The 144,179-nt window shown below is 34.6% G+C and overlaps 1 protein-coding gene, 1 long non-coding RNA gene and 2 pseudogenes across 2 annotated transcripts; 1 reads left to right on the forward strand and 3 right to left on the reverse strand.

Moving 5' to 3' along the window:
• Positions 1-25,847: 25,847 nt before the first annotated feature.
• LOC142547473 (actin-related protein 7-like) lies at positions 25,848-28,125 on the reverse strand (annotated as a pseudogene).
• Positions 28,126-30,691: 2,566 nt separating this feature from the next.
• LOC142547471 (actin-related protein 7-like) lies at positions 30,692-63,556 on the reverse strand (annotated as a pseudogene).
• Positions 46,229-49,982, forward strand: LOC142547474 (uncharacterized). The gene is made up of 3 exons (XR_012820678.1): positions 46,229-46,921; positions 47,583-47,660; positions 49,576-49,982. It is a non-coding gene; the product is annotated as an uncharacterized LOC142547474 (long non-coding RNA).
• Positions 63,557-106,843: 43,287 nt separating the features above from the next.
• Positions 106,844-131,509, reverse strand: LOC142547472 (uncharacterized). The gene is made up of 4 exons (XM_075655790.1): positions 131,276-131,509; positions 107,715-108,240; positions 107,510-107,628; positions 106,844-107,422 (listed from the first exon to the last, which is right to left on the reverse strand). Exons 1-4 carry the CDS (start codon positions 131,474-131,476, stop codon positions 107,273-107,275), a joined length of 996 nt encoding a protein of 331 aa, XP_075511905.1. The 5' UTR covers positions 131,477-131,509; the 3' UTR covers positions 106,844-107,272.
• Between the last annotated feature and the right edge of the window lie 12,670 nt (positions 131,510-144,179).

The raw sequence follows: 144,179 nt of genomic DNA on the forward strand, positions 1-144,179 counted from the left end.
ACCACCTTTCAGCTGGACAATCAGCTGAACTGCTCATTTGACATATCAGTTCGACCGATTCAGTTTGTGCTATCAGTTGGGTCTTCAGTTTGCGATTTAGACAACTCGTAACTGATTTTAGCTTCTGCACACTAAGATAAATCATTAGTAATAAAATAATAAGTTTTGTTAACATCAAGATCAAGATTGCAAACTTGAAAAGTTCCAACAATTTGAATTATACTTCTCAAAATAATAATACATATTTGTAATGTATCAAATAGTTCAGGTGCATACTACTTTAACATAGAGGTCAATGAAGTGAACACAATTTTGTTAGTAATAATTGTAAAAATGTAATTAATATATTAAAGATTAAAATAAACTTCTATAGTTCGAGTATATAAAATTTCAGAATATATAGATATAATTAGAAAATAACAAAATAGCATGTAAGACGTAAGATGCTTGGTAATGGAATAAATAGCTCAAAAAGTAAATATAAGGTATATAATAGAAGATAATTATATTTAATAATTAACTTGATATTTATTATTTAATAAATTCTTGTAAAGAATTTTGGCATAATCTGATTGTTCTAGAATTGTTATACATATATCGGTTTCATTTTAAAAAAAGTATATATCATATGTTATTTAACTTATCTATTCTTCTCTGGTTTTAAGATAAAATTGGTGAAAATTGATTTTGAGAGAAACTTTAAATCACTTTTTTCATGAAAAAAAATCGATAGTTAAGTTTACATTTCAATCTTTGACCAATTTTGTATATTATCCAAAATCAAATATGTTTTCGATATGAAATATTTTTAGCCAAATTTAAATTTTTTTGTGAAACTTGAAATAGTTTGTTAATAGTTGATAAATTTATATATAAATTACCAAAATATATTGTAAATGACTAAAAGAAGAATATAAATCAAGTTAAATGAAAACATAAGTGTTATCTAAATATAAATGAGAAGTTCACCCATATATGAATTACGAAGACCTACTTTACTAAATTTTATTTAAAGTTATTCATAATTTAAAATTACATGTTATTTTCTCACTCCAGGAAAGAAGTAACTACCAGTTGTAACTTTCTTGGGAATCTTGACCAGCACATAGAAAACAATGGTGCTGAGTAATTCAAGTAACTATTAAATGTTTAGTACAAAACGGTTTACAACTATAAAAGTAGATAAAAATAATAATTAAGCATAGAGAAAGCTGTAGATTAGTTGGCCGAGATTAGTTAGTCGTCTAAGGAATGTCGGAAAATTGGGTTGAAAATAAAATATTTGAATGTTGAAAAAGTAATAGTTGAATATTTGAATGTTGAAAATAAGAAGAGGTGTAAAAATTAGAAATTTGTGTGTGATAATGTAGGAATGATGTATTTTATTTTTTGGATTATTACCAAAGAAATTCTATAAATAGCCTCACCATTTGTGAAGAAATTCACAATTGAGTTGAGAGAAAAAATTTATAAAGTGTGTAGTTTGGTAATTTTGAGAGTTTGAGATTTTTACTTTTTACCATAAATTTTTACTTTTTCATAACATGTTATCAGCACGAACCTCTAAAAGTCCTCCATATTTTTCCAAGCTCCAAAACATAAGAAAAATGTAACAAAAGTAATAATATTTATTTTACAGTTATTTATTTATTGTGTATATATTTAATATATAATATAATGTTATTATATAATAAATATTAGAAATAATAAAAATAAATTTTTCAAAAACTTGTTATAAATCCTGGGAGTATGTTAAGACGACATCTCACACTCCTCGTAAGGGATACGACAAGTATAAAAGCTTATAAGGTTTTTAAAGCAAAATAACTTATGACACCTCATTATAATAATGTGATATGATATACATAATTATTTAAACATGACTAATATTATATACACCATATTATTACCATAAAATTATACAAATACATACATTTATCTTTTTGTACACCAACGGTCATAAACGATAACAAAACGGCTAGTTTTTGCCCTATATATATGATCTCACAAATACATTCAATCACTCCAACTTTCTCTTCTTCTCTAAAAATTATTCTTCATCAATTTTTCGAAGAAAAAAGAAGATGACTTTCTCAAGGTTATTTTTAATTATTTTGGTTATCATACTCACGAGTCTTGTATTTATTGGAGAATATCATCCTCGTGTGTTTTCTTTATTTTTACGAATGCTTGTACTTGTTGTTTATCCATTACTTTGTATTGCAATATTCATTAACTAATAAAATGCATTGTAATTTTTTAGTACCACCATGACAAACTTGGAAAAGCTCGAATTCATTGCTCTTGATATTACGGGGAATAATTATATGACATGGACCCTTGATGTAGAAATGCATCTTGAGTCATTGGGTCTAAATGAGATCATTAAAGAAAATGAAATATATTCATCACAAGAAAAAGCAAAAGTTATAATATTTTTGCGTCGACATCTTGATGAAGGTTTAAAATGCGAATATCTCATCGAAAAAGATCACATGACTCTGTGGAAAGGATTAAAAGAAAGATTTGAACATATAAGAGAAGTTATACTTCCGACCGCCCGTGATAAATGGAATATGTTAAGATTCCAAGGTTTTAATAAAGTCAGTGATTACAATTCAGTGATGTATCGAATAATCTCGCAGCTAAAATTTTGTGGACATGAGGTTACAGAATCAGAAATGCTTGAAAAAACATTTTTCCACGTTTCACGCATCAAATATAACTCTACAGCAACAATATAGAGTGCGTGGATTTGCGAGATATTCTGAACTCATCGCCTGTAACGCCCCGAAAATCGGAAAATCCACGTGAACCTCATGCATGCAAATTATTAAATTTCTTTGGTATTTTATTAAATTATTTTAAAGCATAAAATGCATGTTTATTTTATTAAATTGTGTTTAATTATTTTTATGCATTTCATGCATAATTCATGCATGATATGATTTAATTCATGAAATTTTAGAAGTTCATGCATTAGGATTTCTAGGTGCATTTCACGCCCGAGCAAGTAACGGAGACCGGAGAATTTTCAGGATAATTATTTTAATTACATGATTTATTTTTATTAATTAATATAAGGTCTTTTTAAGGGTATTTTTCAAAAAAATGGGATTTTATTGGGTATTTTACCCGCAGGATTTTATTTTTAACGGGAACGCAAATTTTATCGAATCGGGGGACTTTTTAAGGGTTCGGCTAATATTTTCAAGAACTTTCCAACAGGAAATATTTTTCGAGAGTGTGTTTGAATTTAATGGGCCTACTTTTAAGATTATTGAGCTTAAAATCCTTTTTATTTAAAATTAGGGCCCATTAACTAAATTATTATCTATATAATTAACACTTAATTATTTCTCTAAGCTACACACTAAACCTAATTACTTCAGCAGCCGCCCACCTCCTCCACTCACCATTCCTCTCGTGATTTTGCTGCTGCATGGTGTCGGTGGCTCCATTTTTTCCTTCCGAGCAAAGATCTCTTCTCCTCGGCCATGGGTTACTCGATCGGTTGTCCCTAGAATTATTATCAGGCACGCTATGTATCCTCCTTGCTCGTCACACACGTTATATTTGCATGCTGATGTGATATCTTGATCGAATGTTTCTGGTTCATGCATGTTAAATCCTTACTTCCTTCGGCTATGGCATTTTCCTGCACAAAACCCTTTTTTTTCACTCACGTTTTTGTTATTTCCTGCAAGGGGCTGTCGATTTTGATGTTAGATGGTCTGTACATGGCGTGAGGGAGGGTCTCATGGTGTTGGAATCGGGAAGTGGTTGAGCCAAGGATGAAACCGAGCGGGCTAAGGGATAGGTGGAATCTTGGGGCTGTGTGAGCTTAGTTATTTGGGGCCAACTGTAGAGGAGTCGCACGGAGTGGCTGTGCAGGTCCTACAAGGTCTGAGTCGTGGTCTGGAAGAGGCTCCACGATGGCTAGCCTCGCCTAGGGTCGACCGTAGTGGTTGGTGGAAATGAGGTTTGATTGTGTCTTGTTTTGGGTGTTTCGTGTGGTTGGTAGGGGAAGTTAGCGTGGGTCCATTGGTGTGTCTTTGGATTGGTCCCTGCCCTAGAGTGTGCTGGTTAGTGGCTGGTTCTGTCTAGGGTGGACTAGGCTCGTGGGAACAAGGCGAGAGGTCCTAGAGTTTTCGATTATGATGTACCACAAATTTTCCAGCAAGGTTCAGGGATCTAATCGAGAGGTTTCCGGGTCTGGTCGTGATGGTTTTAGGGCTGTAAACATGTTTATAAGGTGTGGTAAAAATTTGGGAAAGATTTGGTTAAGTTTCGGGTTAATTCGAGTTTAAAACCGGGACTCCGGTCCATGTTTTGAAAAACGAATTAGATAAGCTGTGATTTTGGCTCGAGTTTCTGCCTAGGAACGCTTTTAAAAATGTTTTGGGACATTTAAGAAGTTTGGTAAGCTTCGGGTCAATTTTAGAGGTCCAGGGTTGAAACGATAATTTTTGGGTTTTCAGGGGCAAAATGGTAATTTTGCACCCGGGGCGAGATTTTGGTCCTGGCAGCGCCTTGAGCACAAATCATGATATTTTTAAATGTTCATGCATCACGATTACGATTTTTTACATGATTATAATAATTATGGTGCATGCTTGGTTTAAAGGAATTAAGAGAGAAAAAATGAGAAAAAGTGAAGAGCACTCCGTCTCCGCCGCGTCGCGTCGTTATTTCGTTTGTTTTCTGTCAAAACAAACCAAGGCTTGTTTATATCTTCTTTCACTCTTCAATCAAGCTATATAGATATTTTTAAATATCGGAAGTACATGATTTTAATGCCAGAAAATCGAAATTTTTCATATTTAATTATGTTGGTTAATTATATTACGTGCAAAATTATTCAAATTTTGAGATTTATGCGATATTACTTGTGGTAACTTTACTATCATGATTAAATCCGATCGCCAGTTACCGGTCCGGTCGTCAGTTACCGGTTATGAGAGCATTACTAAGTCCTGTCGCCAGTTACAGGCTCGGTCGCCAGTTACCGGTCAGTTCAGTTGTTTCACCCAGTACTGTGGCAGTGGTCTGATCAGACGTACATTACTAAGTCTTGTCGCCAGTTACAGGCCCGGTCTCCAGTTACCGGTCAGTTCAGTTCAGGGACCACATGCGTAGACCATAATCTCACCAGAAAATTATTACAAGTTATTTCATGACAGGGCTCCAAGGAGCAAACATTTTCACTATGATTTTCAGTTCAGTTATGCACGTATTATAATTGCTCATGACAAGTTATTCTCACATTATGCCTTATGATACATGATATTTTTATCTCATGCAAATTTTACTATATTATTTACTCGTTATTTACGATATATGCATGCTGAGTCTTTAGACTCACTAGACTTGATTGTTGTAGGTACTGATGATGTATGGACCGAGGGCGGGGACCAGTGAGTTAGCTTGGGTCGGCAGTAGTGGAACCCGAGGACCTCATTTTTCAGCATTTATTATTTTTAATTCAAACCAAGTCTTTTATGTTGCTGAATTATTTTTAAGTCATTATTTTGCAAACATTAGATTTCTTCCGCTGCTATTTTGAATATCAAACATTTTTATCAGTTTAACTTATGATTGAGACATTTTAATTATTTAAAAAAGAAAATTTTAATTTTTCCGCAAATTTTCAAGCACGGATTTCTAGGCCGTTATAGCTGTCTTCTTGTGGCGAAAAAGAACAAAGATCTTCTAATGAGAAATCATCAATCCCGACCCACTGGATCAACAGCATTTCCAGAAGTAAATGATGCAAGTAAAAATGAATTTAAACCTGGAAACTAAAATCAAATTCAAAGACAAGGTTTTGGTCGAGGTCGAGGTCGAGATCGAGGTCGTGGTCGTGGACGTGGACGTGGACGTGGAATTGGTCGTGGTTGTGGTCAAGGCCGTGGTTTTGAAAACAATCGAGATAGTTATTTTTATAACTCATCTCAAAAGGGCGTCACGAACCACCCACTGAAAAGACATCATGAGAACATGAGTGTTAATGAAAATCACTCGAAAATATTTGAAAGTTCTTGTTTCAGATGCGGCACTCCAGGACATTGGTATCGTATTTGTCGAGCCTCCGAGCACCTTTGCAAGCTCTATAAAGAATTGATAAAGGGAAAAGAAAAGAGACCAACTTCACTGAAGGCAGTGACCGTTTGAGTGATTCAACTCATTTTGATGCTGCTGATTTTATGAATGATTTCTCTAAAAATGATCAATATGTTGGTGGGATAGAAATGAAAAATATTGATGCTTCAAATTTTCTCAATGATTTCTCTGAAAATGAACAATATATTGGTGGAGTATAAATGTACAATAATTTATTTTTCATGTATTCATATGATAATGTTTTATTGTACAATTATGATATGTGTTATATTTACATATGTATTGTCTTTAATTTTTTTTTCATTGCATGTTTTTGAAGTTCAAATATGGAAAATTCCATGAACAAAGCTAAACAAGGAACTAATCACATGGAAGTTTGCATACTTTATAGTGGTACAACGCACACTATTCTTCGAGATAAAAGATATTTCTTGGAACTAAAACCAACAAAAACAATGGTGAATACAATATCAGATCCTGTAGACTTGATTAAAGGATGCGGTAAAGCACAATTTTTGTTACCTAATGGTACAAAATTTTTTAACAATGATGCTTTGTATTCACCACAATCGAAAAGAAATTTGTTGAGTTTTAATGATATATACTCTCATGAGTATGATACTCAAACTAATGAATGAAGGTAATAAGAAATATATGCGTCTTACCACATATAAATCAGGAAAGAAATATGTGATTGAAAAACTACCAATGCTCCCTACTGGATTGCATTATACACATATAAGTCCCATTGAATCAAACATGGTAGTTGATAATTCTTCAATATTAACCAATTGGGATGATCGATTAGGACATCCTGGTTCAACAATGATGCGAAGAATTATAGAAAATACACATGGTCATCCGTTGAAAGACCAGAAGATCTTTCAGAATAATAAGTTTCAATGTAAAGCATGTTCTCTTGGAAAACTTATTATAAGACCATCACCAGCCAAAATCCAAACTGAATCACCAATGTTTCTTGAACGTATTAAGGATGATATTTGTGGACCAATCCATCCACCATGTAGACCATTCAGATACTTTATGGTATTGATTGATGCCTCCAGCAGATAGTCACATGTATGTTTATTGTCAACTCGAAATGTTGCATTTGCAAGATTACTTGCTCAAATAATAAAATTGAGGAGATTTAATAAAATTGAGGAATCAATTTCTCGATTATAGAATCAAGAAAATTAGACTTGATAATGCTGGTGAATTTACTTCCCATACTTTCAATGATTATTGTATGTCTATGGGAATAATTGTTGAGCATTCGGTTGCTCATGTACATATACAAAATGGATTGGATGAATCATTGATTAAACGTCTGCAAATGATTGCTAGACCAACGATTATGAAAACAAGACTCCATATTTCTATATGGGGACATGCAATTTTACATGTTGCTGCATTGATTCGCATCAGACCAAGTGCATATCATAAATACTCCCCATTACAGCTTGTATTTGATAAAGAACCAGACATTTCTCATCTGAGAATTTTTGGATGTATGGTGTATGTGCCTATTGCACCACCACAACGAAAGAAAATGGGACCTCAAAGAAAGATTGGAGTTTATATCGATTATGATAGTCCATCAATCATTCGATATCTTGAACCTCAGACAGGCGACGTGTTCACATGAGAAAAATCTTCCCAATGTTAGGAGGAGAACAGAAACATAACGAAAAGGAAATTACATAGTATGTATCATCATTAATACATCTGGATCCAAGAACAAAACGATGTGAAAAAGATGTACAACAAATGGTGCACTTGCAAATAATAGCAAATCAAATACCAGATGCATTTGCAGACACAAAAGGGATAAATAAATCATATGTACATGCTGCAAATGCACATGCTCGAATTGAAATTCCGAAGAAACAAATTGAAGATACTCATGATGTCATTAAACGCCTGAAGCATGGAAGGCCAGTTGGTTTCGAGGATAAAAATCCTCGAAAAAGAAAATTCATAGAGAAACATGATGATCACAAAATAAAGAATGATATTCCTCAAAAAACACATGATGATCACAAAATAGAGAATGATGTTCTTGAAGAAACACATGATGATGAAAATGTTCTGTCAGAACCACAAACTGACGAGAATCGTGAAATATCTATCAATTATATTAATGCTGGAAAAATATGGAACCGAAAAGATATAGAAGAAATTGATGATATATTTTCTTATAATGTGGCAATCGACATCATAAATGATAATGAAGATCATGAATCAAAATATTTTGGTGAATGTAAAAATCGGCAGGATTGGATAAAATGGAAAGATGCCATCCAGGTTGAATTAGATTCGCTAAATAAACGTAATGTTTTTGGACCTATAGTCCTTACACCTAAATAGTAAGATATAAAGCCATACTTGTTGCACAAGGTTTTTCTCAAAGGCCTGTAATTGATTATGAAAAAACGTATTCTCCCGTGATGGATGCAATTACGTTTCGATATTTGCTTAGCTTGGCGGTATCTGAAAATTTAGAAATTAGTCTTATGGATGTTGTTACAGCTTATTTATATGGATCACTTGATAGTAATATATATATATATATATATGAAAATCCCTGAAGGATTTAAGATGTCTGAAGCACAAAGTTCAAAACCCAGAGAATGTTATTCTGTGAAATTACAAAGATCATTATATGGGTTAAAGCAATCCGGTCGAATGTGGTATAATCCGCTAAGTGATCACTTGATGAAAAAGAGATATGTAAATAATTCAATATGCCCTTGTGTTTTCATTAAGAAAACAACATCCGGATGCGTAATTATTGCTGTATATGTTGATGATTTAACCATCATTGGAACGAATAAAGAAATTCAAGAAGTGGTGTCATACTTGAAGGAAGAATTTGAAATGAATAATATTGGAAAAAACAAGTATTGTCAGGGTTTACAAATTGAACAAAAAGAATGTGGAATAATTTGTTCACTAGAAAAATTATACAGAAAAGATCATTAAATATTTTAATATAAATAAAGCAAATCCTTTAAGTACTCCAATGGTTGTTAGATCATTAAACATAGAAAAGGATCCATTCCGTCCATGTGAAGATGATGAATATATTCTTGGTCCAGAAATGCCATATCTAAGTGCTATCGGTGCCTTATGTATCTTACAAATTGTACAAGGCCTGATATATCTTTTGCCGTAAATTTATTGGCAAGATTTAGCACATATCCAACAAAGAGACATTGGAACAGAATTAAACATATATTCCGTTATCTACGAGGAACAACAGACTTGGGACTTTTGTATTCAAAAGATGATAATCCAAGTATAATTGGTTATGCTGATGCTGGGTACTTATCTGATCCACACAAGGCACGTTCCCAAACTGGATATGTATTTACTCGTGGAGGAACTGCAATTTCTTGGCGTTCACAGAAACAAACACTCGTAACAACTTCATCAAATCATGCCGAGATTATTGCACTACATTAAGCAAGCCGTGAATGTGTGTGGTTAAAATCAATGACCCAACATATCCAAATCTCATGCGGATTATCATTTGACGAGAGCCTGTGATACTATATGAAGATACCTGCTGCATGTGTTGCTCAAATGAAAGAAGGATACATAAAAAGTGACAGAAATAAACATATTCCTCCTAAGTTCTTCGCATTCACCAAGAGCTTGAGAAGAATAAATGTATTGATGTTCGTCACATTCAATCAAGTGAAAACTCATCAGATCTCTTCATAAAGGCACTTCCTACTACAATATTCAAAAAGCACATATATAATATTGGGATGTGCAATCTACAAAATTTGTGAAGAATTGTTCGTGTCAACATGAGGGGGAGTTTACGTGACTGCACTCTTTTTTCCTTACTATGGTTTTTATCCCAATGGATTTTTCCTAGTAAGGTTTTTAACAAGACAGTACAAAAACACGTAATGAAGACGTCACCGTATCATGATAATCATCACAAGGGGGAGTGTTGAAAATAAAAGATTTTAATGTTGAAAAGTAATAGTTAAATATTTGAATGTTGAAAATGAGAGTTGTAAAAATTAGAAATTTGTGTGTGATGATGTAGGTAATGATGTATTTTATTTTTTGGATTATTACCAAAAAAATTCTATAAATAGCCTCACCATTTGTGAAGAAATTCACAATTGAGTTGAGAGAAAAAATTTATAAAGTGTGTAGTTTGGTAAATTTTGAGAGTTTGAGATTTTTATTTTTTACCATAAATTTTTACTTTTTCATAATAAATTATAAATATTTTACAATTTAATTTACAAGATTTTTATACATATACATTTTCATAGAATTTTATGGAATTTATATCTTTTATAATTTAATTCATAATTGATTTCTCAGAATCAATTATTGAACATGGATTTATTTAACTATTAATATTGAAAAAATAGGCCAAAATCCATCTCCCATCCAACTCAATATGAACCATATTTCTCACGCTTGACATAGAGTTAACAAATAACATTGTTCATTTAAACCATTTATATGTTTATATTACTCTAGGGTTTGATTTTAAATACTTATATCACAAATACATTAATATTAATTAAATTAAAACAAAAAATGTGTATCAGAATCGGTGCAGGTGTTTAGACTAGGTGGAAACTACAGAAATAGTGCGAAGAAAAGTCTAACCAAACTTAGTAAACCAAAAGAAATCAATAGAAATCGAGCAGTAAACAACTAAGAAAATATATTGCAAATGAAAGTTAATAATACAAATATTGTTTACGGAAGTTAGAAATATAATATATTTCTTTCTCCAATATTTCCTAGTTTAGTATCGTGAATGCCCAATTTATTTAACATCATATACGATGTTATTTTGTTTAAGATCAAACGTTGAAAAAATATATTATCCTAAATTCACTAATATAAGATTATCTCAAACTTATCTAAATTTGAAAAAAAATATCACTCATCATCCCAAAAATTATAATTAATTTCTTAGAAAGAACTTGTATGAAGAAAATTCTATCGCTAGATCTCTTACACAAAAATTAGTTGATATATACCTCATAATCTGCTAGAAGTGTGGCGTCGTGAAAGTCTGCCAGAAATCACATGAATTTGACATCTTCTACTTATTGCCCTAATACAACGGTGGCAAGAGCAAGCATATAAGCATTGGATCTCATATTCCTGACCGAAACATAAATCTCCCTCCTCCTCCGCCTTACAAGTGATGCCTTCCATTGTTCCATTCGAAGCCCAGAAAATAGGCTTGCCTCACAAAGTGCACTGGCAATTGGTTTCCTGCTGTATGACCAAAAAAGGGCAAAGAATGAAAGTGAAATGGCATTGACTATGAAAATGTCTGAAATCAAGCTCTTCTGCATTAAAAAGACTTGTCTTCCCTGAACAAAACCTATTGGGCACCTACACGACTCCTTGACCGCAGGATCTTCAGGTATGTGATGCTCCCACTTACAAGATGGAAACTGAACAAAATATGATCTCAATGAAGACTCAGGTACTTCAAGTCCATGGTTATCACATGCATGATCTGCATATGGTACAATGTGTTGATAAACAATCGGTCATGAAATTTTTTCGAAAACAAGTATGATAAGAAGTATATTCTGAATAATGAGAGAACCTCGTCCATTACATAATCTCAACAGCGTTGGGTGACACGTACAAACCAGTGGCCCTTGTTCAAAACCATCGCCTTTATAAGCGCAAAGATTAACTCGAAGAAAAGATCGTGTTTTGTCACAATTCATGTATGATGCATTGGCATTTTGTTCAAGAAAATCATCGTCCTTCATGAATTTATTCAAGCTAATCTTTTGATCTTTGTTCTTGGGAATAGAAGCAAACCATTGACACTGAAAGTGCACAGGAAATAACTCAGCCTAAAAGATTTCCTCGCCACAAAACCTTCAAATGGAATCTTATCAGCCCATGATAGTCCACAGACAGTGTTTCTCACCAAGTTGACTCCTAACTCATTATCAGATCCGTGCTCTTTTACTTGTTTAAGAAAATTATCCACACTACTTGATAGTTCTACAAAATTGTGTTTCACACAATCCCATGGAGCTGGTATTGGAATTTCTAGTGGTCTCCGAGAGGGAGGACATCGCCCAGCTTTTGGATCCGTGGCAGTGGCATCCATCGCCATGAAATACTAGTAAGCATTGCAATCAGGATAGCCCTTATGTGAAATATGACATTCATGTCTACATAAAGATAAAGATGTTATAGGGTATACCATGATAACCTTGCATGGAAAAAAAATTTAGTGCACTTACTTCACACGCATTCCAGTCTTTCTCTCTCAAACCTATGCCATGAACACCACTTGAAATAAAAGTGTTCCAAAATACTATAACCCAATTTAGAGGGAGAATAACTGAACACCTGAAAAAGTATGAAATAGAAATAATCAGATACGTAAATACATTAATGGAACCACACTCGTATCATAGCCACACAAGCTTTTTCTCAAAACATCATTATCAAAATAAGAACCGACTCTTTTAGACACAACTGAAAAAGTATGAAACAAAGAAATAATCAGATGTGTAAATACATTAACAGAACCAAATTCACATCATAGCCAGACAAGTTAATGCAATCCAAGTATACTATCAGGATGATTATCTGTAACAGGTAAACAAGGCAGAAATTCACATAATTTGGGAGTGAATGAGGTGATTATTCATGTATTTATATTAGGGATTTCCAGCATAATTTTCTTATATCCGTCAAGAGCAAAAAAGATTGTGAGTATCTCCCTAAACGAGCCTCAATTCTCCACTCTTTAAAATAGGTAAACAAGGCAGAAAAACACAAATAAAAGGAACGATTGATGAACTCAACTATCGTTCTGTAACGAGGCACATAACCCGATCCTGCACCCAAAACATTATCACAAGTAAATTTTATCTCTTGCTTAAAAAATAAATTGACACATAAATTCTTTACCACAATCCAAACAGATGAGTAAGATCACATTCATAGGCATTAGATAACAGAAAGAAGGTCGAAAAATTGTGAGGCTAAAACTATTGTTGTACATATTAATAAAATTTAATCAACATGAGTAGTAAGTGATTATAAAAGCCAAGGAAAATTGGATTCCTAAAATCTAATTATCGAAAAAAAGTTATCACACTGGAATTGTGATAGAAATGAGTTTCATGCCCATATTTCTCGAAAATAGAGAAAATACTAACACATTAAAGTTATTTTTTCTTAAAGACGAGAAAATTTTTACAGGGAACATTTTCTTTTAAAAGAATATTCCTAATTCTCATTCATCAGTAACAAAATAGGGCAACGTCTAGAATATTTCCCCTTCAATAAAGCATTTTAAGTACCACAATTTTTGCGGCCAAGTCCAAAATCCTCGTTTCGCTGATAATGCTTTTTCATGCAAAGCAATACTTTATTCCATTGGAGGATATATTCTTATAATAATATCCCCAAAATCACCACCATCGACAACACTTTCATATTCATGCTTCTGAAAAGCTTAATTTTTTTGTGTTTTAGTACCACCTTCATTACTTGAAAACTCAAAAGAATTTCCTTCACGAACTATTGAATGTTGTTTCTTTTTCATAGCACGAGGATCCGTGACAGTTAATGGAATAACAGAACAAGAGTGGATTTGCTCGTTAATCCTAGAGATGGATGCTTTCTCCAGTTCAGTAGGATCAGTATTATCGTCTCCAATCACATTACTTCAGATACCTTGATCTCTTAGAAAAAGTGCAACAGCCAATAAATTCTACTGAATTTCTGCAAAGTATATGTTCGAATTGACATGAAAGAAAAAACAAATTGAGTATGTCTTACCAGCGCAGCAGGCAGGCAGTATCTTCTCAAGAAGCTTTATTGCTTTTGATCCAAACAATTCTAACTTAGAAACTTTAATGCTTCTGATCCAAACAATTCTAACTTAGAAAGATGACCTTTAAGAGAAATACATCTAACAGAACCACCTGTAACATCCATCTGGGATAATTTCTTTTCAGACACACCTGAAAAAGTATGAAACAGAAATAATCAGATGCATAAATACATTAATGGAACCACATTCATATCATAGCCAGACAAGTTAATGCAATCCAATTACACTATCAAGAAATTATCTCTAACAGGTAAACAAGGCAGAAATTCACATAATTTGGGAGTGAATGAGGTGATTATTCCTGTATTTATATGAGGGATTTCCAACATAATTTTCTTATATCCGTCAAGAGCAAAAAAGATTGTGAGTATCTCCCTAAACGAGCCTAAATTCTCCACTCTTTAAAATAGTAAACAAGGCAGAAAAGCAAAAATAAAAGGAACGATTGATAACTCAACGATCGTTCTGTAACCAGGCACATAACCCGATCCTGCACCCAAAACATTATCAGAAGTAAATTTTATATCTTGCTTAAAAAATAAATTGACACATAAATTCTTTACCACAATCCAAACAGATGAGTAAGATCACATTCATAGGCATTAGATAACAGAAAGAAGTTCGAAAAATTGTGAGGCTAAAATCATTGTTGTACATATTAATAAAATTTAATCAACAGGAGTAATAAGTTATTTTGAAAGCCAAGGAAAATTGGATTCCTAAAATTTAATTATCGAACAAAGGTTCTCACACTGGAATTGTGATAGAAATGAGTTTCATGCCCATATCTCTCGAAAATAGAGAAAAGACTGACACATTAAAGTTATTTTCTTAAAGACGAGAAAAATTTATTGCACTGAACATTTATCTTTTAACAGAATCTTCCTAATTCACATTCATAAGTAACAAAATAGCGCAACATCTAGAATATTTCCCCTTCAATCAAGCATTTTGAGTACCACAATTTTTGCAGACAAGTCCAAAATCCTCGTTTCGCTGATAATATTTTTTCATGCAAAGCAATACTTTCTTCCATTGGGGGATATATCCCTATAATAACATCCCAAAAATCACCACCATCGACAACACTTTCATCTTCATGCTTCATGAAAGCTGAATTTGTTTGTGTTTTAGTAACACCTTCATTACTTGAAAACTCAAAAGAATTTCCTTTAGGAACAATTGAATGTTGTTAATTTGTCATAGCACGAGGATCCGTGACAATTAATGGAATAACTGAACAAGAGCGGATTTGCTCGTTAATCTTAGAGATGGATGCTTTCTCTAGTTCAGTAGGATCAGTATTATCGTCTCCAATCACATTACTTCAGATACCTTGATCTCTCAGAAACAGTGCAACAGACAATAAATTCTACTGAATTTTTGCAAAGTATATGTTCGAATTGACATGAAAGAAAAAACAAATTGAGTATGTCTTACCAGCCAGCAGCATCTTCTCAAGAAGCTTTAAAGCTTTTTATCCAACCAATTCTAACTTAGAAAGATGACCCTTAAGAGAAATACATCTAACTGAACCACCTGTAACATCCGTCTGCGATAATTTCTTTTCAGACACACTTGAAAAAGTATGAAACATAAATAATCAGATACGTAAATACATTAATGGAACCACATTCATATCATAGCCAGACAAGTTAATGCAATCCAATTATAATACCAGAAAATTATCTGTAATAGGTAAACAAGGCAGAAATTCACATAATTTGGGAGTGAATGAGGTGATTATTCCTGTATTTATATGAGGGATTTCCAGCATAATTTTCTTATATCCATCAAGAGAAAAAAAGATTGTGAGTATCTCCCTAAACGAGCCTCAATTCTCTACTCTTTAAAATAGGTAAACAAGGCAGAAAAACACAAATAAAAGGAACGATTGATGAACTCAACGATCGTTCTGTAACCAGGCACATAACCCGATCCTGCACCCAAAACATTATCACAAGTAAATTTTATCTCTTGCTTAAAAAATAAATTGACACATAAATTCTTTACCACAATCCAAACAGATGAGTAAGATCACATTCATAGGCATTAGATAACAGAAAGAAGGTCGAAAAATTGTGAGGCTAAAACTAGTGTTGTACATATTAATAAAATTTAATCAACATGAGTAGTAAGTGATTATGAAAGCCAAGGAAAATTGGATTCCTAAAATTTAATTATCGAACAAAAGTTCTCACACTGGAATTGTGATAGAAATGAGTTTCATGCCCATATCTCTCGAAAATAGAGAAAAGACTGACACATTAAAGTTATTTTCTTAAAGACGAGAAAAATTTATTGCACTGAACATTTATCTTTTAACAGAATCTTCCTAATTCACATTCATCAGTAACAAAATAGCGCAACATCTAGAATACTTCCCCTTCAATCAAGCATTTTGAGTACCACAATTTTTGCAGACAAGTCCAAAATCCTCGTTTCGCTGATAATATTTTTTCATGCAAAGCAATACTTTCTTCCATTGGGGGATATATCCCTATAATAACATCCCAAAAATCACCACCATCGACAACACTTTCATCTTCATGCTTCATGAAAGCTGAATTTGTTTGTGTTTTAGTGTCACCTTCATTACTTGAAAAACTCAAAAGAATTTCCTTCAGGAACAATTGAATGTTGTTAATTTGTCATAGCACGAGGATCTATGACAGTTAATGGAATAACTGAACAAGAGCGGACTTGCTCGTTAATCTTAGAGATGGATGCTTTCTCCAGTTCAGTAGGATCAGTATTATCGTCTCCAATCACATTACTTCAGATACCTTGATCTCTCAGAAATAGTGCAACAGCCAATAAATTCTACTGAATTTCTGCAAAGTATATGTTCGAATTTAAATGAAAGAAAAAACAAATTGAGTATGTCTTTCCAGCAGACAGGCAGGCAACATCTTCTCAAGAAGCTTTAATGCTTCTGATCCAACCAATTCTAACTTAGAAAGATGACCCTTAAGAGAAATACATCTAACTGAACCACCTGTAACATCCAGTTGCGATAATTTCTTTTCAGACACACTTGAAAAAGTATGAAACATAAATAATCAGATACGTAAATACATTAATGGAACCACATTCATATCATAGCCAGACAAGTTAATGCAATCCAATTATAATACCAGAAAATTATCTGTAATAGGTAAACAAGGCAGAAATTCACATAATTTGGGAGTGAATGAGGTGATTATTCCTGTATTTATATGAGGGATTTCCAGCATAATTTTCTTATATCCATCAAGAGAAAAAAAGATTGTGAGTATCTCCCTAAACGGGCCTCAATTCTCTACTCTTTAAAATAGGTAAACAAGGCAGAAAAACACAAATAAAAGGAACGATTGATGAACTCAACGATCGTTCTGTAACCAGGCACATAACCCGATCCTGCACCCAAAACATTATCACAAGTAAATTTTATCTCTTGCTTAAAAAATAAATTGACACATAAATTCTTTACCACAATCCAAACAGATGAGTAAGATCACATTCATAGGCATTAGATAACAGAAAGAAGGTCGAAAAATTGTGAGGCTAAAACTATTGTTGTACATATTAATAAAATTTAATCAACATGAGTAGTAAGTGATTATGAAAGCCAAGGAAAATTGGATTCCTAAAATTTAATTATCGAACAAAAGTTCTCACACTGGAATTGTGATAGAAATGAGTTTCATGCCCATATCTCTCGAAAATAGAGAAAAGACTGACACATTAAAGTTATTTTCTTAAAGACGAGAAAAATTTATTGCACTGAACATTTATCTTTTAACTAGAATCTTCCTAATTCACATTCATCAGTAACAAAATAGCGCAACATCTAGAATATTTCCCCTTCAATCAAGCATTTTGAGTACCACAATTTTTGCAGACAAGTCCAAAATCCTCGTTTCGCTGATAATATTTTTTCATGCAAAGCAATACTTTCTTCCATTGGGGGATATATCCCTATAATAACATCCCAAAAATCACCACCATCGACAACACTTTCATCTTCATGCTTCATGAAAGCTGAATTTGTTTGTGTTTTAGTGTCACCTTCATTACTTGAAAAACTCAAAAGAATTTCCTTCAGGAACAATTGAATGTTGTTAATTTGAAATAGCACGAGGATCTGTGACAGTTAATGGAATAACTGAACAAGAGCGGATTTGCTCGTTAATCTTAGAGATGGATGCTTTCTCCAGTTCAGTAGGATCAGTATTATCGTCTCCAATCACATTACTTCAGATACCTTGATCTCTCAGAAATAGTGCAACAGCCAATAAATTCTACTGAATTTCTGCAAAGTATATGTTCGAATTGACATGAAAGAAAAAACAAATTGAGTATGTCTTACCAGCAGACAGGCAGGCAACATCTTCTCAAGAAGCTTTAAATGCTTCTGATCCAACCAATTCTAACTTAGAAAGATGACCCTTAAGAGAAATACATCTAACCGAACCACCTGTAACATCCAGATGCGATAATTTCTTTTCAGACACACTTGAAAAAGTATGAAACATAAATAATCAGATACGTAAATACATTAATGGAACCACATTCATATCATAGCCAGACAAGTTAATGCAATCCAATTATAATACCAGAAAATTATCTGTAATAGGTAAACAAGGCAGAAATTCACATAATTTGGGAGTGAATGAGGTGATTATTCCTGTATTTATATGAGGGATTTCCAGCATAATTTTCTTATATCCATCAAGAGAAAAAAAGATTGTGAGTATCTCCCTAAACGAGCCTCAATTCTCTACTCTTTAAAATAGGTAAACAAGGCAGAAAAACACAAATAAAAGGAACGATTGATGAACTCAACGATCGTTCTGTAACCAGGCACATAACCCGATCCTGCACCCAAAACATTATCACAAGTAAATTTTATCTCTTGCTTAAAAAATAAATTGACACATAAATTCTTTACCACAATCCAAACAGATGAGTAAGATCACATTCATAGGCATTAGATAACAGAAAGAAGGTCGAAAAATTGTGAGGCTAAAACTATTGTTGTACATATTAATAAAATTTAATCAACATGAGTAGTAAGTGATTATGAAAGCCAAGGAAAATTGGATTCCTAAAATTTAATTATCGAACAAAAGTTCTCACACTGGAATTGTGATAGAAATGAGTTTCATGCCCATATCTCTCGAAAATAGAGAAAAGACTGACACATTAAAGTTATTTTCTTAAAGACGAGAAAAATTTATTGCACTGAACATTTATCTTTTAACAGAATCTTCCTAATTCACATTCATCAGTAACAAAATAGCGCAACATCTAGAATATTTCCCCTTCAATCAAGCATTTTGACTACCACAATTTTTGCAGACAAGTCCAAAATCCTCGTTTCGCTGATAATATTTTTTCATGCAAAGCAATACTTTCTTCCATTGGGGGATATATCCCTATAATAACATCCCAAAAATCACCACCATCGACAACACTTTCATCTTCATGCTTCATGAAAGCTGAATTTGGTTGTGTTTTAATGTCACCTTCATTACTTGAAAAACTCAAAAGAATTTCCTTCAGGAACAATTGAATGTTGTTAATTTGTCATAGCACGAGGATCTGTGACAGTTAATGGAATAACTGAACAAGAGCGGACTTGCTCGTTAATCTTAGAGATGGATGCTTTCTCCAGTTCAGTAGGATCAGTATTATCGTCTCCAATCACATTACTTCAGATATCTTGATCTCTCAGAAATAGTGCAACAGCCAATAAATTCTACTGAATTTCTGCAAAGTATATGTTCGAATTGACATGAAAAAAAAACAAATTGAGTATGTCTTACCAGCAGACAGGCAGGCAACATCTTCTCAGGAAGCTTTAATGCTTCTGATCCAATCAATTCTAACTTAGAAAGATGACCCTTAAGAGAAATACATCTAACTGAACCACCTGTAACATCCAGATGCGATAATTTCTTTTCAGACACACTTGAAAAAGTATGAAACATAAATAATCAGATACGTAAATACATTAATGGAACCACATTCATATCATAGCCAGACAAGTTAATGCAATCCAATTATAATACCAGAAAATTATCTGTAATAGGTAAACAAGGCAGAAATTCACATAATTTGGGAGTGAATGAGGTGATTATTCCTGTATTTATATGAGGGATTTCCAGCATAATTTTCTTATATCCATCAAGAGAAAAAAAGAAAGTGAGTATCTTCCTAAACGAGCCTCAATTCTCTACTCTTTAAAATAGGTAAACAAGGCAGAAAAACACAAATAAAAGGAACGATTGATGAACTCAACGATCGTTCTGTAATAGGCACATAACCCGATCATGCACCCAAAACATTATCACAAGTAAATTTTATCTCTTGCTTAAAAAATAAATTGACACATAAATTCTTTACCACAATCCAAACAGATGAGTAAGATCACATTCATAGGCATTAGATAACAGAAAGAAGGTCGAAAAATTGTGAGGCTAAAACTATTGTTGTACATATTAATAAAATTTAATCAACATGAGTAGTAAGTGATTATGAAAGCCAAGGAAAATTGGATTCCTAAAATTTAATTATCGAACAAAAGTTCTCACACTGGAATTGTGATAGAAATGAGTTTTATGCCCATATTTCTCGAAAATAGAGAAAGAACCAACACATTAAAGTTATTTTCTTAAACACGAGAAAATTTATTGCAGGGAACATTTATTTTTTAACAGAATCTTCCAAATTCTCATTCATCAGTAACAAAATAGGACAACATCTAGAATATTTCCCCTTCAATAAAGCATTTTGAGTTCCACAATTTTTGCGGCCAAGTCCAAAATTGTGAAGGCCCGAAAATACTTGCTTTAAAATTTGCGGAAAATTAAAAATTTTCTTTTTAAAAGAACTTAAATGGCCTCATTCATAAAATCAACTGATAAATCCAGTTCAAAGTTTAAAATATCGCAGCGGGAGAAAATAAAGTTTGCCAAAAATCACAATTTAAAAATATCCAACGGCTGATAAAATGTTTGCGGAATAAAATAACAACTGCTGCACTGAGGTCCTCGGGTGCCACTACTGCCGACCCAAGCTGGCTCACTGGTCCCCGCCCTCGGCCCTAGCCTCATCAGTACCTACAACAATCAAGTCTAGTGAGCCTAAAGACTCAGCATGCATTTATCGCAGGTAACGAGTAAAAACTGAAGTAAAATGTGCATGAGATAAAATATCATGTCATGAGGCATGATGAAAATAATCTGTACTGAGCAATTATAATACGTGCAACTGAACTGATAATCACAGTAAAAATGTTTGCTCCTTGGAGCCCTGTACTGAAATAACTGGTAAAATTTTTCTGTTGAGATTATGGTCTACGCCTGTGGCCCCTGCACTAAGCTGAACTGATCGGTAACTGGCTACCGGGGAGTCTGAAACTGAACTGAGCTGGCCGGTCACTGGCGACCGGGTGGTACCAAAATGAACTGAGCGGTCACTGGCGACCGTATAAAATAATACTCCCACATAGTGAATGAACCACAAGCCATATCGCATAAATCTCAAAAATAATCATTTTCTATTTAATGCACGTAAAATAATTAACTGGCATAATGAAAATTCCTATATATGTTACCATCTGGATTGGATTGGATCGTCCACAGGCTCGCTGCAACCTAACTGTGCTATGAAAAATATGCAATAGCTTAAACATGACCAACTACGCAATTTACGTTCAAAAGATGCGACTATGATGCCTAATGACTTCGCATTTAATCATGACTCCGAACCAACCTGAACCGACACTGAACCGACATAAAGTCATGATTAAAATACGCTTAAAATACCGAAATAATGCACCTATAATGATGATGGTCGAAATCTAGGTGAAATGGAGGCCAAAACATGAAACGCTCTTTCGAGAGTCAATTTGGCACATCGCACCGTAAATTCTCGTACGACCTCAAAAATGATCCGAATCACAAACGGTCAAAAACATGACCTTCCTAACTCAATGGGGCACTGTACAGTCCAAGGCCATAGGCTGAAAGCCGACCGAGAACTCAAACGAGCCTCCGAACCGACACAGCAACTTGCTGTAAAATTCCAGCAACTGTACAATCGTGTATCTTGTGTTGTTTTCGAGACTACCGGCCATTGGGGTGTGAACCACTGACCAGAGACTCTTAACAACATCCCAAGGAGTGATTTGAACCATGGCTAAGGTCCCTAGGCCAGCCACAATTCATGTCACACCAAAACTCAACCGAAACTCCAACTAAGAACCAACGTGCATGCGTGTGTAGTGTTTTGCCTAGATCGATGTCTTGCGTCGTTCCAGTGGCCATTTGATTGACCATGTCCCGATCTAGACATCTAGGAGCATGATATGAACCGTGGCTAAGGGACATAGGCCAACCAAGATCCATACCAAGCAACAAAAGAAACAAAACCATATGCTGAAAAATGGAAGGGGCCGAAGGGATATAGGGGCTGTTCTTGATGTTTTGATTAAAAACCGAGGAGCCATGGACCAAGCCACCAAAAGGGTGACTTAGTCACGTCTTAGACATGCTAGGGGAGTGATCTAACCATGGCTTTAGGCCCTTGGGGCAGCCAAGATCAGATCTTTCCTCCTTGTCAACAAGCTGAATTTCAAAACTCAAATGGACCAAATGAGAAGTTGCTGTCCATTTCTGAATTTCCAGCAACCATGGACTTGAACGAACGGACCAATCTGATCCTAATGCATCCTATTACGTGTATGGATGTCGCCTTGGGAGCCTGGAGTCAAACCAATCACCTGAAACTCACAAACCAAGAAAAACGTGAAGCTTGCCAAGGAATATCAAAAATTCTGCATGTGTTGTTTCAAAATGTTTTGATATGGATCTCGATTTTTGCTTGAATAAACATGATCATGTACTGAAAAATAAATGATAATATGACTTGATTGAGGTTTGAAAGAATCTAGACATGCCTGGTTTCGTTTCGAAAGAAAACGAACGAAACGACGACGACGCGGCACGGAGGAGATGGAGCGCTTATTTCCTTTCCTCTTCTACTCGATTTTTCTCCCTTCGCTTAGCTATGAGTCCCACGGTTTTTCTCTCTCAAAAACACTCTGAATTTCGTGACTAAGGGAGGGGATATGATGGTTAGGAGAGTGAGGGAGATGGGTACAAAATATAGGGAAAGAATCAAGACCAAGTCTCCATTTTTTTGAATTTTGAATTGTGGTTTGCTATCAATTCTACTTGGAGGGATTATGGTGGTGCAATGACCGATTCTACATGCTCATCTAGACTAGGATAATGTTCTAACATTAATTAATTAAAGTTGATTACCAATAGAAAAGGTTAACATGCTAAAAGATGACAAAGAATTGGTCAAATGATAAGTTGGCAAATGAATTATTTGATCAACAAAAAGGGGTGGCCGAAATTTAACAATTAAAAGGGAAGGGAAAAATGTTATCTAGCTAGTAAATTTATAATCCTTAAAAGCCTCACTAATCCCTAATTAATTTAGTGAATTAACCCTTAATTATTGGAACTTAAATGAACTTATTTCTTAATCACCTCAAGTAATTAAATTGAATCCTCAAAACATCCTTTTTAACTTAAATGAACTTACTTGCTAGCTAAATTAACTTCTGGAAATATTTCTCGAATCTTAAATTCTATCTCAAAACTCCAACTCCAGTCCGGCCTCACTGAAATAACTGAAAAATCAAACTACTGCATGAAACAATAAAATAATTAACTTCAAAGAAATGCATTAAAATAATCATGCAATGAAGTCAATTTAATTTTAAAAATCTAGAATTATGCATGGCTTATACGTAGACTGATTTACGGGTTCTACAAAAATCCTCGTTTCGCTGATAATACTTTTTCATGCAAAGCAATACTTTTTTTTCCATTGGAGGATATATTCCTATAATAACATCCCAAAAATCACCAACATCGACAACACTTTCATCTTCATGCTTCAGGAAAGCTGAATTTGTTTGTGTTTTAGTACCACCTTCATTACTTGAAAACACAAAAGAATTTCCTTCACGAACAATGAATGTTGTTTCTTTGTCATAGCACGAGTTTGCCAAGTTTGACATGGTGGTACAATAAAAATAACAATGCATTTTATTAGTTAAAATCAAAATTTATTAATTTGGCAATAAAAAGTAACGGATAGATTATAAGTACGAGTATTCTTAGAAATAAAGAAAAAACGCGAGGCAGATATTCTCCGATAAATACAAGACTAGTGAGTATAATAACCAAAATAATTATACAAAATATCCTTGAAATAGTCATCTTCTTCTTCTTCGAAAATTTTTAGGGAGGAAGAATAAGTTTGGAGTGATTGAATGTATTTGTGAAATCATATTTATAGGGTAAAAACTAGCCGTTTATGACCGTTACAAAATCTTAAAAATAAATGTATGTATATGTAAATTTTATTGTAATAACATGATATATATAATGTTAATCATGTTTAAATAATTATATATATCATATCACAATATTATAATTAGGTGTCAGAGACTCCTTTTATATAATACTGTGACATTATACAAATATATATATAATTATTATATAACACAATAAAATATATAAATAGTGAAATAATCACATCACGTTATTATAATGAGGTGTCATATATATAATAACATGATATTATTCAAGTATATATATACAATAATTAAACAGTAATACAATAAAATTATATAAGCAGTGTAATCACATCACGTTATTATAATGAGGTTTCATAAACTCATTTTATATAATAACATGATATTATACATTAAATATATACACAATAAAAATAAATAAACAGTAAATAAATATCTTTACTTTTGAATATGGTTACCTTGTTCTTGTGTTTTGGAGCTTGTAAAAATATGGAGAACCAAACCTTCGAGTATCGTGCTGATAACGTGTTAAAAATAAAAATTTACGGTAAAAAATAAAAATCTCAAACTCTCAAAATTTATCAAACTACACACTTTATAAAATTTTCTCTCTACTCAATTGTGATTTTCTTCACACATTTAGAGACCTATTTACAGAATTTCTTTGGAAATAATTCAAAAATAAATATATCATTACATACATCATCACACACTAATTTTAAATATTTACAAATCTTATTTTCAACATTCAACTTTCTTATTTTCAATATTCAAATATTACAACTCATATTTTTCAACATGGACCATATTGTTTGAGGCGTCCAATTTTTAAAATTGAACTTGGACCCAAGAAATCTCAAGTATGACCGCAAAAGAAACTGAAAAAAATAAAAATCAATAAACGTAAAATACTCCTACTCTGATCATGCGGTTGCACGGTAAATAACCAGCATAACGACCATTTCAAAAGCTTCAATAGTGACCATAGCTTGATAGCATGTCAAGTAAAGATTTGGATAGTTTCCTATGAAGCTTACTATAAGTTTACAACAAAGCAACGAATAAAAGTCGAGTTTGATCTAAAGTTGTTACTTCGATTCTCAGAAGCATTTGCGATGAACAATGGATGGTCCGCTTTCATCGTAATCTGCTTTTGGTTACATGTTGGTTTTGAGGAAACACGACTTTGGCAAGAATGGCTCCTCCCACCCATGCCGAATACCTCAACAATTTTTCCTGCATATATTCTGGAGGCTACATGTAATTAATAAACAAAGAATGAATCATTATTAGACAAAATAACAAAGAGGTGTCCAAGACAATAGCTAAATTATAAGCTGTGTGTTTTTCAAATATACAAATATCTAAGAAAATCATATAGAAAAACTATATAAAAAAAATTGAAGATTACATATTTTTAAATTATTAGGTGGAGTAGGAAAACCAGCCCAAATATCATTCACGATCTTATGATATGAGATCTGAAGTTCTCTCTCAATGAGCTCAAAACCAAAAATCAAGCCTTTAACGAGCTTGAAATTTAAAGCATCATGTTTCATGATCGGGCCATAAATCGCCTCATAACGAGATCCATAACTCGGGACCATAACATATGCATAGCGGCATTAGCATTCTGATGTATGTATTTGTATCAAATAAGGAAAGTATATTTTGGCTATTGCAGAACAAAAAATAAAGTCCTGGAGCACAAGAAGAGATAAGCAATTATGGTGCATGAACTTTCCACATTGCCATTTAAAATAACATCTTAGCCACCGTTTTATCAATCTCTCTCAGTTGCAAATCAACCCACAAGATTTCCGAGCCAATGAGAACTCAAATTCCAACCCAAAGAAATGACTGAATGCAAGCATGCAAAGTCACTGAGAATGCACAAGAGTGCACACCATTTTCTAAAACATGCACACTAGCACCACCATCTAGCGTTTGTGCTTCATTGTTTCTTGTACTTGTCATGCTTGCTTATGATCTTTTTTGTATTTTGGAAAAGAACTGGATGGGTTAGCTTACATGCATGAGGTAAACAAATATGGCATAACTTTTTAGAGCCGAAAATAGAGAAGGTATCTAAAAAGGTCATATTAACTCGAAATTCAGTTATTCCTTAATTTGAAATCATAGTTCACCATCAAGAATGAAAAATAGATGCATGCACCTGTCCATCGGGAAGAGTATGTTGCTCCTCAGGGCAGTCATGCTGAAATTGATCATAAGAAGCAGCATCCTCAGCACAGCATGCATAGTGCTCCTTTAATTTTTCACATTCAGAGATACTAAGGTTAGTTAACAAGTGGATTAGATTTCCCAAGCTCTTGAGCAAATAAATTAGTTAAATCCATTCTCCCGATTTCAAATCTTCTTGAAGATATATGCTGAACAGCACCTTCAATTACTGATGCAATATCTGAAAATATGGATAGACAGAAATCTAGAGAAATATATGATTTCATGAGACCAAGTTCATTGTGTCAGCTGAGCCTCAAATCACCAGAAGCAAGCAAGAGAAAGTAAATGTTTGAAGGAAGAAGGCAAAAGATTAAAAAAAAAAAACTAAATGGACATAGTGACTTGTGACAGCTGAAATCTACAACCAATTTCAACTATGCCATCAATCAAAGAATCTATATTACCCAAAAAAACAAAGCAACAACTTTACCGGTCTTGCCATGACCAATATCCACCGTGCAACCTGAGATACGTCCAACAGCATATAGTGATAGCACTGCTTGCTCAGATGCATAAAAGCCTGAGATGTTGAAATTCTCAAACATAATTTGGACCAATTGCTCTCTAATGGCCTGTCCAAAAAGAATTTTATTAATCATATAATAGTACAAAAAAATTACAAAAGAATTCATGCAATAAGTTCTCTTCTTCATCACCAATATGACAAAGGGGTATCTTCCTGGTTAAAAGCACAATTTGAATTTAGCAACTTGTGTCAAGCCTTCACAAAATTCAGACGCTACAGTTCAAGATATCATTCAAAATCTGCAAGATCTTCGTTTTTCTTTCTCTTTCCTCTTTCAAATTTCCCTGGGGCCCAATTAGTTTTGCTTTTTTGAGTGAACACATAAACTTCGGAAGGGAAATAGTGTAATAACTATTGTGAAAATCCATTAACAAAAGGCAAAGTAATCACAGATCATCACCTGGTACTCTAAATGATCCATTACCAAAATTCTTCCCATCAATCTCAGCATGCAGGGTTGATCTAAATCAATTTTTCACTACCAACACATAGGAAATTACGTGACACCTTCAACTCTTTTTTCCTACAAACAAACTCAGAAGAAGATTTATTTGTCATTAAAACACGAAAAGTACTTCTATTAGCTCATTGGGAAAACCATTCATGACTCTATCTTGGTAGCTCTCACCAGCACTGTCGATATTCAAAAGTAATATATGGCAAACAATAGGCCTCTCTCTTATAAGCATAAACACAATTACATTTTCTCCTTCCATCTTCAGCATCAACCTTTACAAATTCTCCTGATTGAACTTTGTAATTCAAATACAAGCACATGTCTCATGTTACCAGCACAAACAAGCACACAAGACACCAAAAAAAAAGATTCTTGAGCACTGAGCAATCATAAAATGAGAACAAATGATGAAGCATATATTTGAATGATATCAAAACACTTTGGAAATCCAGTCATATACACAAGTGTTTTTTTACATGTGAATACTAGTGAGACTATTGACAGTAAAGTTTGTGAGAGTATTGACAGATACTATCTTTCTACACTAGCCTCCTATAACCCAATTCCTCGGATTCTTCCACAGAAAGAATCCGGAAATTTGCTCCATCCAAGAAGCCAAGTGTGTTAGAAGTAAGATCGTGTAATCCGATCGCCTCAGCGGCATCGTTGATCGAGACCCTGTGAGAATCTGTCACACTTCTGCCAACGGTGAAGTATAGCAGTTTCCTTTGATCTCTCATCATGTTAATTGACGTGATATCAGCCACCTCCATAACTTTCACGTAGCCGGTCGGGTGAAAGTCTCTTATTCTAGCCTCTATTAGAGCTTGTCGGCGGCCCCTCCTCCGACGTGCTCGTTCCAGTTTTCTTCCCATTCTCTGAGCTACTTGCAAAGCCCTGTCGACTTCAACTTCTGCTGCCATGCGTCGAGCCTCAAAGTCTTTGACGCCTTTGGCATATTTTTTCTGCTTTTTCCCAGATTCTTTCTTCCTTTTGTATCGCTGCAATTTACTGTCAATTGAGTCGAGCTCTGTTTGTCTTTGTCGCAGGAGCTTATTTGCATCTTCATAAGCTTTCTGCGACCTGAACAACAGATTTTCACGGAAATGCAGCTCAGTCACGGCTGTTCGGATGCTGCACCACTGGCTAAGCTCACTCTGTATCATAAACAAAAAAAAAAATATGAGATACATTACGACGGTTCTTTTTTTACAAGAACTCGTCTAGTTTCAGTCACATAGATGAGATGATACCGGCAAAAACCAAAAGAATTAAAAAAAGAAAAAAGAAACATCTCGGATTTAACGCTTGCTCAGGGTTCCCCACCCCTGAACAAAGCTGATGGATACAATACTGCCGTATACATTTAACTATTTATTTTACATATTCTAAAATAAATATTTTAAGTATTATTTAACTAATTACTAATAAAACAAATAACTTAATGTTTTACGATCCGAATTCCGAGGAAAGAATGCAATTGACGTATTGCTCCACCCAACCTTGAGAAATCAAAGCCATTGGCTTGAAATTCAGAGTTTAGGTGCTCGTGTGCTGATTGAAAATCAAGAGAGAACACTTCTGAAAATAAATAGAAATCTCAGACATTATTTCAGGTGCTCGTGTGCTGTGGTAGGCTTACCATCAACGCCATTCTCTTGGAAGTTGGAAGTCAGGGTTCGTGAATGACAGACGATCAACAATTGCGGGATTTAATCGATCGAGAATCCTAAACCCAGAAAAGAAGAAAGAAACTAGGAAGGAGAGAGTCGTGAGGAAAGCTGGGAGGGAAAATTCATTTGTAATAGTATATATAAAGAAAAATGCCAGCTCAGTCAGTTATTTATTTAACAATTATAATTTTGTACTTAAGCTAGACATACCAACTTATTACACTAAAATCTCTAGAATAATTAATGTTGGGATCACAAAGTGATAATCATACCTGGGCTAAATAAAAACCCAGATGGAGATACCCGTGACTCGGTCCTTGCACTGGATCTAGAAAAAATATCTAATTTTTTTAAATCAAATTGAATATCTTTATAGTTAAATTTATAAAAATGATAAATTATTTTCATAATAGTTAAGTTATGGTGAACTTCTTAAAATTCCGTATTTAAACATCTTACGTCGTATGTTATATAACTTCATTTTTTTTTTTCCTTTTTGAAGAAAATATGTACATTAATTAATACACAATCACAAAAAATTACTTTTAAATAAATACATAAATTGATTATTCTACTAGTTGCAATTGGTGATGGTGTTTTCAATCAATTGAGTTATGATTTGATGAATGATAGCATCGTTGTCTGTGTAGATAATGAAATATTTTTAACCGTTGAAATAAAACTATTGTACAAATATTTCAAAATATGAAAACTCAGAAAAAACAATTTGAAAGATAATTATTTTGTCGTGGTGCGCTTAATGATTAGAAGATATATATTTTATTGTTTTATTAATTATAATATATTATTGCCTAAATTGAATCAAAATCCTAACTCCGCTCTAGCTAGCTTAACGATATAGTTAGCAAAATAACTTCGATCAAACTTTTTTTAAAAAAAAAAACTAATAATTGATCGATGTTATTTTCTAAAATAACTATTGATTTCGGCTCAGATCTCAAATGCGCGATATAAGCTCTACCAATTTGTTTAATAATTTTTTTTCAAAAAATGAAAAACAACTACTTAATTTATCCTTCACAAATCAATACTCAAAATTTAGATAAATTCATTAACCTAAACCTCACGCCTCCACCTTCCTTCATATCCTCCGCTTCTTTCTATTCCCATCAAGCCCGATTTTTCCTATTGCGAATTTGTTTAAAAAGAATATGCAATTGTGTTGCGTTGATTTGTGTGGAGACTTCTTTTAATTGTCTATTCTTGTTTTACGGATATACTTGTTTTTTGTATTAAAGCTTGACTTCCATAAGTATACACGTATAGTTTTAAAAATTCTAATTAATTAGAAAAAATGAGTGGAGGACCATATTGTTTTTAAAATTGAACTTGGACCCAAGAAATCTAGGTAAGACCATAAAAGAAACTGAAAAACAAAAATCAATAAATGTAAAATACTACTACTCTCGTGTGATTGCACGGTAAATAAGCACAGCATAACGACCATTTCAAAAGACGTCAATAGTGACCATAGCTTGATAGCATGCCAAGTAAAGATTTGGATAGTTTCCTATGAAGCTGTTGAACATCACAGAATGTGGTGTCATTTTACAACAAAGCAACGAATAAAAGTCGAGTTTGATCTAAAGTTGTTACTTCGATTCTCAGAAGCATTTGCGATGAACAATGGATGGCCCGCTTTCATCGTAATCTGCTTTTGGTTACATGTTGGTTTTGAGGAAACACGACTTTGGCAAGAATGGCTCCTCCCACCCATGCCGAATACCTCAACAATTTTTCCTGCATATATTCTGGAGGCTACCTGTAATTAATAAACAAAGAATGAATCATTATTAGACAAAATAACAAAGAGGTGTCCAAGACAATAGCTAAATTATAAGCTGTGTGTTTTTCAAATATACAAATATCTAAGAAAATCATATAGAAAAACTATATAAAAAAAATTGAAGATTACATATTTTTAAATTATTAGGTGGAGTAGGAAAACCAGCCCAAATATCATACGGTTTTCATCATCTTGATTTCATCGGCTTACACACATTTTCAGGTTTCTGTCGACAGGACTACTGAATAGTAGCAAACATGAATTTACATCTGAAAGACCCTAAAACACTGTTTTTAAAAATGAGTTTTAAGGCTGATATTAATTTCATATAAGCAGGTGCTATAGGCTATTTGTGCCCGACCCATTTTCGAAAATGAGGTGAAATTTCTTCTTTTAATAATTACATCCAGTTTGAGTAACATACACTGCTTAAAACATATCACGTCAAGAAGATTATTTCCAGAACTTTAACATGGACTGCTTTAGCAACCTATTTCATTATTAAGCTATCATGCTCCATATTCTTTTCCATCAAGCATAGAAGCCAAAGAAATCAAAATTCAACTCAAATGGCAAGTTATCCTGCACTCACAAACGTTATTGACTCCAAAAAACCTTGTAAACGAATCAATCTCTCGCTGATGGTCTACGTAAAATGAAACATATACCAAGTCTGAGTGCCCCTGTCAGACACCTAATGCTTGAAGATTATTATGCCATGGAAATTCTTCATTGTACACTCTAGATAAAGTTTCTACTGAACATACACTTTTAGATGTACCATATGTTTTTGTCCTAGAAATCTAGTTAAGCACAACTTTTTCGTCTCCCTAAACAGATAAATCGCAGTACACAAAAATAAATCTGCAAGACATTATGCAAAATGATAACGCAATGACATTCTATTCTCGGAGAATTCAAGGCGTCAAAGCACAAACGTGTGAACAGACACGAAGATCGTGGCTCTTCAGTCTTCACAGCAACTTTTAGCTAAAAAAACCATTCCTGTGAGCATTGCCTTGAAAATGCAAATAAAGTTACAAAATTTTATTTTGGTTTCACCTGCAACGAGCATAAGGCTGTTGGCTATATATTTTGAGCCGCTTGTAAATCCGCTACATGGAAAAAATTATATGCGTTACAACAAAAACCCAGACACGAAGTTTACCCGATTGGAATATTTTTGAACATCCATACGATTTTTTGCCGGGAAGGCTTAGAATTGAAACCTCATCTTTGTCACTCACATCCCACCTCACAGTAAAACCCACACAGAGAAATACGACATGTACAGCGAATACATTTGCTGGGATCGTGAAAAATTCTCAAAACTGCGGAAATCTCTTATTTAAAAAATAAGAAGAATTAGCCATGATTACCATAGAAGGAGGATGATCCGGAACAGCAAAACCGGCTTTGAGCAGCTTAGAACCAGCGTCCACCACCACCGCCTCCATTCTCTCACCACCAAAACGCTGAAATCAAGAGAGAGAGAGAGACTTGGGTCTACGTTACACACCAGTACCACCTCTCGTTTGCCTTGCCTTCTTCAACCGGCGAGAATTGCCTTGTTTTTCCCCTGATTGTGTCTATTTTTAATATCTATGCTTCTGTACTGTACTGTGTTTATTAAACGAGAGGGCTCAGAAAAACTGGTTTGGACACCAAAATATCTTTTGTTTTTACCCTTTTTTAACATCATTTATAATAATTCTAATTATGTCAATCTCACGTCTGAAATCTTTCAAAAAATAAAGCCCTAACCCGCAGCAACATATTTGAAAACTTCTTAATTTAAAAAACCTTACGATAAATGTTGTTATCCCAAGAAATAATATTATTAATTTTTTTATTGAAATCAAGTTTAATAGAAAAATAGATTTTTTGTCATACACAACAATATATACGAGCACATTAATATAATATTCATATCGAATTACAAATATCTAATATTCATTATATAAATTGATTAAACAATATTTCAAATATCTAATATTATATTACACGTAACGTGTGTGCCTCATTAATTTTATATGGAAAATAAATAACAAATATTATACATCATAATGGGTCATTTTCCATCAAAGTCCACGGACTCAAAAGTCGGAAGAAAAAATGCATACAAACATCAAGAGAACAAGTGCACCGAGCACACGTAACATGTTTACATAATATTTTTTATAATTAATTGATTTATATTCAAATGAGAATAATTTTAATCATAAAACAATTTACAAATATTGATAAAGTTGTTCCAATTTTATATAAGATCTAAAATAGTTAGTAATCAAATGTCATGTATCAGTACCATATTTTCAATATTTTGTACTGATTTTCATTCAAAAAATCAAATGTGTCATTAATATCCGTATTGTTATACATGTTTGAGTACTTAAAAATCATATATTAGTATGAATACAACCAACAAGTTTTAATAATAATAATAATAATAATAATATTGAAATTCAATAAAATCAAGTACTTCTTTTAGGTTCATAAATGTTGTCGTATTATGAGGATGATACAAATTAAAATTTCCTGCTAAGATATCGCCTAGCAGAGGAGCAGAGTTGTGAAGGGGAAAAATTAAAATTTTCCTGCTAAGGCACAGCAGAGGAGCAGAGGAGCAGAGTTGTGAAGTAGAAATTTTTATTTTTCTGCTAAGACATCGCCTAGCAGAGGATCATAGTTGTGAAGGAGAAATTTTATTTTCCTACTAAGGCATCGTCTAGCAGGGAAGCAGAGTTGGGAAGGAGAAAAATAAAAATTTTTCTGCTAAGGCATCCCCTAGCAGAAGAGCAGAGTTGTGAAGGGAAAAAATTTTATTTTTCTACTAAGGCATCGCTTAGTAGAGGAGCAGAGTTGGGAAGGAGAAAACTAAAATTTTTCTACAAAGGCATCGCCTAGTAGAGGAGCAGAGTTGATGAGAAAAATTAAATTTTTTCTACTAAGGCATCATCGCCTAGTAGAGGAGCAGAGTTGATGAGAAAAATTAAAGGCATCATCGCCTAGTAGAGGAGCAGAGTTGATGAGAAAAATTAAATTTTTTCTACTAAGGCATCGCCTAGTAGAGGAGCGGAGTTGAGGAGGAAAATTTTATTTTCCTACTAAGGCGTCGCCCAATAGAGGAGCAGAGTGGAGTAGAGAAATTTTTAAATATTTCCTACTAAGGCATCGCCTAGTAGAGGAGCAGGTTGGGAAGAATAAAATTAAAATTTTCTACTAAGGCGTCGCCTTGTAGAGGAGCAGAGTGGAGTAGATAAATTTTTCGTACTGAGGCATCGCCTAGTAGAGGACTAGAGTGGAGGAGAAATTTTAAATTTACCTACTTGGACTGAGCCTAGTAGAGGAGAAGATTTGATGATGTGAAATTAAATTTTATCTACTTGGGTTGAGCCTAGTAGAGGAGTCACAGGGTGAGGAGTTGGAAATTAAATTTATTTTCCTATTGAAGCATCCCCTAGCAGAGGAGTCACAAAGTGGGGAGGTGGAAGTTTTATTTTCCTGCTGAGTCATCGCCTAGCAGATGAGTCAGAGGGTGAGGAGGTTGAAGTTTTTATTTTTCTTGCTAAGGCCCGGCTTAGCAGAGGAGTTACGAGATGATGAAGTGAGAGTTTTAATTTCCTGCTAAGGCATCGCCTAGCAGAGGAGTTAGAGGGTAAGGAGGTTGAAGTTTTTATCTTTTCCTGCTAAGGACTATTTTAGCAGAGGAGTCAAGGCCGCGGGGAAGTGGAAATTATTTTCCTTCAAAAGCTTAATAGAGGACCTTGAAGATGGAGGCGGGAGGGCATGCCATGTTAGAAAAATTTATTTGGTTTGTCGTTAAAGAATGATGTTTACTGGTGCGAAAATTACGTGGATCGACATGCTCGGTCAGGTCGTGGGGGTTTTGAGGCAACGCCCCAAAAGCTCTTTATAAATAGTCATTTGCAAGGGTGAGGGCGTGCTTGGGCGAGGTGCGAGGTGCTTGGGCGAGGGGCAAGGTTGGGAGGCAGGTGAGGGCGAAGGGCTTGCGGGCACTCGAGAAGGGCTGCGGCGAGGCTGGTGTTGGCGATGGCGTGTGGGCGAGGGCTTGCAGGCGTGTGCAGGGCGAGGGCTCGGCGGCGGGAGGCGAGTGCTAGGGGGCGAGGGGCGAGAAGAGAGGCGAAGGGCAAGAGCGAGGGCTTGCAAGCGTGTGCAAGGAGAGGGCTCGGCGGTGGGAGGCGAGTGCTAGGGGGCGAGGGGCGAGAAGGGAGGCGAAGGGCGAGGGCTGTGAGCGAAGCTAGCGGCGAGACTGGGACAAAGGAAGGGCGACGGTGTCAGGAAAGGCGAGGAGCAGCAGGTGAGGTTGAGTGGGTTGTAGGTGAGGCGTAGGCGAAACAGACGACGCTGTGAAGCGGCGCGGGCGAAGTGCTGAGTAAAGGGTGGAGAGGATATTGTGTTGGAGAAATGTGAATAAAGCAGGATTGCGATTTGATTTATTTCTAAATTTTTGGAGATTGGCGAGCGGCAAGAAGAAAATACACAACTCGCGCCCGGTAAACCGAGAACAACACAATTAATCGAACTTTGAACTTACGATTCAGTCGACTCGGGAGGGGGAGACTGGTGATACCCCATGGATGTGCCCACTACCTCTGGCTCATCCCTAGCCCAAATGAAAGACAGGCTCATCAAGAGCCCATGTATTCTCCTATAAATATCATGTTTGAGTGTTTAATTCATATATTCACTATATTATTTTCAACAGCACCCTTAGCTGCTCCCCCCGTATATCCTCAGTCTCTGACTTGAGCGTCGGAGGGGCTACGACGGGACACCCTTCCGGCCCCCTTCTAACGAACTTACTCGTGATTTCAGGTTCAGGGCAATTTCAAAACTTGTGTATGTACTAGTGACACTTACTGGAAGCGGACCCTAAATTTTCCGTGAGTATCAAATATCATTATATTTTACTCTAACAACATTACACTTATTTATTATGGATTAATCGGCTTCTACTGATATTTTGCAAACTTTTACAAAATGTAAACAAACATATTATAGAAGGAAAATAATTGTTCATATTATTACAAATTCATTTCTTAACAAAATTAACTGCTATAAGTCCAACTCATAGGAAATAAATATCATATTTCTCTTGTTCAGTGTGACAAATTGAGTGAAAGTATTCCCAAAATTTAAGGAAAACAAGGATTGAAATGCATTCTATCATGCAAAAAGAAAATGATATACATTTTTTAATTGATATATTTGAAGATTAATATGCGTTCGATCTTCGTAATTTGTTTTGATTAAAAAAATTAACTTTGTCCACAGCCGTGGATATGAGTGAGTAATGCAACCAAACCAACTGTTATAGCAGAGATATTTGGGAGCATAACTCTAGTCAAACTTTGTTTTTTTAAAAATTACTTTCTCCAAGCATTGTAAGTTTTTTTTCCCCACAAAGAAACCCTTCAACTATCATATCAGAGAAAAATAAAAATAAAAAATTATTGAAAATGAGTATATACTAAAAAAAGTCGTCCAAAAATAATTAATATCTACCGTTTTATTTTGTTCAGACAAATATGTGATATTCTTCTTCATTGATGATAATATCTTCTTCTTTTTTTAGTAGGACATCTCATAAGACGGTCTCACGGAATCTTTATTCGTGAGACAGATCAATCATGTCTATATTTACAATAAAAGTAATATATTTGACATAAAAAGTAATATTTTTTCGTGGATGACCCATATAGAATATTCGTTTCACAAAATTGACTCGTGAGACCATCTCACAGGAGATTTTGTGTTTTTTTTTTTGGGTGAAAGTAAATTATTTGGTAACATTTTACTCAGCTATTTCGGACGCTCCTGGAATTGCACTAAGATGTAAATGGTGTGAAAATTATTAATCTCGAATGACCTATTAATGGGCGGAGTTCGGAAAGTTCATATCCGAACCTACTCTATAGTTACTTGTCATGCTTGCTTTGACGCCTCATCGGACGAATGGGATCGGAAGGTCCGAATCAGGGTTTGGTAGTTCCGAACATCAACTTTACCTACGTGCCAAGCACTCGAGCTCGAGTTGACATGTAACCAGGTTAGGAAGTTCCGATCACCCATCGGAAGGTCCGAATTGACCTTAGCTGATTCCGAACTAGCTGCTGATTAAACACCCTATTTTGCTAAATATTTTATGCCTTAATCATGTTTAAACATTACTTTATTACAAATCGGACCATGTTGGTCCTCATTGTGGTTTTTGAAATTCCTCTTTCTTTATATTTCTTTATCCTCATTGTGGAAACTATGACTGCTAGTCACTCTTGTTGATATCTAATTGAGTTTGTTTTAGGTGTATACATTTCTCAGGTATGACAGTGTCTGTGAAAATTAATCCTTTTTATGGAGTTGCATTAATTTCCTTTTCCTTCTAGAATCACGTGGATATTATAAACATTATTTTCCTGTTTACGTATACTTGAATCTTGCTTAACTGATGCTGCCTTAATAAAAAAAGTTTATTTTTTGTGTTATAATATACAAAGGCATTGTTTGGTACATGGGATAAGAGTGGGATTGATAAATAATCCCCCTTATCCCATGTTTGGTACTTTTTAAAAAGCCCATGATATTATCATGGGCCCTTGATAAATAAATTTTGAGAAGGATAAAACATCCTTTGTAAGAGGTGTGATAATTTTAATGTAATGATAAAATACATTACAAATGACTTAATTACCCCCAATTTAAATGCATTTAAGTTAATGTTAAATGTTTATTAAATACATAATATATACAAATATATAGATACATATATACACACACACAAATATATATATATACACACACACACACATATATATACATATACATATATTTATACACACACACATTTATACATATATATATTTATATACACACACATATATTATACATGTGTGTGTATACACACACACACACACACATATATATACATATATATTTATACACACACACACACACACACACATATATATATATATACATGTACACATATATATACATATATATATTTATATACACACACATATATATACATGTGTGTGTGTGTGTGTATATATATAACGTAATTTAAGAATTGAGATATGCAATTACAAGATCTTGATAACAATGAAATATAAGTTTTTGTGATAGGGTTAATTTTGTCATTACAATTCAATATATAAATTTAATCACTCTTGTTAAAATCATATCAAACATTCAACATATTATCTTATCATTATATTTATCCTTGATTTATCCTCATACTATCTATCACTTACTTATCATATCCTATGTACCAAACTGTACCAAAGAGTTGATAGTAGGAAGAAGTTCTCTGGAATTGTTTGGTTGTGGTGACTTTCAGTCACCGTTCTTTTGTTTTCTTTTAACTTTCATATTGAGTGAAGATTCTTATGAGTATTCTTTGTTGGTCACTTTGAATTGTTCTAGAATTCTGATGATGAACTCTTTTGTTTATTAGTTTAATTTAATTTTTCTATCTAACTTGTACATGGCATGTATTTAATAATGTTAGAAGCTGAAAGTAAGAAAAAAAGTAAAAGTGAGAAAATAACATTCACATATATCTCGTGGTATTTTTCTTTCATCGTTTTCAGATTTTTGTCTTTGTTTTCCCGGCCGGACTAAGATTAACATGTAATCATTTTTTTCTTATTTGCAAGAAGAAGAAAGAACCACCTTAGCAAACAGGCCCTCTAATAAGCTCGCAATCATTCGTATTTTGGTTATCAAATTTCTCCTTGTTCTCGCTTCTGACATGCTTAATTGATATTATTTTGTGTTATTTTGTTGTATGAGGAAAATTTTATGATTTTCGAGAAAATTTGTGCTAAAAATGTTTTTATCACATTTGAAGTTGTCAAGATAGATTTTTGAGGGAAGGACCAAAACAAAAGAAATTCTGGAACAAGGCGTGGTCACGCCTTGTGACTGCTTCGCGATTGCCTTGTGACTGCATATGGTTTTTGAAATTTATGATAAAAATACCATATTTTATGGATCCTAATTGTGATATTTGATTCATTGGATAGTTTGGAGAGAGGAAAACTTTTTTGTTCAGATAAGAAAAGATTAGATGAAGTTTTTATGCTATAAAAACTTAATCTTCTTATTGGTAGACTTTATCTTGTCATAATAGGATTAGATTTATTTTTGTATTTTATCTTTACCCAAACTTCTTCTCTCTTTCCTATAAATCTCACGTAAAAGACAATATTCATTTACTCCATATCATTCATCATTCTTGAAGACCAAGGAGGAGAGATGAAGGATTTTTCTCTCGATTTCTCAAGAACGCTAGTTGCATCTCTTTTATTTATTTATCTTTTTTCATGGATATTGTAAATCAAGCCATGCTTGTCTAAACTTTTGTTTCTGATTCAAGGGATATTTCATCTATTGCAATTTTATCATTAAGATGTTTTGTGCTTAATTTAATGTTTTGTTTGTTTCAAGTATTTGTTGGTTTATGATTTATTTCTATGAAAGTTGTATATCGATTAATCTAAAATTTAATTTGATGTATGATTTTCCATTGTTATCCATGAATTTGAGGATCCGTAATTGGCATGAATGATTGATATATGAAAAGCAATCAATTAAATATGTTGTGCTATCATAGGATATTTGACCTAAATAAATAAATGAAACTAGATCTACCAATTGAAGCTATATCCGTTATTACATTTTAGGATTGTTTGTATTCACAAAACGAAAATTTTATCTTTATTAACATGGAACGCTATCGTGCCCAGTTAGTTACCAATAAGTTTTGACTGGATGCTGGGTCTGTTCAAATAAATTGGGAAAATACAAGGACTTTATGGTTATCCCTACAATTCTAAGTTTAATTGCTTGAACTGCATGAACAAATGGACTGTTAGCCGATGAACAGTGATACAATTGAATAGTGGAACTCCTTTAAATCAGAATCTGCTCATATTGAATTCCTCATTTTATTCCACTCACCTTGGTTGATTAATTTCTCATTTAAATTTATTATGTTTCCTTGCTTGCTAATTTTATTTTTAGTATTTTATTTAGCTCTTATCCAAAAAATCACCCATTTGTTCATTTTTCCTTGAAAGAAATAAATATCACGTTCTCTGTGGATTCGAACTCGCTCACCATTACACACATTTTGTTCATAGAATAGAAATTTAAGTTTGATTGTTCAATGACAGCACACCAAATTTTGGCGTCGTTGCATGGCAACAATGCAAGGTTAGTTTCTTCTGAGTTTCGTTATTTTCTTTTCTTTTTATTCCTTGTTCTTCTTGTACAAGTGAACTTGAATAAGTTACAGAAATCGAGAAGATAACTAGAACATTGAGTATGGAAGCAAGTCTACGGGATAAACAACCATCATCATCGTCATCTCTTGGTTTAAACATAGGTTTGGAGTCAAGTGACACTGAAAGAGAATCTGATCTTGATCTTGAGACTCAAAGAAATGAGAATGACGTAGAAACAATGGCAGAACCGGTTCAAATAACTCTCAGAGAGTTAGTTAATCATAATGTGATTTAGTAGCCATTATGCATTCATTCACTAATACTGATGCAACATCTGAATTGAAATATGGTTTGATTCATCTATTACCATTTTTTCGATGTCTTCCAAGTGAAGATCCTCACAAGCATCTGAAAGAGTTTCATATCGTGTGTACAACTATGAAACCACAAGGAATTACGGAGGAACAAATTTCATTGTGATCTTTTCCATTCAATTTAGCTGACAAAGCTAAGGATTAGCTTTACTACTTGTCCTCTGGAACGAAAAAACTTGGGAGGCAATGAAAATACCACTCAGATTTTATATTAAAAAATAATATTTACAATCTAAAAAAATGTAAACTCATAAGAAATAACTATCCTATTTCTCTTGTTCAATGTGCCAAATTGAGTGAAAATATTTACAAAATTTAAGGAAAACAAGGATTGAAATGCACTCTATAATGCAAATAAATAAAATTATATACCTTGGTTAATTGATATATTTGAAGATTATACGTGTTACATCTTCGTAATTTTTTTGATAAAAAAATTAAATTTGTCCACATGCCATGGATATGAGTGAGTAATGCAACCAAACCAACTAAGGAATAACTTTAGTCAAACTTCAATTTTAAAAAAATGACTTTCTCCCAATGTATTTGATTGTTTTAAAATACACATGAGAATATCATTTTTTTTAAATGTTTGGTCATTTGCTACCAAATGAAGGTGAAGGTAAATCATTTGTTTTTTTACTCGGTTATTCCGGACTCGTCTGGAATTGCACTAAGATTTGAGAGAGAAGCTATGTAAATGGTGTGAAAATTCTGAATCTCGAATGACATATTTATAGGCGGAGTTCGGAAAGTTCGAATCCGAACATGCTCTATAGTTAATGTGTACGTTGTGTTATTTAGTTTAAAATAATAAAATAAGTATGATAAATATAATTTTTTGTATTAACATTTTAGATTAAAAAGTATTATTGATTAGAATGTATTAAAAAACAGTGTGATCAGTGATGGAATTGATGGTGGCAATATGAGTTGTGGATTGCCTTCAACAGATGTTTTTGGTGAGGCAAAAGATGAGATGGATGTTGAATCTGAAAACGAAGCAGATAAGAGTACCGATGAGGGTGAGAAAAACTTTAGGGAAGATCTAGGTGGAGAGAAAGAGAATCAAAATATTGACAAGAAATATATTGAGAACATTGAGGTTAAACACGGTGGTGAGGGTGAACTTGTTGGATTACTTGATTTGCGTGTGGAAAAAAATTTGGATAAACCGATAACTCTGTGCAGGGGGATATTGATGTGAGCGACTCTGCAAGTGGTGTGGGTAGTTCACAATTAGTCGTAGATATTGGTAATCATTTTCCAACCTCAATTGTGCAGGCTGTTATGACGAGTGGCGACTGTGTGAAGAAAAAGAAAGACGAAATGTTTGTAACTTCACCAAGTTTAATACATAAATGTGTGTGTGTGTGTGTGTATTATGCTATTAAAGTTATAAATGTTTATGTCAACGATTAACGTGTTTCTATTTTTTATGATATTCCTGAATCAAGGAAATGATATTGATAAACAAGTAGCTGAGATTGCTCATGAGAGTAAAATGGATGAATATAGAGGTAAAGAAGATTTCATGGGACATGCAGAAGCATCGACGCACGAAGAAATTTGTTGACGGTTTTACGTAGGGACATATTAAGTATGTTTATCTTCACTATTATTGTTCTTTTTGTTATTTCTGTTTACTTCACCATTGTCAAGCTAAATTACATTTCAATTTTTTGTGAGTGGTTGTATGGGAAGATGAAACTTTGCATCTAGACGGAGGGCTTGTACTTTGTGGTTTTTTGTTTGGTTAATCTGTTAGATGGGACATCATTGATTGATACATGCAAATTGTTAAAAAATATAGTCAAGAAAATGGTTTCGAGATATTTTGCATGGATGCAGAAGTTATGATTAGTAGTTATTTGTCATTAGAAATAAATTTTCTTGTTTTCTAATGTAAATTAATTTTTCCATTCAATGTGTAGATAGAAGTGCTTAGGGAGTTTAAAGAGAAAATCTCGACAATTGAAGAGGTCTAGCATACTTTTCAGCTAGGATTAGATGAATTGAGATTCTTCAAACCTTTGAGATGAATTTGGATCAACTGAGATAACGTAAGGGTAAAAACATCGCTCTTCAAGCCCTAACTGATTCAGAGAATGAACTAATTCAACTTACACAAGGATAGATAATTCTGATATTGGGGAAGAATCTATTGTCTTACTCTCAACAAAATATGGCAACTATCTTGGAAGGATAAGTAACAAGAAGAATCCACAGAGACCCAAACTGATCGTTCTTCATAGTTCAAATGAGTCATCAAAAAGACCTACACAGAAAATAGATCAAGAATGACCAACTCTTGAAATAGTCAAATATGATCCTTAAGAATCTTGAGTCAGTTAGATGTCAGGCATGCACTGGTTATGGATACTATGTGTCACGCCGCGGGGGCCGAGGCTTAAATGACATCTGCCATTGTTATACAAAAATAAGCCTCGTAGCCAAAACCAGTCTTTTTCATAAAGAAATATTGTATTTTACAATGACAATTGAATAAAAATTACACCAGTAGTTTGTGGAAGCAAAATGCAATAGAAAATAATACTAAGAACAAACAAAGCCTTGATCTTCAATATTTTGATACTATCACCAGTCCCAGAACGTTTTTTGCTCTTCATCATTCAGTTGTTCCTCAGTCTTATCTGGGGAGCTGTAAGGAGGCGAGTGTTTTGGAAAACACTCAGCAAGTGGGGGCCGATCGATTACAACAAATACATATAGAGATAGATTTAAAATACATATCTTAAGCATATTTTCAAAACTTAGTATATCGACTTATAATATCAGAACATTAACAGAATCATAATCGAAATGTGAAACAGAGCTTATCAGAACAAATCAGAACAAACAAAACACTGTTATTCATCTCGTTATCCATTGTCAAATTGTCCATCATATGTTAGTCCTCCAAAGGGTGATGCCATAACACAATTTTATACCCACTGATGGGGGCCAGATAGAACACAGTTTTAGACCCATTGATAGGGGGCCAGAACACAGTTTAATACCCATTGATGGGGCCAAACATAATTAACAATTTTCATTCTATATCCAACCCGAATCATAACAGTGTATTACATAATCAAATTCATCAAACATAACTTACCAGAATTTTGAGTGGAATCAGTGGAATAAAAGGAAATCGAGAACAGAATAAACATATAGCACATCGATCGAGATTTAAAATATATGGTAGCATTATTCAAACAATAAGTAGACATACTTACAATAAACAAACATGTCCTATAACATTTATGCAAAAACCCACATACAGTAATTCAAATATATGGTTCGAAACTTGCTTTGATTCTTGAATGAAGACTTGGCCGATCCTGGACAACACTTGGGCGTGAGTTGGGTACCGTCTCGAGTAGGTGTTGGATGAAATTCTTCCCATGTCTAAATTTTTGGCTCCTTTAGGACATGGATCAATGAGCTCCCTTGAGCTAGAACCTTGGGTTCATGAACTAGGGGTTTCCTCCTCCAGTAACGATGCTTCGATTATTGTTGTTTCACATCGCATAGATTTGTTTTGAGCTAATCCCTCGAGTTTTTTGAGCTAAAATTTTAATTCTATATTTGAGTTTCTTTGATTAATAATTTCGAACTTAAATATCGAGTTTTATTGCTTACATATTTTTCTTCGAAAATCCGGATCCTCACATTATGCAAATCACTGCACTTATACTCTTAGGAAGCGAGGCATGAATCTGAGCGTCACCTTGTGTGATGATGAATCTGAAGGAAAACGAGAAGCACAACCAATTGATCCCACTGCCTTGTTGGCCGTATTGAGTACGAAGAAATCTGGACAAATAGATCCTCTAAGTGTCGCCACACCAGGCAGGTATGTTTCTTCAATTCTCTGAACTATCTTATGTTATCTCTTAGTATGAATCAGGAAAAGGAAGAACATGACGATGAAGAGCAAACTATTGAAGACATGAGAAAATGTGTGAGGAGTTGTACACGGGCTGGATTAAAAGAAGCCAATTGAATGTATTTGTATACATTTTAATCGATAATACTTTTTATTCTGATCATTTTGTATACATTTAAATCGATAATATTTTTGTATAACATTTTTATATATTTGAATACATTTATATGCATTTTAATCGATAATACTTTTGAATGATTAGATCGATATACTATTGTATGATAAAAATGGTATATCGATCTGTTAATTTGAGAATCAAGAATGAGGAACAGATCGATATATCATTTGTACATGGGCGTAGAAGGGTGCGCTTCCAAGAAGTGGGCTGCCATTTTGTAGGAAATAAAAATTTACTCAAGCTCAACTAATTTTAAAGCTCAATTAGCAAAGTCCATGAAAAAAAAAATCTCCCTGCATGCATGACTTTTCATCACCCTCAGTCCTCAAGTTCTATCTGTGACAATGCAGCACAGCATTTTGTGAGTTTCCTGATTGCACTTGACGTTCAATCAAGGTAATATCTCAGTTGCCAAAACTCAGCAAGTTCTATCTAGCCTCATATCTCGTTTGTGTTGTTGAATCGCAAATCAAGCTATGGTTTTTAATATTGTTTCTAGTCTTTCCCGTGTTGATATTCTAGTATTAGTCAAAACTCAAGAATAATTTAAATGTTGTCTCCGTTGTTTTCTGTTTTATGCACATTTATACATTTCAAATTCCTGAACATCTTTGTCTCCATCTTATTGTGTTTAATCAATTTAAGTTATTTTTGTATTGACTTGAGCTATTGGTGTTCAGAAATCAGAATAAGTGAATAACATTTAATTCAAAAGGAAATCTTGGAAGATTTGAGTTAGAGAATAATTTTGTTGGAAATTCAATGATTATTATTTTTTTTCATTTGCTATCTTTGTGAAAAATTTAATTTATGTAAATATTATAATATAAATAACTTTATATATGTTGAATTTTAAAATTTATGTCAAATGTGTTTTACTTCGATAAAGCATGCGCATGGTACCCTAGCCCTTTAAAATATGCCTTCTGCCCTAAATAACTATGCACTGCATGAGACCTCTCAAATAGAGAATATCTAATAGCAGGAAGTATCATGACTTCTTATGAAATTCTCATGGGAAGTATTTGGCTGTCTATGCTACATCTTGAATGACAGAGATAATCTGGCCAAATTTGACTCTCGGATTGATAAATTAATTTTTCTTGGATATTCATCAATAGTCGTGCATAGAGTTTATAATCTTAGAACAAGGACGGCTGTGGAATCCATAAATATGTATTTGATGATTATTCTGATCTTGCAGGTAAGACGATAGAAGGTGATGTTGATGACCTGTTTGAACTGTCCTTGCCACACCCCTCTGAATATGTGGCACGCGATACTGAAGATGAGACAACACCCTCTACAACATCGGTAGCAGTCCCAAGTGATTCTACAAGTCCGGAAGTCGACCATCGAGAAAAAGTGTTTGGCCGAAGCCAAAAAGAGGTTAACCCACTTCATTCGCCCAGCTGATCCATAATCCATTACAGGAGATATCGAATCCGAATCACTCAGCTGATGAAAACTTGGATGGGGATGATCCTGCTACAAATAGTGGAAAAGATTTGCCCAGCAGAATCCAGAAAAATCATCCCTCATGTCATGATCATCACAAGTAAATGGAAAAATTGCTGATGGAATAAGGACCAGACTAAAGGAAAGGGTCAACTACCGCGAGATGGTAAGATAAGTGTGCATGACTTCTCTATGCAGTTAGGTATTGTTTCTTGCTTCGTCTCCACTATTGAACCAAAGAGTGTACACGAGGCTTTCAAAGATGAGTTTTGGGTTAAAGCAACGCATGAGCAACTAGATCAATTTACTCGTGATGATGTTTGTTCTCTAGTCCTTAGGCCTGCAAATGTGATGTGTTACGGGAACTAAATGGATCTTGAAGACAAATCTGATTGATTTTCTGAAAAATAGACAATTTCTCTCTACTGTGACCACTGTCCTTCCCTATGTTCCTTGAGTAGTGATAGAATTTTATGTCAACATGTAAGTGACCATCGGCCAATATGTTGAGAAATTCCCTACGCACCCAAAGAAGCTTCTCGCCTCCAAGCTGACATCATTCTACTCGGTGCTGCACATGACTGCAGTACGCAAATGGGTGCCCTCCAGCAACACTACGGTGGTTACCAAGGAGCAGAAAAAGATGTTATATTCTGTAGGCACAGGAGGGCCGTTCAACTTTGTGAAATTGGCATTTAAACTGGTCATGCAGTTTGCCAAAACTGCGTCACGATTCAACGGCCTGCCATTTCCCACACTAATATATGGAATGCTGCTCTCACAGGGATTTCAGAAGGAAGCACATGAAGTGGTTTCTGATGCTCCTGAACAGCTCATAAATGCATCTGCCTTACTCCAACGAACAGAAAAATTGATATACCACTTTGATCCTCACATGGTGCCCAGAATGATGTCCATATTACTACTAACACTGTTCCTGTCACTCTTCCTGTTACCACTACCTTCTTGCAGGAGCATATTGTGAACTCCACTCGTATGAGGGACACCTATTTCCGCTTACTGGACATGACTTGTGAACAAACAGGGGGAGAAGGTGGCACAAAACCAACTGGGACAAATGATGTTGAGGCTGGTCCTTCCAATACTGCTGCTGATGAGGATGAAGCTGCTGATTAGTTCTTCGTTTTTAAGCTCCTTTAGCTTGTCTTTAAGTTCCTGTTTGTGAACAAACAATTGATTATGTAAACTGCTACTTTTAAACTTGCTGCTTGTAACGTCATTTATATTTTGTGATGACATTCACCAAGTGCAGAACTTCCATTATCCAAAATAATTTTATATGTATTATTGTTTTTTCTTTTTTAAATTCAAGTCCTCTATGAATGGAGGAATAAGGAAAGAAGAGTACTTAGAATCCTCGACCTCTACACTAGAGGAGAAATCAATTGAGGTTGGTTAGTTTCACTTGGTAGCTTTAACATTTCTGTCTTGAAATTTGGTGTATTAATTCAATTTCAAACATATGACAGTTAATAATATAGACTTCTATGCTGGTTATTTTCCTAGATAAAATGTTTATACTTCTCTTCAAATTATCTTATTATTAAAAATGAGAGTAGTGAAAAATATCTATCGTTGAAATACATAAATTCCGGTATTTTTTCGCTTACTTCTTACTCATTATATTTTTATTATTAGCTTGGTATCCTTGGAAATCAATGTATCGAATCTTTTCACATGATTTGAATTATACCTCTCAAAATAATCATACATATTTGTAATATATCAAATCGTTCAGGTGCATACTACTTTAATATAAATGAAATGAGTACAATTTTGTTAGTAATAATTGTACAAATGTAATCAATATATTAAAGATTAAAATAAACTTCTATAGTTCGAGTAGATAAAATTTCAGAATATATAGATATAAATAGAAAATGACAGAATATCATGTAAGACGTATGATGTTTTGTGATGGAATAACTAGCTCAAAAACTAAAAACAAGATATATAATAAAATATAATGATATTTAATAATTAACTTGATATTTATTATTTAATAAATTCTTGTAAAGAATTTTATTATAATCTGATTGTATTAGAATTGTTATACATAAATCGGTTTTATTTAAAAAAAAAAAATTATATATCATACATTATTTAACTTATCTATTCTTCTTCGATTTTAAGATAAAATTGGTGAAAGTTGATTTTGAGAAAAACTTTAAATCATTTTTTCACACACAAAAATAAAAATCGATAGTTAGATTCACTTTACAATCTTTGACCAATTTTGTATATTTTCCAAAATCAAATATCTTTTGGATATGCAATATTTTTAGCCAAATTTGAATTTTTTTGTGAAACTTGAAATAGTTTGTTAACAGTTGATAAATTTATATATAAATTACCAAAATATATTATGAATGACTAAAAGATGAATATATTATGAATGACTAAAAGATGGAATTTATATCTTTTATAATTTAATTTATAATTGATTTCTTAGAATGGATTATGAAACATGGATTATTCCTCTATTTAATTTAATATTGAAAAAAGGCCAAAATCCGTCTCCCATCCAACTCAATATGAACCATATTTCTCACGCTTGACGTAGAGTTAAATTTTGACACATAACATTGTTCATTTAAATCATTTATATGTTTATATTTCTCTAGGGTTTGATTTTAAATACTTATCTCACAAATACATTCATATTAATTAAATTAAAACAAAAAAAGTATATCAGAATCGATGTAGGTGTTTAAACATGTGAATATACACCTCACAAATTTTTCTTCATTCTTTGAACAAAGGTGATCACAACTAGTGTTAAAACAATCGAAATCAGATCTCGATCTTCTAGATTAAGTGGAAAACTAGAGGAATAGTACGAAAAAATTCTAACCAAACTTAGTAAACCAAAAGAAATCGGTAGAAATCGAGCAGTAAACTAAGAAAATATATTGCAAATGAAAGTTAATAACACATAGATTGTTTACGGGAAATAAAATATATTCTTCCTCCAACATTTCCTAGTTTAATATCGTGAATGCCCAATTTATTTAACATCACATACAACCTTAATTTATTTAAGATCAAAGGTTGAAGAAATATATCATCCTAAATTCACTAATATAAGATTATCTCAAACTTATCTAAATTTGAAAGAAAATATCACTCATCATCCAAAAATTATAATTAATTTCTTAGAAAGAACTTGTATAAAGAAAATTCTATCACTAGATCTCTTACACAAAAATCAGTTAATATATACCTTATAATCTGCTAGAAGTGTGGTGTCGTGAAAGGCTTCAAAAAATCACATGAATTTGACATCTTCTACTTGTTGCTCTAAGACAACGGTGGCAAGAGCAAGCCTATAAGCAGTGGATCTCATATTCCTGACCAGAACATAAATCTCCTTCCTCCTCCGCCTTACAAGTGATGCCTTCCATTGTTCCATTCGAAACCCAGAAAATAGGCTTGCCTCACAAAGTGCACTGGCCATTGGTTTCCTGCTGTATGACCAAAAAAGGGCAAAGAATGACATTGAAATGGCATTGACTATGAAAACGTCTGAAAGCAAGCTCTTCTGGATTAAAAAGACTTGCCTTCCCCGAACAAAACCTATTGGGCACCTATACAACTCCTTGACTGCAGGATCTCCAGGTATGTGATGCTCCCACTTACAAGATGGCAGCTGGACAAAATATGATCTCAATGAAGACTAGGGTATTTCAAGTCCATGGTTATCACATGCAGATCTGCATATGGTACAATGTGTTGAGAAACAATCGGTCATGAAATTTTTTTCGAAAACAAGTATGATAAGAGAAATATTCTGAATAGTGAGAGAACCTCGTCCATATTTCTCAACAGTGTTGGGTGACACGTACAAACCAGTGCCCCTTGTTCAAAACCACCGCCTTAATAAGCGCAAAGATTAACTCGAAGAAAACATCGTGTTTTGTCACAATTCATGTCTGATACATTGGAATTTTGTTCAAGAAGATCATCGTCCTTCATGAATTTCAAGCTAATCTTTTGATCATTTGTTCCTGGGAATAGAAGCAAACCATTGACACTGAAAGTGCACAGAAAATAACTCAGCCTAAAAGATGGCGATGGCAAAACCTTCAAATGGAATCTTATCAGCCCCTGATAGTCCACAGACAGTGTTTCTCACCAGTTGACTCCTAAATCATTATCAGAGCCATGCTCTTTTACTTGTTTAAGAAAATTATCCACATTACTTGATAGTTCTACAAAATTATGTTTCACACAATCACATGGAGCTGGTATTGGAATTTCTAGTGGTCTCCCCCAGCTTTCTGATCCGTGGCAGTGGCATCCATCGCCATGAAATACTAGTAAGCATCGCAATCAGGATAGCTCTATGGGAAATATGACCATCCGGTCTACATAAAGATAAAGATGTTACAGGGAATGCCTTTAAACCTTACATGGAATAAAAATTTGTGCACTTACGTCACACACAACCCAGTCCTCCTCTCTCAAACCTATGCCATGAGCACCACTTGAAATAAAAGTGTTCCAAAATACTTTAACCCAATTTAGAGGGAGAATAACTGAACACCTGAAAAAGTATGAAACAGAAATAATCAGATACATAAATACATTAATGGAACCACACTCATATCATAACCAGACAAGTTTTTCTCAAAACATCGTTATCGAAACAAGAACCGACGCTTTCGGACACACCTGAAAAAGTATGAAACATAAATAATCAGATAAGTAAATACATTAATGGAACCACACTCATATCATAGCTAGACAAGTTAATGCAATCCAATTATACTATCAGGAAATTATCAGTAATAAGCAAGGCCCATCAGAATAAGGAGAGTAATCAAAGTCAGCAAGTTCAAAGGAGAAAGTCTACAAGAGGTTCACAGATGGAAAGCCCAAAAACAATAAGGAACAATTAAAATTTAGGGGATCTGATCAATTTTACCTTAATTCCCCTAGCTATCATAGGAAAGGCTGAAAGTAAAGGAATAGAATTTCACATAAGTTGGGAGTGAATGAGGTGATTATTCCTGTATTTATATGAGGGATTTCCAGCATAAGTTTCTTATATCAATAAAGAGCAAAAAAGATTGTGTGTGTCTCCCTAAACGAGCCTCAGTTCTCTACTCTTTAAAATAGGTAAACAAGGCAAAAAAACACAAATAAAAGGAACAATTGATGAACTCAACGATCGTTCTGTAACCAGGCACATAACCCGATCCTGCAGCCAAAACATTATCACAAGTAAATTTTATCTCTTGCTTAAAAAATAAATTGACACACAAATTCTTTGCCACAATCTAAACAGATAAGTAAGATCACATTCATAGGCATTAGAAAACAGAAAGAAGTTCGAAAAATTTTCAGGCTAAAACTATTGTTGTACATATTAATAAAATTTAATCAACAGGAGTAACAAGTGATTATGAAAGCCAAGGAAAATTGGATTCCTAAAATTTAATTATCGAACAAAAGTTCTCACAATTGAATTGTGATAGAAATGAGTTTCATGCCCATATTTTTCTAAAATAGAGAAAGGACTAAGACATCTTAGTTATTTTCTTAAAGACGAGAAAAATTTATTGCAGGGAACATTTACCTTCTAACAGAATCTTCCTAATTCTTATTCATCAGAAACAAATAGGGCCACATCTAGAATATTTCCCCTTCAATATAGCATTTTGAGTCCCACAATTTTTGTGGCCAATTCCAATATACTCGTTTCACTGATAATACTTTTTCATGCAAAACAATACTTTCTTCCATTGGAGGATATATTCCTATACTATCATCCCAAAAATCACCATCAACGACAACACTTTCATCTTCATGCTTCAGGAAAGCTGAATTTGTTTGTGCTTTAGTACCACCTTCATTACTTGAAAACTCAAAAGAATTTCCTTCACAAACAATTGAATACTGTTTCTTTGTCATAGCACGAGGATCTTTGACAGTTAATGGAATAACTAAAGAAGAGCGGATTCGCTCGTTAATCTTAGAGATGGATGCTTTCTCCAGTTCAGTAGGATCAGTATTATCGTCTCCAATCACATTTACTTCAGATACCTTGATCTCTTAGAAACACTTCAACAGCCAATAAATTCTACTGAATTTCTGCGAAGTATGTGTTCAAATTGACATGAAAGAAAAAACAAAATTCAGTATGACTTACCAGCAGGCAGGCAGGCAGGCGGCAGCATCTTCTCAAGAAGCTTTAATGCAACCAATTCTAACTTAGAAAGATGACCCTTAAGAGAAATACATCTAAGTGAACCACCTGTAACATCCATATGCAATAATTTCTTTTCAACACTCGCTCAAAGAACAGATAAAAACATCTGAATGCATTTTGAAGTGAAGAATATTCTAGTACATATATTTGTTATTCAAAGCAAGGTTGCACGATGTATTTTACTATCCGGAAAAGATGTATGACAGTCGATATAAAATCGATGTGGAAAGTTTGTCACAACGCAAACTTATGTGCATATTAATATCCCAAATCTTGAAACATTGACCTGAAGGAACTCAAAATCTAATAGCTATAACTAAAGTCATTCTATCTAGTTTGGATGTACAAAACATTCAAAATTCATTTATGTTTGAAGCAAAAACACACGAACCATAAGTCAAACAAGGACCGTCAATTTGAATAGAACTACTGAAAGGCAATTTGATTTAAATGTCTATAACAATGTCACGATGCTAAGTACATTTGTGTACATCAAGAATTCGAGAAAGGCTATCACTGAAACAAAAAAAGAATGGTCATCAAACTGATGGAAATCCAGTCATACACGAGTTTTTTTACATGAAGACATGAGTGTGAAAATTAAGACGATGTAAACTATTGACACCATAGTTTATAAGACTACTGACAAATAACATCTTTCTAAACTAGCCTCCAGTAACCCAATGCCTCTGATTCCTCCACAGAAAGAATCCGGAAATTTGCTTCATCCAAGAAGTCAATTGTGTGAGAAGTAAGACCACGTAATCCGATCATCGGAGCAGCTCTGTCGATCGAGACCCTGTTACAATCTATCACACTTATGCCAATGGTGAAGTGCATTTGTTTCCTTTGATCACGTATCATGTTAATGGATGTAATATCAGCAACCTCCATAATTATCACATAGCTAGTCGGGTGGAAGCCTCTTATCCTCGCCTCTATTAGTTATCGCCGGTCCCTCCTCTGATGTGCCCGTTCAAGTTTTCTTTACTGTCTCCGAGCTTCTTGAAAAGCACGGTTGACTTCAACATTTGTTTCCGAGTCGAGCCTCAAAGTCATGGACATACTTCGCGTATTTTTCCCGCTTTTTTCCACTTTTTGATTTTTGATTCCTTTTGTATCTCTGCAATCTATTGTCAATTGACTCAAGTTCTGTCTTTCTTTGTTGCAGGAGGTTATTTGCAGCATCATAAGCTTCATGTGACCTATACAATAGATTTTCACATAAAGTTCTCTTTCTCTTTGTTTCATTTATATGAAATCTATTGTATAGGTCGCAGGAAGCTTATCATGCTGCAAATAACCTCCTGCAACAAAGAGAAAGAGAACTTGAGCCAATTGACAATAGATTGAAGAAAGAAGCGGGAAAAATACGCGAAGTATGTAGATGACTTTGAGGCTTGACACGTGACAACAAATGTTGAAGTCAAACGTGCATTTCAAGAAGCCCAGAGACAGTCAAGAAAACTGGAACAGACACATCAAAGGAGGGGCTGGCGACAAGTGCTAATAGAGGCGAGGATAAGAGGCTTCCACCCGACTAGCTATGTGATAGTTATGGAGGTTGTTGATATTACATCCATTAACATGATGCGTGATCAAAGGTAACAAATGCACTTCACCATTGACAGAAGTGTGATAGATTGTAACAGGGTCTCGATCGACAAAGCTGCTCAGATGATCGGATTACGTGGTCTTACTTCTGACACAATTGCCTTCTTGGATGTAGCAAATTTCCGGATTCTTTCTGTGGAGGAATCAGAGGCATTGGGTTACTGGAGACTAGTTTAAAAAAATGCTATTTGTCAATAGTCTTATAAACTATAGTGTCAATTGTCACAAACTATGGTGTCAATAGTGACACAAACTATGGTGTCAATAGTTTATATCGTCTTAGTTTTCACTCATATCTTCATGTAAAAAAACTCGTGTATGACTGGATTTTCATCAGTTTGAACACCATTTTTTGCTTCAGTGATAGTCTTTCTTGAATTCTTGATGTACACAAATTTACTTAGCATCGTGACATTGTCGTAGACATTTAAATCAAATTGCCTTTCAGTAGTTCTATTCAAGTTGACGGTCCTTGTTTGATTTCTGGTTCGTGTGTTTTTGATTCAAACATAAATGAGTTTTGAATTTTTTATACATCCAAGCCAGATAGAATGACTTTAGTTATAGCTATTAGATTTTGAGTTCTTTTAGTCTATGTTTCATTCAATGTTTCAAGATTTGAGATATTAATATGTACACAAGCTTGCGTTGTGACAAACTTTCCACATCGATTTTATATCGACTGTTACACATCTTTACCAGATAGTAGAATACATCATGCAACCTTACTTTGAATAACAAATATATGCACTAAAATATTCTTCATTTCAAAATGCATTCAAATGTTGTTTTTATCTGTTCTTTGAGCGAGTGTTGAAAAGAAATTATTGCATATGGATGTTACAGGTGGTTCAGTTAAATGTATTTCTCTTACCAGCGGGCAGACAGGCAGCAGCATCTTCTCAAGAAGCTTTAATGCTTTGATCCAACCAATTCTAACATAGAAAGATGACCCTACATACAATACTGCAGGAAAATGAGGAAATCTGAATTCCGGAACATATTAATTCAGAAAAAGAGAGCGACGTATATTTTACTGTTTTATCCTTTATTTAAACTTATTTAAACCTAAATTTGTCAAATATTAGTGTATTTAAAATTTAATTTATGCATAATAACACTTAAAATTTAATTAAATAAAAAAACCTAAAATATTTATACGAGCTCGTTCTTAAATCAATACTCAAAATTTAGATAAATTCATTAACATAAACATCACGCCTCCACCTTCCTTAATATCCTCCGCTTCTTTCTATTCCCATCAAGCCCGACTTCCTATTGCGAATTTGTTTAAGAAGAATAATGCAATTATGTTGCGTTGATTTGTGTGGAGACTTCTTTTAATAGTCTATTATTGTTTTATGTATATACTTGTTAGCCCGACTTCCTATTCCCATCAAGCCCGACTTCCCATCAAGCCCGTTCTTTGGTTACATGTTGGTTTTGAGGAAACATTTGGCAAGAATGGCTCCTCCCACCCATGCCGAATACCTCAACAAATTTTCTGGCATATATTCTGGAGGATACATGTCATTAATAAACAAAGAATGAATCATTATTAGACAAAATAACAGAGAGGTGTCCAAGACAATAGCTAAATAAGCTATTTGATTTTCAAATATACAAATATCTAAGAAAATCATATAGAAAAACTATATAAAAAAATGAAAATTACATATTTTTAAATTATTAGGTGGAGTAGGCAAGCCAGCCCAAATATCAGACGGTTTTCATCATCTTGATTTCATCGGCTTAAACTACATTTTCAGGTTTCTGCCGACAGGACTACTGAATAGTAGCAAACATGGATTTACATCTGAAAGACCCTAAAACACTGTTTTTAAAAATGAGTTTTACGGCTGATATTGATTTCATATAAGCAGGTGCTATAGTGTATTTGTGCCTGACCCATTTTTGAAAATGAGGTGAAATTTCTTCTTTTAATAATTACATCCAGTTTGAGTAACATACAATGCTTAAAACATATCACGTCAAGAAGATTATTTCCAGAACTTTAACATGGACTGCTTTGGCTTGTCAAGAGAACATCTTCATGTTCATATTCATGCAATATATTTTAAAACTCAAATGGTACTGTTGTTTGAGTGGCATTAAAATGGGATTGAGAATGAAGAAAGATAGAAAGTGTAAATAAAAGACAACTACATTTAAATTACCTTCACCAGACAAGGACGGATAGCAGAGGAGCGAAGGCCAGCTTCCTTCTGAAACCTATCTTCGAAACCTACAACAAGAAGCAACTGACGACATCAGCCATAGCTAAATAAGACACACTGTTTGTTCATTCCAACCAAAAAATCCTCGTATGAAAGCAAGGGATCAACACAGCCATGTCCATCAAGTTATCATAAAATCAACTGAAAATATTAACTTAAACACACAAACCACCGGCCCTCATACAGGCAAAGCTGTCTTATTTAAATAAACAAATATTGTCACTTGGCAAAAACCAATTTCCAAACCCAGAACTCAGAATTAGTATTAAGATGTCTTGGAACCATGCATACTTATCATGAATTACTTCAACCCTAAATGCTATTAAGAAATCAAAAAATCAAATTCCAAATAAGCAAGAACATATATATATCTATATAGTTTAAGCGCATTTATATATATATATATATAGATTTTTTTTTCTCTGTTTCTTTTCTAAATGCGCTTAAACTATTGGCTCACCTTTTTCTAATAAGTGCAAGGGTATAGTTCCTGCCCGATCTAACAAAGATAAAGAGGAAGGCATTATACTGTTTATACTTCTTGCAAAGCATACAGATTTTGTAGTTTGCAGAAGTTTTCAGATTAAAAGGCATCAATAAAATTATATGTTTTCTGCCAGCATCACGAGTGTCACAACGTACAAAGATCATAGAGAACAATGCATCTCATTCAGCTGACACATATTTTTAAGAATCTCACCAATCATTGAGGTACTTCCACCGCAAAGCACGGTATTTTCTAGCAGCTGACGATGATTTTCGGATGACACCGTCGAAACACATCTAACAAGCTGCTCCACTATTCCATGTGCCTCTAAATTTAAAATGGATGGTTGAAATAAGGCCTCACCAACAGTATATCTTCCTCTTCCAATTTTTATCACCTGAAAGAGCGACATAAAGATTTACATTCCATGAACACAAGAATGACCTGTTATGCGTTAATTATTCATGGCTGATTTAGTCTCTAATGTCAGCCATAAAATTGAAGCAACTTAAGTTGGTGACTGTGCATGCATACAGGAGATGCTGCATCATCTCGAACTTGGCAAAATCGCGCCATCCAATCACAAGAAAGCTCTTCAACATTAAGTATTGGTATTGGCATTGGCAGCAGCATATAAATCAAACTTAGAATCCTTTAAGCATGTATATTAGCAGTCCAATTAGCAAGACAATGGCATCCAATCAAAGCAAACTCTTTCAACATTAAGGTCCACACAGTCGGCAGAAGGACATCAAATTATGTGGAGTATAAGTTAAACAGACATGAATCTTTCTTAGAATCTTTCTTATGATGTCATACTGTCATGGGCTCTCGGCCCAAACCAAGAAGAATTGCTATGGGAAATCCAAATAAAATAGGATCTAAGCTGATTTGATATCTTTTATTTGATTATTATCTTTTCTTCTAGTTAAGTTTGAATAAATGAGGTAGTTATGATATTTAGGACAGTGAGTTAGGTTATCGTAATCTTTTATTTTTGGTTGATGATATTTTATTTTGGTTAGGATATGTTTATCTTTTGTATGAATCTCTCTTATATATGGGAAGATTGAATTATTAAAAAAGGGTGAAGAAGAAATATCATTCACAATCTTATGATATGAGATCTGAAGTTTTCTCTCAACGAGCTCAAAACCAAAAATCAAGCCTTTAACGAGCCTGAAATTTAAAGCATCATGTTTCATGATCGGGCCATAAATCGCCTCATAACGAGATCCATAACTCGGGACCATAACATATGCATAGCGGCATTAGCATTCTGATGTATGTATTTGTATCAAATACGGAGAGTATATTTTGGCTATTGCAGAACAAAAAATAAAGTCCTGGAGCACAAGAAGAGATAAGCAATTATGGTGCATGAACTTTCCACATTGCCATTTAAAATAACATCTTAGCCACCGTTTTATCAATCTCTCTCAGTTGCAAATCAACCCACAAGATTTCCGTGCCAATGAGAACTCAAATTCCAACCCAAAGAAATGACTGAATGCAAGCATGCAAAGTCACTGAGAATGCACAAGAGTACACACCATTTTCTAAAACATGCACAGTAGCACCACCATCTAGCATTTGTGCTTCATTGTTTCTTGTCCTTGTCATGCTTGCTTATGATCTTTTTTCTATTTTGGAAAAGAACTGGATGGGTTAGCTTACATGCATGAGGTAAACAAATATGGCATAACTTTTTAGAGCCGAAAATAGAGAAGGTATCTAAAAAGGTCATATTAACTCAAATTTCAGTTGTTCCATAATTTGAAATCATAGTTCACCATCAAGACAGAAAAATAGATGCATGGACCTGTCCATCAGGAAGAGTATGTTGCTCCTCAGGGCAGTCATGCTGAAATTGATCATAAGAAGCAGCATCCTCAGCACAGCATGCATAGTGCTCCTTTAATTTTTCACATTCAGAGATACTAAGGTTAACAAGTGGATTAGATTTCCCAAGCTCTTGAGCAAATAAATTAGTTAAATCCATTCCTGCGATTTCAAATCTTCTTGAAGATATATGCTGAACAGCACCTTCAATTACTGATGCAATATCTGAAAATATGGATGTCTGAGGGGATTACAGCAGAGTACTAAATATAATGGCTCAGCAAAATAAAAATTCAGCTTAAAGATACCAGCGAGACAGAAATCTAGAGAAATATATGATTTCATGAGACCAAGTTCATTGTGTCAGCTGAGCCTCAAATCACTAGAAGCAAGCAAGAGAGAGTAAATGTTTGAAGGAAGAAGGCAAAAGATTAACAAAAAAAACTACGGAAATGTTTGGTCAATTGGTTATGTTTTTAAAAAACATTCTCTCCACCAAAACAAGACAAAGCATAAATCACATTGTCCATTTCAATCTCCCGAAAATATTTTTTATCTTACTTTTATATCTTCCGGACAATCATTACTTCATCACTCTTCTCATGAATTACCAAACATACTTTATTATTATATTATATTATAACTCAAAACATTTTATTTCAAAATTTTAATGACATGAATAAACCAACAAATTTTTAATGACATGATATCTGTAGTTAAAAATATATACTCCCAACAATAAAACCAAACATGTATTACTCTTCAACACAATGTCTCAATACATAGTTTCTCGAAACATCTTCCAAAAACACTCAAAAACAGTACCAACCATTACCTAGTATGTGTTTTTCATTGGAATCCTTTTTTTCGTAATGTGTTCTCAACAAAAGTATTTATTTTGGAGATCATGGAGCCAACTCAAATTATGAAGCAAAAGGTGAACTTGAGAAAATGTGGATGAGCAGCTTACACAACTGCCGGTGATAGAAATAAAACCGCCATCAGCAGCTTCGAAGACAACTTTGGGATGATTCAGAGAACAACAAGCACTTTTTACCAAATAGCCATCTTCTATAGCTTGTTTCATGGCATAAATTCTACCGCATTAAAAATTTTGTAGCTTATAAGATACTGGAAATTGAAAGGTGTGGTGTAGAGTGAAACACCCTAGATATAAAACCAAACCCCTTTTGCTTAAGGCATTATGCTTAAGTTCAAAAGGTATGAAAAAAGGAAAGTGTCAAAACCAAATGGACATGGTGACTTGTGACAGCTGAAATCTACAACCAATTTCAACTATGCCATCAATCAAAGAATCTATATTACCCAAAAAAACAAAGCAACAACTTTACCGGTCTTGCCATGACCAATATCCACCGTGCAACCTGAGATACGTCCTAACAGCATATAGTGATAGCACTGCTTGCTCAGATGCATAAAAGCCTGAGATGTTGAAATTCTCAAACATCATTTGGACCAATTGCTCTCTAATGGCCTGTCCAAAAAGAATTTTATTAATCATATAATAGTAAAAAAAAATTACAAAAGAATTCATGCAATAAGTTCTCTTCTTTATCACCAATATGACAAAGGGGTATCTTCCTGGTTAAAAGCACAATTTGAATTTAGCAACTTGTGTCAAGCCTTCACAAAATTCAGATGCTACAATTCAAGATGTCATTCAAAATCTGCAAGATCTTCGTTTTTCTCACTCTTTCCTTTTTCAAATTTCCCAGAGTTTTGGGGCCCAATTAGTTTTGCTTTTTTGAGTGAAAACATAAACTTCGGAAGGGAAACAGTGTAATTAGTATTGTGAAAATCCATGAACAAAAGACAAAGTAATCACAGATCATCACCTGGTACTCTAAATGATCCATTACCAAAATTCTTCCCATCAATCTCAGCATGCAGGGTTGATGTAAATCAATTTTTCACTACCAATACATAGGAAATTATGTGACACCTTCAACTCTTATTTCCTACAAACAAACTCATAAGGAGATTTATTTGTCAATAAAACATGAAAAGTACTTCTATTAGCTCATTGGGAAAACCATTCATAACTCTATCTTGGTAGCTCTCACCAGCACTATCGATATTTCAAAAGTAATATGTGGCAAACAATAGGCCTTTCTCTTATAAGCATAAACACAATTACATTTTCTTCTTCCATCTTCAGCACCAACCTTTACAAATTCTCCTGATTGAACTTTGTAATTCAAATACAAGCACGTCTCATGTCACCAGCACACACAAACACACACACGCACACAAGACACCAAAAAAAAAAGATTCTTGAGCACTGAGCAGTCATAAAATGAGAAAACAAATGATGAAGCATATATTTGAATGATATCAAAACACTTTGCATAACCTTAGGAGTTGCAAGTGGATCAGTAAATAAAACTTGTCCTTCATTGCCCATCTCCCACCCTAGCCCAGTATAAAACACATGCTTTAATAGATCTTCCATTGCATCCCAGTCGTTGACAAATCCTCGGACAACTGGATCAACAGTTTTGTTATCAAACAAGAAAGGATCTGCTGAGGAATCATCTTCAGGTACTTGTTTCATTTGAGTCGAGATTACCTGCGATACGACATATGCTAAAAATGACAGAGGAAAAAAGAAAACAATAAAGAAAACCTCGACAATCAAAGCATATATCAAGAAGCATGGTCTATTGACAAAGAAGAAGTCATTAAATAAAAATGGTGTGATCTTTCGCACCATAAAAAGAAATCACACACATTTTTTTGAAACGTATATCCTAAACGAGTATCTAGAAATGAAAACGAACAAGGAAAACAAGTTTATAGCAAGAGTCACACGACTGAGAAATTGAAACACTGAGGTTCACGTCGTCAACAACTCGTGATAATATTGATACATAACGGATCAAGTTATTAACAACTCGTGACAATTCGAGGATTTTCTACTTTAACAGTCTTCTCAAGGCAATCAAATCGCACGACTTCTCTCCTATAATTCCACCCAGGTAAAGTCAAGAGACTGAACTGACAGAATTCCCTTTACATCAATCTTGTGGCAATTATGTTAGGTTATCCCCCAGATCAATTATTAAATGAGATACAAAAAATAGATATGTACTTTTTTAGGCAATGCCAAAAATGTTCATTAGTTCCTTAATTTGCATTCTTCTTCTGCATCTCCATTCTAATAGAACCACGACCCTTGAGAATCTCAAAACTCAACCCATCCTAAAAACCCTATTTCGGCGTCAAAATCTTAAACCCCTAATCAGAATGCATTTACCATGGCCCTTTCATCCTAAGAGCTTCCCAATACAAATTAACAACAATTACAGATCCCTTTTTCAAAAAGAAGAAAACTAGGAGGTTACCATAGGGCCGATTTCCGGCAAAGCATGATTAAATTTGATAACTACCACAGCTGGCTGCTCCATGTTTCTGTTTGAATCCACAAAGGGAGAATCCAGGGGCAAGAGGATGATATTTTGATGACAAGAGAAAGATAGGGCACCAAATCGACTAAACACTCTTTTATCAGATGAACAAATTTGAAAACAAAAGCATCAATTTTATGAAACTTTTGGAAAGTCGGTCGGAGCGGCTTGCAAAAGGTCAAAGATACTACTCATGTCAAAGCAATGTGAAATAAGGGAAATTTACATTTAACATAAATTACATTAAAACTCTCATTGAGGAAAGATAGGCATAAATGCGACTTTAAATTATTACATCCAAACTTCTAAATTCCAAATATACCCTTCTTCGGCAAAACGAAAATATTTACTCATTTAGATTAGCATACCTATTTCATTATTAAGCTATCATGCTCCATATTCTTTTCCATCAAGCATAGCAGCCAAAGAAATCAAAATTCAACTCAAAAGGCAAGTTATCCAGCACTCACCAACGTTATTGACTCCAAAATCTATGTAAAATGAAACATATACCAAATCTAAGTGCCCCTGTCAGACACCTAATGCTTGAAGATTATTATGCCATTGAAATTCTTCATTGTACACTCTAGATAAAGTTTCTACTGAACACACACTTCTAGATGTACCAATATGTTTTTGTCCCATGCCATGAGGTTTCTAGCATAGAAGTCTAGTTAAACACAACTTTTTCGCCTCCCTAAACAGATAAATCGCAGTACATAAAAATAAATCTGCAAGACATTATGCAAAATTATAACGCAATGACATTCTCTTCTCGGAGAATTCAAGGCATCAAAGCACAAACGTGTGAACAGACATGAAGATCGTGGCTCTTCAGTCTTCACAGCAACTTTTGGCTAAAAAAACCATTCTTGTGAGCTTTGCCTTGAAAATGCAAATAAAGTTACAAAATTTTATTTTGGTTTCACCTGCAACGAGCATAAGGCTGTTGGCTATATATTTTGAGGCGCTTGTAAATCCGCTACATGGAAAAAATTATATGCGTTACAACAAAAACCCACACACGAAGTTTACCCGATTGGAATATTTTTGAACATCCATACGATTTTTTGCCGGGAAGGCTTAGAATTGAAACCTCATCTTTGTTACTCACATCCCACCTCACACTAAAACCCACACAGAGAAATACGACATGTACAGCGAATACATTTGCAGGGGTCGTGAAGAATTCTCAAAACTGCAGAAATCTCTTATTTAAAAAATAAGAAGAATTAGCCACGATTACCATAGAAGGAGGATGATCCGGAACAGCAAAACCGGCTTTGAGCAGCTTAGAACCAGCGTCCACCACCACCGCCTCCATTCTCTCACCACCAAAACGCTGAAATCAAGAGAGAGACTCTGCGCTCTACGTTACACACCCGTACCACCTCTTGTTTGCCTTGCCTTTTTCAACCGGCGAGTCTTGCCTTGTTTTTCCCCTGATTGTGTCGATTATTAATATCTATATTATACTGTTTGTATTATTAAGCGTGTAGCGTTTTTAGAAAGCCTTTTTGAAAAGAGCATTTTTCATTTTTTACCTCCTACACTATGTATAATAATTTCAACCACATCAATCATACATCTGAAATCTTTCCCAAAAATAGAAGATCTAACCGTACCAACACATTTGAAAATTTCTCAATTTAAAAAAAAAACTTACGGTTAGTATTGTTATCAAAGAAACTTTTTTTCTACCCTAGTATTGTTACGTTTTTTTATTGAAATCAAGTTTAATAGAGAAATAGATTTTTTGTTATACACAACAATATGTACGAACACATTAATCATAATATTTATATCAAATTTCAAATTTCTAATATTCATTCTATAAATTGATTAAACAATATTTCAAATATCTAATATTATGTTACACGCAACATGTGTGTCTCAGTCGCTAGTTTTATATGAAAGACAAATAACAAATATAATACATCAAATGGGTCATTTTTCATCAAAGTCCACGAACTCAAAAAGTCCAAAGAAAAAATGTATACAAACATCAAGAGGACAAGTGCACTGAGCCCACGTAACATGTTTACACAATATTTTTTATAATTAATTGATTTATATTCAAATGGGAATAATATTAATCATAAAAAAATATTACAAATGTTGATATTGATAAAGTTGTTCAAATTTTATATCAGATATAAAATAATTGGTAATCAAATGTCATATATCAGTACCATATTTTCAATGTTTTGTACTGATTTTTATTCAAAAAATCAAATGTGTCATTAATATCCATACTTGTTATATATGTCTGAGTACTTAAAAATCATATATTAACATGAATACAACCAACAAGTTTTAATAATAATAATAATATCATTATATTTTACACTATCAATATTACACTCATTTATTATGGATTAATCGGCTTCTACCGATATTTTGCAAACTTTTACAAAATTTAAACAAACATATTATAGAAGGAAAATCATTGTTCATATTATTGCGAAATCATTTCTTAACAAAACTAACTGCTATAAGTCCAACATTTAAAAGTTCTTTTATCAAATAAAAAAACTTGAGCAGTTTTAATGTTTAAATAAATGTTAACAAATATTTTTGTTTTTATCTTTAAATAGAATCAGAAGTACATTCCTAAAAACCATAAATTATGGTTTTTAAAAACACACTTGAATTAGTTTTTAAAAAACAGTTTTTTTATCTAACAATATAATTTTTCAAAAATCCATTTTCTAAAAAAATAATTTTATTTTGTTGGCTTTTCCAATCAAACACACTCTTAATAACTATTGAAATATGAAAGAAACCTAATCCGATGAATATAATATTAACTATTAAATTTGTATAATTTGGCAAAAGAATAATTTGATTTATACGTTAGAACATTTATATATGTTATCTTGAAATTTTATGTTTATAAAAATAATTATTTGAATATAAATCAAATAATTATTTGATTATTTTCAATGTTTTGTACTGATTTTTATTCAAAAAATCAAATGTGTCATTAATATCCATATTTATTATATATGTCTGAGTGCTTAAAAATCATATATTAACATGAATACAACCAACAAGTTTTAATAATAATATCATTATATTTTACTCTAAAAATATTACGCTCATTTATTATGGATTAATCGGCTTCTACCGATATTTTGCAAACTTTTACAAAATGTAAACAAACACATTATAGAAGGAAAATCATTGTTCATATTATTGCGAAATCAATTTCTTAACAAAGTTAACTGCTATAAGTCCAACTTTTAAAAGTTCTTTTATCAAATAAAAAACTTAAGCAGTTTTAATGTTTAAATAAATGTTAAAAAGTATTTTTGTTTTTATTTTTAAATAAAATCAAAAGTATTTTAAAAACACACTTGAATTAGTTTTAAAAAAACAGTATTTTTATCTAACAATATAATTTTTCAAAAATCCATTTTCTAAAAAAATAATTTTAGTTTGTTGGCATTTCCAATCAAACACACTCTAATAACTATTGAAATCTGAAAGAAAACTAAGCCGATGAATATAATATTAACTATTAAATTTGTATAATTTGGCAAAAGAATAATTTGATTTATACGTTACAACATTTATATATGTTATCTTGAAATTTTATGTTTATAAAAATATCACTTAGATTTTATATTAAAAAATAATATTTATCTAAAAAAATGTAAACTCATAGGAAATAAATATCATAATTCTCTTGTTCAATGTGCCAAATTGAGTGGAAGTATTGCCAAAATTTATGGAAAACAAAGATTGAAATGCATTATATCATGCAAAAAGAAAATGATATACCTTTGTTAATTGATATATTTGAAGATTAATATGCGTTCTATCTTCGTATTTGTTTTGATTAAAAAATTTAACTTTGTCCACATGTCGTGAATATAAGTGAGTAATGCAACCAAACCAACCGTTAGAGTAGAGATATTTGGGGGAATAATTTTAGTCAAACTTTGTTTTTTAAAAATTACTTTCTCCAAATGTATTTGAATGTTTTGAAATACACATTAGAATATCATTTTTTTAAAAATGTTTGATCAATGTTATTTTACTAATTATGCCGAGTGAGCAAGCATTGTAAGTTTTTTTCCCACAAAGAAACTCTTCTAACTATCAGATCACAGAAAAATAAAAAAAATATTGAAAATGAGTATATTATATACTAAAAAAAGTCATCTAAAAATAATTAATATCTACCCTTTTATTTGTTCAGACAAATATGTGATATTTTTCTTAATTGATGATAATATCTTCTTTTTTTTTTGGGCGAAAGTAAATTATTTGGTAACTTTTTACTCGGCTATTCCGGACACTCCTGGAATTGCTCTAAGATTTGAGAGAGAAACTATGCAATGGTGTGAAAATTCTAAATCTCGAATGACCTATTAATGGTCGGAGTTCGGAAAGTTCATATCTGAACCTACTCTATAGTTACTTGTCATGCTTGCTTTGACGCCTCATCGGACGAATGGGATCGGAAGGTCCGAACCAGGGTTTGGTAGTTCCGAACATCAACTTTATCTGCGTGCCAAGCACTCAAGCTCGAGTTGACACCTAAGCAGGTTCAGAAGGTCCGAATTGACCTTAGCTGATTCCGAACTAGCTGTGGATTAGACACCCTATTTTGCGCCTTAATCATGTTTAAACATTACTTTATTTTAAACATGTGTACTTATTTCTGTCTATATGTTAGATTAGTTAGCTTTAAGTGCATTTAGTTAGTTTAAATTGGTCTAGATAGTTTTTGACAGCTGTATGCAACTCATGTAAATATATATATGATTGATCATTTTCATGCAATACAACAGAGAAGAATTTTCTTCCATCTCCTGTGTTCTATGGATCTGTTCGTAATATGGTATCAGATGAAATTCATTGCCGATTTTGTTTATATCCTAGATCTGGTGAGAAAACATCGTTGATTCTTCATTCTCTTGCAATCGGAGACTGATCGATGATCATGGCACCATCCGATTCGAGTCCACAATCCAGATTTGTAGTGGACGATCCGCTCAATCCTTATTTATTACATCATTCTTATAATCCAGGTATTTCACTCGTTTCTCAGCCGCTCACTGGAGAAAACTATTCCTCTTGGAGTCGGGCGATGCGTATAACACTTTCGGTAAAGAACAAACTAGGATTTATTGATGGGCCTATTCCTCAACCAAATGATTCGGATCTTCATTTACATGTTGCCTGGTTTCGTAGCAACAATGTTGTGATCTCGTGGATTCTCAACTCCGTATCCAAGGAAATTTCAGCTAGCATTTTGTTTTCCGATATAGCAGCTGAAATCTGGAAGGACTTACGTGAGAGATTGCAACAGAGCAATGGTCCTCGTATCTTTGAGTTGCGACGTGCACTCTTCAATCATACTCAAGATCAAAATTCTGTTGCTGCATATTTCACAAAGCTAAAGACTCTTTGGGATGAATTATCCAATTTTCGGCCAGCTTGTACATGCAGAAAATGCAGCTGTGGTGGGGTTTAGTATCTGGACTCATTCCATCATCAAGAGAAAATCATGATGTTTTTACTTTGATTGAATGATTCCGTCTCTCATATCAGAGGTCAATTACTGTTAATGGATCCTTTGCCACCGATTAACAAAATCTTTTCCTTGGTATCTCAAGAAGAACGTCAACAAACAATCAGTTTAAACCCTGCATCTGACTCGCCTATGGCCTTTGCTGTGAAATCTCAGCCCTCTAAGTCGACTTCCTATGGTCAGGACCAGCATCCAAAGTTCAAATACAAAAGGAGAGATCATCCATACTGCACAAAATGTGAGATTCATGGTCATACGGTGGATACATGTTATGAGATTCATGGTTATCCCCCTGGATTTATCTCGGCCACGAATGTGCAATGAATATCATCCTTCTTCTTTTCATCCTTCTGTGGCCAATGTGAATCTAGTGGGGAATACTTCGGAAATTGTGGCTACGCCTACGGATCAGTTCTTTCAAACTCTTAGCCCCGACCAATATCAGAAATTGATGCAAATATTTCAGTCTCATATGTCTGATGTCCCCAAAGATACTATTGCATCGGGTGTGAATCCCACAACTCACACTGCAGGTATTTGTCTTTCGGTTTCAATGCCTCCAAATCTATCTTCAGGACAATTTTGGATCATTGATTCGGGTGCTTCTAGTAATATTTGTTGCAATGCTTATTCTTTCAATCCATGTCTAAGATACATAACGCGGCTGTGACATTGCCCGATCGAACCACGATTTCCGTTGATTCCATTGGTGATGTTCAACTCACTTCAAACATTACACTTCGTAGAGTTTTATATGTTCCTCAATTTAAATTCAACTTACTCTCTGTAAGTATACTCACCACGACGTCCAACCTGGCTGTGCAGTTTTATCATGATCATTTTGTTATTCAGGAAGCCAACTCTGAGATGATGATTGGCAAGGGTAATAGCATTGAGGATTTTTACATCCTGGACCTTCATCAACTTGGTTCAGACACTACATCATTTGTCAATAAAGTCTCTGTACAGCCGTGGCACCAACGTTTTGGACATCCATCATTCAAGGTATTGGATTCCTTACACAACAAACTACAGTATGATGTACCCACGCAATGTCCTTCCACTGTATGTAACATATGTCCCCTTGCAAAACAAAAGAGGTTACCTTTTAGTTTCGAATAATCATGTATCTTTACATCCTTTTGATTTGATCCATGGGGATATTTGGGGTCCTCTCAATGAACCGTCCTATTCCGATCATCGGTACTTACTAACATTTGTGGGGACCCGGACGCTAACTCATGTTCTTAATCATCATTAGGATTAATTGGGAACAATTAAATAAACAGGGTCATAAATTTTTTTTAAAATTTTGAACACTATATAAACCAGTGTACAAAATCTATAATAAAATAGGTCACATCTTACTCACATCGCAAGATCAAGTTAAATATCTACAACATGATCCAAAGTACAAGTCTTGTACAAAAGTAAATCATAACAAACTAAGGTTCATTCACTACATGTCAAGTGATGAAAACAACTCTACTTCTGGGTCTGAATCTCCACTCTAATCTCAATCTCTCATCATCTTCTCGACCCTGATCATGTCCCACCTGTTGTCATGCACACATATAAACACAACAATAGTCGGATAACTTCGGTGAGAAATATATTCCCAGTATAAACAATGTATACATGCAATCATATAAACATATATAAAAGCATAGAACAGTTATCAATAACATGTATCATAATCTGAAAACATGAAATGATATAAAACTGTAAATCAACCTCTTTGACTCTTAATCTCTGACTCGACTCTTATCTAGGGATCCCGGTTCCCGGACTTTGGTACATCATATCGAATCTCTACAATAGGAGTCGATCTACTCCTAAGCAACATCGATATAAACCAAATATCTAGTGACTTGGCACCTCTGCCAAAGATATGGCACCTCTGCCATAGACTCAATACATGCTTTGCTATAAATCAATAGACTAAGCATATCAATCTCATGAATTGCAAACTTCAAAGCAATTACAATAAAGTATGTGGTTTTGGGAAACTCAAGCTAATCTGACTCGAGTCGTATCTTCCCGATTTAACATTGATTTATACTTTTCTTTTTGTCGATCTAACGAAGTCGAAGTCTTGAATTCGAAGCTGTCAATACTCAATCTGGCAAATCTGGCAATGACATTCGAAATATACAATATCACTATACAACTCAAATCAGTACTGGATATGATCAGAATTCAATCTAATTCTGTTTCGACGGCATAACAGCACAATCTCGATATACCCAGCAATACAATATCAATATATATCAATATCAACAACTCATAATCGATCGATAAACACAATCGGATATTCTCGAAATCGGTATAATCTCAATCAAATTCAATCTGAAAATGATAACAATTTCATATGGTATCCGTTCTTCAATCTAATTTCGATTATACGATTACTACAATCTCAGGAACAGATAATATCAATCATATCATGATTCCTTCAATATCATATTTTCAAATCATAACGAAACATAAGAAAACTTACGTCTTTTTGAAGCTTTTGTCGATAGAAACACAGTACTGAATTCGGATTGAAATTCTGACGGGCAGATCTCGCAAACTCACAAGTCTAGAATTTGAAAATCCTGAAGCTTTCCTGGAGCTCTCCTCGATTTTTGCTGCTAAATCTCCAGGAGGAATGAAGAAATTTACATATTATATTTGCATGGCAAAACCAAGTGGCTCATCCTTTGTCCTGCACGTCTCGCGCATATGCGTGACCATCATCGGCGCATATGCGCGAGATTCTCTGCCTCGGCATTTTTTATTTCAACTGCTCGCGCATATGCGCGAGATTCTCTGCCTCGGCATTTTTTATTTCAACTACTCGCGCATATGCGCGAGACCTACTGTCTCGGCACTTCTTCTCATCACATGCTCGCGCATATTCCCGCCTCTTCTCGCGCATATGCGCGAGGTCTTCTGCCATGCTCGCGCATATGCGCGGCTCGTGTTGCGCATATGCGCGAGACCTTTTGTCCTTGCACAACACAATATCACATGTTTTACCAAATCTGGTCTCGGAGTGATCCTTCTATAATCACATCAATACATAATCAATAATCTCATATTAACCGAATAAAATCTCGGGCATTACAATTCTCCCCCTCTAAGATCTGATGTCGTCCCCGAAATCACATGCAATCAAATCACATACAAGAAGGAGATATACAGAAGCTAAATAAGAAAACTCACATCAGTGAAATAACTCTTGAAATTTCTGTCTTATATCTGATTCAGTTTCCCAAGTACCTTCTTCAATACCATGACGACTCCACTGAACTTTCACAAGCGGAATAGTCTTCGTTCTGAGCTGCTTTTCTTTACTATCTAGAATCTGGATCGGTTTCTCAAAATAACTCAGAGTCTCATCAAGTTCTGCCTCGTCTGGCTGAAGAACATGAGAAGCATCAGGAAGATATTTCCTCAGCATAGATACATGAAAGACATCATGTGTACCAGATAGAGAAGGCGGAATGGAAAGTCGATAGGCACGAGTACCTATTTTCTCAAGAATCTCATACGGCCCAATATAGCAAGGAGATAATTTCCCTTTCTTGACAAATCTGACAATGCCTCTGAAAGGAGAAATCTTCAGAAATACTCTGTCTCCTTGCTCAAACTCCAAAGGTCAACGTCTAATATATGCATATTTGGCCTGTCTGTCTTGAGCTGTCTTCATTATTTTCTGAATCAGCTTCATTTTCTCAGTCATATCTCGAATCATATCAGGCCCAAGTTCAGGTACCTCAGATATCTCATCCCAATAGAGAGGGGATCTGCACCTCTTGCCATACAACGCTTCAAACGGAGCCATTTCTATACTCGTCTGATAGCTGTTGTTGTACGAAAATTAACAAAGTGGCAAAGAATCTTGCCAACTAGTGCCAAAATCTAGCACCACAGCTCTCAGCATATCCTCTAATGTCTGGATAGTCCGCTCTGACTGTCCGTCTGTCTGACGATGATATGCAGTACTCAGATGTAATTTCGTACCTAGAGCTTGTTGCAAACTGTGCCAGAAGTGTGAAGTAAATCAAGGATCACGATCTGATACAATAGACTTCGGCACTCCATGCAACTTGACCACTTCTCTGACATAGATCTCTGCCATCTGGTCATATCTGTACATCATTCTGTACGGAATAAAACATGCCGATTTGGTCAATCTGTCAATAACGACCCAAATCGCATCGCAACCTCGGGAGGATCGTGGTAACTTCGTCACAAAATTCATAAAAATATGATCCCATTTCCATTATGGAATAGATAAGTTCTGTAACGAACCTCCTGGTCTCTTTCTTTCCGCTTTCACCTGTTGGCAATTCAAACATTTGGATACAAATTCTGCAATGTCTGCTTTCATCTGTTTCCACCAAAACTGTTTCTTCAGATCATTGTACATCTTTCTGCCACCAGGATGAACACTGAAATGACTACAGTGCGCTTCTGTCAAAATCTGCTATTTCAAGTCTGAAACATCTGGTACAACAAGTCGATTATTCACATCAAACCTGATATTCTGATGGATGCCCTGATCTGACCATCAATATCGAGTTCTGAACATTCTGATCCACTTTCTGGGCTTCTTTGATTCGTAAAATCAATTCTATTTCAGCTTGAATAGCATATAATCTCAGAGGTTGACAATCTGTCTCAAATATTAATCCAGAAAGACAACAATCTTCAATCAAATTCGAAACACCAATTGTCGATAAGGATAAAGAACATACCTTTCGACTCAGTGCATCAGCTGCTGCATTAGACTTTCCCGGATAATATTTGATTTCACAATTAAAATATTTCAATAAATCAAGCCATCTTCGTTGTCTCATATTCAATTCTGACTGTGAAAATAGATACTTCAAACTCTTGTGACCAGAATAAATCTCAAATTTCTCACCGTATAGATAGTGTCGCCAAATCTTCAGTGCAAATACGATGGCAGCCAATTCAAGATCATGAATCGGATAGTGAGTCTCATGTGGTTTCAATTGTCTCGAGGAATAGGCAATAACATGTCCTTGCTGTATCAAAACACAACATATTCCTCTATGAGAAGTATCACAATAAACAACAAAATCACCAGTACCTGACGGGATAGTCAACACTGGAGCACTGGTTAATCTCCTTTTCAATTCCAGAAAACTGGATTCACAAGCTTCCGACCAAACAAATGTGGCATTCTTCTGAGTCAACTGAGTAATCGGCTTTGCAATGCTGGAAAAATCTTTAATAAATCGACGATAGTATCCTGCTAGGCTCATAAAACTGCGTATCTCTGGCACTGACGTCGGTCTAGGCCAATTGATCACTGCCTCAACTTTGCTAAGATCAACAAAAATACCATCTCCAGATATAATGTGTCCCAAAAATATCACCTGCTTCAGCCAAAACTCACATTTAGAAAGTTTTGCATACAATTTCTCATTTGTCAAAATTTTCAATACAGTTCTCAGATGCTCAGCATGATCAATCATATTCTTGGAATAAATCAGAATATCATCAATAAAGATAATCACAAAATCATCAAGATACTTCTGAAATATACGGTTCATCAAGCCCATAAATACAGCTGGAGCATTCGTTAAACCAAACAGCATGACTATAAACTCATAGTGGCCATACCTGGTTCTGAAAGCTGTCTTTGAGATATCAGAATCTCTGACTCTCAGCTGGTGATATCCAGATCTCAGATCGATCTTGGAATAAACAGAATAACCCTGCAACTGATCAAATAAATCATCGATACGAGGCAAAGGATATTTATTCTTTAGCGTAGCCTTGTTCAGTTGCCGATAGTCAATGCAGAGTCTCATTGAACCGTCTTTCTTTCTGACAAACAATACTGGAGCACCCCAAGGAGAAACACTCGGTCTGATGTAACCCTTGGCCAGTAAATCTTCTAACTGATCTTTCAATTCAATCGGGGCCATTCTGTATGGAGTTTTATAAATAGGAACAGTACCTGGTATCAATTCAATGCTGAAGTCTATTTCTCGGATTGGAGGCAAACCCAGAATCTCATCTGGAAAGACATTAGCAAACTCACATACCACTGGCAAATCTGCCAATGACGGGCTCAATTTCAGCACATCTATTGAATACACAAGGAATCTCTCTGTTTTTTTTAATAATCGAGTCATAGACAACACATATATCAAAGGAATTCTAGCTCTAGAACCCTTACCATAAAATTTCCATTCATCAGCCATTTCAGGTCTGAATCTCACAATCTTCTGGAAACAATCTACGGTAGCTCTGTACTTGGTCAGCATATCAATACCGATAATGCAATCAAAATAAGACAAACCGAGTACAATACAATCTAACTCAATCTCATTCCCATCATACTGCAGTATACAACGTTTAACACTTTTCACTGATATAAGACCTCTCCCCAAAGGTGAAGAGATAGATACTACAGCAGCTAATGACTCAACAGGCAAATCATGAATCAATGAAAATCGCTCAGATATAAACGTATGGGATGGACCCGTATCAATCAATACATAAGCAAAGTAACCACAAAGAGAACAGTTACCTGCAACAACATCATCAGGTGCTTCCTGGGCCTGTTCTTCAGTCAATGCAAATACTCTGGCCTGCTGTCTCGGAGGTTGGCTAATAGTCTGAATTCCTCCTGGCCTTGGCTGTGACTGAGTAGTAGGGGATGGCTGGAAGGACTGAACAACTGATGATCGTTTATCAGTCTGAGCGACTGATCCAGATGATTCTGCTCCCTGGGATCGTTGAGAATTTCGCTGTGGACAGACTTTAGCAAAGTGTCCCTGCTGTCTACAGATATTGCAACTACCAAATACTCATTGGCATTGCTCTGTGGGATGTCTCCCTCCACAAGTTCTGCAATAGATCACTGTATAACTCTGGCTCTGTCGTGAACCACTGGAGCTAGATGAACTACTACCAGACTTCTTAAATTGTTTGCCTCTAGCCTTCAAATGATCTTTCTTCCCACTGCTGCTACCACCAGTATCGAATTTGGGAGGGGGTTGGTGGAATGGGACTGAAGGTTGTGGCTGTTTTGGTGCTGGAGCGACATACGAAGCTCCCTTATGTCTAATCAAACCCGCTTCTGCTCCTTTGGCTCTGTTCAAAGCATCAGCAAAGTTATTTGGTCTCCCAACATTTACCAATGTAAAGATCTCAGGATTCAGCTCATTGATAAACTGATCAGCAACTGCTCTACATTCTCAGCAGCATGTGGAGCAAATCGAAGCAAGGTAGAGAATTTGGCCACATATTCTTCTATATTCAACTGACCCTGTCTCAGATTATCAAACTCTGCACCTTTGTCTTTTCTGTACGATACTCGGAAAAATCTTTGATAAAATTCAGTCTTAAAGATCTTCCAAGTAATAACTGTACCTCGATACTCCAAAGCTCTCTCGGTTGTGAGCCACCAATTCTTTGCAACATCATGCAATTGGTGCCCAATCAGTCTAACTCTTCGTTCATCTGTGTAATCCAGGGAATCAAACAGCATCTCAATATCATCTAGCCAACTCTCACAGTCAACAGAAGTCTCAGTGCCCTTCAGAGTCGGTGGTTTAAATGACTGAAATATCTTCAGCAGTGTTTCCATGGGTTTCGCTGTAACATCCATTGGATTAGTCGAAGTACTACCCTGTTCTGGGATTCTTCGAGGAGGCATATCTGATTATCAAAATGGTTAGCAACCAAATATAACAAATCTGTTTCAGTCCTCCTCTGATCATCTTACTGCTGATCAAGATTCGGTTCTGATTCATTCTCATGTCATACATGTTTCCAATCAAATCAGATATTCAGGTAAACATGTATTAAAGCAGTAAAACATGCTATCATCACAAAAGCAAGGAAAGAAAACTCAATCTACCCCGCTCGCTCGCTTTTATGTCAGTCTAATGAACATACAGCTACAGCTCTGACACCACCTGTGTGGGGACCCGGACGCTAACTCATGTTCTTAATCATCATTAGGATTAATTGGGAACAATTAAATAAACAGGGTCATAAATTTTTTTTAAAATTTTGAACACTATATAAACCAGTGTACAAAATCTATAATAAAATAGGTCACATCTTATTCACATCGCAAGATCAAGTTAAATATCTACAACATGATCCAAAGTACAAGTCTTGTACAAAAGTAAATCATAACAAACTAAGGTTCATTCACTACATGTCAAGTGATGAAAACAACTCTACTTCTGGGTCTGAATCTCCACTCTAATCTCAATCTCTCATCATCTTCTCGACCCTGATCATGTCCCACCTGTTGTCATGCACACATATAAACACAACAATAGTCGGATAACTTCGGTGAGAAATATATTCCCAGTATAAACAATGTATACATGCAATCATATAAACATATATAAAAGCATAGAACAGTTATCAATAACATGTATCATAATCTGAAAACATGAAACGATCTAAAACTGTAAATCAAACTCTTTGTAATGCCCGAGAATTGTGTTATGGTAATATGAAATGATTTGTTGATAATTGATGTGATTTTAGACGGAACGGGTCAGACCGGGATAGGCACAAAGAAGATTGAATTATGTGCGAGGACTGAGTACCTCGCACATACGTGACCCAGCCAGGCGCATATGCGCGAGGTAGGCAGAGAACCTCGCGCATATGCGCGACATGGACCCGCGAGTATGGCAGAGAGTTGCAAAGAACCTCGCGCATATGCGCCGGGTGAGGGCGCGCATATGCGCGAGTTGCCGTGAAGATACGCGCCGAGACATAGTGTCTCGCGCATATGCGCGAGACGTGCAGTGCAAAGAGTTGTGCCACCTATCCTTGGCATGCAAGTTGCAATATATAACATCTCATTTTCTTCAGTGGGAAACAGAGAAAGGAACGAGACACCTCAAGGGAAGCTTCAAGTTTTTGATTTCCAGAATTTGATTAATGGTAAATCCGTCCGTTTGATTTTAAATCCGACTTCAGTACCTTGTTTCTATCGACAAGAGCTTCAACTGGACGTAAGTTTTACTACGTTTTGTTATGATTCAAAAATATGATATTGAAGGAATCAGATATAATTCATATATGGTGTTCTTGTGATATTAGACATAGTATAATCGAAATCGGATTAAAGAACAGATACTGTATGAAATCGTTATGATTTATCAGAATTGATTTGATTGAGATTTGATATCAGATTGTATTATTATCGATTATGAGTTGTGGGAAATTGATATCTGTTGATTTGTATTGCTGGGTATATTGAGATTGTGCAGTTATGCCGTTGAAACAGAATTAGATTGAGTTATGATTATATCCAGTATTTATTTGAGTGGTGTATTTATATTGTACTCCTCGATATTGTCATTGCCAGATTGAGTATTGACAGGCTTCCAATTCGAGGCTTCGACTTCGTCAGATAGACAGAAAGAAATGTATAAATCAATGTTGATCCGGGATTGCACAACTCGAGTTTGATTTAAATTGAGTTTTCCAAAATCACATACTTAATTGTCATTGCCTCGATATGTTGCAATGTTTGAGATTGATATGCTTATTCTATTGATTTATAGTTAAGCATATGTTATGTGAGGAGTCATGGGCGGATGTGCCTAGTCCTTGGGCTGATGTGCCTGATATTTGGCGGAGATGCCAAGTCTTTGGCAGAGGTGCCAAGACACCGGACGTTTGATCATATCGATGTTGCTTAGAAGTGGATTGACTTCTATCGCCGAGATTCGATATGGATAGGACCAAAGTCCGTAAATAAGAACGTACAGCCACCACGATCGGGAGAGTAGGTGGGAGATTGTTACGTTCTTATTCAGATTGGGATCCCTAGATTAGGAAAGATTCGAGTCAAAGATTATGAGTCAGAGTTTAATTTACAGTTTTATATTGATTCAGGTCTTTCAGATTTGATACATGTTATTGACATTTGTTTCATGCTTTTATATCTGTTTATATGATCGCATGTATACATGATTTATACTGGGAATGTAATTCTCACCGGAGTTATCCGGCTGTTGTTGTGTTTGTATGTGTGCATGACAACATGTCGGACAGGATTAGGGTCAAGAAGAGGATGAGAGATTCAAGATTAGCGTGGAGATCCGGGCTTAGAAGTAGATCTGTTTCATCACCTGACATGTAGTGAATGAACAGTAGTTTGATATGATTTACTTTTGTACTTGGATATGGATATTGATCTTGTAAATGAAATAAGATTTATTTCATATGTTGTGCACTCTTGTATTTAAAAAAAAAAATTAGACCCTATTTATCTTAATTGATTCACTTATTCTCAAAAATGATTAAGAAATGAATTAGCGTCTTGGTCCCCACAGCAGGTGGTATCAGTGCAGTAGGTTACCTTAGCCTGAGATAGGAGCTAGTGAGCGGGGTAGAATGAGTTTTTTTTCCTTGCTATTGATTGCTAGCATGTGTTACTGCTTTATATAATACATGTTTACTTGACTATCTGATTTGATTGGCAACGTGTATGATTTGAGAATGAATCGGAACCGATTCTTGATCTGCAGTAAGATGATCAGAGGAGGACTGAAACAGGTTTATGGTATTTGGTTACTAATCCTTTTGATAATCAGATTTACCTCCTCGAAGAATTCCAGAACAAGGTAGTACCTCGACTAATCAGATGGATGTGTCAGCAACTCCGATGGAAACAATGTTGGAGAGGTTTCGGTCATTTCAACCACCGATTCTGAAGGGTACCGAAATGTCTGTTGATTGTGAGAGTTGGCTAGATGATATAGAGATGCTGTTTGATTCACTTGATTACCCAGATGAACGTAGAGTTAAACTGATTGGGCACCAGTTACACGAGGTCGCGAAGAGTTGGTGGATCACTACTAAGGAAGCCTTAGAACAGCGTGGTACGGTGATTACGTGGAAAATCTTCAAAACTGAATTCTATCAAAGGTTTTTCCCAGTATCGTACCGAAGGGACAAGAGTACAGAGTTTGCCAATTTGAAACAGGGCCAGCTGAATATTGAAGGATATGTAGCAAAATTCTCTACCTTACTACGTTTTTCTCCCAATGTAGCTGGGAATGATGAAGCTGTAGCTGATAAGTTCATCAATGGATTGAATCCTGAGATATTTGCATTGGTAAATGTGGAGCGACCCCATAATTTTGCTGACGCCTTGAATAGGGCAAAGGGAGCTGAGGCAAGTTTGATCCAACAGCGAGGAATGTCGTATGTTGCTCAACCACAGAAACAGCAACAACCTCCAGCTCAATTCTTGCAATCACCGTCTAGATTTGATAGCGGCAGTAGTAGTGGGGGAAAGAAAGATTTTCTGAAAGCTCGAAGGAAACAGTTTAAGAAGTTAGGGAGTAGTTCATCTAGCTCCAGTGGTTCTAGCCAAAGTTATAAAGGGGTTTATTGCAGAACTTGTGGAGGAAGACATCCCACAAAGCAATGCCGAGGTGTGTTTGGTAGTTGCCACGTCTGTCGACAGCCAGGACACTTTGGTAAAGTCTGTCCACAACGAAGTTCCCAACGATCCCAGAGAACAGAATCATCTGGATCAGTGGCACAGCCTGATAGACAATCATCTGTTGTACACTCCTTCCAGCCACCACCGACGACTCCTCAGTCATAGCCAAGGCCAGGAGGAAGCCAGACAGTTAGCCAAACTCCTAGATAGTAGGCCCGAGTGTTACATTGACCGAGGAACAGGCCCAGAACACATCTGATAATATTGTGGCAGGTAATTGTTTCCTGTGTGGTTATTCTGCATATGTATTGATAGATACTAATGCATTCCATACGATTATCTTTGAACGAATTGCGTTGATATATGCTTTGTCTATTGAGTCATTATCTGTTGTAGTATTTATCTCGTCACCTTTGAGGAGAGGTTTTGTATCAGTGACATCTGTTAGGCGTTGTATACTACAATATGACGGGCATGAGATTGAGTTAGATTGTATTGTACTTGGGTTGTCTGATTTTGACTGCACTATTGATATTGATATACTGACCAAGTACAGAGCTATCGTTGAATTGTTTCCATAAGATTGTGAGATTCAGACCTGAGATGGCTGAAGAGTGGAAATTTTACAGTAAGGATTCTAGATCTAGAATTCCTTTGATATCTATGATGTTTATGACTCAATTATTACATAAAAGAGCAAAGAGATTCTTTGTGTATTCAGTTGAAGTACTGAAATTGAGCCTATCCTTGGCTGATTTGCCAGTGGTAAATGAGTTTGCTGATGTTTTCTCAGATGAGATTTTAGAATTGCCTCGAGTCAGAGAAATAGATTTCAGCATTGAATGTGTACCAGGTACAGTTCCTATCTTTAAAATACTGGACATGATGGTACTGATTGAATTGAAAGAGTTGAAAGAGCAGTCTGAATATTTACCGGCCAAGGGTTACATTGGACCAAGTGTTGTTCCATGGGGTATTTCAGTTATGTTTAGAAGTTAATGAATCGTGTATTTTAGAAGTACTTTAATCATTTTATGATTATTATATCGATGGCATTCTAATATATTCGAAGAATATGACTGATTATACCGAACATTCGAGAATTGTGTTGAGTACTTCGAGAAAAGAGAAATTGCATGAAAAACTGTCAAAATGTGAGTTGTAATGCCCGGAAATTTAATCCTAGTAATCTGTAATTATTGATTTATAATCTGATATGATTATGAGAGGATTAATCGGGACACGATTTGATTCAGCATGTGAGGTCAAATGTGCGAGGACAGTACCATCGGCGCACATGCGCGACATGAGACGCGCACATGCGCGAAATGGGCAGAGGGTCTCGTGCATATGCGCGACAGGAGGGCGCGCATATGCGTGAGCTATGCATGAGGTCGAGTACCAAGACAGTAGGTCTCGCGCATATGCGCGAGGTAAGTCGCGCATATGCGCGAGCTGCCGAGAAGTGATGTGCGATGACCAGTAGGTCTCGCGCATATGCGCCGGTTGATGTCGCGCATATGCGCGAGACGTGTTTTATGAAGGATGATCCACTTGACTTCAGCATGCATCGTTGATGTATATATATATACAATGCAATTCCCTTCATTCTTTCGCAAGAAAACCGAGAAAAGGGTGAGGAGAAAGTTATAGAAAATCCTTACGCCTTTTGTGAGAAATTCGTCCGTCCGATTTTGAATCCGACTTCGATACTGTGTTCCTATCAACGCAGGCTACAACTGGACGTAAGTTTTACTACGTTTTGATATGTTTCGAAATTATGCTATTGTCAGAATTGAATGGAATTCATATATGATGTTCTTGACATGTTAGACATCATAGAATCGAAGTCAGATTAAGAAACAGATCGATTATGGAATTGTTATGAATTTTCAGGGTATATTGATTTATACCAGACAGATTTGGATTATGAATGAATTACAGATTATATCGGATATGAGTTATGATTTGTAATTGATGTCTGCTGATATGGTATCGACGGGGATACTGAGATTGTGCCGTTATGCCGTTGATTTGAATTAAATCCAGATTAATCAGATTCGGTGTTGAATTAAGAATAGAACATTGATATTATGATTCTCGATATGTCGTTTCAGATTTACAGAGACAGTCTTGAGTTCAGAACTGATATTGCTGCAGACCGAGACTACAAACGAAAGGTATAAGTCAATGTGGTATTGGGAGATCGACTTGAGTCGGTTTAGACTTAAGTTTCCCTAAATCACATACTTTACTTTATTGCATTGATATTTGCATTGATTTGATTGATGTACTTGTTCTCTTGAATTATAGATAGCAGGTATTAGACAAGTAATCTTGTGACAGAAGTGCCTGATAGTGGCGGGATCGCCACGGGCACATTGCACGATGTCACAAGATAGTATAGAAATCTTGGGACAGATGTGCCTGATAGTGGCGGGATCGCCACGGGAACATTGCACGATGTCAGAATATAGGATATTGGCGATAGGGCCACATTCCATGACGGTTAGGTCAGGACACTGGATGTTTGGTTATATTGACGTGGATAGAGCTGGAGTCTTTTCTATTACTGTTGGTCGATATAGGAATACCCACATCTGGAAACCGGGATCCCGAGACTAGGATTGAGTCTAGTCTGAGTCGTGGAGTCACGAGCATTGTCGACAGTTTGATATTGATTATGTTTCAGCTTTTGATATATATTGCTGTTATCTATCCATGCTTTTATGTTTATCATATGATTGCATGTTTCGTTGATTTATACTGGGATTATATTCTCACTGGAATTATCCGGCTGTTGTCTTGTTTGTATGCGTACATGACAACAGGTGGGACATGATCAGGTTCCAGGAGATGAGGAGAGATCGTGATAGAGTGGAGACTTCGGACTTTGATGTATATAGGGTTTTGGCACTTGATAATTAGATGTTGAACCTTATTCTTTACTGATTTGTAGACGGTACAGGACTTGTACTTTATTTTATATTGAGTTGTATATTAGTTTGATCTCACTACTTTCCGCATTAAAAAGAAAAAAATTTTATGACCCTAATTACTTGATTAGTAAATTGATCCTGATGACGATTAAGACTTGATTAGCGTCCGGGTCCCCACATGAGTTTTGTCTGAGACAGATTGTATGTTTGGGGCACAGTATATTCGAAGATGGTATAGCGGTTGACCTGAATAAGTTGAAGACGTGATCAGTTAGCCAAGACCGACATTAGTGTCAGAAATTCACAGTTTTATTAGTTTAACAGATCAGTATCGATGATTGATGTTTCGAATCTGATTGAAGATTGTTGTTTGTCTGGATTAGTATTTGAGACAGATTGTAGATCGTTGAGATTATATGCTGTCCAAGTTGAACCAGAGCTGATTTTGAGAATTAAAGCAGCTCAGAAAGTTGATCAGAACATTCAGAACTCGATAGCAATGGTCAGAGCAGGGCATCGATCAGAGTATCAGGTACGTGATCAAGTATTATATGTGAATAATCATCTTGTTGTGCCGAATGTTTCAGATTTGAAATGACACACGTTATCAGAAGTGCACAGCAGTCGATTCAGTATTCATTCTGGTGGCAGAAAGATGTATAATGATTTGAAAAGACAGACTGGCGAAAACAGATGGAAAGCTGATATTGCTGAATTTGTATCCAAATGTCTGAATTGCCAACATGTGAAAGCTGAAAGAAAGAAACCAGGAGATCTGTTACAGAGTTTGTCTATTCCTGAATGGAAATGGGATTACATTTCCATGGAATTTGTGACGAAGCTACCACGTTCCTCCCGAGGTTGTGATGCGATTTGGGTCGTGATTGACAGATTGACCAAATCAGCATGTTTTATTCCGTACAAGATGACGTACAGACATGACCAGATGGCAGAGATTTATGTCAGAGAGGTGGTCAGATTGCACGGAGTGCCGAAATCGATTGTATCAGACCGTGATCCTCGATTTACTTCGCACTTTTGGCAGAGTTTACAGCAGGCTCTAGGTACGAAGTTACATATGAGAACCGCATATCATCCACAGACCGATGGACAGTAAGAGCGGACTATCCACATTGGAGGATATGCTTAGAGCTGTAGTGCTTGATTTTAGCACTAGTTGGCAAGAATCTTTGCCACTTTGTGAGTTCTCGTACAACAGCAACTATCAGACGAGTATAGAGATGGCACTGTTTGAAGCGTTGTACGGCAAAAAATGCAGATCCCCTCTGTATTGGGATGATATCTCTGAGGTGCCTGAGATTGGACCTGATATGATCAGAGATATGACATAAAAAGTAAAGTTGATGTAGAAGAAAATAAAGACAGCTCGAAATAGATAGGCCAAATATGCCAATGTTCATCGTAGACCGTTGGTAAGTGAGGCAGAAGACAAAATATTTTAAGGATTTCTTCGTTCAGAGGCGTTGTCAAGTTTGGCAAGAAAGGGAAGTATACTCCTGATGCTTCATATATTGTTCAGCCAAAGGAGGCAGAACTAGATGAGACTTTGACTTATTTCGAAAAGCCGATCCAGATTCTCGAGTGTAAAGAAAAGCAGTTCAGAATGAAGACAATTCCGCTTATGAAAGTTCAGTGGAGTCGTCATGGCATCCAAAAAGCTACTTGAGAGATTGAATCAGACATGAGACAGAAATTCCCATAGTTATGTCACTGATGTGAGTTTCTTGTTTAGCTTTTATTATCCATTCCTTATGGTATATGATTTGTTATCTGAGTTGATTGCCTGTGATTTCGGGGACGAAATCAGATCTTATGGGGGGAGAAATGTAATGCCTGAGAATTGTGTTATGGTAATCTGTAATGATTTGTTGATAATTGATGTCATTTTAGACGGAATGGACCAGACCGGGATAGGCACAAAGAAGATTGAATTATGTGCGAGGACTGAGCACCTCGCGCATACACGACCCAGCCAGACGCATATGCGCGAGGTAGGCAGAGAACCTCGCGCATATGCGCGACATGGACCCGCGAGTATGGCAGAGAGTTGCAAAGAACCTCGCGCATATGCGCCGGGTGAGGGCGCGCATATGCGCGAGTTGCCGTGAAGATACGCGCCGAGACATAGTGTCTCGCGCATATGCGCCGAAGGAGGTCGCGCATATGCGCGAGACGTGCAGTGCAAAGAGTTGTGCCACCTATCCTTGGCATGCAAGTTGCAATATATAACATCTCATTTTCTTCAGTGGGAAACAGAGAAAGGAACGAGACACCTCAAGGGAAGCTTCAAGTTTTTGATTTCTAGAATTTGATTTGTGGTAAATCCGTCCGTTTGATTTTAAATCCGACTTCAGTACCGTGTTCATATCGACTAGAGCTTCAACTGGACGTAAGTTTTACTACGTTTTTTTATGATTCGAAAATATGATATTGAAGGAATCAGATATAATTCATATATGGTGTTCTTGTGATATTAGACATAGTATAATCGAAACCGGATTGAAGAACAGATACTGTATGAAATTGTTATGATTTATCAGAATTGATTTGATTGAGATTTGATATCAGATTGTATTATTATCGATTATGAGTACTGGGAATTGATATCTGTTGATTTGTATTGCTGGGTATATTGAGATTGTGCAGTTATGCCGTTGAAACAGAATTAGATTGAGTTATGATTATATCCAGTATTGATTTGAGTGGTGTATTGATATTGTATTCCTCGATATTGTCATTGTCAGATTGAGTATTGACAGGCTTCGAATTCGAGGCTTCGACTTCGTCAGATAGATAGAAAGAAAGGTATAAATCTATGTTGATCCGGGATTGCACAACTCGAGTTTGATTTAACTTGAGTTTTCCAAAATCACATACTTAATTGTCATTGCCTCGATATGTTGCAATGTTTGAGATTGATATGCTTATTCTATTGATTTATAGTTAAGCATATGTTATGTGAGGAGACATGGGCGGATGTGCCTAGTCCTTGGGCTGATGTGCCTGATATTTGGCGGAGATGCCAATTTGGCAGGAGATGCCAAGTCTTTGGCAGAGGTGCCAAGATACCGGACGTTTGGTCATATCGATGTTGCTTAGAAGTTGATTGACTTCTATCGCCGAGATTAGATATGGACAGGACCAAAGTCCGTAAATAAGAACAAATCGCCACCACGATCGGGAGAGTAGGTGGGAGATTGTTACGTTCTTATTCAGATCGGGATCCCTAGATTAGGAAAGAGTCGAGTCAGAGATTATGAGTCAGAGTTTAATTTACAGTTTTATATTGATTCAGGTCTTTCAGATTTGATACATGTTATTGACATTTGTTTCATGCTTTTATATCTGTTTATATGATCGCATGTATATATGATTTATACTGGGAATGTTTTTCTCACCGGAGTTATCCGACTGTTGTTGTGTTTGTATGTGTGCATGACAACAGGTGGGACAGGATCATGGTCAAAAAGAGGATGAGAGATTCAAGATTAGCGTGGAGATCCGGGTTTAAAAGTAGATCTGTTTCATCACCTGACATGATTTATACGATTACTACAATCTCAGGAACAGATAATATCAATCATATCATGATTCTTTCAATATCATATTTTCAAATCATAACGAAACATAAGAAAACTTACGTCCTTTTAAAGCTCTTGTCTATAGAAACACGGTACTGAATTCGGATTGAAATTTTGACGAGCAGATCTCGCAAACTCACAAGTCTAGAATTTGAAAATTCTGAAGCTTTCCTGGAGCTCTCCTCAATTTTTGCTGCTGAATCTCTAGGAGGAATGAAAAAATTTACATATTATATTTGCATGGCAAAACCAAGTGGCTCATCCTTTGTGCTGCATGTCTCGCGCATATGCGCGACCATCATCGGCGCATATGCGCGATACTCTCTGCCTCGGCATTTTTCATTTCAACTGCTCGCGCATATGCGCGTCCTGTCTCGCGCATAGCTACGTTGGAGTGTAATAACACTTGGTCGATTGTTCCTCTTCCAGTTGGCAAACATTCGATTGGTTACAAGTGGGTATATAAACTCAAACTTCATGCTGATGGCTCGATTGTAAAACATAAAGCTAGTCTTGTTGATAAAGTATTTAACCAAGAGGAAGGGATTGATTTCTTAGACACGTTTTCTCATGTGGAAAAATTAGTCACTGTCAAAATCCTTCTTTCTTTGGCAGCATGTCAGAATTGGAATTTGGTTCAGTTGGATGTTAGTAATGCATTCTTAAATGGGGATCTGTGTGAAAAGTATATATAGATATTCCACAGAGGCATCGGCTTCAGGGAGAGCCGGTTAATTCCAAGAACCATATGGTGTGCAAGCTTCACAAGTCTATATATGGACTATGTCAAGATTCGAGACAATGGAACTCCAAGTTTTCCCAAGTTGTGCTCCAGTTTTGTCTTGCTCAATCCAAATCTGATTATTCTCTATTCACTATATGTGGATGACATCATTATCACTGGGCTTTCTCCTGTCTCATTGAATCCTTAAAGCAGTTCTTACATTGCCATTTCAAGCTTCGTGATCAGGGCTGCTTGAAATGCTTCTTGGGTGTTGAAATTGCTCGATCTTCCACGGGCATTGTTTTATCACAACGCCAATATGCTTTGCAACTTCTTGCTGACACAGGTTTTCTGGCCAGCAAGCCAGTTATGACACCCATGGATCCTAAGGTTCACCTGAATTCCAATGATGGCGATCCCCTCGAGGATATTACCCAATACAGGCGCATTGTGGGTCGCTTATTATATCTCACACTTTCAAGGCCAGATCTTTCATTTACTGTTCACAAACTAAGTCAGTTTGTGTCTCAACCCCGCACACCTCATTGACAAGTTGTCCATCATCTCCTTCGATACATCAAAGGGAATCCAGGATAGGGACTTTTCTTCTCAGCGTCATCTCCCCTACAACTGAAAGCCTTCTGTGACGCTGATTGGGCTGCATGTGCGGACTCTCACAAATCGGTTACTGGGTTCTGTATCTTCCTTGGTCATTCCCTTGTGTCATGGAAAGCCAAGAAACAAACAACTATATCTCGCTCATCAGCATAGGCAGAATATCGAGCCCTTGCTACAACAACAAGTGAGATTGTTTGGATGACTCACTTATTCTCAGATTTTTCTATTCCTATGACTGATTTCGCAACCATTTACTAAGATAATCAAGTTGTTGTGCATATAGCGTCGAATCCAACTTTTAATGAACGCACAAAACACATTGAAATCGATTGTCATTTTGTTCGAGACAAAGTACATGAAGGGATTATCAAACTTATGTCGATACGCTCACAACATCAGCTAGCGAACATCTTTACCAAGCCCTTACCCATTGCTCGCTTAGCATCGCTACTGTCCAAGATGGCTTTAAAGGATCTTTACAAGCCACCTTGAGGGGGAGTTTTAAACATGCCTACTTATATCTCTCTATTTGTTAGATTAGTTAGCTTTAAGTGCATTTAGTTAGTTTAAGTCGGTTTAGGTAGTTCTTGACAGCTATATGCAACTCATGTATATATATGTATGATTGATCATTTCTGTGCAATACAACAGAGATTAATTTTCTTCCATCTCCTGTGTTCTATGGCTCTGTTCGTAATACTTTATTACAAATCGAACCGTGTTGGTCCTCGTTGTGGTTTTTGAAATTCTTCTTTCTTTAAACGATGACTGGTAGTCACTCTTGTTGATATCTAATTGAGTTTGTTTTAGGTGTATACATTTCTCAGGTATGACAGTGTCTGTGAAACTTAATCTTTTTTATGGAGTTGCATTAATTTCCTTTTCCTTCTAGAATCACGTGAAATTATAAACATGATTTTCTTGTTTACTTGAATCTTGCTTAACTGATGCCGCCTTAATAAAAAGTTTATTATTTGTGTTATAATATATGTCAAAGAGTTGATAGTAGGAAGAAGTTCTCTGGAATTTTTTCGTTGTGGTGACTTTCGTCACCGTTCTTTTGTTTTCTTTTAACTTTCTGATTGAGTGAAGATTCATATGAGTATTCTTTGTTGGTCACTTTGAATTGTTCTAGAATTCTGATGACGAACTCTTTTGTTTATTAGAATTTTCTAACTTATACATGGCATGTATTTAATAATGTTTGAAGCTGAAAATAAGAAGAAAAGTAACAGCAAGTGAGAAATAACATTCACATATATCTCTTGGTATTTTTCTTTCATTGTTTTAAGATTTTTGTCTTTGTTTTCTGGCCGGACTACGATTAACATGTAATCATTTTTTTCTTATTTACAAGAAGAATAAAGAACAAACTCAGCAAACATGCCCTGTAATAAGCTCGTAATCATTCGTATTTTGGTTATCAAATTTCTCCTTGTTCTCGCTTCCGACATGCTTAATTGATATTATTTTGTGTTATTTTGTTGTATGAGGAAATTTTATGATCTTCGAGAAAATTTGGGCTAAAAATATGATTTTTATTACATTTGAAGTTGTCAAGATAGATTTTTGAGGGAAGGACCAAAACAAAAGAAGTTCTGGAACAAGGCGTGGCCAGGCCTTGTGATTGCTTCGCGATTGACTTGTCACTGCATATGGAGCTTGCAATTTATGATAAAAATACCATATTTTATGGATCCTAATTGTGGTATTTGATTCATTGAATATTTTGGAGAGAGGAAATTTTTTTTTATTCAGATAAGAAAAGATTTGATAGAGTTTTATTCTATAAAAACTTAATCTTCCTTATTGATAGACTTTATCCTTTCATAGTAGGATTAGATTTATTTTTGTATTTTATCTTTACCCAAACTTCTTCTCTCTTTCCTATAAATCTCACGTAAAAGACACAATATTCATTTACTCCATATCATTCATCATTCACTTGAAGACCAAGGAGGAGAGCTGAATGATTTTTCTCTCGATTTTTCAAGAACACTAGTTAGCATCTCTTTTATTTATTTATCTTTTTTCATGGATATTGTAAATCAAGCCATGCTTGTCTAAGCTTTTTTTTCTGATTCAAGAGATATTTCATCTATTACAATTTTATCACTAAGATGTTTTGTGCTTAATTTAATGTTTTGTTTGTTTCAAGTATTTGTTGGTTTATAATTTATTTCTGTGAAAGTTTTATATCGATTAATGTAACAACTTAATTTGATGTATGATTTTCCATTGTTATCCATGAATTTGGGGATCCGTAATTGGCATGAATGATTGATACATTAAAATCAATCAATTAAATATGTTATGCTATCATAGGATATTTGACCTAAATAAATAAATGAAACTAGATCTAAAAATTGAAGCTATATCCGTTATTAGATTTTAGGATTGTTTATATTCACAAAATGAAAATGTTATCTTTAATTAATATGGAACGCTATCGTGCCCAGTTAATTACCGATAAGTTTTGACTGGATGTTGGGTTTGTTCAAATAAATTGGGAAAATACAAGGACTTTATGGTTATCCCTACAATTCTAAGTTTAATTGCTTGAAACTGTATGAATAAATGGACTGTTAGTCGATGAACAGTGATACAATTGAATAGTGAAACTCTTTTGAATCGAAATCTGCTCATATTGAATTCCTCATTTTATTCTACTCAATTGATTGATTAATTTCTCGTTTAAATTTATTATTTTTCCTTTCTTGCTAATTTTAGTTTTAGTATTTTATTTAGCTCTTATCCAAAAAATCACTCATTTGTTAGTTTTTCCTCGAAAGAAATAAATATCATGTTCCATGTGGATTCGAACTTGCTCACCATTACACACATTTTGTTTATAGAATAGAAATTAAAGTTTGATGGATCAACGACAGCACACCAAATTTTGGCGATGTTGCATGGCAACAATGCAAGGTTAGTTTCTTCTGAGTTTCGTTATTTTCTTTTCTCTTTATGCCTTGTTTTTGTTGTACAAGTGAACTTGAATAAGTTACAGAAATCGAGAAGACAACTAGAAGATTGAGTATGGAAGCAAGTCTACGGGATAAACAACCATCATCATCGTCATCTCTTGGTTTAAACATAGGTTTGGAGTCAAGTGACACCGAAATATAATTTGATCTTGATCTTGAGACTGAAAGAAATGAGAATGATGTAGAAACAATGGCAGAACAGGTTCAAAGAACTCTCAGAGAGTTAGTTAATTCTAATGTGATTCAATAGCCATTATGCATTCATTCCTTAATACTGATGCAACATCTGAATTGAAATATGGTTTGATTCACCTATTACCATTTTTCCGTTGTCTTCCAAGTGAATATCCTCACAAGCATCCGAAAGAGTTTCATATTGTGTGCACAACTATGAAACCACAAGGAATTACTGAGGAACAAATTTCATTGTGAGCTTTCCCATTCTATTTAGCTGACAAAGTTAAGGATTGGCTTTACTACTTGCCCTCTGGAACCAAAAAAACTTGGGATGCAATGAAAATAGCACTCGGATTTTATATTAAAAATAATATTTAGAATCTAAAAAAATGTAAACTCATAGGAAATAACTATCCTAGTTCTCTTGTTCAATGTGTCAAATTGAGTGAAAATATTGCCAAAATTTAAGGAAAACAAGGATTAAAATGCACACTATCATGCAAAAAAAAAAAAAAATTACAGACCTTGGTTAATTGAGTTGCAAACACAAGAAGCAAACCGAAACTGAATTTTGCACAAACTGATTTTCTGACAAGCTTCAGTGTTTTGATCAGCTGGATGATCCAAATGACAATCCGCCAACTCAACCGATCAGAAAACTCAATTTAGAACAAGTCGTATTTCACGTCAGTTGGGCAAAATCGGATCTTATCATGGTCTAACTGATCACTGAATTACCGAACTGATCACACGTAAACAGCAATAAGTTGGGTTTCAGAAGTTGTAGTATTTTGATCATATCTCTCAGCTCGGTTATCAAAATGAAGCGATTCAGTATACATTGGAAAGATAAGACAATGATCTACAAATCATCTTCAGAAGTCAAAGTTTGAATCGAAGCTTAAGGTACTGATAAATGACGATAAAGCTACTCGTTCTGCAAAAACTGAAATCAGCTAGGTTGATTTCAGCACACCAGCTGAAACTCAACCAACTGCTGACCAGCTGACCAACCAACTGCTGACCAGCTGACCAACCAACTGAATTGAACCAGCTGCTGACCAACTGAAGACCAGTTGAATCAGACCAGCTGAACTGAACCATACCAACTTAACCAGTTGAACTGAATCAAACCAGCAGCTGACCAACTGAACTGAACTGAACCAAACCAGCTGCTGACCAGTTGAACTGAACGACCCGTTGAGTTGACCAGTCGGGAAAAAGTCCATCAAGACGAATTTGATCGTTGCAACCTCAGAAACAGTACATAAACTTTCCAAACGGTCATATTCTTGTGTCTAATGTATATATCATTGTTGGGGCTTATAAATACAAAATCTTGAAGATCAAACAAGAGCTTTGAAGTGGATTCAAAGCATGGGCAGTTAGCATGAAGATATCAGCTAGCTGAGAACACAAGCCCTTGTGTGAGGATACATTTAAGATTTACACTGTAAAGAAAAATTCCTCACACACAATAACTCACACATATACAAGAGAGTTAAACTTACAAAGTTTAGTTGAGTGAGTCTTCACACAAAGACGTAAAACAATAGTGTTTGTAGTCTTTGCATATGAGACATTAAACAATATGCTGATTGTGAGGTGCTGCCTACCATCTTGAGTGCTAGGAGTTCAGTTTAGGCAGTGGCTAAGTCCTAGCTGAGTGGGTTTGTACAAATATTTGTATAAATCAAAGTCTTCTAGTGAATTCTTCTCAAGGGGGGTGACGTAGGAGCATTTGAAGTCTCCGAACATCCATAAACAAATTTGTGTATATTTGTTTATTGCATTTACTTATCATTTTCATTGTTCTGAGGATGCATTGTTGAAGCATTTTATGTGTTCTTCAAATACAAAATTATTGCGTACCAAGTGATTGATAAAATGCTTCAACCAAAATATTTTTACTCATTCAACTTGCATATATTTTAAATGCTTTACAAAATATTTAATCAATTTCTAAGAAGGATTATTTCGAGTGTTATCTGCTTGGTTTGAATACCAAACTTGATTTAATTCATCGGTGTTCAATATTTCAAGAATCGAGCTGTTGTAGCTCAACGATGATCCCCCCCATCGATCCTAACAATATATTTGAAGATTATACGTGTTCTATTTTCTTAATTTTTTTGATAAAAAAATTAAATTTGTCCACATGCCATGGATATGAGTGAGTAATGCAACCAAACCAACTGGGGAATAACTTTAGTCAAAATTCATTTCTAAAAAATGATTTTCTCCCAGTGTATTTGATTGTTTTCAAATACACATGAGAATATCATTTTTTTAAAAAAATGTTTGATCAAGGTTATTTTGTTGTGATTTGCTACCAAATGAAGGTGAAGGTAAATCATTTGGTAATTTTTTACTCGTTTATTTCAGACCCGTCTGGAATTGCACTAAGATTTGAGAAAGAAACTATGTAAATGGTGTGAAAATTCTGAATCTCGAATGACATATTTATAGGCGGAGTTCGGAAAGTTCGAATTTTAACCTGCTCTATAGTTAATGTGTACGTTGTGTTATTTAGTTTAAAATAATAAAATAAGTATGATAAATATAATTTTTTGTATTAATATTTTAGAATAAAAAGTATTATTGATTAAAATGTATTAAAAAACAGTGTGATCAGTGATGGAATTGATGGTGGCAGTAGGAGTTGTGGATTGCCTTCAACAGATGTTTTTAGTGAGGCAAAAGATGAGATGGATGTTGAATCTGAAAATGAAGCAGAAAAGAGTACCGATGAGGGGGAGAAAAACTTTAGTGGAGATTGATAGGATCGATTAACGTATCAAGAGTGTTTAGAAGGGGGGTTGAATAAACACTCACAATTAAAACTGATATTTTCGAATTTTGAGTTCAGTTTGGTGAAAAACTGATTCTCGAAATCTTGTTGGTAAATGACAATCAGTTAAACTAAAGTAGTTGCGGAAAGTAACTGACTGAAAGATAGAATACAAAAATAAAATACACAAGGATTGTTTCTGGATGTTCGGAGATTTCAATTACTCCTATGTCACCCCTTCTATCTCAAGGATAGGATTTCCACTAAAAGACTTTGATCGAATACAAGATTTGTACTGACCCACTTCAGTTTATACTTATCACTACCAAAAGCTGAAACTCTTAGTATTACAAAATATTCTCAGTGCGTAACTGATCTTAGCACTATCGAATTTAACGATTATTACAAAGTGCTAGTGAGCTCAAATTGTAGCCTTGACTGCTACGAATAAATCAAGTAAGAGTGAGCTAAGATTTTGGCAGAATAACAGCAAGCTTTGAATGGAATGATCTTCTCTTTTACTTCAGCTGTTCTTCTGTCATATTTATAAGCTTCCCTTCCAACGGTAGCTTGAGATATATTTGAATCTTTGTATCCGTTGATTGCCACTTCATTATTGTTTGCTTCATTTATTGTAATGCGGCGTCTTAACTGCTTTAGCCGAAATGCGTTGTTCTAAGCTGTATTGATTGAAGTGCGGCGTTTCATATTCAGTTGCAGTCTTCTATGTCTCTTTGTCGGTTGAATGTTCTTTTCCGAGACATGTTCAGTTGAAGGATGCTTAGCTTAAAAGCATACGGCTGAATGTATCAACTGATCGATTTCCAACTGATCAGTTTTCTTTATTAGATCAGCTGATTTCAGTTGTTAAGTCCAGTTGCTGAATATAATCGCGCGTATCAGTTGGTTGATCAGTTTGTCAAACTCCAGAATTTAGAGTCTGGTTTTCAACAATTTCCCCCTTTATGGTGTTTGACAAAACTTAGCAAATAATAATAACTGAGTACTGAAATTTATGTGGATAAAATAAGATCTGAATTTCTTGAACTGATAGAGGTCTTGATTCAATAACAGCTGAATCTAATAATCTGATTAACTGCTTTTTAACAAGATGGTTTCTTCTGCTGTTTCTCAAGATGCTCTTTGATTTCTTCCCCCTTTTTGTCAAACAAATCCATCTTCTCAGATAATCTTCGAACGTCAGTGGAAAGAATTTTGACATCTGAGGAGATACTTGAGACAGCAGATTGTAAAAGAGTCTGCAGTAATTCCATTTTATTAGAAACAAAAGTTTCCAATCGCTCAACTCGTTTGCTGATAACGTCTTGAGTGATGGAGAGACTCTCAGCCTAACCTCTGTTATTTTTCATCTCAAGCACAGTTCGGGTAAGAGACTCCATGTTTGCTTGAATGTCTTTCAGTTTTGCTGAATCAAATTCAATTGAAGAATCCAATTTGACAGTATGAGACAATTGTGTGGATTGAATTTTCTTGATTTCAGTAATCATCTGCTGCATATTGTTCTGCATATTCTGGATTTCTTCAAGGACGAGATCCATTTCTGTGGATTGAAGAGGAGGTGACTGATCAGATGTTCTTGGTTCATGTGAGACTTGATCAAAGACCACCATGGTCCTATCAGATAGTATCGTTTCAGAAACAGTCTGTGCTGGAACATCTGTTTCAGTTACTGCTACTTGGACTGGAGGAGATGAGGATTGATGTTGATCAATAATTGGGCTTTCCTGCTGAATAAGATCTTCAGTGAGAGGGTCATGAACTGATACATCTATTTGATAGTCCTCTGATATTCGTGCTGGTTCATCAGTTGGAAGTTTTTCAGAAGAAATCAACAATGCCTCCATATTTTCAGCAATATGTTGATTTGGTGATTGAGTAGGCATCATTCTTGGATCATTTGGTTCATAAATGGCGGCCTTAACTGGCTCTTCAGTTAAGATTGGATTCTCTTTAGCTGCTTGATCAGCGGAGTGATCAACTGATAAAGGTTCATTAATAACAGATTCTGTCACCACTGCTTGAATAATTTCATTAATGTTGGCAAAATTCAACTCAGTTTCAGAGTACAGCTGATGTTCCACAGCAGATGATTGTGGCACATCCTGAACTATTTCTTCAGTTGTAACAATAGTTTGTTCTGAGGATGACTCTTTCTGCTGAGAGGAGGGTTCTTCTTCTTCTTCTTCAGAGGCTTCCTCAGGAAGAACTAACTCCTGATCCATTTCCCACACTTTTATCTGAACTTGCAAGCTAGTAAGATCTGTATCTAGCTGAGTGATCATAGCTCGATCATTATAAGCAGTTGGATTGGTGGGAATGTAGTTTGCCTTCAATTTCTCAAGCAGTTGAGATAGCTTCTTATCTCGAATTTGGTCAAAAAAATAGGTTTTCCTCTCCAAAGCCTGAACAATTGTGGCAGCTTTGACCATCTTGAGGACAATTGCTTCCAGTTTGATAAACTTGTTCAGCTGGGATTTCTTTTTCAGCTGCTTAGCAAAAATCTGAGTTCTGTAAGCGGTCCAGGCATCATAGGATTGAAGTTTTGATGCTGCAAAATTATTAACCTGTTCCCAAACAAGGTCAATATGAGTTTGAATGGGATTGGATGGCCTGGGCTCTTCAATCAATTTGCCCTTGCCTTTTTCAGTACTGAGGATGTGTGGAATTTCCAATCCAGTACGAGTAGTATCCACCAGTTCTATAATCTTTATACCTTTGGGTCTGGCAGGTGCTAGAACAGCAGGACGATTTATATGGATTAGAGGAGCTTTGATCCTAACTGTTTCCTTTGTTGCACCAGCTGAGATTTCAGGTGGGATGATCTTTAGAGGAACTGCTTTGATAGGCTGTTGGGCATCCGAAGATTTCAACCTTTCAGTAGGAATAGATTCTACTGTGGTTGGTAATTTTGTCCTTTGTGTTCTTGGTTTCTTGGCAACTTTTGGAGAGGGCGTCTTCTCGGAATCGGATTCACTGATAATCAGTTTTCTTTTAACTATCTTCAGTTGAGCCAATGTCTTGGTCTGTTTAACTGATTTTGGAGCAGCATGTTGCGTTCCAATCTTCTTTTTGATCTTCACGAACTGATCAGGAGAGATATCTAATTTAGTCTTGGGTGGCAGAGCATTCTTCCCATTGAAAATTTTGAATTTAGATAATCGCTCCGAATCATCAGCCACCAACCCTTTGACTTTCATCAAATAGCTCAGCGGCATTGCAAATCCTTTGGATTGCTTGGTGGAGGAAAACATATTCTTCAAGATACTGAAAATAAGTTGCTTCCAGTTGAATTTTCTTCCAGCCATAATAACCGTAATAGCTTGAAACTTTTCCAAAGTCAGGGCGGCATACGATCTTGCCTTAGCCAATAGCCCTTTGGCTACGATATCAGCCAGCAACTGAACCTCATGCTTCAGTTCCTTCTTAGGATCGGAAACTTTGATTTTCCGTCCATCAGCAGAGAGTGCAGTTTGCATTTCTTCAATATCTGATGCTTTAGCATCAGCAAGGTGTACCAGTCCATCAGAAGGTAAAGAAAAGATTTCTCCGAAAGAATCTTCAGAAATGGTCACCAACTGACCATTAATAGTGGAAATGATGCTTCCATCAGAGTTGATATATCCATTTGAGTAGAGGTCCTGGAGTTCTTTTGGGTAAATCTCCTGCGAGTATTGCCCCAAGAATATCCTCAGCCCAGCTGATTCAAGCTTCATAAATACATTTTTCACATCGACTTCTTCGACTGATAAAGCTGATTCAAAGTTGATAGCCATAGCGTTCAATATATGAGCAGGGATCTGATTTGCCATTGTTGAGAGTAAGGAAACCTGAAATTTTGCGAAATACAAGCTCTGAGTGTATAAGTTTTCTCTGAGAGATGATGTATGCGTAAGAAAGAAAACTGAATTGAAGCGGGGAATTATTTATATGTATGTGACTGTTTAAATTCTGGACACGTGTCAGTCCATCAAAATTTTGAATAAAAACGTGTGTACGTGTGCTGTAAGCGTGTGTACAATTTAGACGGTTCAAATGCTTCCACGTTTTTAAAATAAGATTCATCATTAGATAGCAGACAGTCACGTCACTTGATTTGGAATATAATATGGTTAATTAGTTAACTTATATGAGAAGATTAGTGAAATACCCAACTGAACGATAAGTTGTAAGACTGTGCCCTTTCAGTTGAGAGTTTACTAACATTTGTCTTCTCAGTTAACCTCTTGAAACCATTATTCCCCCTTAATCGGTGCATAGAATAATTAAAGTGACGATATAAAATAAATTTAAAGGTCAAAAAGATTATTGTTCGCTGAAACGTTGACGGCCCTTCAGCTTCCATGATTTTCGTCTATAAATAGAAGTAACACGGTTAGTTTCAGTCATATTGGTGAAGGTATTCAAGACAAAAAGAATGGCACATACGAGTAGCTCGAGTGCTTCGCCGTTTGCTCTGGAGACCAGGAAGGCTATTATAGAAGATGAAGTCTTCTATAAGAGTCTTCACTACTGGGAAAAGTTACAGAAGCTTGAGTTCCAGTACAATACTGGAGATGCTACCACTCCCGAACTGGTGGCAGAGTTTAAAAGAGTGCGGGAGCACTTGAACATAGATGTGTGGGTGGACATCTTTAAGGATGGTCATATCTATCAGCTAATGCTTCGAAAGGAACTGAAAATCATTAAGCGCATAGCTGTTTCTCAGAGCTTTGTCAAGACATCTGCCGAACATTTATCCACTTGGTTGAAAATGTGGATAATTGTTGTAGAGGAAAAATATGATGATGTAATCCGTGCAAACGTTTATGGTTGAATGAAGTATTTATATAAGCTTAATTTTGTTTTTCTCTTTCCTGCAAATGATAAATTTAATCAGTTGTTATATATGAATTGCGAACTTAAGCAGATGAACTGATGAAAGACTAACTTATATAAGTTGACTATGAACTGAAATCAGTTAAGCATTAAGTAATAAATGACAAAGTGATATCAGTTGATAATGAACAACTGATAAATAAGAAGCCTGGGTAAATGAGAAAAACGCTTCGGTTGACTTGAGACTCTTTGGTTTCTTCAACATTTAATGTCATCTGTCTATAAACAAGACGAGAGAGATAAAATGTGAGACAATAACAGTTCAATATGTCGGATTCAAATAATTCTGATGCATGCAGCAGTACGCATACTCAAGTTACTGAACAATTAAGTCCTTATTTAGAAGAGTTGAAGAACACGATGGAGGAATATGTCTTGACGAAAGTGATGTCAACATGGTTCAAAATTCATGATTTGCAGAGGATAAGTAGTAGTGGTGCTGCTCCTTCTCGTGCTCAAGTAGCAACAGCAAGAAAATACATTGATCGTTTTGAAGTCAGGCATGTTACAGACCTGGTTGATGACAATGTTCTGTTACAAGCAATGCTATGGAAGGAATGACATGTGATTGAGAAGATTTCTACAACTGAATCATTTTCTAGAATCCGAATTTATGAGTTGAATAATTGGATTACAGAATGGCAAGATCCAGTTGGTCCTAAGTTATCTTCTGTAAGATGGAATCGATTTTATTCTTAATAAAGTATCATTTCCAATTTGTTGTTGTGTTTTTATTTTCTGCAAAGAATTTTATTAGTAAAACAACATCAATAATAATTTTTAGGACAAGTCAATTAAACCAAGAATATTGCGAAAATAAGAAAACTTAGTCTCGGATAATGGTTTGGTGAAGATGTCAAATGCTTGTTGCTCAATTGAAATATACTCCAGTCTAATGTCCTTCTTCAAAGCATGATCTCTAATGAAGTGGTGCCTGACATCTATATGCTTGGTCCTTGAGTGAAGAACTGGATTATAGGTGATGGCAATTGTGCTCGTATTGTCACAAAATATGGGCGATTCATTTGTAATTACTCCATAATCTCTCAGTTGTTGCTGGATCCAAGTCAGTTGTGCACAACAACTACCAGCAGCAAGGTATTCTGCTTCAGTTGTTGAGGTAGCTATGGATGTCTGCTTTTTGCTGAACCAAGAGATCAGTCTGTCTCCTAGAAACTGACAAGATCCACTTGTACTTTTACGATCAAGCTTACATCCTGCATAATCTGCATCTGAATATCCAACTAAATTGAAAGTAGAGTCTTTAGAATACCATAACCCAATATTTTGTGTACCCTTAAGATATTTCAAAATTCTTTTACCAGCTGAGAAATGTGATTGTAGAGGCCTATAAATCCGTGTTTGAAAATTTGCGGAAAAATTTAAAATTTTTCTTTTTAAATAATTAAAAATGCCTCATTCATAAATGAACTGATAAATAAAGTTTGATGTTCAAAATGGCAGCGGAAGAAATTAACATTTTCGAAATAACAGTAAAATTTTATCCGACGATAATTAAAATGTTTGATCAAACAAATAATAATAAATGCTGAACTGAGGTCATCGGGTCCTACTACAGAACAAACTCACCGGGCCCTGACGGCATGGCCAAAACTGGTGCTGAGATAAGAGCTTGCTTCAAAGTATCGAAGCTCTTCTGACACTCCTCGCTCTAAACAAAATTCACATTCTTCTTTGTCAGTGCTGTGAGTGGAACTGCAATCGAGGAGAATCCCTTAAGGAATTTCCGATAATATCCTGCTAGCCCAAGAAAACTGCGGATCTCTGATGCATTCTGCGGCACAACCCAATCTCGAACTGCTGCAACTTTCGCTGGGTCTACCTCAATGCCACTGCAGGAAACAATGTGGCCTAAGAACGTGTAAGGCTCGAGATTTATTAGTCTTCATTGATGTGATATTCGGAAGATATGAGTATGCATGACATGTAATGAGAAGCACTAAATGAGATTATGAAGTGTTGCATAAAGTCTAGACCGCACCCGCGCTACGAACAAGACCGCACCCGCGGTTGATAGACAGAGAGTTGGAGATTAATTACGGAAGTGACACCGCACCCACGGTGCTAGACAGACCGCACCCGCGGTTCTGCTACAGTGAGGTCAGCGCACCCGCGGTGCAAGACAGAGCGCACCCGCGGTCGGTGTTTCTGAAATTTTGGATGATGATCAATATGCCTAGCGCACCCGCGGTGTGAGAAATACCGCACCCGCGGTGAAACGTGCAGTAAGCACATTTAGCCATGTGCCTTACATGCAATGTGATCTATATATATATATATATATATATATATATATATATATATATACCTGCATGCAAATTCATGAGAAGGAAGGGAGGAAAGAGCCGAGGGAAGTGCAAAAAAAGAATTGAAATATTCTTACGCCTTTTGTGAGAAATCCGTCCGTCTGTTTTTGAATTCGACTTTAGTACTGTGTTCCTATCGACGTAGGCTACAACTGGACGTAAGTTTCGTTACGTTTAGACATGATTTGAATTTATGATATTATCAGAATTGAATATGAATCAGATATGATGTTTCTGCTACAGTAGACATGGTATAACTGAAGTCAGATTAAAGAATAGACTGTTTATGGAATTGTTATGAATTTCAGAGTTGATTTAGTTCAGATTTTATATCAGAGTTGTGTTATTATTCAGATTATGAGTTGTACTGATACTGGTTATGAATTCTGGTATTATATCTGTGATGTTGAGATAGACGGGGTTATCGTGACTGTATTGTTATGCCGTCGAAACATCAGTGGATTGATATTGATCAGATTCAGTAATGATTTCGATTGTATCATGATATCATTGATATGAATTAGATTGTACCTTGTTCAGATATGGATCAGATTATATACCGATTTGAGTATTGATCAGAACAGGTCTTGAATTGAATTATATACTGATATTGTATTTATACGATTGTCATTGCCAGACTGGTTATGGACAGATTGGAATACAAGACTCCGTCTTCGTCAGACCGGGAAGACAAAGGTATAATTCATGTTTTGTTTTGGGGAAGACACAACTCAAATGAGATTCAATTTGAGTTGCCCAACAAAATCACATACTAGGGTTGTTGTTACCTTTTGATATAATTGATTTGTTTATGGAATTATATTCAAATCTCTTGATATGACGATGCCTTATTTATAGATTTATATTCAAGCATTTGACATAGGAGAGTCATTGGCAGACTTGCCAAACTAGATGTTCGGTGGTATCGACGCTTCATATCAGATTCAATCCGATTGTAGACATTCGATACAGACAGGACCGAAGTCTAGGAATAAGACGTACAGTTACCCCGATTGGGAGGATAGGTGACAGACAGTGACGTCTTATTCACACCGGGATCCCTAGAGTTAGAGTCGAGTCGAGTCAAGATATGAATTGAATTGAGTTGCATGCTTATTTTATTTTGATTCCAGAGATTATGGAATCCATTGTTACTGCATGCTTATTTTGATTTGGTTTCCTAGACTATGAAACCTATTGTTATGAATTTTATGCATGATAATATGCTTTATGATTTATATTGTGTATATGCATGTATACATGTTTTATACTGGGATTTATTCTCACCGGAATATCCGGCTGTTGTCTTGTTTTGTATGTGTGCATGACAACAGGTGGGACAGGATTGGGGTCAAGAAGATGATGAGAGAAGATGAGTTAGAGTGGTGATTCCGGACTTATTGTCGACTTGGTTTAATACTTGAAATTTAGTAGTTGAACCTTGGACTAGTTTGAATAATTGTTGTACATTATTGTACTTTTATACTGAGATGTATAATGGATTGATTCCATTACCTTCCGCACTTTAAAGAAAAATTTTAGACCCTGATTATCTTAATTGATAATTAAATCCCAAAGATGATTAAGAAGATGATTAGCGTCCGGGTCCCCACAACAGGTGGTATCAGAGCGATAGATCCTTTAGACTGAGATAGAAGAGAATGAGCGGGGTAGATTGAGTTTTCTTTCCTTGCATGTGATTGCTAGCATGAGATTTATTTTAATGTTGACTTACATTGTGTGTGCTAGCATGACATTATGCTTTACTGCTTTAAAATACATGTTTACCTGATTATCTCATTTGAGTTGGTATTATGTATCATTGAGTATGAATCAGATCTGATTCATTATCAGCAGTAAGATGATCAGAGAAAGATTGGAACAGATTTGTAGTAATTGAGTACTAATGGTTTGATAAGCAGATATACCTCCACGGAGAATTCCAGAAAGGGGTAGTACTTCGACTGAACAGATAGATGTATCAGAAACTCAGATGGAAATACAGTTGGAAGAATTTCAGTTATTTCAGCCGCCGATTCTGAGTGGGGCCGAGACGTCTGAAGATTGTGAGAACTGGTTTGATGACATAGAAATACTGTTTAATTTACTTGATTACTCAGATGAGCAGAGAATTAAACTGATATTCCACCAGTTACGAGAGACTGCCAGAAGTTTGTGGATTACAAGTAAAAAAATGCTAGAACAGAGAGGTACAGTGATTTCGTGGGAAATATTCAGAACTGAATTTTATCGAAGATTTTTCTCAGTTTCGTACCGGGAAGGACAAGGAAGCAGAATTTGAGAATTTGAGACAAGGCCAACTGAATATTGAAGAATATGTTGCGAAATTCTCTACTCTACTGCGTTTTGCTCCTCAGGTAATTAGGAATGATGAAGGCTGTAGCGGATCAGTTCATCAGAGGATTGAACTCGGAGATAGTTGCATTGATGAATATGCAGCGACCTTATCATTTTGCTGATGCCTTGAGTAAAGCAAAGAGAGCGGAGGCGAGTCTGATTAGACAACTAAAAAGGGTGTGTGCGATGCAACCCCAGACACAGCAATCCCCTCTCCGATTTGATCGTGGCAGCACGAGTGGAAAGCAAGATTTGCTGAAAGCTCGAAAGAAACAGTTTAAGAAGTTAGGGAGCGGACTGAGTGGTTCGTCTAGCTCCAGTAGTTCCAGCCCGAGTCATACTGGAGTATATTGCAGAACTTGCGGAGGGAGACATTCCACAGAGCAATGCCAGGGAGTGACTGGTAGTTGCCATATTTGTAGACAACCAGGACACCTTGCTAGAGTTTGTCCTCAGAGAAGTTCCCGAAGATTTTAGGGAGCAGAAGACCGAGGAACAGACACTGGACACACCTGATGATAGAGTGGCAGGTACTATTTTTATGATTATATTGCATATGTATTGATATATACTAATGCATTCCCTATGATTACCTTTGACTGAGTTGCATTGAGATATGCTGTACCTGTTGAGTCTGATTGTACGGTAGTATCGATTTCCTTATTTTTGGAAAGAAAGATTGATATCAGAGATTTCTGTGAAATATTGTATACTACAGTAAGATGAGAATAAGATTGAGTTAGATTATGATGTACTTGTATTTCTGATTTGACCGTATTATTGATATTAATATGCTGAACAAGTACAGAACTATTGTAGATTCCTGCCAGAAAAATATAAGATTCAGACCAGATAGGAATGATGAGTAGAAATTCCTCGATAAGGATTCTAGATCTAGAATTCCTTGGATATCTGTATTGTCTATGACTCGATTATTACAGAAAGGAGCAGATGGCATCCTTATGTATTCAGTAGACATACTGAAATCGAGTCTAGCATTGGCAGATTTGCCAGTGATGTAAGAGTTGGCTGATGTTGGCTCAGATAAGATTTCAGATTTGTTTTATATCAGACAGATAGATTTCAGAATTGAATGGAGACCAGGTACTGTTTGTTTTATTAGAATTCAGTACAGAATGATATTGAATGTGCAGAATGTCACTGAATGAAGTGAAAGAATTAAAAGATCAGTAGAAGAGTACCGACCAGGAGTTACATTTGATTTAGTGTTGCTCGGTGGCATATTTCAGTATGTTCAGAGATATTCTGATGATTTCATACTCGTTATATCTATGACATTTTGATATATTTGTAGCATCTGATTGATTGAATCGAATATCTGAAGATTGTATTGAATACTCTGAGAACTGTGATTATTGTATACAGAAATTATTCAGATATGAATCCTGCTTGAAACAGATTGTATCCAGAATATGCGATATCTGAAGTTAGTATATCGATTGATTTTGACACAGTTGAGATCATGATCAGTAGATAAGAATAATACCGATATCAGACAGAGCAGAAATGTCAGAATTGTCAGAAATTTATTTTGGTCTGAGTTGGCAGATTTTCGTATACGATTGTTATTTTGTATCTGCTTGAGTATTGCTATTGTTCTAACACTATATTTGAGACAGCTTATATTGTTTGAGGGCATATTATATTTGCAGATGATATATAGCAGTTGATCAGAACGACATGAAGATGTGATTGATTAGTCAGAATTGACAATATTGCCAGGAATTGCCGTTTTATGAGTTTACTAAACTCACTAGATCAGTATAGATTATTGATATTATGAATCTGATTTGATAGTACTGTTATTCCGAGTCAGTGTTTGATATAGATTATTCAATCCGAATCAGAGTTGAATTCGAGAATTTCAGTAGATCAGAAATATAATCAGAATGTTCAGAGCTTAATTTCAATAATCAGAACAGAGCATCGATCAGAATGACAGATAAGTGATTTTACGGTATGAGAATGATTATCTTGTGATGTCAAATGTTTCAGAATTGTACAACAGAATTTGATATCGACAATCAGAACCGAATACCATGTAGGTATTTTTCTTTAATGTATATTATTAACTGATTGTTTATACCAAATAGTTCGAATTGAAAATGACAGATAGGGTCAGAAGCGCACAGAAATGGATTCAGTAGTTATTCAGGTAACAGAAAGTATATGATAATTCGAACAGATAGTTTTGATATAGACCGATTAAATCAGTTATGACAGAATTTATGCTGAAATGTTGGCAGAATTGTACTGAAATGTCTGAACCGCCAATAAATGAAGATAGAAAGATAGAGATCAGAAGAATTATTACAGAATTTGTATATTCTGACTAGACATGGAGAGTATAATTCGATGAATTTCGTAATGAGATCACTATAATACTTTCCAGATTGTGATATAATATGACTGTGATTGACAGATTGTTCAATCTATATCTATTAGTTTGTATAAGATGATGTACAAACATGACTAGATGACAAAGATCGATGTCAAAGAAATGGTCAGATTGATCAGAATGTAGAACTAGACTATATCAGATTGTGATTTTGATTGAGTTTGTAATTGTGGCAGAATACACCATGAACTCATTCATATATTATCCACAGACTGACAGATAGCCAGAGTGTACTATCCGGACATTGAGAGATATCCAGGGAGTTGTAGTGCTGGAGGATAGCACTAGTTAATATGACATATTGTCATCCTATGAATTATAGTATGATAATAGCCATCAGAAAAGTAATGAGATAGTTACAGATGATATAGTGTACAGTAAGTACTGCAGATTTCTTTGGTATAATAATAATATCTCGGAGATACCTAAGATAAGATTTGATACAGTCAGAAATGTGACAAAGAAAATGTAGCTAATTCAGAAGAAAATGAAGATAGCTCAGACCAAACAGACTTAATACGCCAACGTCGGATGATGACGATTGGTATCTGAGGCCGAAGATTTAATATATCCTCGACTGGGATAAACAGATTGGATAACAGCGGATGATATTGATTTGGTACGAGCCGTTGATTGATATATACGGATGTTGTATAGCCAGTATTGTGAGATTGATTCGGTCAGAGTTATTTCGAAGGGTATTATAATATTATGCTCCTGCCATCGGAGCAGCTCTATCGATCGAGACCTTGTTACAATCTATCACACTTCTAGCCAATGGTGAAGTGCAGTTGTTTCCTTTGATCATGTATCATGTTAATGGATGTAATATCAGCAACCTCCATAACTATAACATAGCTAGTCGGGTGGAAGCCTTTTATCCTCGCCTCTATTAGTTGTCGCCGGCCCCTCCTCTGATGTGCCTGTTCCAGTTTTCTTGACTGTCTATGAGCTTCTTTAAAATCACGGTTGACTTCAACATTTGTTGTCGTGTCGAGCCTCAAAGTCATCGACATACTTCGCGTATTTTTCCCGCTTTTTTCCACTTTTTGATTCTTGATTCCTTTTGTATCTCTCCAATCTATCGTCAATTGACTCAAGTTCTGTCTCTCTTTGTTGCGGGAGGTTATTTGCAGTATCATAAGCTTCATGCGACCTATACAATAGATTTTCACAATAAGTTCTCTTTCTCTTTGTTGCATTTATGAGAAAATCTATTGTATAGGTCGCAGGAACCTTATGATGCTGCAAATTATCTTCCTGCAACAAAGAGAAAGAGAACTTGAGCCAATTGACAATAGATTGCAGATATATAAAAGGAAGCAAGAATCAAAACGTGGAAAGAAGCGAGAAAAATACGCGAAGCATGTCGATGACTTTGAGGCTCGACACGTGACAACAAATGTTGAAGTCAACCGTGCTTTTCAAGAAGCCCAGAGACAGTCAAGAAAACTGGAACGGGCACATCAGAGGAGGGGCCGGCGACAAGTGCAAATAGAGGCGAGGATAAGAGGCTTCCACCCGACTAGCTATGTGATAATTATGGAGGTTGCTGATATTACATTCATTAACATGATGCGTGATCAAAGGAAACAAATGCACTTCACCATTGGCAGAAGTTTGATAGATTGTAACAGGATCTCGATCGACAGAGCTGCTCAGATGAACGGATTATGCATAGTTATTTGGGGCGCAAGGCGCACTAAAGCGCAAGGGTGTCTTGGGGCCTGAGGCGCGAGGCGAAGCGCACGCTTTATTGAAGTAAAGCGCATTTAACACAAATTTTAAAATTCAACATATATAAAATATTTTATACGATTTAAATTAAATATTTTGACAAAGATAAAAAAAATATAAATAAAAATTCATTAGCAGATAATGTAGCATAAATCATAGCAAAAAAAAAACAAACTCCAATCATCTAAAATTCATTAGTAAGTCGTAAGTGGCTAAGTGCAACATAATATATTAACCAAAAAACTTCAAAAATCTAAATCATCAAATTCATCTTCATCCTCCCCAACTGTATCATCATCATCATCATCTCCAGAAGCTGAAGCTCCAGATTTGTCTGATTCCTCATCGTTTTCGCCAAAATCAATTTCTTCATCATCTTCATTGCTATAACGATAGATAGTAGATCTTCTTTTATACGTATTTAATGTACTCGTACTAGCCGCTGCTTCTTTTGTAGAGGATGTGCCTCGAGATCTAAAATTATAGGCATCTTCATCAACCCCAGAAGCTCGTCCAACTTCACCCCAAGTCAAACTATCATCATCAAATACGAGATCATTTTCGTCACCACTATTATTATCTAATCCTCCCATCAACTATTCATTACTATCATCGATATCAGCCAAAGAAATAGGATCAATCCTATCACGCATATCATATCGGCGCCTCAAAGCCCTGTTATACTTGATGTAAACCAAATCATTCAATTTTTTTTGCTCCAATCTATTTCTTCTTTTGGAATGAAGCTGCACATATTTGATACAAACTAATTTTAGATTTAAAATAATAAATTTTATTTAATATTTCATTAAAGACTAATACTTAGTACTCACATGTTTAAACACACTCCAATTTCGTTCACAAGCAGATGAGCTACAAGTAAGGCTAAGAACTTTCACCGCGAACACTTGCAATTCGGGTGTCGAACACCCATAAGCCAACCACCATTCCGCTGGTAATTTTGAAACAAAATAAAAAATTGAGCATTAAAACTATTACATATCAATTATCATATAATAAAAATAAAATATTGATTACCGGGTGATTTTTTGTTTCTTTGTCTGACTGCCATGGGCATCCCAAAAAGTCCTTCGGCCCTTTTGTACATTGGCAATTGGTCCATGATCTTATCCTGTAACTCCTCGGTTTCACACATCCTAGCGATACATTTATACAAACCCGTCACAACTTCATTATCATTTTCTATATTAGAATTCGAGTAGAAAAACTCCGGGTTTAAGAAATGCCCAGCAGCATGTAAAGGTCGATGGAGTTGTATCGTCCACCTATGATCAATTATAGCAAAAATATCTTTATATTTATCCTCTTTGTTATCAAATGAGGCAACAATAGCTTCTTTAGCCCGATCCATTGCCTCATAAATATAGCCCATTGGAGGTTTTTTTTCTCCATCAACCAATCGAAGAACTTTCACCACAGGATCACCTACTTGAACAGCATAAACAATCATATTCCAAAACGAAGGCATTAGTATAACCTCTGCTGCCCGCTTATCTGGTGCCTCCTTTGCAAATCTACTAGTGGTCCATTTCTCAGATGTAAACTGTAGAACCCGAAAATCAGATTACGTATAAATTATGCATAATTGCTATTATTTAAATTTAAAAAAAATGAATATTTTATATAAATATGAAGTGCTTGATTTATTTTAATAATTTTAAGTCATGATTATTCATTTTAAAGATAGATGTTTCGTTTTATCTTTTAAGGATAAATACGCGAGGTCAGACCGGAGTTTGAAGATTAAAGATAAGATTAATAAGATTAATAATAAGAAAATATTCCTAAATTTAATTTAAGTCAAGGAATAATTTAATTTAAAGAAATAGAATGTTTTAAGATTTATTTAAATTAATTAAGAGCTAAATTATTAAATAAAGTTCTTTATGTTAATATTTAATTAAGCTTAAATTAAAATGTGTAAACAAATGAAGATGAATTAATCTAGGTATAATATGTTCAAGAAATTAATCATAGCATTTGAATATTTAAATTTGAGGTCATGAATGCCATGCAATAATCTAACCTAAAGTTAATGTGTAAATTCAATAAAATATATAATGATGGTGCTAAACTTTAAGCAATTAAAATACAAGATTTAATCAATAAGATACCATGCAAATTAGTAATAATAATTTTGGGTCCAACATTTAAAATAATTCAAAGGTTGATAACTCTCCATTCAAACCACTCCTAATTGCACTTCATGGTGTATTCAATTACTCATTTTTAATTCACTAATTATTGGTAATTCAAATACTACAATTCCACTTCAATTCCCATCAACCTATGAGCCTAGAAAGTGAGCTGATCGTACAGCAAAAATAGGAACAAAATCATCGGCTAGCAAAGGAAGGAGAAGCATTTCAAAAACCATTCACCTCCTTCACTTGTAACTCCCATTTTAATGTATGTTATGACCCATTTAACACCACTTATACCATTCATCTTCATTACTTACATATCCTACACTAATATACTCGAAAAACCAGAAGGGATCAGCTGAGCAAAAAGTCGTGAATGGCAAAGGCAACAAGAGGAGAATAAACCATTCAAAACCAAACCATTCAAATTCTTGACTTGTAACTCCCAAACTAAATGCATATAATGGCACCTTTAACACCTATTATATTATTCACCTTCATCACCTACCTTCCCCACAAGCTCACCTTCGAAAATTAGCAGAAAACTGCAGCTAATAATCGTGAAAGCAAGAGCAAAACAGTAGGAGAACAAGAGGAGAAATCCAACTCGGTTCCGTCGCGTCGTATTGTCGTTTTGATTTGTTTTGTGTCAAAACAAATTCCAGGCATGTATATGTTGTTTCTTTTCTCTTCAATCAAGTCCTATAAATATTTTTAAACATTATAAGTTCAAGATTCATGAGGCAAAACGAATTTGTGGCAGCAACATTTTCAAAAAAATCTGCACAGATTTTTCTATGCTCTTTTGGTTCAACTTCACGGTTTGGTTGCTTTTCTGGATTACAGGTAGTTGCTCGGTTCCCGGCTCACACGGCTGCTGTTAGGCATGAATTAGAATGTGTTAGGGTGTCATTGGTCCATTGGTTTCCATCCATACACTCACAAATAAAGGAATGACAGCAAACTTTTTCAAAACTACAGATTTGAGCTTCGTTTTTGGTTCTTGGGTGGTTAAGGGGAGTATTCGAATCTTGGCTGTCCTAGGGACTGTAGCCATGATTAGAACCCTCCCTTAACATGTCTAGGACGTGACCAAGGTGTCCTTTCCAAGCTTGGTTCACAGATCCATTAGAATTGCACAACAAAAACACAAGTTCATTTCGTTTCCTTCAAATTCTGTGTGTATGCACTTTCGGTTTTGGAGATGTTGGATGAATTGTGGTTGGCTCCTAGCCCGTAGCCATTGTTTATACAACACTCCATCATGTCTAGATCGATCCATGGTCGCTCAAATGGCCATTGGAATGATACAAGACAACAAAACAATGCAATACATCACACTATACAGAAAGTGGCTCTCTCGGTTTTGAGCTGTGATTGTCCTAGGTGTTTGCTTAGTTTGTGGTTGGCTTTTAGCCCTTAGCCATGGTCCAAGCCATGCCTTAGGATGTTGGTAAGAGTCCTTGGGCAGTGGTTCAAGCCCTTGGCCATTATTTTCAGAGTTTGCTCCGCAAACAAGCAAGCTGCCGCTGCTGTATTTTCTGCTTTTTGACAGCAGCTTTGGGTCACGGTTTTGGTGGTGGTTTGAGTTCTTGGTTGGCTTTTAGCCCATGGCCTTGGACTGGACACTACCTTAAGGAGTTAGGAAAGTCATGTTTTTGGCCGTTTGTGATTTGGTCGAGTTTAGAGGTCGTACGAGAATTTACGGTGAAAGATGCCAAAATGACTCTCGAAAAAGTGTTTTATGTTTTTGGATTCCTTTCACCCATTTTCGTGTTTTATAGTTATTATGCATAATTTTCAGTATGTTTGGGGTATTTTTAATCATAGTTAAACGTCGGTTTAATGTTGGTTCGGGTTGGTACGAAGCCATGGTTAAAAATCAAGTTATTGGTCCGAATCGTCTCGTTTGTTGGTTTTATTGTTAAGATTTTGTCAAGTTAAGATTTATTGCATGTGTCACATATTAGTAGTAAGTCGCAGCAAGCCTGGGAACGATCCAACTCATCCGATAAAAATAAGGTTATAATTATATTACGTGCATAAAAATATAAAATGTTTATTTTTGAGATATATGCTATATGTCTTGTGGCCACCTTACGTTTATGGGTTTGGAAGTCGGTAGGCGCAACCGAGGACCTCTCCCCCTGGTGACTTACGACCGGTTTATGATTATGTATGGGTACGGACATCCAGTCCAAGGGCTGTGATTGATCTCTACCGCCCAGTATACTGTGGTTTAGTCTGATCAGGCGTTTACGCTATGTTATGGGCCACTTGCTTAGAAACATTATCTCTACCAGAAAAATTATGATATGTTATGACATAGCTCTATTGAGCAAAGCTTTTACGTATGAATTTTCAGATATGCACGTAGTTATAATTATTCATGATACGATTTTCACCATACGCCCTACGATACTTTATTTTTATGATGCATGCGATTTTATGATATATTTACTTGTTATTCACGATATATACATGTTGAGTCTTTAGACTCACTAGACTTGATTGTTGTAGGTATTGACGAGGTCGAGACCGCGGGCGGAGACCAGTGAGCGATCTTGGGACAGCAGTAGTAAACCCGAGACCTCATGATTTAGTTTATGCACCTTTTATTATTCAAACTCAGTTTTAATACGTTGGATTATTTTTAAATTGATGTTTACGTTGGATTATTTTTAAATTGTTGGTTGAAAACAATATTTGCTTCCGCTGTTATTTTAAAGTTAAAAATTATTTACAAGTATATTTTAATTAAATAAGACAAGACAATTATTTATTTAGAAAATTTTTAATAATTCCGCAAAATTATGAATACGAAATACGGGCCTTTACAGTTGATATCAGAGCCTATGATCTTGTAAAGGGTTGTACTACTACTGCTCTCGAGAAGCTCATGAAGTCACGTCTTCGGTCTGTAAGTTTTACATTTACGCATTTTATTTAAAGCATGAATTATTTTAACAACATGTTTTCATGAAACGTTTTTACGTTCAGATTTTAATTGTTCAGTGTTTATTTAAATAAAAAAAATAAATTATGGAATTATGCATGTTGGGTACGTTTGGAATTGGACATGTCTAAGAATTCGAATATTGGGCTTTAGGAGAGGTTGAAAATGATTTGACTATATTAATTTTTAGGTCAGTAGTGTTAATGTCCTCCTTATGGGTTATAAGTTAATCTTGAAAATTATGAATGTTTTTGAGACTTGTAGAATTTCTAAGAAATTATTAATGGTTCTTGGTTGCTAGTCGAGTAAATTTTTGAGGATTTCATATAAGCAATAGCGATTCGAAGACTACGACAATCTTTAAGATTATAAATGTACAATTTGAGGATTTTAAGTACCTATGGAAATGTAAGATAAATTATGAGAATTTATTTAGGATACATGCTCTACCTAGTTAGATTTAAGGATGGAATTGCATGAATTGAGAATTTTAGGGACCCAATTGTAATAACTAATAATTTGAGGACCTAAGTGCAAAAAAAAATTTCTATGGGACTATTTTCGAATTTACAAAATTTTGGGGATTAAATTTCGAGTTTGAGAATCTAAAAGTTTAATGAGATAAAATGGAAAATTTTATGGGGACAATGATGCAAATTTCGAAGAGTTGTAGGGCCGAAATGTAAATTGGGAGAACTGTAAGGGTCAGGTTGCAATTTTCAAAATTTTAAGGATTAAATGCGAACTTTTGATGAACACTTGGGATTTCAAGTATTTATAGAAATGTAAGACGTGTTATGGGAACTAACTTTGGGTATAATAAACTTAAGACTATTGAACCTTATGATACGGTAAATCTATAAAATGAAATTGAGAATACTGAGCACTCATGGGTAATTGTGGAATTTTCGAGATTTAGGGAAAAAAATTGGATGATATTCGAGGAAAGTAAGAATTAAATTTAAAATCTTAGGAAATTTGAGAACTTATCTAGTAGTAAGTGAGAACTGAACGGTTTAAATGGTAGGAGTTTTCGGTTATTTAGGCTCGAAGGAAATATAGAATATTTAGATATTTGGATTATAATGTTATAATGAATGGTAACCAAGGACATTGTAGGATGAATCAATCTTAGGCATGAAAATTTAAGCGTTAGTGAAATCATGTTGTGGCAAATTAAGGATTTAAAGTGATGTCGATTTAAGGTAAATTTGATCTGTTAGTTAAGTTATAAGGATAAACATTGAGTTAGTAAATTTTTGGGAACATAAGTTTGATGTGTCACAAGTTTTAGTCATGATCATAACATTTAAGATTATACCTTGTGAGAATTTAAAAATTTTAGGAAATTTGGGTACGATGATGGTTAGTATAATTGGTAGACGCACGTAAGAGGTGAGGTAGACACTTTGTCTTGAGAGATTTTGGAAGTCATTAACAAACTTGGGACTAAACGGATATGTGTATTGGAATTATTTTATTCAAAGCTATTTGGATTAGGTAAGTTTGAATTTCAAATTTATGGGATATTTGTTCATACGGAAATTTTGAGTGAAATAAAAACAAAAGGTAATTAGTTGTGTTCAATATAAGTTATCAATTGATGAATATTAAGATTTTTATCAAGTAAGGAATCTAAAAGCTTGATATGGGGATTCTAGAATTCTATGGGTTATAAATGAAATTGATTTATTAGAGTTAGTCTAATGCTACCATGGGCTAACTTATTAAGTTTTATACGCTAATATTAATTAAGCATTAAGGATACGTATGGGTGCGACGTTCGCTTCAATAAGGAAAGTCCCAGGGTCTTAGGTCTCAACTTTATTCTAATTGAAAAGGAAATAGTTTTAGCATGTAATTTGTGCTAGAATAATTTTATTATTTAGGTGGAAGATCGGTATCGTATACTTTGGGTTTTATGGATTAAGACCACTCGAACTTAAGATTTGCAACAACGTTATATTGGGATGCACTTTTAAATAAATAGGTTATGTAAGTTTGGAGCGGTAAGATAAAGATTCGATTCAAGGATCTTAGTCTAATATTATTATGGGGTTGAGATAAGGTTTAAACTTTTAAGTGTTTTACTAAGACCTCCTAAGTCGAACTGCATGGATGCCAATACTTGGACTTGAAGCTTTAACATATCTTGAATTCAATAAAGTTAAGAAGGGATGCTGTTAAGATTTCAATATTGGAATATAATAGGTCAATGAACATCTTGGGTATATTATAAGGAAAGTAAGGCGCGTTAAATTTGGACATCCACCTCTAGTATGAGGAATTGCGGGATAAGTCAAAATTCGGGGCTATAGTTGAATAGAACTACGTTACCATAAGTTGTTTTAAGTTGCGATTCACAAACGAGGATTTTGGTAGACAAATTTATTTAGGATTGAGTAAACGTAAGGACAGCTTAATATTTATCTTATCAGAGTAGCGCATCGGAAGCGTGGATTATTAGGATTCTAGAATTGAGAGTCTAAACTTTTTGTTTATCAGGGATAAGCGAATTTCGAGGACGAAATTTCTTTTAAGGGGGGGAGAGTTGTAGAACCCGAAAATCAGATTACGTATAAGTTATGCATAATTGCTATTATTTAAATTTTAAAAAAATGAATATTTTATATAAATATGAAGTGTTTGATTTATTTTAATAATTTTAAGTCATGATTATTCATTTTAAAGATAGATGTTTCGTTTCATCTTTTCAGGATAAATACGCGAGGTCGGACCGGAGTTTGGAGATTAAAGATAAGATTAATAAGATTAATAATAAGAAAATATTCCTAAATTTAATTTAAGTCAAGGAATAATTTAATTTAAAGAAATAGAATGTTTTAGGATTTATTTAAATTAATTAAGAGCTAAATTATTAAATAAAGTTCTTTATGTTAATATTTAATTAAGCTTAAATTAAAATGTGTAAACAAATGAAGATGAATTAATCTAGGTATAATATATTCAAGAAATTAATCATAGCATTTGAATATTTAAATTTGAGGTCATGAATGCCATGCAATAATCTAACCTAAAGTTAATGTGTAAATTCAATAAAATATATAATGATGGTGCTAAACTTTAAGCAATTAAAATACAAGATTTAATCAATAAGATACCATGCAAATTAGTAATAATAATTTTGGGTCCAACATTTAAAATAATTCAAATGTTGATAACTCTCCATTCAAACCACTCCTAATTGCACTTCATGGTGTATTCAATTACTCATTTTTAATTCACTAATTATTGGTAATTCAAATACTACAATTCCACTTCAATTCCCATCAACCTATGAGCCTAGAAAGTGAGCTGATCGTACAGCAAAAATAGGAACAAAATCATCGGCTAGCAAAGGAAGGAGAAGCATTTCAAAAACCATTCACCTCCTTCACTTGTAACTCCCATTTTAATGTATGTTATGACCCATTTAACACCACTTATACCATTCATCTTCATTACTTACATATCCTACACTAATATACTCGAAAAACCAGAAGGGATCAGCTGAGCAAAAAGTCGTGAATGGCAAAGGCAACAAGAGGAGAAGAAACCATTCAAAACCAAACCACTCAAATTCTTGACTTGTAACTCCCAAACTAAAGGCATATAATGGCACCTTTAACACCTATTATATTATTCACCTTCATCACCTACCTTCCCCACAAGCTCACCTTCGAAAATTAGCAGAAAACTGCAGCTAATAATCGTGAAAGCAAGAGCAAAACAGTAGGAGAACAAGAGGAGAAATCCAACTCGGTTCCGTCGCGTCGTATTGTCGTTTTGATTTGTTTTGTGTCAAAACAAATTCCAGGCATGTATATGTTGTTTCTTTTCTCTTCAATCAAGTCCTATAAATATTTTTAAACATTATAAGTTCAAGATTCATGAGGCAAAACGAATTTGTGGCAGCAACATTTTCAAAAAAATCTGCACAGATTTTTCTATGCTCTTTTGGTTCAACTTCACGGTTTGGTTGCTTTTCTGGATTACAGGTAGTTGCTCGGTTCCCGGCTCACACGGCTGCTGTTAGGCATGAATTAGAATGTGTTAGGGTGTCATTGGTCCATTGGTTTGCATCCATACACTCACAAATAAAGGAATGACAGCAAACTTTTTCAAAACTACAGATTTGAGCTTCGTTTTTGGTTCTTGGGTGGTTAAGGGGAGTATTCGAATCTTGGCTGTCCTAGGGACTGTAGCCACGATTAGAACCCTCCCTTAACATGTCTAGGACGTGACCAAGGTGTCCTTTCCAAGCTTGGTTCACAGATCCATTAGAATTGCACAACAACAACACAAGTTCATTTCGTTTCCTTCAAATTCTGTGTGTATGCACTTTCGGTTTTGGAGATGTTGGATGAATTGTGGTTGGCTCCTAGCCCGTAGCCATTGTTTATACAACACTCCATCATGTCTAGATCGATCCATGGTCGCTCAAATGGCCATTGGAATGATACAAGACAACAAAACAATGCAATACACCACACTATACAGAAAGTGGCTCTCTCGGTTTTGAGCTGTGATTGTCCTAGGTGTTTGCTTGGTTTGTGGTTGGCTTTTAGCCCTTAGCCATGGTCCAAGCCATGCCTTAGGATGTTGGTAAGAGTCCTTGCGCGGTGGTTCAAGCCCTTGGCCATTATTTTCAGAGTTTGCTCCCCAAACAAGCAAGCTGCCGCTGCTGTATTTTTTGCTTTTTGACAGCAGTTTTGGGTCACGGTTTTTGGTGGTGGTTTGAGTTCTTGGTTGGCTTTTAGCCCATGGCCTTGGACTGGACACTACCTTAAGGAGTTAGGAAAGTCATGTTTTTGGCCGTTAGTGATTTGGTCGAGTTTAGAGGTCGTACGAGAATTTACAGTGAAAGGTGCCAAAATGACTCTCGAAAAAGTGTTTTATGTTTTTGGATTCCTTTCACCCATTTTCGTGTTTTATAGTTATTATGCATAATTTTCAGTATGTTTGGGGTATTTTTAATCATGGTTAAACGTCGGTTTAATGTTGGTTCGGGTTGGTACGAAGCCATGGTTAAAAATCAAGTTGTTGGTCCGAATCGTCTCGTTTGTTGGTTTTATTGTTAAGATTTTGTCAAGTTATGATTTATTGCATGTGTCACATATTAGTAGTAAGTCGCACCAAGCCTGGGAACGATCCAACTCATCCGATAAAAATAAGGTTATAATTATATTACGTGCATAAAAATATAAAATGTTTATTTTTTAGATATATGCTATATGTCTTGTGGCCACCTTACGTTTATGGGTTTGGAAGTCGGTAGGCACAACCGAGGACCTCGCCGCCCGGTGACTTACGACCGGTTTATGATTATGTATGGGTACGGACATCCAGTCCAAGGGCTGTGATTGATCTTTACCGCCCAGTATACTGTGGTTTAGTCTGATCAGGCGTTTACGCTATGTTATGGACCACTTGCTTAGAAACATTATCTCTACCAGAAAAATTACGATATGTTATGACATAGCTCTATTGAGCAAAGCTTTTACGTATGAATTTTCAGATATGCACGTAGTTATAATTATTCATGATACGATTTTCACCATACGCTCTACGATACTTTATTTTGTGATGCATGCGATTTTATGATATATTACTTGTTATTCACGATATATACGTGTTGAGTCTTTAGACTCACTAGACTTGATTGTTGTAGGTATTGACGAGGTCGAGACCGCGGGCGGAGACCAGTGAGCGATCTTGGGACAGCAGTAGTAAACCCGAGGACCTCATGATTTAGTTTATGCACCTTTTATTATTCAAACTCGGTTTTAATACGTTGGATTATTTTTAAATTGATGTTTACGTTGAATTATTTTTAAATTGTTGGTTGAAAACAATATTTGCTTCCGCTGTTATTTTAAAGTTAAAAATTATTTACATGTATATTTTAATTAAATAAGACAAGATAATTATTTATTTAGAAAATTTTTAATAATTCCGCAAAATTATGAATACGAAATACGGGCCTTTACATAAACATTTTTTTTCAAACTCGCTTTGTGATTTTGAAACCGCTTTAAAGTCAGAAAAGCGGTTGCAAAACGAGTTTTTCCAGCTCTGACCATATCTTTCTGCCTCGTGAATTCTCTCATCATGTTTAAAACTCGGGGCCTGTTATATATATATCCATTAACCATCATTGCTCTTTCATATACCTTCTTCAAGTGAGGAAGTTTAAAAAAATCTTCAAGCATCAAATCTAAACAATGAGCAGCGCATGGAGACCAATATAAGTGAGGATATTGTACTTCCAAATGACGTCCTGTTCATTAAAATTTAAATGCAATATACAAATTACACATTAGAAGTTACAACTTTAATTTAAATAATATAATAATTTATATAAAGTGATATAACTAATATAAAAAATTAAAAATTATAACCATACCAGCTAAAACATTTGTGCTTGCACTATCAGTAACAATTTGAACCACATTCTTTGCCCCAATTTGTTGCACATATTTGTTTCTTTGCATCTTTTTTCTTTCCTTGTGATACGGTCTCATCAACATCTTGTCGGAAGTATAAATCTATTGGACCAGCTTGTTTTAGTTTCTTCCCAGGAAAATCAGGTGCAAGATTAGAACGCTGACCAAATGAAACTGTTTTAGGTCGTTTCCCTTTTTGCCGGTATATCTTCTTCAACTTCCAAATCCAAATATTCTTGTTGTTCTGCAACTTCATCAAAGTGAGGAATCGCATCCATTTGATTTTTCAGTTCTTTTTTTTTCGACATATAAGAACTAATTTCTTCTTTCACATGCTCTGGACATTTTGAGCAAGTTTTTGTATTCCTATTGCCTCCGACAAGATGTTGTTTATGTCGATAAATCCCACCATTAGTTGTTTTCCCACAAAAATTGCACTTCACTTTATTGGTATTTTTTGGGTCTTCTAGTGTTGCATAATTCCATGCTGGATCTTTTCGAATTTGACATTTTTATCTGTAAAATCAGGTTTTATTCTAGAATACTGCAGTAAGTTAATGAGCTTGAAATACAAAATTAAAAAATATAAATACAAAGTATAAAATATAAATATATTGATGCAATAGAATATATTAATTAATCCAATCACCCGAAAAGCACTGAAAGTAATAAAGTAATAAACCAATATTGAAATTTGAAATCAAGCAACAGTAAGGAAAAATAAACTGCAAGTCTGCGGCAACATTATAATAATAAGATTATAATAACAGACTTGATCCTAAATCCTAGTAATAAAACAAGATTATAATAATCAAGCAACAAGATTATAATAACAGACTTGATTATAAATCCTAATAGTAAAACTAAACTGCAGCAACAACAGTATAAGTCCAAGATTGATTTATATATTATTACTGCATAATCCAAATAAACCCACTTCGAAAAAGATGGTTTTCTAAGCTTTCTCGAGTCAAGAATTCATACACCAAAAGTCTATTATCATCTTCCAAGCAGTAGCCAATCAGACTCACGAGATGGGGATGCGAAAATTGGCCCAAATATTTTACTTCGGCCTACAACATAACAGATTGGATTAACTATATTATACCTCAATATTTAACCATTCATCAGACATCAACTAAACGATAGATTCCTCTCTCTTATCTTTATATCAAAAGTTACAACCGGTGTGTGACTAATTGGACTCGAAATATTAGACAGAATTCTTTTCCTAATCATAGGCCACAACAACAGTAAGAGTGTAAGACATCAAGCAAGCAAAGCCATGCAGATTGTAGAAAGATGATCATTGATCCATATACAATAAATCCTATATTGTAATCCACAAGGCACAAAACCACCAACTCTTATATACTCACAGTTTTTGAAGAAGCAAACTAGCACAGAAGATGAAAAACAGTAGAAAAGTGAGAGACGAACAGAACCAGAGAGTTTCAGATGAAGAGAAAGGCCGCTGCGCTACTCCAGAAAAAATTTCAAGGAACGGTAACGTACATGCAGATTGTAGGGCTTATTTAAAACATTAAAAAGGGCTTTTATTTGTTATTGGGCTTTAAATTTTATTGGGCTTGAGTTATAAATTATGAATTGCGTGGTGTATTACCAAAGCGACAGGAGCTCGCCTTTCTACAGCAGCGCGCCTGGGCCGAGGCGCTCCTCAGGCGCGCGCTTCTTTAATGTCTTGCGCCTGGGTCCTAACCCAGGCGCAACAGGTGCGCCTGGCTGCGCCTGTCGCCTAGGCGCAGCCAGGCGCTCGCTTTTCACAACAATAGGATTATGTGGTCTTACTTCTCACACAATTGCCTTCTTGTATGGAGCAAATTTCCGGATTCTTTCTGTGGAGGAATCAGATGCATTGAATTACTGGAGGCTAGTTTAAAAAGATGTTATTTGTCAATAGTCTTACAAACTATAGTGTCACAAACTATGGTGTCAATAGTTTACATCGTCTTAATTTTCACACTCATGTCTTCATGTAAAAAAACTCGTGTATGACTGGATTTTCATCAGTTTGAACACCATTTTTTTTGCTTCAGTGATAGTCTTTCTTGAATTGTTGATGTACGCAAATTTACTTAGCATTGTGACATTGTCGTAGACATTTAAATCAAATTGCCTTTCAGTAGTTCTATTCAAGTTAAGGGTCCTTGTTTGATTTCTGGTTCGTGTGTTTTTGCTTCAAACATAAATAAGTTTTGAATGTTTTATACATCCAAGCCAGATAGAATGACTTTAGCTATAGCTATTAGATTTTGAGTTCCTTTAGTCTATGTTTCATTCAATGTTTCAAGATTTGGGATATTTTTTTTATAAGAAACGTTATTTTATTAATGATATGATAAGGACAAGTTACATCAGTGGACTAGTGGTCCACTATATCATGAAGCACATATACCCAGGTTGTTTTAATGATTCACGTAAGCCCAATTTGCAATATATCTAATATCGAAACATTCTTGAAGTCATCATGAGTGCCGATCCACATAGCAACTGTGATCTTGATTTTTTTCCCAACAGTGTTCTCTAGTTTCTTCCTTGTCATAAAAAATTCTTATATTTCTTTCCAGCCATACTATCCAGCATATGCAATGAACCACGACTTGCCAAAAAATTATTCCCCTCTTACCAGTTGGCTGTCCCAAATCCATAGAAAATAAATCCTCTTTTGACTTCACATCACCCTGACCAATCCAAGCTCTTGCAAAGCTGTAGCCCACAATCCGGTCGTGAATGGACAATGGATGAGCATATGATCCTGAGTTTCTGTTTCATTTCTACACAACAAACACCAATTTGGGCAAATAGCAATTGAGGGCCACCTTTTTTGCATCATCTCCGAGGTCGGTAGCTTACCCTTAAGTCGCTGTCCACGAAAATACCTGAATTTTTTTTGGAACCGGAACCTTCCAAATTTGATTGACAAGAGGAAAAACGGGAAAATTAGAATGAGGAAAAAAAGACTCGAAGAAAGATTTGACCGAAAAAATACCAGAAAAATCCCCTCTCCACACACGGAAATCATCTACCCCTTCAATCAACCTAGTTGTCTCTAAGACACCTAATAACTCGGACAACTGAAAAATCTCTTCATCTCTGACCGCCCTTCTAAGATGAAAATCCCATGATTGAGTAGACGTGGCATTATCAAAATGAATAAAGTGGAAAATAGGCAATTATGAACTCTTTATAACTGAAATAGTGCTGAAAAAAGTTCTTTGAAAGAAGAATCCCCCACCACCTATCTTCCCAAAATCTAGCCTTGTTACCTCATCTCACCTCAATTGAAACGCGTTGCTGAAAAGTCGTGTATATTATGCACATAAGCTTGCGTTGTGACAAACTTTCCACATCGATTTTATATCGACTGCTGCACATCTTTACGAGATAGTAGAATACATCGTGCAACCTTACTTTAAATAACAAATATATGTACTAGAATATTTTTCACTTCAAAATGCATTCAGATGTTTTTATCTGTTATTTGAGCAAGTGTTGAAAAGAAATTATTGCATATGGATGTCACAGGTGGTTCAGTTAAATGTATTTCTCTTACCAGCGGGCGGGCAGGCAGCGACATCTTCTCAAGAAGCTTTAATGCTTTGATCCAACCAATTCTAACTTAGAAAGATGACCCTGCATACAATACTGCGGGATATTGAGGAAATCGGGACTCCGGGACATATTAATTCAGAAAAATAGAGCAACGTTTATTTCACTGTTTTATCCTTTATTTAAACCTAAATTTGCCAAATATTAGTGTATTTAAAATTTAATTTATGCATAATAAAAATTAAAATTTAATTAAATAAAAAAACCTAAAATATTTACACGAGCTCGTTCTTAACATCTCACTCCTTCACTCCCATTCTTCCCAATTTTGTTCTTCTTGTATCAATCTTCACATCAACATTTTTTTGTCAAATTTGTCTGGTTTCTCATCCCTCACATTGTAATGAGGAGTCTATAAATATTGGTTTGGAAGAAATCCAAAAAGATAATCATGTATTGGTAAGAATTCAATTAAAAAAATTTCAACCACTAAATTTTTTCTTTGGGTCGAGCTCGACTCACAAATCCGGGTAGCATATTCGATGATTGATTTCTTGGTTTGACCTATTACGCACCTAAATCGATCGATTTCGAGCACACACACCACGCCCTAAATCGACCTTTTGGGTCGAGAGCATGACACTTGGGTCAAGCTTGACCCAGATGTAAACCTCGACCCAAAAGAACTCGAACCACCAATTGGGTCGAGCCTAAGGTTTAGGCGAGGACTTTGGGTCGAGCCTTAGGTTTAGCCGTTTAGGCGAGGACTCGACCAAAGAGCTCGACCCACCAGTTGGGTCGAGGCTTGGTTTTCATCGAAGCTTGGGTCGAGTAGCCTACTTGACCAAAATCTCACTCACTCAACCCAATTTTTGACAATAACACGACCCAATTTTAATGGCTTGGTTTTCGTCGAAGCTTCGGTCGAGTAGCCTACTTGACCAAAATCTCACTCACTCAACCCAATTTTTGACAATAACACGACCCAATTTTAATTTTTGACAATTAATAACTTTTTTTTTTTGCATATTTACTTCCCCACGAAATTTGGAAGATATCAATTCTTTGATTGTAAATTATCTTTAGCATCAAAGTATGTTGAGCTTTCTAAGAAAATAGTATCGTTTTTAAATAAAAAAGAAATGGAACATTTGGTTCTACATACACAAATTCGTTATTTAGTTATATGTGTTAAAGATTATATCAATTTGAATCAATTGCGGTGGTTTTTGATGAGTAGACAGAGTTATAATAATGGATGTGATGAATATTGAATGATATATCGCAAACAACCACTACGGTTTTCATTGTTATTGGCCTGAATTGTTCTAAATTTTACCATGTGATACCTGATGATGATGAATTTAGGCTTAGGCATTTTGGTTGAAGGGGCAGCATATGTTTGGTGGATTTGATAGCTAGAATTGATGAGTATGAGAACGAGTCAGGTGAAGAGGTAGATGTGGAGAAGTTGAAATTGGCCCGACTTTTTTTTTGTGACAGGTTTATTGGGTCGACAACGAAAAAATAAACATGATACACCGAACCAAGAGTGGATTAGATTAGTTAACAACTTTGATAATTTTATTAACTATCCATGGGGTAGAATAGCTTTTGAGGAAGTACTTTATGGATTACTGAAAAGATCTCGAATCTAAGTTTAGAAGCTATGAAAATTTGATCGCACGACATGTGAATGATCACTACTTCAATGGGTGCGGTAGCTTCCATATAAGTGTATTTATTCATCCTCTGCCGGTAATTAAATATTGTTCATTTTATAAAATATTGTTGTCATTTTACATCATACTAATACATGTGTTAAACTTTTTTGTGCTAGATTTTGGCATATGAATATTTTCTAGCAATTGCTGAAGTGTTTGCTAGACGTAGGGAAGGTCCCAATGTACCGATACCTCGGACGTGTCATTGGTTGACTAGAAATGGAGTAAGAACCATTCACATTCCATTGATGATGTGAATAAAGCATTTAAAAATGTATATATCAAGGTAAATACAAAAAATTCACTTTATTGACTTTTGTATTATCTAATATATTTTTGGTTAACTAATTTTAATTATATTATCTAATGTTAAAATTAATATAGGATATTTTGGGATGTTTATTCCTACCACAAAGGAGCTGTTGTCTTTGCACTATATAACCGGCGATCTTGTTGATTCTAATCCTGATGTGGTAGTCAATCGCATTACGGAGTTGATTAGCCAGGGTATCAAAGTATTGTGCAGACAAGATCCATTGGGCGACCCAGAGGATGGAATAGGTATATAGGCTGAGGATTGACGGTTTTCCCAGCCATTGAAATATACATATTCCAGGTCAATTCGAGATAAAGTTCGAAAATCTTCTCGGCCATCCGAAGATAGTGGTCCTTCACACATGAATCAATCGTCTCCTCCATTGACAGACATGGGGCATACATCTATGCATAAGGATCATACGTCTGTTGCAAATATGTATGAAGTCCGTCTGACAAGTTTGGAGGATAAACTTGCGACGATACAAAAGGACCAAGCAGATGGATTTTCTCATATCATAGATATATTGAAACATATGCAGACAGATATCTCGAGCTTGAAACATATGTTTGGGAGATTGCCTTCTGTGACTGCCGATGTTGATGAGTTTTATCAATATTTATATGATTTTTAACTATTTTGTTAGCTTAAAAAATGACAAGATTGTATGTATTATTCTCTCAAATTATGACGAGACATCAAGCAGAACACCTGAAGAGACAACATTTATGAGAACGGAAGAGGTGGATCCAAATATAGGTGCATACTCAACTGTACCTGAACATAGGCCACTTGACAGATAGGCGTCTTTGGCGCATGCTTTTCAAAAAGCTTCAGGCTTTAAGTTAAAATTGTTTACTGTCGACGAAGAGGTTATGACAGATGAGACACTGCATGAACTTGTTACAATTCATATGATGTCTCTATCTTTTGAGAAGAGATTAACAAAGTTTGCTAATAGATTGTGGGCTCGAGTAAGCGCTGAGATTAATTCTTGCACGAAAAATACGAGAATATCTAGGGTTAACTCGTCTAACGATAGAAAGTGATTTCTTGAATTGCGGACATCTGGTTCTTGGTTGAATGACTCCGTAAGTTTTTTCTTCTTTACTTTTTTGTTTATTACATTGAGTTAGTAATTAACATATTTCACTTTATCATTTGTCGGCATATTCAAGAATGTTAGCAATGGTTAATTGAATTGCTAAGGACGTACACACATTTAATTCACAGGATGTATCAATGATGGACGTCGATTTTCATCAGGTGGTTTCGAGTACTTTCAATGAGGTCGGGCGAAATAATATAGAGTGTTTGATACCCTATGTGAGAGCAGAATTTGGTGAATGGCCGGCTGTTCCGTGGGATAAAGTCAAATTGATTTTGATACTCTTTCATCTTCCTGGGCATTGGATTTTGTTAAAATGTTTGCCTAAAATTAAGAAGATCATTGTGATAGATTCAGACCGCAGCTCAGACAGGTTCCGCAAGATATTATTTGACCTTATTAAGCCTTTAGTGCTTATTATTCCACACATCCTAGTTGCCCTGGGTATTAGTCAGGATTTTGCCAGATAGAACATAGTTAGGCCAGAGGATTTTCCAATTCAAAAACTCAGGTTCAATGAGCTCGTGTGCTCATTGAAAATCAAGACAGAAAACTACTGAAAATAAATAAAAATCACAGGACATTGTTTCAGGTGCTCTTGTGCTGTGGTAGGTTTACCATCAACGCAATTCTCTTGGAATTCAGGGTTCGTGAATGACAAACATCAACAACAATTGCGGGATATGAACAATTTTAATCGATCGAGAATCCTAAACCCAGAAAAAAAAGAAAGAAACATGGCAGGAGAGAGTCGTGAGGAAAACTAGGAGGGAAAACTCATTTTTAATAATATCTAAAGAAAAATGCCAGCTTGGTTATTTTTTAACAATTATAATTCTGTACTTCAGCTAGACATACCAATTTACACTAAAATCTCTAGAATAAACGACAACTATATTTAAATTACCTTCAGCAGACAAGGACGGATAGCAGAGGAGCAAAGGCCAGCTTCCTTCTGAAACCTATCTTCGAAACCTACGACAAGAAGCAACCGACGGCATCAGACACAGCTAAATAAGACAAACTGTTTGCTCAGTCCAACCAAAAAATCCTCGTATAAAAGCAAGGGATCAAAACAGCCATGTCCATCAAGTTATCATAAAATCAACTGAAAATATTAACTTAAACACACGAACCACCGACCCGCATACAGGCAAAGCAGTCTTATTTAAATAAACAAATATTGTCACTTGGCAAAAACCATTTTCTAAACCCAGAACTCAGAATTAGTATTAAGATGTCTTGGAACCATGCATACTTATCCTGAATTACTTCGACCATAAATGCTATTAAGAAATCAAAAAATCAAATTCCAAATAAGCAAGAACATATATATATATATTTTTTTCTGTTTCTTTTCTAAATGTGCTTAAACCACCTTTTTCTAATAAGTGCAAGGGTATAGTTCCTGCTCGAAATCACAAAGATAATGAGGAAGGCATTATACCATTTATACTTCTTGCAACGCATACAGATTTTGAAGTTTGAAGAAGTTTTCGGATTAAAAGGCATCAATTAAAATTATATGTTTTCTGCCAGCATCACGATTGTCACAACGTACAAAGATCATAGTGAACTATGCATCTCATTCAGCTGATACATATTTTTAAGAATCTCACCAATCATTGAGGTACTTCCACCGCAAAGCACGGTATTTTCTAGTAGCTGACGATGATTTTCGAATGACACCGTCTAAACACATCTAACAAGCTGCTCCACTATTCCATGTGCCTCTAAATTTAAAATGGATGGTCGAAATAAGGCCTCACCAACAATATATCTTCCTCTTCCAATTTTTATCACCTGAAAGAGCGACATGAAGATTTACATTCCATGAACACATGAATGACATGTTATGCGTTAATTATTCATGGCTGATTTAGTATCTAATGTCAGCCATAAAATTGAAGCAACTTAAGTTGGTGACTGTGCATGCATACAGACGATGCTGCATCATCTCGAACTTGGCAAAATCGCGCCATCCAATCACAAGAAAGCTCTTCAACATTAAGTATTGGTATTGGCATTGGCAACAGCATATAAATCAAACTTAGAATCCTTTAAGCATGTATATTAGCAGTCCAATTAGCAAGGCAATGGCATCCAATCAAAGCAAACTCTTTCAACATTAAGGTCCTCAAAGTCGGCAGAAGGACACCAAATTGTGCGGAGTATAAGTGCAACATGCATCTTTCTTAGAATTTACTTATTCAATGAGTTTATGATGTCATACTGTCATGGGCTCTCGGCCCAAACCAAGAAGAATTGCTATGGGAAATCCAAATAAAATAGGATCTAAGCTGATTTGATATCTTTTATTTGATTATTATCTTTTATTCTAGTTAAGTTTGAATAAATGAGATAGTAACTATATTTAGAATTGTGAGTTAGGTTATCTTATTTTTGGTTAAGATATTATGATCTTTTATTTTGGTTAGGATAAGTTTATCTTTTGTATGAATCTCTCTTATATATGGGAGGATTGAATCATTAAAAACGGGTGAAGAAGAAATATCATTCACAAGCTTATGATATGAGATCTGAAGTTCTCTCTCAACGAGCTCAAAACCTAAAATCAAACCTTTAACGAGCCTGAAATTTAAAGCATCATGTTTCATGATCGGGCCATAAATCGCCTCATAACGAGATCCATAACTCGGGACCATAACATATGCATAGCGGCATTAGCATTCTGATGTATGTATTTGTATCAAATGCGGAAAGTATATTTTGGCTATTGCAGAACAAAAAATAAAGTCCTGGAGCACAAGAAGAGATAAGCAATTATGGTGCATGAACTTTCTACATTTCCGTTTAAAATATCATCTTAGCCACCGTTTTATCAATCTTTCTCAGTTGCAAATCAACCCACAAGATTTCCGAGCCAATGAGAACTCAAATTCCAACCCAAAGAAATGACTGAATGCAAGCATGCAAAGTCACTGAGAATGCACAAGAGTGCACACTATTTTCTAAAACATGCACACTAGCACCACCATCTAGCATTTGTGCTTCATTGTTTCTTGTACTTGTCATGCTTGCTTATGATCTTTTTTTAATTTTGGAAAAGAACTGGATGGGTTAGCTTACATGCATGAGGTAAACAAATATGGCATAACTTTTTAGAGCGGAAAATAGAGAAGGTATCTAAAAAGGTCATATTAACTCAAAATTCAGTTATTCCATAATTTGAAAAATCATAGTTCACCATCAAGACAGAAAAATAGATGCATGCACCTGTCCATCAGGAAGAGTATGTTGCTCCTCAGGGCAGTCATGCTGAAATTGATCATATGAAGCAGCATCCTCAGCACAGCATGCATAGTGCTCCTTTAATTTTTCACATTCAGAGATACTAAGGTTAACAAGTGGATTAGATTTCCCAAGCTCTTGAGCAAATAAATTAGTTAAATCCATTCCTCCGTTTTCAAATCTTCTTGAAGATATATGCTGAACAGCAACTTCAATTACTGATGCAATATCTGAAAATATGGATGTCTGAGGGATTACAGCAGAGTACTAAATATAATGGCTCAGCAAAGTAAAACTTCAGCTTAAAGATACCGGCGAGACAGAAATCTAGAGAAATATATGATTTCATGAGACCAAGTTCATTGTGTCAGCTGACCCTTAAATCACCAAAAGCAAGCAAGAGAAAGTAAATGTTTGAAGGAAGAAGGCAACAGATTAAAAAAAAACTACGGAAATTTTTGGTCGATTGGTTATGTTTTTAAAAAACATTCTCTCCCCCAAAACAAGACAAAGCATAAATCACATTGTCCATTTCAATCTCTCAAAAATATTTTTTATCTTACTTTTATATCTTAATCATTACTTCATCACTCTTCTCATGAATTCCCATCTATTATATTATAACTCAAAACAATTTATTTCAAAATTTTAATGACACAAATAAACCAACAAATTTTTAATGACATGATTTCTGTAGTTAAATATATCTCCTCCCAAGATATAAAACCAAACACCTTTTGCTTAAGACAATATGCTTAAGTTCAAAAGGTATACAAAAAAGGACAGTGTTAAAACCAAATGGACAGTAGTGACTTGTGACAGCTGAAATCTACAACCAATTTCAACTCTGCCATCAATCAAAGAATATATATTACCCAAAAAAACAAAGCAACAACTTTACCGGTCTTGCCATGGCCAATATCCACTGTGCAACCTGAAATACGTCCAACGGCATATTGTGATAGCACTGCTTGCTCAGATGCATAAAAGCCTGAGATATTGAAATTCTCAAACATCATTTGGACCAAGTGCTCTCTAATGGCCTGTCCAAAAAGAATTTTATTAATCATATAATAGTACAAAAAATTACAAAAGAATTCATGCAATAAGTTCTCTTCTTCATCGCCAATATGACAAAGGGGTATCTTCCTGGTTAAAAGCACAATTTGAATTTAGCAACTTGTGTCAAAATTCAGACGCTACAGTTCAAGATCTCATTCAAAATCTGCAAGATCTTCATTTTCTCTCTCTCTTCCCTTTTTCAAATTTTCCAGAGTTTTGGGGCCCATTTAGTTTGGCATTTTTGAGTGAAAACATAAACTTCGGAAAGGAAGTAGTGTAATTACTATTGTGAAAATCCATGAACAAAAGGCAAAATAATCATAGATCATCAGCTGGTACTCTAAATGATCCATTACCAAAATTCTTCCCATCAATCTCAGCATGCAGGGTTGATCTGAATCAATTTTTCACTACCAACACATGGGAAATTACGTGACACCTTCAACTCTTTTTTCCTACAAACAAACTCATAAGAAGATATATTTGTCATTAAAACACGAAAAGTACTTCTATTCATGGTTCGCCGGAACGGTTGCGGTGCTTGGAACGGCCACTACCGTTCCAGTTCCAATGTTATGTTGCGGAACGGTCGTATAAAAAAATTAATAAATTCAAAAAATTGAAAAAAAAATTTAAATATAAATTACATCATACTAAAAAATAAAATATATAAAGTTATTACAGATTAATATATCAATACAAAACTATTTTACAATAATAGCACAATAAGAAATACACACTAAAAATTATAACATACCAAAGCTAATACCATGAAGACTGATGCGGAGGAGCGAAATCATTGTTATATTTTTCATCATTATCTGGTAGATTAAATTGATTTCGAACATTTGGATATTGACGTGATTGTCCATAGAGATATTGATTAGATTGAGATGACGAAAGATAATTAGAATGGGATGACTAATTTTGTAATAGTGTTTCGTCACGACGATTATAGTATCCGAATCCACGATACACAGTAGAACTATCAGCTGTACTTGAAGATCTATACTCGGGACCATGACGTCCAACACCCCGCCATATAGATGATGAAGATTCATTGTATCTATCACCAATATATTGAGACGATCCATAATCAAATCCACGATGTCTAATTTCATATGTACCAGATGTTGAAAAATCAAATGATCTATCAAAACATGAAAGTTATAGCCTTATATCTTATCTTTCTAATGGAAGTGGCCTCACAACAATTGGATCAATATACAAGACATTATACTAAAAACCACAACTACTGTCACATTTTTCATACCGTTTCTGCAATTCCATTTCCTATTTGGCTCAAGATCAACTTTCTATTCTACACATTCATTTCTATAATCATCAACAACTATGAAATATAATACCAATAACATAACCATTCTATTACCATTCCAATAAACATAACCATAAACAATAACCATCTACAATAACCATTATCATACCTTACTGTAATGAACCATGAATATCTCATAACCATATTTTTTAAACACCAAACCGTTCCGCTCGGCCATTCCGTTCCGCTTCGCCGTTAAATCGCCGATAAAACGTCGAAGAACAGCGCTACAAAACAATCACCGATTTGCCCTGGAACTTTGGAACGGCGGTCACCGTTTCCGTTCCGTTCCGGCCGCATAACGGCCGTTCCGGCGAACCATGCTTCTATTAGCTCATTGGGAAACCATTCATGACTCTATCTTGGTAGCTCTCACCAGCACTATCGATATTCAAAAGTAATATATGGCAAACAATAGGCCTCTCTCTTATAAGCATAAACACAATTACATTTTCTCCTTCCATCTTCAGCATCAACCTTTACAAATTCTCTTGATTGAACTATGTAATTCAAATACAAGCACCTGTCTCATGTTACCAGCACAAACAAACACACACACGCACACAAGACACCAAAAAAAAAGATTCTTGAGCACTGAGCAATCATAAAATGAGAACAAATGATTAAGCATGTATTTGAATGATATCAAAACACTTTACATAACCTTAGGAGTTGCGAGTGGATCAGTAAATAAAATTTGTCCTTCATTGCCCATCTCCCACCCTAGCCCAGTATAAAACACATGCTTTAATAGATCTTCCATCGCATCCCAGTCGTTGACAAATCCTGGGACAACTGGATCAACAGTTTTGTTCTCAAACAAAAAAGGATCTGCTGAGGAATCATCTTCAGGCACTTGTTTCATTTGAGTGGAGATTACCTGCGATATGAAAGGGGAAATGAGGAAAAAGGGAATGGCGTAATTGTTTATCCAGACTGATTTACTTTTTTATCCTTTATTTAAAATTTAATTTTCTTGATAAATTAGTGGTGGGTCGGATGTTTGGGTCGAGACAATTTTTACTATAGTACAAAATAATTTTAATTTTTTATAATTATTATTGTTTTTTTTTTTAAGATTTACTTCTCTGCAAAACTTAGAAGTGATCAATTATAAATTACATTTTATAACATTTTTGATAATGTTATAACATTGTGATTTTTATGAATATTTTTACAACTTACTTAAATTATAATATTCCATTCATAAATACTTTTCTCATTATAACTATTAGCAAATATATATTCCTGTTCTTCAATAAGAACATCCATGAGAGTAGGTCTATCATAATAATATTTATTCTGGGTAGGTCTATAAGCCCATTTAATTTTATTAATTTCTTCTTCAGAATGATTCCCATCAAACTCTTCATTAAGAGTATTCAAATTATGATTTTTAAATTTTTCTTCTAATATTTTCTCTATATCAGAAACAGAAGATTTAAATTTAAAATCCTTAATATCTGGAGGGGATTTTGAATAGAAGAAGTAGCAATAGAAACAATATTAGTTTCTGGTTCTTGAATATGAACATCTGGTTTAATTTGATTAATAGCCAGAATAATTTTATCAATACGATCCTTAAGAGAAACTATCTCTTCTCCTATTATCGTAAGATATAAATTGTTTAATTCTGTTTTTCAATAATATGATTAATATGTTTAACAGTTATTTGCAACATATCATTCTCAAATAATTTGGAAAAAGCAGTAAAATTTAAAATTTTATTATTATTTTCTATAATAAAAGATTGTTGAGGAGGATAAACAGATTTTTGAATCTGTCCAGAAGAAAGTTTATAATTTCTTTCAAGAATAGAAATATAATCTATGATAAAAGTTTTAAAAAACCAAGGAACAAAATGAATCAATTTATTCTGGTTTTCACAATATTTATAAAATTCTGAAACAATATAATCAAACTCATTTTCATAAAAACTTTTAAAGTACCAATTTCTGAAAGATTCCCATTTGGGTAAATAAAATTCTGCATTGATTCTTGCTCTAGCAAGAGATCCTTTAGTAAAATCAATTTTAGATTTACTATCCATTAAATACTAAAATTCATTTCTGAAACTGTATCAGTTTCTCTAACCTTTTGACAGTTACTTTTATTAACAATATTGTTTTGATTAATGATTAATTCATCTACTGTATCTTGTACAGGAGACTCAACATCTTCTCTTATCTGAGAAGTAGAAGCTCTAGAAATCTGAGGTATGTCTACCATATAATCTAAAGGCGAAATATAAGAATAACTAGATCTTGATCTAGCATAGATAGAAGTTGGCAATAATCTTCTTTGTTCATTATTAAACTGTATTTGAACATATCCTTCATTATTCTGAATAACTTGTTGTAAATCCCTATTTATTATAGGATTTCTAGGAACAGCTTGTTCAATTATCCAGCTTTCTGGAAATTCAATTTCTTCCCATTTTATAGATCTACGCGTTGTAATATTAGATCTATTAAAATTAGTTTCTATCAGAATAGTTTCATTAAGTTTTTTATCTATTCTTTTACACATAGGATTCAGTGTAAATAATGATTTGTAATATATACAATAACAGATACATATTACTTCTGTACCAGGAGTATAATTATAACCATGAGTTTTAACATTTAATGTTAAAGAATCTAATATATTAATATCAGACAAAGATAAAGATAAATTCGGATAAACATCAAAATATATTGGACCATGTACCAGACAAGATTGAATTATTCCCATAAGGGATTGTTTCCAATTCAAATTTCTACCATCTCTTAAAGCTGCTATAAAACTTTCTGGTAGTCCTTCTAATGTTAAAGGTCTAAAAGCAATTTGAATTAAACCTATATGTATGAATTTATAATTTTTCATATAAGGCATAATATCTTTATTGTTTAACAATCTAATAACCATTTCATTATTATGAAGTGGTACTGATGATTCTGTAGTTTTAACTACCTGTTTAAAACCAATTTTTTCAAAGGTTCCTAACTTATAGATCATTTTAGATTCTATCTTAGGAATAGTCCATTTATTCAATAAATCTAAATTTTCAGGTAAATCATATTCTTCATTTAAACTGTTTTGAACAGTTTCTTTAAAACTGAAAATATTCATTTGAATAAAAAGTGCTAAATTATTATCCAGACTATTTCCATGGCTCTGATACCATCTGAGGCTTGGGATCAAAATGAGGAATCTGATACGTGGCATTGTTTTACCAAACTTTTCCTTAGTGGCTTTCGCACACATGGAGGTTATTGGTTTCCAGCCTATATATCATCTTCAACTCTTACTGAGCTAAGAAAAGGAAGAATTTAAATCTCAGAATAATAATGAATATAAGATTCATATTTGGAACTTTTACAAAACATAAAAGGATTTATAAAAGATATACCAAAGAAATTAAACAACATAGGATTTTACCGAGGTCCACCTCAGAATCATAAATTCATAAAAATCACCCATGAACGCCTTAAACGCCATCTCTCGGCTAAGCAGGCAAAAGGGCTACAACATGAATTTATTTTTCCTGGTTAAACTCGAACCTTGTGTTTACCATTTCCTGGTTCATCTTTTTACCTTATGTTCTAACCAAATATTCTTATATTACATTAAATTCCAAAAATTTAAATAGATCTTTTATTATCTCAATCTGATTCCAAGAACAAATAAATATAGATCATGTCATAGTAAGGTAATAATTTAGCACGAATGCTTTAGCCTGTCATTCAGGCTAATCTTATGAAAATAAAAATTTAAAAAACAGTAAATAAAAACAGAAAATAAAAACAGTAATAACTTACAAAGTTGTTATCAGAACTGCAAACTTTTATTGATGAACTTCATAAAGGGTTTTTACAAGAGAGAATAGAGAGGGGAGCAAACTCAACCGTGTCCTTCTAAAGACACAGAATGAACCTATATATAGATAGAAGAGCCGGACATCAAACCCCGGATTCCATCTTAAAATAAAAATAGTAAATGCTTTATTAAAGCAAATAGTAACATGGTTACAAAATTCAAAAAGTAAAAGTGATATGCCACCCACTTTTTGTCACGATATGCCATGATGAGATGTGATATTCCACCGACTGCAGATTCTTCTTCTGATGATTTTAATCATCTTTAATATTGTCTTTTAAAGAATTTTTCAAATTCTCAAAAATGTCATCTATCTGAGAAAATTGAGGAATATCATCCTCAGGGTCTTGAGTATCCTGCATCTTCATTAGATGAATAAATTAATTTTCACTGGATTCTGACGCCATAGATTTATCTGATTTTGAATCAGAACCTCCAATATTCTGGAAAAGATCTTTTTTCATTTCTTCAATATAGATCTCGATCATTTTTTCTTTTGAATATATTTCTGAGTAAGAATCTTGAAAGGACTCATAGAAGCTTTCTCCTTTTCTTGTTGATTATTAATTTTTTTCTGGTATAAAGAAATTTTTTCTTCCATTTGATGAAGAGTTTCATAACCATATGGTTTTCCAGTTTCTGGATCATCTCTTAATAATTTGTCCCAAAATTTTGTGGAACTAACCCTCCATATGCAAGGGATACCTTCATCAGTATAACCAAATTCTGGCTGCCATTTCCAGATCCATGGGATTCCAAATTCCATGAAGAATAGACATAGAGTCTTTCCATCGATCCAATGTTCAGAAAATGATTTTTTAATACTTGAGAAAACATTTAACCAAGTATTCATAGGTTTTATAAAAACCTCTGGCAAAATCTTTGCAGATGGACCAAATATCTTCCACCAGATTAAAAACCAATTTGGAACTGGATAGTGAAAAATATTTTCACAAATCTTTAAAAACCAAGTATGTTTTCTTTTTTCATTTTCATAAAATAAGGTTTTATTAAAACTTTCAACATAATCCCAAAAATTGAATTTAAAACTCATTTTATGATTTTCAGAATAAAATTCTTTTTCAACTAATGGAGATATACCCCATTCTTCAATAGATATGATCTTCTTAATGATAAACTTTGAGAAGTTATAACTTCCTTTCTGCTGAGTATTACTGAAAAAGTGAGTTATGTCAACACTTTTTGTATATATAAGAAGATTTTCATAAAATCCTCTCTGCTTGTAAGAACCATATACATATGATGTATTGGTTAAATATCTTTCCATGATAGACCATGGAGTTTTTTCCCATTGGGTATCTCTTTCTTCTATAAGAAGAATTAATTCTCGATGTTTTGTCTCTGTATATAGAGCTGAATCATTATCATCTTCTTTAATGATATTAGCATATGATGCTGAAGATTGATAATCTGTATTACTTCTCTGTTTTTATTTCAAGAATTCTTGAAATTCATTCAGTATTACTGGCTGATGAACTAGATAAGTTCTGGGCTATAAGCCTCTGTTTACCATGCTGTGCAATGATATTAGGGGTTTTCTCCTACCACCTCGCCCTCTATAAGAGGACTCTCCTCTTCCTCGGGAATACATATCTGTAGATGAAAACATTAGGATAAATATTCTCGAGTTAAAAAATCTGACAAGTGATTATCTTCACCTTTCTTATAAATGATTTCAAAATCAAAAGGAGCTAAATGAGCCTGCCATCTTGCAAACATTGGTTTAGAAACATCATGTTTAAAATCTTTATTAAACATAAATTTTGCAGATTTGCAGTCAGTTTTTATAATAAACTTTTGATTATATAAATCATCTTGAAATTTCAAAATACACCTGACAATAGCTAAGATTTCTTTTGCTACCGTGGAGTAATTTTTCTGGGCATTATTCCATTTACCAGAATAAAATCTAATAAGATATTCTTGTTTAGTTTGAGGATCTTTCTGTTTTAAGATTCCTCCAAAACCTATATCTGAAGCATCAGTTTCAACAATTTTATCCTATTGGGGATTAGCAAGCATAAGACAAGGAAGATTTTTAACTTTTTCCTTTATATTTCTAACAGCTATAGTATGTCTATCAGACCAAGGTAAAGGATTCTTCTTTAATCTATCATATAAGATAGCAGAATCTTTAGTAAGATCTTTAATATAAGGAGAAATATAATTCAAACTTCCTAAAAATCTCTGTAACTGAGTTTTATCAGTTATAATGTCAGGAAATTTAGAACCAAATTCTATATTTCTTTGTATAGGAGTTATTTTTCCTTTTTCAATCATATGACCAAGAAATCTGATATTAGTTTGAAATAAAATCATTTTAGATTTTGATATAACAAGTCCATTTTGAATAACAATATTCTTAAACATATCTAAATGTTTAAAATGCATTTCAATATCATTAGAAAAAACTAAGATATCATCAATATAAACAATTATAAAATTGCTATAAGAATAAAAAATATCATTCATAATTTGTTGAAATTCTGAGGGGGCATTTTTAAGGCCAAATGGCATTACTGTCCATTCATAATGTCCTATTGGAACATTAAAAACAGTTTTATATCTGTCAAATTCTTTTACCTGAATTTGTCAAAATCCTGATTTTAAATCAAATTTTGAAAATATAATTGCATTAACAAGTCTATCTAATAAATCTTTTTTATTAGGAATAGGATGCCTAATCCATTTCAAAACCTTATTAAGGGGTTTATAGTTAATGACTAATCTAGGAACTCCTCTTTTTTGCTCAGAATGTTTATTAACATAAAAAGCAGTACGTGACCAAGGAGATTGAGAAGGTTTTATCAAACCTTTTTCTAATAAAGAATGAATTTCATTCTTGCATAATTCTAAATATTCAGAATTCATTTGACAAGGACGAGCCTTGGTTGGAATATTCTTTTCATCAAAATTCTCTTCATATGGAAGAGATATAATATGTTTTTTCTATTCCAAAAAGCATTTGGAAGATCATTACATATTTCTAGTGAGAACTTATTATAAATAAGTTTAATTTTTTCCTGTAATTTAGGATTTTTTAATTTATCATCTATAGTTAAAATATTAACTTCTTCTTTTAAAGAATTAATTTGAAAAGTTTTCCTATCAATCTTTTCTTGCAATTCATTAAGAATTCTATGAACAAGTTTAGTTATGAACTTAAAGGATATAGGATTACCTTGAAATGTTCCTATAATACATGTTTCATCAACATAAGTTAAAGGATAAATTTGATAAATAAAAGGAAGACCAAGTATAAGTTGGCTAGAAATATCTTTTGCTAATAAAAAACTGGTTTGAATACAGTTTTTATCTTTGCAAATATAAAATTTTGGTAATTTATAATTTATTTCTAATGGTTCTCCTCCTGCATGAGAGAGAGAATGTGTAGTTTTATGAAAATACTTTGTAGGAATTAATCCTTCCTGTATAACATTTAAATCTGCACCACTATCAATCATAGCAATGAAATTCTTTTTATAAGAATTTTCAATTAATAAAGTAATATTGGTATACCATTTTTGAGATATAATCATGCTTAAAACAGATAAATGTTTTTTATCTGGATCAGGAAAAGAAATATCTTGAAGATTATCAAAACTATCAGAATTATTAACTGAATTATTAGTTTCAATGATTGAAATACGATAATTTAAACTATTATTATTGTGCTGTAAAATTTTTACTTGTTCTTTAAGATTTTCTATTTCTTTAACTAAATCATGTATAGTAACTGGATTTTGTTTACTATATTTCTGTTGTAGAAGATTTTTTACTTCTTTCATGGGATAAACTTGTTCTTGTTTAACAAGAATGTTATTATTATTGCTAGTTGAAGCAGTATTCTCCATTTGATCAATAATTGTGGATTTTAATACTGGATCCTTAATCATTTTAAGGAATTCTAAAATATTATTGTTAGTTAACACATTAATATTTAAATCCTTGAATTGAGACATGAGTTTATAAAATTCATCATTTTTATCTTCTATATGATTTATACAAGATTTTCCTTGTATACAATTATTACATTCTTCTAAATCATCAGAAATTTCTGATTCACTATCTATTATTTCTTCTGAAATATAAGATTCTGAAGAATTCTCAAATTCACTGTCAGAATAATTATTCGAATCCATTATTATTTTAAATAATGTTTCTTTTAGATTTTCATCTATATCTAAATAATTAATTTTGTTTTCTAGCCCAACATTGATTGGCATAATGACCTGGCTTTTTACATTTTCTACAAATTATTAATTTGTTTTTGTATTTTTCTTCTTTCCGTAAATCACGGCTTTCTTTTCTTTTCTTCTTTTTATCTCTTTGTCTATCAGACAAATGTCTTTTATTTCTATAAAATTTTTCATCTTTTTCTTTAATTTTCTTCTTACCTTTATTAGGTAAGTCCATACCAAATTGATCACAAAATTTACCTAATTGTTTTTTCTCAAGTAAATTCTGTCTTTTAATTTGATTATTTAATTTTAATTCATTACAGAGAGCTAAACCCTCTTTAATGCAAGTATTAATTAAATTTTCATAAGTATAATTATCATATGGAATATTAATCTCATCTTTTCTTAATACTTTTCTAATTCTTTCAGCAAATAGAAAAGGTAAACCATCTATAAATTTAGCTTTCCAGAAACTATTATTACAATCTGGTATCTCATATATACGAGATAAAAAGGTATCTTTATACCATCTAAAATCAGTAAGTGTTTTACATTTTAGATTACTTAATAAAGTACGAATCTTTTCACTATCATCAGTGAATTTACCAGTAAAATGTTCAATCATTGTCATTATTAATGAATAAACTACATTTTCACATTGAATATTATTCTCAATTTTTATTGAATTAATAATATCTTCTTTTTGGAATTGATTTAAATAATTATCCCACCAACCTTTAAGTTGGCCAGTAAATCTTGATATAATCATCTTAGCAATATTTTTATCAGTATTACCTGAAGTTTTACACACAGTACTATACATAAGCATTCTGTGAGCAGTATTATAAATTTGCTTATCACTAAAACCATCAATATTCCATTCATAAATACTTTTCCCATTATAACTATTAGCAAATATATATTCTTGTTCTTCAATAAGAACATCCATGAGAGTAGGTCTATCATAATAATATTTATTCTGGGTAGGTCTATAAGCCCATTAATTTTATTAATTTCTTCTTCAGAATGATTCTCATCAAACTCTTCATTAAGAGTATTCAAATTAAGATTTTTAAATTTTTCTTCTAATATTTTCTCTATATAAGAAACAGAAGATTTAAATTTAAAATCCTTAATATCTGGAGGGGATTGAATAGAAGAAGTAGCAATAGAAACAATATTAGTTTCTGGTTCTTGAATATGAACATCTAGTTTAATTTGATTAATAGCCAGAATAATTTTATCAATACGATCCTTAAGAGAAACTCTCTTCTCCTATTATCGTAAGATACAAATTTGTATAATTCTGTTTTTCAATAATCTGATTAATATGTTTAACAGTTATTTGCAACATATCATTCTCAAATAATTTGGAAAAAGCAGTAAAATTTAAAATTTTATTATTCTTTTCTATAATAAAAGATTGTTGAGGAGGATAAACAGATTTTTGAATCTGTCCAGAAGAAAGTTTATAATTTCTTTCAAGAATAGAAATATAATCTATGATAAAAGTTTTAAAAAACCAAGGAACAAAATGAATCAATTTATTCTGGTTTTCACAATATTTATAAAATTCTGAAACAATATAATCAAACTCATTTTCAGAAAAACTTTTAAAGTACCAATTTCTGAAAGATTCCCATTTGGGTAAATAAAATTTTGCATTGATTCTTGCTCTAGCAAGAGATCCTTTAGTAAAATCAATTTTAGATTTACTATCCATTAAATACTAAAATTCATTTCTGAAACTGTATCAGTTTCTCTAACCTTTTGAAAGTTACTTTTATGAACAATATTGTTTTGATTAATGATTAATTCATCTACTGTATCTTGTACAGGAGACTCAACATCTTCTCTTATCTGAGAAGTAGAAGCTCTAGAAATCTGAGGAATGTCTACCATATAATCTAAAGGCGAAATATAAGAATAACTAGATCTTGATCTAGCATAGATAGAAGATGGCAATAATCTTCTTTGTTCATTATTAAACTGTATTTGAACATATCCTTCATTATTCTGAATAACTTGTTGTAAATCCCTATTTATTATAGGATTTCTAGGAACAGCTTGTTCAATTATCCAGCTTTCTGGAAATTCAATTTCTTCCCATTTTATAGATCTACGCGTTGTAATATTAGATCTATTAAAATTAGTTTCTATCAGAATAGTTTCATTAAGTTTTTTATCTATTCTTTTACACATAGGATTCAGTGTAAATAATGATTTGTAATATATACAATAACAGATACATATTACTTCTGTACCAGGAGTATAATTATAACCATGAGTTTTAACATTTAATGTTAAAGAATCTAATATATTAATATCAGACAAAGATAAAGATAAATTCGGATAAACATCAAAATATATTGGACCATGTACCAGACAAGATTGAATTATTCCCATAAGGGATTGTTTCCAATTCAAATTTCTACCATCTCTTAAAGCTGCTATAAAACTTTCTGGTAGTCCTTCTAATGTTAAATGTCTAAAAGCAATTTGAATTAAACCTATATGTATGAATTTATAATTTTTCATATAAGGCATAATATCTTTATTGTTTAACAATCTAATAACCATTTCATTATTATGAAGTGGTACTGATGATTCTGTAGTTTTAACTACCTGTTTAAAACCAATTTTTTCAAAGGTTCCTAACTTATAGATCATTTTAGATTCTATCTTAGGAATAGTCCATTTATCAATAAATGAATATTTTCAGTTTTAAAGAAACTGTTCAAAACAGTTTAAATGAAGAATATGATTTATCTGAAAATTATATTAAAATGTTTTATATAAATATAAATTATTTATGTGTTAACATGTCTGACAATTAAACTCAACCTCCACTTAAATTATTTATTCGAACTAAACTCGACCCTAAACCCCAAACATCAAACCATGAAATCCACCCAATCGACCCACTCTACCCAAAAGTACCCAAACTCCACTTACTCCACCCAAACTCAACCCAAAAGCACAAAACTCAACCCAAACTCCACGCCAAAAGAAAAAAACTCGACCCACTCCACCCAAAATCACAAAACTCACTCCACCCAAACTCCACCCACACTACATGATCGACCCGGTGACTTCTATTTGAAATATGTTGGGAGGCGCTTAGCTCCTAATCGTTATTACAATGCACTTTGATTAGGATTAACTAATTACAGCGGAAAACGAGTTTAAAATTTCCTTTACAATAAGCCCGAAATATTTCTTCTATAATTTAAATACTAAAATAGTATTTCATCTCACATCATAAACATGCCCACAAGAACTCAAAACCAATCATATACAAACAACTCATATCCTCGGGACATGCCCCGGTATATAAATACATATACATATATACTGGGAACAAAACATAAACCTCAACTCAAACTGTGACTCCCTCCAGAAGTACCCTCTCCGGTCTGCTGATAACCTGGAGTATCTGTCATTTTCCACATACAAAGACAACAGCAGCCCCCCTTGGGGGTGAGCAAAGCTCCGTATGGAACAACCATCATATATATACCACAAGTATCTAAACAATGATATATGGTATGCAATGCATGTATGTCGTGGAGATATCAGGTCAAATGCCCATCCACTGAGCACATGTCAGAATCAAACGAATCGCTATCAAATCAATGCTCGAGCTGGCACACCGGCCTCAATAAGGGATACTCGTATGATAGCGTCGACAAAGCGCCATCAAATCCCAAATCTCATATCCAATCATCGGGGCCACAAATGTCTATGTCTTTAAGGGTCATATAATACCAAACATAGCATTGTGTTCACAAACCCCAGAATCCAATTAAATCATATCAGGGTATCCAAGGATCATAGCTCAACGTGCATGTCATGTATCGATGTATGCATCAAACGATGTGTGTTAACAAAACATTTATTTTATACATCGATATTCAAATCTCAATGTCATGTATGCTACGTAAACTCAACAATTAAGGCATATAGACACATATTCTCAATCCAATCAATTAAATCAATCCAACATATATCATATAATACAGATACCTGTCGTATGTTACCCGGTCGCAACATACCTCAATTCTTCGTTTCCAGTTGATGTAGCCTGAAGATATCGGTATAATACTTTATCTACATCAATAACATACTTATTCCAATCAATAACATAATCCAAAATCATTAATATGAGTTTCAAATATCATTTGAAACTTCAAAAATTCATATCAAATCCAAATCATATCATAATTCAATTCCGACTTCGAATATGAGTTTATTGTCGGTTATTCTACTACATATAGGAATTTCAACTTCAAATACATGCTATTCCAGCACTTTGATATTTAGAGCTGCTGGAACCAGAAGAAATTTACCTCAGCCAGAAGCTCTCGACGCGACGATTCCGAATATATAATTTGTTTCGCGTTTAGACAGCGTTTCGAAGTCGATTCGGACAAAATAAATTGATTTTCTCTCAATTCTCTCGAACTTACGTAAATGAAACTGAAGAAATCGAACAGCAAAAATCATTCTTATCCTCCCACCGCTCTCGCGCTCGGGCGGTAAAATTCTCGCGCCCGAGCGCGAGACATTCTGTCCCCGAGTTTCAAATGCACCGCGCTCGGGCGATCAAAAACTACAGCTCGGGCGCGGCATGTTCTGTCCAAGTACTCTCATATGCTATACTGGCGCTCGGACGGTAATCTTCTACCGCTCGGGCGCCACATGTTCTGTCTAATTTCCCCACTTTTGGTACACTGGCGCTCGGGCGGTCATTTTCTACCGCTCGGGCGCCAGATGTTCTGTACAAAATATTAGTTTTGTACTTATTGGCGTCCGGCTTCTCCACTCGATCTCTTACAACGTCAATTCATATTCACTATTCATTTTCTCAATTCCATTGTCATAATATACATCAAATACATAATCACATGACAATTTCATAAATTATCGATAATCAACATAAGATTTACGATAATACGATACACGGTCCTGACATATGTCATATGCTCGACCCACTCAACATATTGCCCATTTGAAATATGCAACAAGACTCTACCCCCGCTCGACCCACTACGCCCATGCTCGACCCTACTCGACCCATTTTATAATACTTAGTATTTCGGATAAAAACAATTATTTGATATTTTATATTGATCTTGAGTTGAATTTATGTGATACATTTAAGCAGTTTTGATTAGAATTTTGTAGTTTCAGTACACCACAATGAAAAAAATTCATTGTGTCGAGGATATGATCATGTGGGTAGAGCCAAAAGACTCAAAGACTCAACCCATCGGCCTGGGTCGAGCTCGACCCAGCTTGTTGTCTTGGATCGAGCTACTCTATAACAAAAAAATAGTTTTGTCGACAAATTAGAGTGATTATAATCAGTATAATTTAGTACATCATAACTTATGATATCTATAACATTGATTATTAATTTTTTCAAATATAATTAATTCTCATTCTTTAGTTTATTATTTTAAATTTATATTAAATTCACTTAGTAAATTGACTAATGATAGTACT

The sequence above is a fragment of the Primulina tabacum genome, chromosome 5, assembly GCF_025594145.1.
Source record: "Primulina tabacum isolate GXHZ01 chromosome 5, ASM2559414v2, whole genome shotgun sequence".
Classification (NCBI taxonomy): Eukaryota; Viridiplantae; Streptophyta; class Magnoliopsida; order Lamiales; family Gesneriaceae; genus Primulina; species Primulina tabacum.

Bases quoted from the DNA above. Each gene is read 5' to 3' on its own strand.
- LOC142547472 (XM_075655790.1), bottom strand. From the start codon at position 131,476: ATGAAACAAGTGCCTGAAGATGATTCCTCAGCAGATCCTTTTTTGTTT. The intron at 108,241-131,275 runs GTTATGTAAAGT...CGGGTTCTACAG, and splicing joins ATCCACTCGCAACTCCTAAG to TTTACATCTGAGAAATGGAC. The intron at 107,629-107,714 runs GTAATCAATATT...CAAAATTACCAG, and splicing joins AAGAAACAAAAAATCACCCG to CGGAATGGTGGTTGGCTTAT.